The sequence below is a fragment of the Leptodactylus fuscus genome, chromosome 1 (genome assembly GCF_031893055.1).
Source record: "Leptodactylus fuscus isolate aLepFus1 chromosome 1, aLepFus1.hap2, whole genome shotgun sequence".
Taxonomy (NCBI): domain Eukaryota; kingdom Metazoa; phylum Chordata; class Amphibia; order Anura; family Leptodactylidae; genus Leptodactylus; species Leptodactylus fuscus.
The window spans coordinates 195,713,166-195,857,344 of NC_134265.1; the positions used below are offsets into that span (position 1 = coordinate 195,713,166).

General features: G+C 40.7%; 2 protein-coding genes across 4 annotated transcripts in view; one reads left to right on the forward strand and one right to left on the reverse strand.

Annotated features, from left to right (window-relative positions):
* BABAM1 (BRISC and BRCA1 A complex member 1) overlaps window positions 1-11,883 on the forward strand; it is a 21,840-nt gene extending 9,957 nt beyond the window's left edge. For both annotated transcript variants that reach the window (XM_075264198.1, XM_075264188.1), the window contains exons 6-9: window positions 7,315-7,339; window positions 7,700-7,829; window positions 7,921-8,001; window positions 11,626-11,883. In XM_075264198.1, the coding sequence (XP_075120299.1) occupies window positions 7,315-7,339; window positions 7,700-7,829; window positions 7,921-8,001; window positions 11,626-11,829 (440 nt within the window). In that variant the 3' untranslated portion in view covers window positions 11,830-11,883. The remainder of the gene's footprint in view (window positions 1-7,314; window positions 7,340-7,699; window positions 7,830-7,920; window positions 8,002-11,625) is intronic.
* Window positions 11,884-40,074: 28,191 nt separating this feature from the next.
* Window positions 40,075-119,778, reverse strand: INSR (insulin receptor). 2 transcript variants are annotated; one of them, XM_075281054.1, is made up of 21 exons: window positions 118,873-119,778; window positions 87,391-87,942; window positions 68,383-68,704; window positions 67,942-68,090; window positions 67,016-67,160; window positions 65,090-65,304; window positions 59,611-59,737; window positions 57,835-58,088; window positions 57,551-57,718; window positions 57,223-57,424; window positions 56,052-56,326; window positions 55,040-55,179; window positions 54,800-54,959; window positions 53,708-53,810; window positions 52,923-52,990; window positions 45,824-46,053; window positions 45,384-45,494; window positions 44,671-44,830; window positions 43,623-43,752; window positions 42,688-42,822; window positions 40,075-41,610 (listed from the first exon to the last, which is right to left on the reverse strand). In XM_075281054.1, exons 1-21 carry the CDS (start codon window positions 118,997-118,999, stop codon window positions 41,283-41,285), a joined length of 4,101 nt encoding a protein of 1,366 aa, XP_075137155.1. In that variant the 5' UTR covers window positions 119,000-119,778; the 3' UTR covers window positions 40,075-41,282. The 2 variants fall into 2 exon arrangements, with proteins under 2 accessions (XP_075137155.1, XP_075137164.1); XM_075281063.1 differs by having other exon boundaries at window positions 53,708-53,803; window positions 54,796-54,959.
* Between the last annotated feature and the right edge of the window lie 24,401 nt (window positions 119,779-144,179).

The following is a 144,179-nucleotide window of genomic DNA, read 5'->3' on the forward strand; positions in this document are numbered from 1 at the left end:
GCAACAACCTCAAAGCTACTGTTTGCAGATGGGACCTTCTTCCTTTTTGAGAAGTTATTCCAGCTTGGCTATTGTTTCCAGATCATGCCCTTTGGTTTCTTTGAAAACCATGCATTAATCTGGATCTGATGATCCAGCACTGGAGATTGGACCTAATAAATTGCAAGTTTTAATGCATCATTAAAACCAAGTAGCAGAGGCCTGCATTCACTTACACGTTTTGAGCAGAAAAACTCTTATTAATAATGCTGGATCATCTCCATTTTTCAGTTTAACCCCTTGGAATGCAGCTCAAAAGGATATCTCAAATCTGACATGTCACTTTATGTGGTAATTTCTTTGAGACGCTTTAAGTTATCAAAGTGATTCTGAGACTGAGACAAAACATATCGAACAAAAGTTACCACTGACACAAAGTACAATGTGTCAGTGGTAACTTTTGGTCAATATATTTTGTCTTTGATTATAGAAAAAATAGGAAATTTGGTAAAATTTGGAAAAATAATGCAATTTTCAAAATCTGAAATTGCATGCCTTTTCATATAGAAAGTCATACTACCCAAATTACTTCATAAATATAATTTACCATATCTCTGCTTTGTTTCAATCAAACTTCAATCACAGGTGTGTCACAGAATTTTTTACTGTCAAGACTTGAAAACGAAAAATTTATTTCATTTTCACAAGCGGTTAAAAGAGAAATTGCACCTCACATTTTGTTGCACTCCCCGGAGTACACCAATATCTCATATGTGCTGGTACACTGATGTACAGGCATATGGCAGCATTTGGAAAAGAGAGAGTGCTAATTGGCTTTTGGAGGCCAGATTTTGCTGGAATAGTTTTCAGACACCATGTCCCATTTGCATGGTCTCCAAGGTGCCAAAGCATTGGAAACCCTTAAAATGTGAACCAATTTTGCAAACTAGACCCCTCAAAAGCAATTTATTAAGGGGCATTGTGAACACTTTGACCTTTCATGTGTTATGCAGAATTGGGAAAGTAAAATGGAAAGCAACATTCATTTTTTTTTTTTTTTCTGTACAGTGTTACTTTAACACCCATTTTTGTATTACCACAAGGAGTTAAAATAAAAATGCACCCCACAATTTAAGCATTTACTCCCAACTACAGAAATGCCCCACATGTGGATGTAAACTAATATATGGGTATACATTGGGACAGAACAGTTTTTGCAGGGCAGAATTTGTTATAGTTTTCCTTAACCATGTCACATTTGCAAAGCCCCTAAGGTGTCATAATAATAAAACTCCCAACATATGACCCCATTTTGTAAACTAGAACTCTCAAAAAAAATTATCAAGGGGTATAGTGAGCATTTGGACCTCACAGATGATTCACAGTCTTGAGCAGTAAATTTGGAACATGATATATTCTCAAATAAAATGTTGCTTTAACCCCATTTTTCTCATTTCCATAAGGGATTAAAGTAGAAAATGCACTCCCAATTTGCTAACTAATTTCTACCGACTACAGAAATATCTCACTTGTGGAAATAAACTTGCGTATGGGCACACAGCAGGACTCGGAAGAGAGAGCATACTATTTGTAGGGCAGAATTCCCATAAACCGTTTTTGTTTTTTGTTTTTTTATTATTGTCTTTCTTTATTCCCCTTTTGAAACAGACTCTGCATCTTTTTTGGGCAACAGCATATTCTCATTGCGGACAGCCCTATTCTCGCCCCTTATGAGGCGCTAGATCACCTATATGCTACATACAGGTGATAACTCTGGTCTAGCAGTGGGTCTGGGGACACAATGACCAAGGAACATGGCACTGTACTATTATGGTGCATTATCATAAGACCCAGGCAGCTGCTCTGTAATAGTATGTTGCCTAAGGTTTAGGCACTCATGATCCGCTTCACTATATAATTGTGTTCAGAATATCCATATTTCATCTAGTTTTGAGCTTTTTCTTCTATCATGCATTAACCCCTTCCTGCCGATGGCATTTTTTGATTTTCGTTTTTGACTCCCCTCCTTCTAAACCCCATAACTTTTTTTATTTCTCCACTCCCAGAGCCATATGAGGTTTTAATTTTTGCAGGACAAATTTTTCTTCATGATGCCACCATTAATTATTCTAGCAGGAAAAAAATTCAGAATGGGGTGGATTTGAAGAAAAAAATGCATTTCTGCGACTTTCTTACGGGCTTTGGTTTTACGGCGTTCACTATGCAGCCAAAATGACATGTCCCCTATATTCTGTGTTTCGGTACGGTTCCAGGGATACCAAATTTATAGGGTTTTATTTACATTTTGACCCCTTAAAAAAAATCCAAAACTGTGTTAAATTTTTTTTTTTCTATAAGTCGCCATATTCCGACGGCCGTAACTTTTTTTATACGTCTGTGTACGGAAATGCATAGGGCGTCTTGTTTTGCTGGTCCGGGTGTACTTTTTAGTTCTACCATTTTCGGGAAATGTTATTGCTTTGATCACTTTTTATTCAAATTTTTATCAGAATCAAAACAGTGAAAAACCGGCGGTTTGGCACTTTTGACTATTTTTCCCACTACGGCGTTTACCGAACAGGAAAAATATTTTTATAGATTTGTAGAGCGGGCGATTTCGGACGCGGGGATACCTAACGTATATGTTTCACAGTTTTTAACTACTTTTATATGTGTTCTAGGGAAAGGGGGGTGATTTGAACTTTTAATACTTTTTATATTTTTTTTTACTTTTTTTTTTCATTTTTTTTTTTTGCATTTATTAGACCCCCTAGGGGTGTTGAACCCCAGGGGGTCTGATCACTAATGCAATGCATTACAATATAGCATAGACCAGCCTGCAAAAGAGAGAATTTGCAGACAAGCCTGGGAGCCTTGTACAGGCTCCCGGCTGTCATGGCAACATGACGTTGGCCCTGGAGCATGCTCCAGGAGCCGGCGATCCCGGGCAAAATGGCGGCGCCCATGCGCCACCGGGAAAATGGCACCTCCGGCGCCTTTGACCGCGGCGCCGGAGGGGTTAATGCCTCCGATCGGTCCCAGTAGACACCCGGCGGCTATGGCGGCCACCCGGCTCCCGGGCGGTCGCCTTAGTTACAGACCCGACATGCACCGTACTATTACGGCGCATGTCGGGAAGGGGTTAATCTACAGAGAGCTCATTTCCAAAGTTAGCTCCTTTATAGATGTACATGGAGTCTGAGAAATTTCTGCAACTAATCTACTGTGTGTGAAAACGCGTTTACACAGACATATTCTGTAGACTGCACCACCTCCATAGGCATGCTGAGTGTTAAGACGTCATGCTTTTGTTTGCTGATATGTACTTTAACCCCTTAGCGCTATTTCACATATATGCACATCTGGGAATATGGTTAGTTCCCGCATTCCCACGATTCTGTACGTGAAGGAGATTGCACAGGCTCAGAAGCAGAGCCCGTGCGATCACCATGGGAGCCAGGCTGTATCTGACAGCCAGGCTCCCGCTGTAACAGCAGGGACAGTGATAACACTGATCCCCCGTTGTTTAACCCTTAAGGTGCAGGCGGTCAATAGTGACCGCCCCATCTTAAGTGTTTCAAACCGAAACTAAAAATGCCGGCGGCATCGGTAATTGGAGTTAGCTGTAACATACAGCTAACATCCTGCTCTTTAACCCCTGATCGAAGCTGCGCTTCAATCGGGGGGTTTAACCCTTTGAATACGGCAGGCAAACACGTCCACCGTATCCAATGGGCTCGGCCGTGTTAAAGGGGTATTCCCATAACTCTTGTTCACCAACCTGCAGGCTGTGTGCTCTCTTCACTTCCTGGTTTACTCGGAACATTGGTGGGCGGGGTTTCATTGCTATCTGCGATGTTTGCAGTCAGTAATGAGGGATTTGTTGTAAATGCATTACCACTACAGTATGAAACTGATGTAGCAGAGCTGGATTTGAGTCAGTTTGCATTACATACAGAGGTAACGGACTCCCTTTCTCAGCCCTTATCAGCCAAATTCAGTTAAACCGGCTGATAAGTGGAAGAGCTGAAGATAAAGAGTTTAGAAATCCTCCGAGCTCTAACCTCCCCCCTCCCCTATCTGAGGAGCTCAGTTACTTGTCAGACATACACAGCTCTGAACACTCCCTCCCTTCCTGAGAGCAGGCAGCTACGTCATTGAGGGACTGAGCAGATAAGCCCGGGGCCCGTGGTCATAGAAACGCATGTAAACACTGAAGTGAATAAATTAAGATAGCGGCCAAACAAAGCAGTTTGGATAAAGCAATGTATTTAGAAAAGTCTTAAATCCACATAAACTAGTAGTATAGATAGGATCCCTGCTATGGGACAACCCCTTTAAGGGGCCCCTGGGCACTCCCCGCAGTGAGATCAGGGGGTGGCCATATCAAGTATCTGCAGCCTGGGGTCCGGACAGTGACCCCAGGCTGCCTGCAGACCTCACATACCTGGTTGATCCTGCCAGGAAGGGAGGAAGTTACTTTATGCGTCTGTATAGAGTAACTTCCTCTATAGACTGCAATACAAATGTATTGCACGTCTATAATGCTGAATCAGCGATCCAGTAGAGCACTGGTTCAGGTCCCCTAGTGGGACATCAATAAAAAGTAAAAAAAAAAAAAAAAAAAAAAAAAGAATTTAAGTGTATGAAAAATAAATTAATTAAGCAAAGAAATAACGACTTTTTGCCATCTTGCCTTATTAAAGTGCTATAAAACGAGATCAAAAAGTCACACATGCCCCAAAACAGTACCAATAAAAAGCACAGATTGTCCCACAAATAATAACCCCTCAACCAACTTTGTCAACCGAAAAAAAAATGCTACACATCTCAGAAGATGGCGATGCAAAAATCATTGATTTCTTTCCCCAAATTGTTTTTTGTTCTGCAAAACTAGTAACGCATAAAAAAACTATATAATTGAGGTATTGCCGTAATCGTATTGACCCGCAGAATAAAGGTCACATGTTACTTATACGCTATGCTGGGTGGAAAAAAAAAAGTTAAAAAAGCAACACCAGAATTGCTGGGGAGGTTTTTAATCCACCAAGAAAGAATTAATAAAATTTATACTATAGTTTATATGCACCCAGAAATATTGTCATTACAAAATACATTTCATCCCGCAAAAAACAAACCCTTATATGGACATATCACCAGAAAAATAAAACAAATATAGCTTGTACAATGTTAAGACAAAAATCCAAAAAAAAAATCACCAAATCATTAGAACACAACTGACTGCAGCAGGAAGGGGATGTATAAGCTGTGTATAAGCGTATATCAGGGGACACCGCAGATTTAGAGCTTACGAGGGAAAATATACCAGAACTGACCCCCAAAGTGACCCCCCAATCTTAGGAGCTATTGGGGAATTTGGTGTTCCCAATGCACTCTGCACAGCTTATATATTCACGCTCCACCATCTGCTGTGCAGTCATGTCTGGGATACTAATGCTCATTAGACCCCTGATAAATTTTTTGAGGGTTGCAGTTTACAAAATGGGGTCACTTTTGGGTGTTTCCAGTGTTTTGGTACACTAGGGGCCCTGCAAATGTGACATGGCACCTGTAAACTATTCCAGCAAAATTTGCTCTCCAAAAACCAAATAGCGCTCTTTCCATTCCAAGCCCCGCCATGTTCTCATACAGCAGATTCTTTTAACCCCTTGTGAAAATGAAAACTTTGGTGATAAAGTGACATTTTAGTAATTTTTCATTTACACATCCCAATGTTAATAAAATCTCTGAAAAGGTTGTGGGGTCTCAATGCTCACTATACCCCTTGATGAATTCTGTGAGGGGTGTAGTTTCCAAAATGGGGTCCTTTTGGGGGGGTTTCCTTTGTATTGATACTCTAAGGGCTCTGCAAATTAGATATGGTGCCTGAAAATTATGCCAACAAAATCTGCTTTTCAAACACCCAGTGTCGCTCCTTCCCTTCCATACGCTGCCGTGTGCCCAAAAATCAGTTTACACCCACATGTGGGGTATTTCTGTGCCCTGGAGACATTGCATAACAAAATGTGAGATGCAATTTTTCCTTTAACCCTTTGGGAATGTGTTAACTTCAGGGATATATGAATGTATTATAGAAAAAAAATGAAATGTCTAAATTTCGCCTCTGTATTGTTTTAATTTCCGTGAAATACTTAAAGGGTTAACAAACAAAGGGTGTGCGGTTTTGAAAATGGGGTGATTTATGGGGGTTTCTATTATATAGGCCTTTATAATCCCCTTCAGAACTGAAGTGGTCCCTAAAAAATTAGTTTGGGAAATTTTCTTGTAAATCTGGAAAATTGCTGTTAGGGTGAATTCACACTACGTAAACGCCAGCTTATTCTGAATGTAAAACACGTTCAGAATCAGTGGCGTATAAAGCAGTTTCCATTCATTTCTATGGGAGCCGGCATACGAGCACTCCCCATAGAAATTCACTTCAATGGGAGTGAAAAAAGCAGCCCATTCATTTCTATGGGGAGCGCTCGTATGCCGGCTCCCATTGAAATGAATGGAAACTGCTTTATGCGCGTTTACATAGTGTGAATTCACCCTTACACTTCAAAGCCTTCTAACATCCAAAATAAATTAAAATACAATCAAAAGATGATGCCAATGTAAAGCAGAGATATGGTAGATAATATTTATTCATGTATTTGTGTGATATAACTATCTGTTTGAAAAGCAGAGTAATTCACATTTTGAAAATTGTGATTTTTTTTTTTTTTGCAAATTGCTATAAAATTTCCTATTTTTTTTTTTTATAATAAATACACAGATATTGATTTGATTTTAACACTAACATGAAGTACAATGTGTCACAAGAAAACAATCTCAAAATCACTTGTGTAAGATAAGGCGTCTCAAAGTTATTTACCATATAAAGTGGCACGTCAGTTTTGAAAAACGAGGCCTGGTCCTTAAAGCACTTTGGGCTGTGTCCTTAAGGGGTTAAATGTTTGGCTCCCATCTTACAGTAAGTACCTTTGCTGGCCAATGGGGAAATTTTTCATTTGCGAGTGGGCGGGGCTGTTGTCAATTTTTTTTGTTTGCTGTTGGATAAACCTGTTATCTTGTCAAGTCATTAATGGATCAGTTTCAAAATGAAAGTCACTTGACCTACAGAATCCTTATATTGTTGGAGTGTTTGAGGAAACCCACAGGAATGTGGGGAAAACAGAAGCACCAATCAGATGTGTTCATTGGTCTGTCAAATGCAATACATATTTGGATTCTCTTCTGCAAGCAGTAGTGTTCATCTGGTGCCGCTGTTGTCCATGGTGCGAGCAAAGTCTACTTCAGTTATATAAACTTTTCTTTAATTCAGTTTTACAGACCTCGAAGGCCTTTTTAACTTAATGTAAGTGATTAAAATGATTAATATTCATGTAAATGTAATAAAGTTTTAGCTTATTAATTGGAGAGACATAACATTGCAGCTATGTTCTAAAGCTTAAAGCTGTCAGTGAATAGCACAGTCCTTACATCATGAATGAGGCCTCAATGAGAGAGAATATCTTTTCTAACTGAAATTGTTTACACGTTTTAGAGATATTGTAATATGCCATATGTCCTGGAAGTGAACCCTTCACTGATACACTGGCCTTTTTGGGTAGTTTGGTATAGTTTTACAGGTTAAATCTACAGTACTGAAATCTAAAGATTCTGAGGTTGGAATTATATTTTTATGCTGGTAACTTGGTCTACTTTTTCCATGCAGACAACAGAGAACAGAATTCCCAGTTACAGATAATGTGCAGACTATTCCCCCTCCTTACGTAGTAAGGATAATTTTGATCTATAGCCGGCCAGCTTCTCAGCCTTCTCTCACTCTGACAGAGACCATGAAGGTAAAAATGTGTTCACTATGTGAAAATTCTTTATTTTCTAAGTGTCTCTCTCATGCCATACATTACAATCAGTCTTGAATTTCTTCTACAGAAAATGCTGCAGTGCCCTTATTTTTTCTTTGATGTTGTTTATATCCATAATGGTTCAGATGAGGAAGATGTAAGCTGGAAGGTCAGTGTATAAGACATTTGCTAACAATATTGTATTATTCATCAATAGTATTTCTTTATATCTGTGAAAGAATTAAATAAATCTAAGTATGATGTGCAAAATTTACATAACACTTATGCACATGGCCACGTTATAGCTTCATTTCGTAGATGTAGACTTCTGTAGTGATCTAGTGGGCCTCTGATGGAAAGAACCCCCCTGTATGAAACTTCATTTCTTATGAATCCGTGAGAAAAATATGTTTTATGGCCTTATATAATTAATATAATTGTATAGACCACACACAGTTTGCATATTGTTGGCAGGACATGCTGTTCACACATGTAGATGTGCTGATGATTAGAAATGCGTGAACCTCTCAAGATTCGTTTTGTGTTCGGGTCCGGCAGCTCAGGTTCCTGATTAATTTTGGGTTGAACAATTTTAGAACAAACACACTTGGGTAAACTAGGAACCTATCTAATTTCTAAAGTAAACACAGCTAAAGTTATGTCCAGGGTCAGCTTTAGACAAAGTGGGGCTCTGAGTAAATTTATGAGTGGGGCTTTAAGTTGTAAGGAAGTAGCACTGAAGCACAAGAGAGGTAAGTAAGGTTTTTTTTGTTTGTTTGTTTGTTTGTTTTTTTTCTACCTCCCTTGGGCATCCGAACATTATACTCTGGATTCTGAAGAAACCCCAGAGTATAATAGTTCATATTTGTACCAAACACCATCGGGTACATTATACTGTGTGAAGGGGCCACTATGGGATATTAAGCTGTGTGAAAGGGATGCTATGTGACATTATACCTTGTGAATGAGCCACTATGGGACATAGTCAATGAATTATGTCAGTGGGTTTATAGAAAAAAACATTTGAGGAAAGGATATGATTGGTTAGATCAAAGCAGAATCAGGTCATGTAGTCTGCCATATGTTTACAGCCAGTCTCTAGAAAATGCTGAAAATCGGCAGTGACAAAAGTCCTGCATGAAGAAATTTTCTCTCTGACAATTTCAAGGGGACCTTTCACGTCGTATGGCATGTGTGGTTTTATATACTGCTGGAAAGCTGACAGTGCGCTGAATATCATGTTCTGATGCATCCGATTTCACAGAAGTTCCTCCAAATTGCCTCTGGTCGTCTGGTGCATTTTCAGTTTCAAGTCCTTCTGTTTGACCTTCCTGCAGCACAATGAGTTTTTACAAAGATTATGGCAGAGGTATTCCCCTTTTTGCTTCTAAATGGAATCCCAGCTAGAGACTTCATTTCTTCCCCAAGAGAAAATCGACACCCTTCACCTTTCGTTCAGCATGATCAAGTTGTATAAGCGAAATAAAGCATCTCCTGGGTTCCTTGACAGCCACTCTCCCGGCCTTCTTATTGGCTCAGGCCCATACAAAGATTCTGCAGAGGTTCCTTCTATCTTTATGGAACATGGAGTTCTCTTCCCTGGACAAGAGGATTGTGATTCTCCAGAGAATCAAGAACTCTCTGTTGGTAGCAGGTATAGAAGAATCTCAAGAGAGGGGTTCTGTGGCAACACCACAACCCTATAATAGTCACCACAGACACCAGTCGTCATGGCTGGGGCGCTTTCTTGACAGCATCTTAGGTACAGGGCTGCTGGAACCCCCTCGTGAGAGAGACATCTTTCAACTTGAGGAAACTGTCACCTATCCAGGAGGCTCTTCTGGCCTTAACTTCCTTCTTGCAGGATTGCCATGTAAAGATCCACTCAGACAATACAACAGCCGTGGCCTATGTGAACAGCCTGGGGGGAATAAGCCTTTTCCTTTCTCAGGTCTCCTCCCAGATCCTTGGTTTGGTTGAATGGAATCTGGCTTCTCTCTCAGCAGTATAGCAAGAATACCATGGGCTGACTTCCTCAGTAGGAATGCAAATGGAAACTGAACCCCAAAATCTTCCAAAGCCTGGTAGCCAGATGGAGCATGCCATACCTAGACCTATTTGCCTCCAGCTTGAATTGTCAACTGTCAGATTACTTCTCTCTATCCAGGAGGGACTTTTCAAGAGGGGTGGATGCCCTGACTCAGCCTTGGCTTCATTGTCTCTTGTATATCTTCTCACCATTTTCTCTCATTCCTAGAACATTGGCGAATATCAAGGGAAGAAGCAAGGATAATTCTAGTTGCACCTTTTTGGCCTAGGAAGAGCCTGGTTTTCTCTCCTCCAACAGGAGGAGCCTCACAAAGGAGCTACTCAATTGTTAAAAAAAAAAAGTTATACTGGCTAGTGTCAGAACACACTTGTATAATGGGCACATTGAACAATATAGCTGGACCATTACGCAATAGAAGAAGGTGGCCTGCGTTGAAATATTACAATTTATTTGACATCGTGCGGACAGCTAGATGTGTGTTTACATAATACCATGAGGCAAGTTGGATGGGAAGAGAAGACAGCAGAAACAGTGTATTGCTCTGGGCACTGTTTTGCTTGAAAAATTGGGTCCTGGTATTCATATGGATGTTACTTTGACATGTGCTACCTTTAAAAATTGTTTAAGAATGAGAGTTCAAGGCATTGGTTTGGTCCTCAAAATCCCCATCGATGCTGGAAAAATAAGTTTGGTCTATATAGGTTCCACCTCACAACCAGAAGGGTACCTTTAAAGCTCCTGGAACCAATGTAAAATGCGTAAAGTGGCACTTACCTATTTTGTGCCATTTCAAGTAGTGGTGTATTTTCTGGGGCAGTGGAACCCTTAAGGCCACCTCAGAATCCAGAACCCAGTAGTAGTTTAGCTGAGTTACACTTATTTTTTTTCCCTGATATGTGTCAGTCCTGTTTCTTTAGTCCAAAACAAAGGTAGAGTTTTATTTTTACTCAAAAATATAGTGCAGCAACAAAAGGAAACAATACAAAAATAAAATACCTGCCCAGCTAGGCTCTAACTGAACATAGAATAGTTACCTCACCTAGGATAACAGAACTCCAAAAGCCAGTAGAATCGCTCAGGACACAGCTCCAAAAATATGACCTCTCTCTTTCACTCTCCAGCCAAGCTCTGCCCAAGTGTTGCTGCTGGAGCTGGCTTCTTAAGCCTCCTTGACAAGGAGACTCACTGCAGCTGAGTCGCTGCCGGAACATCCCCAAAGTGTGGACTGGAGGGGGGTGGAATGACAGGTCCCACTACCAGTCCTATCTGCCATTCCTAAAAATCCAGCCCAGTAACCGTAACTTTGAAATAACCCTCAGCAGACAATGGTCATCTGCTGAGAAATGTTCTTTCTGGAGTTTTCTCATCACACCCACCTTAGTAGTCTGGGTGAGATGTACACCCCCTTCATTATTTTGCCGGTCATCAGCTTACATATGCTAATAAACTGTTCAGTCGCATAGTGTCAAAGAGCAGGGCACAGGTCAGTCATAGTGGGGAGGGATGGAGTAGGCCCTGGAAAACATATCTCTTTGGTACATTGACTTTATTGCACCATTAGCTTTGGCAGTAAAATAAAGTCTCTCATTTACATGAACCCCACTTATCTGATGTTAGTTATAGTAACTCCCTTTAAGAAACACTGGCAATCCACAGTGCTTATACCAAATATGTCTTAAAACATGTTATTCCCTGTTTACATTTATAAAAATCAGTATGTTTTTTTTTTTTTCTCTTTGACAGGATGTTTTTGGCTTTTTTAGCAATTTGGATACTAAAGGCACAAGTTATAAATATGAGGTGACAATGACAGGACCTGCTCTGGAGCTTCACAACTGTATGGCTAGACTGCTAGCCCACCCTCTTCAGCGCCCATTTCAGAGTCATGCCTCGTACAGCCTTCTAGAGGAAGAAGAGGAGAGTACAGAGAGTGAAGTGACTGTCTGAAACAAATTGACCTGGCAAATTTTCATTTTTTTGTGTTAATAAAGTAACAGGTTTTTGTGTTACTATGTATGTATTTACTTGTGTTTATCAGTGTCATCTAATCCATGGCTGTGCTGTTGCTATAATATTATGAATATTCTTGTCAGAACCCACAAGATCACGATGACAAATATTTTCATCGTTGGCTAGAATCAAGCATCCTCTAGCCAAAGATATATCTGACATTAAGTATATTGTAACATGCCCTATACTTTTTAAAGTTCAGAAGGTCTTACTGAGCAGGAATTGGCCATGACATTGATCCCCTGGGGAGAAAAAAAAACAAACAAAAACCCTACGATTGGAAGAATATGAAGGGTTTTTTTTTTTTTGCTAAAGCTATTGAAAATTGACCCACCACCCCAACTTGATATGGACAGGTCAAGTGGAATTTGTCCTCTACAGAGAAGTGAGGGATAACATGAGTAAGACCTTGACTCTCTTGGATAATGGTATGCACGGTCTCAGTTAATTCTAAAAAGGTGTTTGTCTGAGTCCATTGGATGTTTCTTAAAGTGCCCTGAAGCATGTTGGAGTGGGTCATGTCATCTTCATTGCCTATAGCCAACAGAGTTAGACAGGGATGCCCCAGTCACCGCTACTCTATATAATGATAGAACACTTAGCGGTCACCATATTTCGCTGTCAAGACATCAGAGTAATCCAAATTGGCTGTTGGTACTACAAACTTGCCTTATACATGAGAAGACCTTTTACTCTATGGTCACATTCCCATCTCTGATTATCCGGTTAAGGACCAGGCCCAGAAGTGCGTTAAGGACCAGGCCTCTTTTTTTCAAAACTGACTTGTGTCACTTTAAATGGCAATAACTTTGAGACGCTTTAACTTACACAAGTGATTTTGAGATTATTTCGTAACACATTATACTTCATATTAGTGGTAAACACTAATTAATATTTTTGTGTTTATTAAAAAAAAATAAAATAGGAAATTTGGAAAAAAATTACAATTTCAAAATGTGAATTCTCTGCTTTGCAGGCAGATAGTCATACCACCCAAATACATGAATAAATATCTCCCATATCTCTGCTTTATATCGGCATCATCTTTTGATTGTCTTTTAATATATTTTGGACGTTACAAGGCTTACAAGTGTAACAGCGATTTTCCAGATTTACAAGAAAATTCCCCAAACCAATTTTTTAGGGACCACTTCAGTTCTGAAAGGAATTATAAAGGCCTATATAATAGAAACACCCCCAAATCACTCCATTTTCAAAACTGCACCCCTAAAATTATTCAAAACATCATTTGGGATGTTTGTTAACCCTTTGAGCATTTCATTAGAATAAAAATAATATGGAGGTGAAATTTTAGACATTTCATTTTTTTTCACTAATACATTCATTTAGACCTAAAATTAACACATTCACAAAGGGTTAAAGGAGAAAATGCATCTCACATTTTGTTATGCAATTTCTCCTGTGCACAGAAATACCCCACGTGGGTGTAAACTGATTTTTGGGCAGACAGTGCATGGAAGGGAAGGAGCGACACGGATTTTGCTGGAATAATTTTCAGGCACCATGTTGCATTTGCAGAGCCCCTAGAGTACCAAAACAATGGAAACCCCCCAAAAGTGACCCCATTTTTGGAAACTACACCCCTCACAGAATTCCTCAAGGGGTATAGTGAGCATTTTGACCCTACAGCTGTTTCACAGATTTTACTGTGGAATGTGTAAATGAAAAATGACTAAAATGTCACTTTATCCCCAAAGTTTTCATTTTCACAAGAGGTTAAAGGAGAAAAAGCCCCCCACAGTTTGTTACACAATTTCTGCTGAACACGGCAATACCCCATATGTGGCCATAATCTGCTGTATGGGAACATGTTGGGGCTCAGAATGTAAAGAGAGCTATTTGGTTTTTGGAGGGCAGATGTGGCTGGAATAGTTTTCTGGTGCCATGTTGCATTTGCTGAGGCCTTGAAGTATCAATACAATGGAAACCCCTCAAAAGTGATCCCATTTTAGAAACTACATCCGTCAAGGAATATATCAAGGCGTATTATCATTTTGAGACTGAAAATGCTACCCAAAAATTAATGTACAAAATGAAAATTGAAATTTTGAAAGAAATATGCCATTTCAGTGCCCAATACGTTGCACCCACTTTGTGTTGTCAGAGACCTGCATTCCTAAAACTATTAAGTGGGCCATCCCGAGGGGCAAAAAATTATATATGTGGGTGTAAACCGCTGCTTGGGCACACAGCAGGGCTTTTTCTAGGGACATTTTGGGGCTTTAGGACTTTATTAATTTTTTTCAAACACTTTTTTTTTTTACGTTTTTTTTTAAACTTTTTCATGTGTCCATTTAGGACACTTCAATCAGCAGTACTTTGATTGCTGATAGTATTATGCTCTGTAAGACACAGCCTGCAAGTGGCATAGCAGGATGTCTATTTACCGCTGTGCTGTCTAATACCCTGCTCCATAAACCCTGGTCAGAGCTCAGCTCCAATTGGGGGTTTTAATCATATGCAGTGTATGGTACTGAACCAGTGAGCAGACCATGATTTACTGGTCAGATCCCCTAGTGGGACAATAAATAAATCTTATATATATATATATATATATATATATATATATACACATACATATATATATGCAAGTTCCACCACTTAAAAAGATGAGAGGCGTCTGTAATTTACATCATAGGTAGACCTCAACTATGAGAGACAAAATGAGAAAACAAATCCAGAAAATCACATTGTCTGATTTTGTAAGAATTTATTTGCAAATTATGGTGGAAAATAAGTATTTGGTCAGTAACAAAATTTCATCTCAATACTTTGTTATATATCCTTTGTTGGCAATGACAGAGGTCAAACGTTTTCTGTAAGTCTTCACAAGGTTGGCACACACGGTTGTTGGTATGTTGGCCCATTCCTCCATACAGATCTCCTCTAGAGCAGTGATGTTTTGGGGCTGTTGCTTGGCAACACGGACTTTCAACTCCCTCCAAAGGTTTTCTATAGGGTTGAGATCTGGAGACTGGCTAGGCCACTCCAGGACCTTGGAATGCTTCTTACAAAGCCACTCCTTCGTTGCCCTGGCGGTGTGCTTTGGATCATTGTCATGTTGAAAGACCCAGCCACGTTTCATCTTCAATGCCCTTGCTGATGGAAGGAGGTTTGCACTCAAAATCTCACGATACATGGCCCCATTCATTCTTTCATGTACCCGGATCAGTCGTCCTGGCCCCTTTGCAGAGAAACAGCCCCAAAGCATGATGTTTTCACCCCCTTGCTTTACAGTAGGTATGGTGTTTGATGGATGCAACTCAGTATTCTTTTTCCTCCAAACACGAAAAGTTGTGTTTCTACCAAACAGTTCCAGTTTGGTTTCATCAGACCATAGGACATTCTCCCAATACTCTTCTGGATCATCCTAATGCTCTCTAGCAAACTTCAGACGGGCCCGGACATGTACTGGCTTAAGCAGTGGGACACGTCTGGCACTGCAGGATCTGAGTCCCTGGCGGCGTAGTGTGTTACTGATGGTAGGCTTTGTTACATTGGTCCCAGCTCTCTGCAGTTCATTCACTAGGTCTCCCCGCGTGGTTCTGGGATTTTTGCTCACCGTTCTTGTGATCATTTTGACCCCACGGGGTGAGATTTTGCGTGGAGCCCCAGATCGAGGGAGATTATCAGTGGTCTTGTATGTCTTCCATTTTCTAATTATTGCTCCCACAGTTGATTTCTTCAATCCAAGCTGGTTGCCTATTGCAGATTCAGTCTTCCCAGCCTGGTGCAGGGCTACAATTTTGTTTTTGGTGTCCTTTGACAGCTCTTTGGTCTTCACCATAGTGGAGTTTGGAGTCTGACTGTTTGAGGGTGTGCACAGGTGTCTTTTTATACTGATAAGTTTAAACAGGTGCCATTACTACAGGTAATGAGTGGAGGAAAGAGGAGACTAAAATCATACAATGTGATTTTCTGGATTTGTTTTCTCATTTTGTCTCTCATAGTTGAGGTCTACCTATGATGTAAATTACAGACGCCTCATCTTTTTAACCCTATAGAGACACAGCTCAAAAGTGACTTGAGGACCAGGCCTCTTTTTTCAAAACTGACGTGTCACTTTAAATGGCAATAACTTTGAGACGCTTTAACTTACACAAGTGATTCTGAGATTGTTTTTTCGTAACACATTGTACTTCGTCAGTAGTAAATTTTAGTCGATATGTTTTGTCTTTAATTATGAAAAAATAGGAAATTTGGTGAAAATTTTGAAAAATATGCAGTTTTCAAACTTTGAAATTGCAAGCCTTTCAAATAGAAATCCATACTACCCAAATTTTTTCATAAATATAATTAACCATGTCTCTGATTTATGTAGCAATCAAATTTTAATCACCCTTTCATTTTTTTCAGATATTATAAGGCTTACAAGTCAAACAGTAATTTTCCAAATTTTCAAGAAAATTTCCAAAACACATTTTTCAAGGGACCAGTTCAGTTCTGAAGGGAACTTGAAAGGCCTCTCTAATAAAACCCCCGAAAGTCACCCCATTTCTAAAAACTGCACTCCTGAAAGAATCCAAAACAGCAGCTAGAAAGTTTCTTAACCCTTTCAGCATTTCACAGCAATTAAAACAAAATGGTGGTCAAATTTACATTTTTCAATTTCTGTCGCTAATATATTCATTTAGCCCTAGAATTTACACATTTACTAAGGGTTAAAGGAGAAACTGCACCCCACATTTTGTTACACAATTTCTCCCGAACATGACAATACCACATATGTGCTGGTACCCTAATGTACGGGCACACGGTCGCTCTCAGAGCGGATGGAGCGCTAATTGGGTTTTGTAGGCCAGATTTTGCTAGAATACTTTTCAGGCGCCATGTCCCGTTTGCAGAGCCCCCAAGGTGCCAAAACAGTGGAAACCCCCAAAATGTCACCCCATTTTGGAAACTAGACCCCTCAAGGAATTTATCAAGGGGTATAGTGAGCCCTTGGACCCTACAGGTGTTTCACAGATTTTTTTACCGTTGAGATGTGAAAATGAAAAATTACTCTTTTTATAATAAAATGTCACTGTAGCCCCAAATTTTTCATCTTCACAAGGGGTTAAAGGAAAAATTGCTCCCCAAATTTTGTTACACAGTTTCTCCCGAACACGACAATACCACATATGTTCTGTTACCCTAATGTACGGGCACACGGTCGCTCTCAGAGCGGATGGAGCGCTAATTGGATTTTGTAGGCCAGATGTTGCTACAATACTTTTCAGGCACCATGTCCTGTTTGCAGAGCCCCCAAGGTGCCAAAACAGTGGAAACCCCCAAAATGTCACCCCATTTTGGAAACTAGACCCCTCAAGGAATTTATCAAGGGGTATAGTGAGCACTTGGACCCTACAGGAGTGTAACAGAATTGGCCCAACAAAAGGAAAAGTGACATTTTTTGCTATAAAATGTTGCTTTAACCTCAAATTTTGCATTTCCACAAGGGGTTAAAAGAGAAAATGCACCCCAAAAATTGTCAAGCATTTTCTCCCAACTACAGAAATGCCCCTTATGTGGATGTAAAGTGATGTATGGGCACACTGTAGGGTCCAGAGCTGAAGGATCTCTATTGGGATTTTGGAGGGCAAATTTAGCTGAAATCTGTTTCAGGCACCATGTTGCATTTGGAGAGCCCCTGAAGTGCTAGAACAGTGGAAACCCCCCCCCCCCCCCAAAACGACCCCATTTTGAAAACTAGACCCCTCAAGGAATTTATAAAGGGGTTTAGTGAGCACTTGGACCCTACAGGTGTTTCACTGATTTTTTTTACCATTGAGATGTGAAAATGAAAAATTACTTTTTTTCCAATAAATCGTCCATTTAGCGCCATATTTTTAATTTTTGCAAGTAGTTAGAGAATTAAAAGCCCCCCCAGTTTGTTACACAATTTCTCCTGAACATGGCAATACCCCATATGTGGCCATAATCTGCTGTATGGGTAAATGGTGGGGCTCAGAATGGAAAGATGGCTATTTGGCTTTTGAGGGCAGTTTTCAGGTGCCATATCGCATTTGCAGAGCCCCTAAAGTACCAATACAATGGAAACCCCTCAAAAGTTACCCCATTTTAGAAACTACACCCGTCAAGGAATGAATCAAGGAGTATTATCATTTTGAGCCTAAAAAATGCTTCCCAAAAATTAACCGGTTAAGGACCAGGCCCGAAAGTATGTTAAAGACCAGGCCTCTTTTTTCAAAACTGACATGTGTCACTTTAAATGGCAATAACTTTGAGACGCTTTAACTTACACAAATGAATTTGAGATTGTTTTCTCGTAACACATTATACTTCATGTTAGTGGTAAACACTAATCAATATTTTTGCATTTATTTATAAAAAAAACTAGGAAATTTGATGGAAATTTGAAAAAAATTGCAATTTTCAAAATGTGAAATTCTCTGCTTTTCAGGCAGATAGTCATACCATCCAAATACATGAATAAATATTATCTCCCATATCTCTGCTTTATATTGGCATCATCTTTTGATTGTCTTTTAATTTATTTTGGACGTCACAAGGCTTACAAGTGTAACAGAAATTTTCCAGATTTACAAGAAAATTCTCCAAACCAATTTTTTAGGGACCACTTCAGTTCTGAAAGTAATTATAAAGGCCTGTATAATAGAAACCCCCATAAATTACCCCATTTTCAAAACTGCACCCCTCAAATTATTCAAAACAGCATTTGGGATGTTTGTTAACCCTTTAAGCATTTCATAAGAATAAAAATAATATGGCAGTGAAATTTAGACATTTCATTTTTTTTCACTAATACATTCATTTAGACCCAAAATTAACACATTCACAAAGGGTTGAAGGAGAAAATGCATCTGACAGTTTATTGTGCAATTTCTCCCGTGCACAGAAATACCCCACATGTGGGTGTAAACTGATTTTTGGGCACACGGCAGTGCATGGAAGGGAAGGAGCGACACTGGGTGTTTGAACAGCAGATTTTGCTGGAATAATTTTCAGCGCCATGCCTTATTTGCAGAGACCCTAGAGTACCAAAACAATGGAAACCCCCCAAAAGTGACCCCATTTTAGAATCCACACCCCTCACAGAATTCATCAAGGGGTATAGTCAGCATTTAGACCCTACAGTTGTTTCACAGATTTTACTAACATTGGGATGTGTAAATGAAAAATTACTAAAATGTCACTTTATCTCCAAAGTTTTCATTTTCACAAGGGGTTAAAGGAGTAAAAGCCCCCCACAGTTTGTTAAACAATTTCTCCTGAACACGGCAATACCCCATATGTGGCTATAATCTGCTGTATGGGAACATGGCGGGGCTCAGAATGGAAGGAGCGCTATTTGGCTTTTGGATGGCAGATTTTGCTGGAATAATTTTAGGTGCCATGTCGCATTAGCAGAGCCCCTAGAGAACCAATACAGTGGAAACCCCCTAAAAGTGACCCCATTTGGGAAACTACACCCCCCACAGAACATATTAAAGGGTAGAGTGAGCATTTTGACCCTACAGCTGTTTCACAGATTTTATTAACATTGGGCCATGAAAATGAAAAATTACTTTTTTTCCAACAAACTGTCAATTTAGCCCCAAATTTTTAATTTTCACAAGAGGATAAAGGAGAAAAAGCTCCCTAAAGTTCGTTACACAAATTCTGCTGAACACAGAAATGCCCCATATGTGGTCATAATCTGCTGTATGGGAACATGGCGGGGCTCAGAATGGAAAGAGGGCTATTTGGCTTTTGGAGGGCAGATTTTGCTGGAATATTTTTCAGGTCCCATGTCGCATTTGCAGAGCCCCTAAAGTACCAATACAGTGGAAACCCCCTATAAGTGACCCCATTTTGGAAACTACACCCCTCATAGAATTTGTCTAGGGGTAGAGTGAGTATTTTGGCCTCACAGGTGTTTCACAGATTTTATTAACATTGGGACGTGAAAATGAAAAATTACTTTTTTTCCCAATAAATCGTCCATTTAGCGCCATAGTTTTAATTTTGCAAATAGTTTAAGAATTAAAAGCCCCCCACAGTTTGTTACACAATTTCTTCTGAACACGGCAATACCCCATATGTGGCCAAAATCTGCTGTATGGGTACATGCTTAGGCTCAGAATGGAAAGAGCGCTATTTGGATTTTGGAGGGCAGATGTTGCTGGCATACTTTTCAGGGGCCATGTCGCATTTGCAGAGCCCCTAAAGTATCAATACAATGGAAACCCCTCAAAAGTGACCCCATTTTAGAAACTACACCTGTCAAGGAATGTATCAAGGGGTATTATCATTTTGAGCCTAAAATGCTTCCCAAAAATTAATGTACAAAATGAAAATTGAAATTTTTAAAAAATATGCCATTTCGGTGCCCAATACGTTGCACCCACTTTGTGTTGTCAGAGACCTGCACTCCTAAAACTATTAAGTGGGCCATCCCGGGGGTCAAAAAATTATATATGTGGGTGTAAACTGCTGCTTGGGCACACAGCAGGGCTCAGAAGGGAAGGACCACTGTGCGTTTTAGCTTTTGGGGTACAGATTTAGAGGGACCCTCTGGGCGCCATGATGTTTTTGCAGAGCCCTGGAGGTTCCAGTAAACTGGAATTCACCAAGAAGTGACCCCATTTTGTAGGGGCAATTTTAGGGTCTCTGCAAATGTGACATGGTGTCCAAAAACGAAGAATCTAAATCTGCACTCCAAAAGCACATATTGCTCCTTCACATCTGCACCCTGCTGGGTACCCAAATAGCAGTGTATGCCCACATGTATGACACTGGTGTACCCTGGATAACGTACTTAATGCCATATGTGGGTAGAAATGGCTGTTTGGGCACAGCCGGGGACAGAAGGGAAGGAGCGCTATTTTGGTTTTTGGAGCACAGTTTGGTTTTTGGACGTCATGCCACTTTTGCAAAGCCCCTGAATTGCCAATAAAGTGGAATCCGCAGACGTCACCCTATTTTGGACACTACCCCACTGATGGGATTTATCAAGTGGTGTAGCGAGAATTTTTAACCCTTGAGTGTTGCATTTATTTAGTTTCCAGAAATGAAATCGCAACTGATAGAGAAGTTAAAAATGAAAATTTTACAGATTTGCCATTTCAGTGTGCAACATGTTGTGCCCGACTTATGTCAGCAGAGACACTCCAAAAACTGTTAAACGGGTATCCCAGGCACAACAGCTTTTAGAGCGTTCATCTCTGATACAAGGTGGGGACAACATATTACGCACTGAAAGGACGTATTCCTGGAAAAATGGTCATTTTCACCTCTCACAATCCACTACAGTTATAGTTATATATATAAAGTTATAGCAACACTTGGGGGTTAAAAATGCTGTCTGTACCCCTGGATAAATCCTTCAGAGGTGTAGTTTCCAAAATAAGGTAATTTATCAGGGGATTCCAAATTACTGGCGTTTCAGCTCTACAAAAGTGTCATGGCATCCAAAAACCAAACCGTCTGTGCTCCAAAAACCAAATGACCCTTCTTCCCTTCTGTGTCCGGCTGTGCCCTAATATCAGTTTATACCCACATATGACATTATGTCCGTTATCCGGGGTACACCAGTGTCATACATGTGTCATACATGTGTCATAAACTGCAGTTTGGGCGCACAGCAGGGCGCAGAAGGGAAGGAGCGCTATGCGGCTTTTGGAGTACAGATTCAGATGTTTGGTATCTGGACGCCATGTCATGTTTGTAGAGCCTGTAAGGTACCAGAAAAGTGGATTCCATGGGGTACCAGGAGTGACCCCATTTTGAAAACTGCACCCCTCAAAGAATTTATCAGGGGGTGTAGTGAGTATTAGTATCCCGGACGTGACTGCACAGCGGATGGCGAAGAGGGAATATAAGCAGTGCTGAGGACATTGCAGACACCAAATTCCCTACTATGTCCCCGTAGCTCCTATGATTGGGGGAGTCACTCTGGGGGTCACTTTAGGGGTCACTTCTGGTGTCTGTTCCCTCATAAGCTGTAAATCTGGGGTGTCCCCTGATATCCGCTCACACAGCTTATATATTTCCTACATGACGCACCCAGTTGTGTTCTAATAATTTGGCGATTTTTGAGGGTTTTTGTCTTCACATTGTGAGATGCTATATTTTCTTTATTTTTCTGGTGACGCGGCCATATAAGGGCTTATTCTTTGCGGGATGAGATGCATTTCGTAATGACACCATTTTTGGGTGTCTACATCTTATTGAATACATTTTATTAACCCTTTTTTGCTGGATTTAAAAAAAAAAAAATCAATCCTGGCATTGAGTTTTACTTTTTTAATTTTACACCATGCAGCGTACAGTATAAGTAACATGTTCCCTTTATTCTGCGGGTCGGTACGGTTACGGCGATACCTCATTTATAGTATTTTTTTATGTGTTACTAGTTCTGCAGAGGAAAAACTCATTTGGGGACATAAATCAATGTTTTTTGCATCGCATCTTCTAAGAGGCGTAACATTTTTATTTTTCGGTTGACATAGTTGGTTGAGGGCTTATTTTTTGCGGGACAACCTGCGCTTTTTATTGGTACTGTTGTCGGATGCATATGACTTTTTGATCACTTTTTATAGCATATTTTGTATGGTGAGATGGCGAAAAATCATTACTTCCGGCGAGTTTTTTCCGTTTTTTTTTTTCCGGCGTTCGCCGTGTACATTAAATATTATTTCAGTTTTATTGTACAGATTGTTACGGACGCGACAATACCAAATATGCATTGTTTTTATTACTTTTTAGTTCTTTTTTTATATAATTCATTTTCTATTGAGAAAAAGGGATTTTTGGGCTTTATAACTTTATTAATTTTTTTTCATACACTTCATTTTATTTTTTTTACATTTTTTTTTTACTTTTTCATGTGTCCATTTAGGACACTTCAATCAGCAATACTTTGCTGATATAGAATGCCATGTGAGACACAGCATGCAGGTGTCCCACATGGCATTCCGTAGCAGGATGTCAGGCTGTGTAGACGCACAGCCTGACATCAGAAGGTCCTGGCAGGATCACCAGGTATGTGGGGGCTCCGGGCAGTCTGGGGTCACTGGCCAGACCCCAGACTACCTTTTACTGCTATCGGCACCCTCCGATCTCGCCGCGGGGGGTGCCGATCAGCTTCAATTGTCGGCGGATGCCTTTCGATCGCGCCGTGATGTTTCACGGCGCGATCGAAAGGGTTAAAACGTCCAGTCGGACTCAGTTCCGACTGGACGTTATTGAGGAAGGGGTTAGGTGTTAGTAACACCTAACCCCCGTCCTCCCCGCACCCCTCCCCCCGCGAAATAGGTACCTAAAGACAGGACGTATTTTTACAATAGTCCGGTCTTTAGGTACCTGGACCGCAGGCCGTAAATTTACGTACGGCGGTCCTTAACCGGTTAATGTACAAAATGAAAATTTTAATTTTTAAAGAAATATGTCATTTCGGTGCCCAATACGTTGCACCCACTTTGTATTGTCAGAGACCTGCACTCCTAAAACCATTAAGTGGGCGATCCCGAGGGGCAAAAAATTATATATGTGGGTGTAAACTGCTGCTTGGGCATACAGCAGGGCTCAGAAGGGAAGGAGCACTGAGCTTTTTAGCTTTTGGGGTACAGATTTAGAGGGACTTTCTGGGTGCCATGTTGTTTTTGCAGAGCCCTGGAGATGCCAATGAACTGGAATTCCCCAAGAAGTGACCCCATTTTGTAAGGGCAATTTTAGGGTCTCTGCAAAAGTGTCATGGCATCCAAAAAAACCCCCCAAACCGTCTAAGTCTGTGCTACAAAAACCATATAACCCTTCTTCCCTTCTGTGTCTGGCTGTGCCCTAATATCAGTTTATTCCCACATATGACATTACGTGCATTATCCTGGGTACACCAGTGTCATACATGTGTCATACATGTGGCATAAACTGCAGTTTGGGCACACAGCAGGGCGCAGAAGGGAAGGAGCGCGATGAGGCTTTTGGAGTACAGATTCAGATGTTTGGTATCTGGACGCAATGTCATGTTTGTAGAGTCTGTAAGGTACCGGAAAAGTGGATTCCACAAAGGAGTGACCCCAGTTTGAAAACTGCACCCCTCAAAGAATTTATCAGGGGGTGTAGTGAGTATTAGTATCCCAGACGTGACTGCACAGCGGATGGTGAAGAGGGAATATATAAGCAGTGCGGAGTACTTTGGGAACACCAAATTGCCTACTATGTCCCAGTAGCTCCTATGATTGGGGGAGTCACTCTGGGGGTCACTTTGGGGTCACTTCTGGTGTCTTTTCGTTCATAAGCTGTAAATCTGGGGTGTCCCCTGATATACGCTCGCACAGCTTATATATTCTCTACCTGATGCAGCCAGTCGTGTTCTAATAATTTGGCGGTTTTTGCGGGCTTTTGTTCTTGCATTACTAGATGCTGTATTTTCTTTATTTTTCTGGTGACGTGGCCATATAAGGGCTGTTGTTTGCGGGATGCGATGCATTTTGTAATGACACCATTTTTGAGTGCCTACAACTTACCGAATACATTTTATTAACTCTTTTTTTGCTGGATTAAAAAAAAAAAAAATCAATTCCGGTATTGCGTTTTACCTTTTAAATTTTTCGCCATGCAGCGTACAGTATAAGTAACATATTATCTTTATTCTGCGGGTCGGTACGGTTACGGCGATACCTCATTTATATTATTTTTTTATGCAATACTAATTCTGCAGAATAAAAACACATTTGGAGACATAAATCAATGTTTTTTGCATCGCCATATTTTGAGAGGCGTAACATTTTTATTTTTTGGTTGACAGTGTTGGTTGAGGGCTTATTTTTTGCGGGACAATGTGTGCTTTTTATTGGCACTGTTGTGAGGTGCATTTGACTTTTTGATCACTTTTTATAGCACATTCTGTAAGGTGAGATGGCGAAAAATCACTACTTCCGGCGGGTTTTTTCCGTTTTTTTTTCTGTGGTTCACCGTGTACATTAAATATTGTTTCAGTTTTATTGTACAGATTGTTACGGACGCGGTGATACCAAATATGTATTGTTTTTATTAATTTTTAGGGTTTTTTTTCTATATAATTCATTTTCTATAGAGAAAAAGGGTTTTTGGAGCTTTATAACTTTATTAATTGTTTCAAAACACTTATTTTTTTTTTTTCCACTTTTTTTTTTTTTTTTTTAACTTTTTCATGTATCCCTTTAGGACACTTGGAGGAGTGATGATTGCATCACTGATCCACTATCATAGAGTGAGACACAGGCTGCAGTAACAGCCTGCACGTGTCACTCTGCAAACAGGAAGTGAGTCGTACGGACGGGACAGACTCACTTCTAGAAGATGCCGGCCAGGATACAAAGGTAAGTGGGACTCAGGGCTGGCTGGGGTCACTAAACAGACCCCTGGCCACTTAGTAGGGATACCAGCACCCCCCGATCTCGCAGCGGGGGGTGCTGGGGACCCCTACACGATCGGGCAACCCGTTGTTTGCCGTGATCATGTTTGATCACGGCAATCAACGGGTTAAAACCCAAAATCGGCACTCATGTCCGATGGAGGGTGATGGAGCAGGGTGTTAGGTGTCAGATACAACTAACACCCGCTCCTAGAACGCCCGCACTGCGCTGCGGGGATTGTTTACATCCATGTGGTACTATTACCACATCGGTTGTGAAGCACTAGACATCCATGTGGTAATAGTACCACATGGGTCGGGAAGGGGTTAAGTGGTGGAACTTGCACTATTGGTGACTGACTAAATACTTTTTTGCCCCACCGTGTGTGTGTGTGTGTGTATATATATATATATATATATATATATATATATACATACACACACACACATACCCCCAGAATGTACATTATGAAATAATATATACACACACAAACTAAAAACAAAACATATTTGGAACTGCACTTTGCTGGCACCTCTGAGGCTCTGCACACATGACATGGGATTATAAACATCTAAAGCTGGGCTCCAAAAGCTACATAGTGCACTTTCCCTTCTGTACCCATTCTGCAGTTTATGCAAAAATTCCTTAAGGGGAGCAGTCTCTAAAATGGGGTCACTTTTGGGGATTTGTATTGGTACCCTAGGGGCACTGCAAATAAGTCATGGCACCTGAAAACTATTCAGGCAAAAATCTGCTTTTCAAACATCCAGAGTTGTTCCTTCTCTTCCACGTACTGCCGTATGTCCAAATATCAGTTTGCACCCACATGTGGGGTATTTTTGTGTTCGGTAGAAATTACATAAACTAAGATGCATTTTCTTCTTTAACCTCTTGTGAATGTGTTAATTTTAGGGCTAAATGAATGTATTATTGAAAAAAAATTCCTGTGAAATGGCTTAAACGGTTAAACTTCTCAAATGTCGTTTTGAAAATGGGGCGATTTCTATTATATAGGCCTTTGTAATTCCCTTCAGAACTGAAGTGGTTCTTAAAAAAAAATTTTTAAACATGGGAAATTTTTTCATGTAAATCTAGAAAATCACAGTTACACTTGTAAGTCTTCTAAAGTCCAAAGTAAATTAAAGGATGATGCCAATATAAAGACAACATATAGTAGATAATATGTATTAATGTATTTGGGTGGTATGATGGTCTAAAAAGCAGAGTATCGTATATACTCGAGTATAAACAGACTTTTTAGCAGTTTTTGTGCTGAAAAAGTGTTCCTCGGCTTATACTAGAGTCATTACGGTAATTTTCTGCTATCAGACCCCGCCCCGCTACCGCTCCATCACACGCCGGGTGACGTAAGCTCAGGCCCCAGGCTTCCTGGCGTGCTAGCTTAAGTACTCTAAGTACTTATGCAGTTTGAAATGTACAGCATCGCCACGCTCCTGCCAAAAGCGTGGCGATGCTGCAGGCCCCGGCACCCGCCCCAGTGTCTGTATGCCGAATGCAGGGCCTGTAAGTGTAATGGCGCCGCTCTACAGAGCGGTTGCCATAGCAACCGGCACCTCTGCTGTAATGCTTACAGCGGTAATGCCGAAGCTTATGCCTGCAATCAGAGATCGCAGGCACGAGTTTCGGCAACTCCGCTGTAAGAGTTAACAGCGGAAATGCCGCCCCCCCCTCAAAAAAAAAGTTTAAAGTAAGCCTTGGGGCCGGTCCCCACCAGCCCCATACCTTTAAAGTTGCAGGCTGGCTCCTGCGCGGCGAGCTCGCAGGAGCCAACCTGTTCCGATGACAGCCAGGAGCCTAATGAAGGCTCCCAGGTCTGTCATCGCTATATTACTATTACGGCTGAACATCCGTAATAGTAACGTATAGAATATCCCATAGACGGCAATACACTTGTATTGCCATCTATGAGACTTGCAATCAAATGATCGCAGGTTCAAGTACCCCAGGGAGGGCTAATAAATAGAGATGAGCGAACACTATTTGAAACAGCTGTTTCGAATAGCACGCTCCCATAGAAATGAATGGAACGTCCATTCATTTCTATGGGAGTGTGTTATTCGAAACGGCTGTTTCAAATAGTGTTCGTTCAGCTCTACTAATAAAATGGTGAAAAAAAAAAGGTTTTTAAAAAATATAATAAAAAAAAAATAAAAGTTGTAAAAATCACTGCTTTCCCTAGAATACATATAAGGGGGGGGTCCCCACCAGCACTCGATCTCAGCAGAAGACAGAGACAGACATTCAGTATCCGCCAGTGAGCGCCCGTAAGAGTCTTCTGCTCTCAGTGGCGAAACCTTTTTTTTTTTTGTTTACCGTCACAAAGTCCTGCGTGTCCGACTTTGTGTCCAGTTAAAAAAAAAAACAACAAAAAACGATTTCACCACGGAGAGCAGAAGACGCTCACGGGCACTCACTTTTCAAACCCATTCAAATGAATGAGTTTGAAAACTGCCTGCCGGTTTCCATCTCAGAGTTATTGCTGTATAAACTTGGCTGGGTGTGGTTGGTCCCAGCTACGGTCCACTCAGCTTTCTTGAGACACAAGCTAAGGTCCAAGATGAAGTGGTGCCCAACAGGAATGAATGTTGCCATTCCTGAATAGTAGTCCATTAGTATATGCAAGTGAGAGATACACTTATATCATGTTCTGCAAAGTTTGTGCTTCAAGATGCATGCTTTGTGTGTGTTGTTAACTAGAGAAAAGTTCAAGGGGAAGCTATTTTGACAGTAGCTGACTTAAGTTTTGTATTTGTTCAAAGAAGCGCCAAGCGTAGGACTCCTGATCAGCTGCCTAGGTTCGCAGACAAACCATAGTTATTGACTGCTCTTATGTGGGTGATCAGAAGTGTGTGCATTTTTAGCAGTTCCTGGAAGGAAGGGAGTGCGATGATCTGCCCAACTGATGGAGTGACTGTCCCGTCGCACTGATCTCCCTGGTGCAATGCAGAGTGGTTGGAACTTGAGATGCATTGACAATGGTAGGGTCAGTTCCAGGCTGAATTAAAGTGAACCTAAAGTTTCAAACAATTATTGATTTTCTGGCATTTTCTTGAGTCATAAAATGTAATATAATTTCGTAAATTTTGGCTCTTTTCTGTGAAATTATCTGCTAAAATCCACTTTCTTTATTGTAAGCAAAACGCTATGCACTACTTTTCATTAGAGTATGGATGGGCAGACTTGTGTAATCCCAGGAAGCTAAAGGTTGGGGTCATCACTTTAGTTATATCTCATTAAACCTTAGAACAGTGGTTTTAGTGTCATTTGAATAATTAGATTATCAGCTTTCCCATGATCACAATGATAATATTGAAACATTTTCAGAGATCGCACCAGCTAAAAAGACAATCAGGACCGGGAGCAGCTGCAGCTGAATATAAAGATGCCAATCATGACTGTTTTAACTGTGGATACCTCTCGAAATGATAGCGAAGTGTGATGGGTAAGTGTGGCAAGATCAAGAAGGGTGGTGCAGCTGGAAAACAGCAGATTCTGTGGCCAATTGAGCCACCGAGTACCGTGTCTACAGCATGGACCACCCCACTGACAGGCATATTAAACTGAGCATTCTGCCACAGCCACAGGGAGCTTGAGGGCTGGCTGAATGAACCCTAACTTTATGCCTGACAATGTTTTAGGACTTGTCAAATTGACGGGATCAGCGCTAGTTTCTGGTGATTAATGGAAATTTGCTTGTGTTCAATGGAGAACTGGCACTACTCTTACCCCGTTTCCCCAAAAATAAGACAGTGTCCTATATTAAATTCTCTTCCGAAATATATGACCTGTCTTATTTTCAGGGGATGTCTTATGCAGCGGCTGGAGCGGGGGACAATCGGCAGTTATGCCGACACTTCCTTAGCGGGGCGCCGACATGACTGCCGATTGTAGGTGGTCCAGGAGGTGAAGGGGGGGGGGGGAATGTCTTATTTTCGGGGAGACAGGGTATCACTGTATTAAATCAAGCACCAGTAAAGCAGATGAAACTTGCAACAGGTCAAAAAGAATACTTGTGTAGACCGCTTAGTACATTACTGCACGTTAAAGCCCTTATACACCACTGCAGTTGTTGCTTGCTTTGCCATAAGAGGATCAACACAATGGACATTCAAAAAGGGACAAAATAAGGAGAAACCGATCAGTCATCACCAAGTGCAGTGTTTGTCCAATGTCATGCTTTTTCTACCCCCATTTAAAAAAAAAAAAAAAAAAAAGCAAGCTCTGTTACACTGCCACATTTTCAGTTTTCTATTTGAAATTTCCTTGTGGTCTGTGATAACGCTTTAATTTTTTTTTTTTTTAAATGTAGATTGTGAGCCCCACAGACCTCACAATGTACATTTTTTCCCTATCAGTATATCTTTTTGGAGTATGGGATGGAAATCCATGCAGACACGGGGAGAACATACAAACTCCTTGCAGATGGTTTTTTGCCCTTGGCGGGATTCGAACCGAGGACTCCAGCACTGCAAGGCTGCAGTGCTAGCCACTGAGCCACCGTGTGGCCCCATATAACGCTTTAATTTATACCCTCTTGTGCACATTAAAGGTATCGTCGCATTTGGCAGTATTGTAAACACGTGTTTTCAGTACACATTTCAATAATCACATCAGACAAGGCTACTCTTGGATAAATTTATTTCATAATTTTTTTTTATATAAACAGTTAATCGTTGAATAATTTACACTCCGCACATTTCCTTTTAATAGTCAAAGATATTTTCTGTACATGACGGTTTTAGCTCTAATATGAAAACATTGAAAAAATAAACCGCTTTTTTTTTAATTTTCTATTTTTATTTTTTTTTTTATTTTCTTATATTTATTATTTATGTCTAGGATTTTTTTCAATTTCCTTTTCATAAACCATGGCACATAGATATACTTTTTTTTTTTTTTTTTTTTTTTGATCCTTACATTGAATTTTAACTGCTCCCCTACCAGAGAGGGAGGTTAGACCTGCAAATTTTCCTCTGGTAACTTAGGAAGAGTTAAAATGAGGTATTTGATGAGGGTGGGAAGGGTAAACCGGTAGAGGAAACTGGGTAAAAAAGAGCATTTTTCAGGGTTTAAGCACAAAAAAAAAAAGAAACCTTTTTACTACAAAAGTAGTGAAAAGGTTAAACAGAAAGTGACAATACAATAAGTGTGATTGGCAGGAACATTGCAGAGCTAGGCAGGCATCACACAACTGTAACATGGCCACATTTTATATACAATTGCAACTCTAGGACACCCCATAGTTGTAAAAACATGGTTTTATGGTGACTATGTTTAACCCAGTAGAACAATGAGGGAGGGGGATGAGTGTTGCAATCTAAATACGCAAACCAAATTTTAGCAACATTACAGCCATGTGAAACCAGTCTTAGGATAACTAATTCCAAGTCAAATGCTACAGGCTTTTGACATGGAAACAGTCCAAGGAAAAAATCTCCAATGCCTAATTTACATAGATCACATTAATAGTCATTAAAGATACTGAATTAAGAAAGGCAGTGAGTGAGATGAGACCAACAGCCAATAGTTCACAAGACAAATTCCTAGTTACCATCTAAGAATAATTATAAATTATATCAGAGAGTCCACGTTTTATGGGTACTTGGACTGCTAGCAGCACACAGATGAATAGTAGCAATGATTCAGTGAAGCACAATGAGATATGAACCAAATAAAACCCTCCTGGGAGATCAGAATTACATCTATTTTAAGGATATATATATATATATATATATATATATATATATATATATATATATATATATATGTATGTATGTATGTATGTGTGTGTGTGTGTTATTGCAAAAAAAAGCAAACAAACAAAAACAAACCTTTAGCTTTCCCCCTAATATTATAATGACCTCTCCTACCGTATATGGCTGTTGTGTTTAAAAATCTTATTAGAATTTTAAGATCTTATTGCCACAACACTGTACACTGTGGTACTCCATGGGTTATGACACTGAATATTTGAAAAAAAAAAAAAAAAAAAAAAAACAACAAACCCACCTATACTTTTATGAAGAGACATCCATGCTTAAACCAAGTAATGTAAATGAAGCTCATGGTGTATTACAGACACTAGATTAGATGTTAACATATCTCAAAAATTGTCTCAACCTGTCAACCGGTATCTATGGCTACTTTAATGCTGAAGGCATACAATTAAGTGGGCTCAAATATCATAATGCTATTGGTGTAGACTAAGGGGTTTTGCCCTTGTTACATCAAAATATATATATCATATTGGATTCAGTCTAAGCAGTTCTCTGGGATGCATGAGGTTTCCTTATAAATTGAAGATTCTGTTACAATAATCGAAAGGAAAGCATAAACTGTCCTTACAAAAAATATCCAAAGTAGTCGCATGGTAGATCTACTCAGGGAAACACAAGAAATGGACAATCGAGAATATAGTGTTCAAATACATGTCTGTAGAGACCCTTGTATCATTCTGATCTGGTCTGCATGGGATACAAGAGATTATTCAATAGGTAGTATATATCCATTCTGGAAATCTGAAATTCACAACATATAAACACTATGGACACCTTTGGCTGAGGGTAGGTTCACATCTGCACTCGGGGATTCTGTTCTCCATTCCGCTATAAAAAATGCGGACAGAAAAGTCTTGCAAGTGGGACTTTTCTATCTGCATTTTTCGGACAGAATCACGGCAGACCCCATAATAATCTACGGGATCCATGTAACAGATTTTTAAGCGGATTCGTTTTCTGTTTTTCAGGTCAGAGAACAGAACCCCAAGTGCAGATGTGAAGTTATTTATTTATTTTTTATTACAACTATTTTGGTTCAAAACATTCTTTCGGAATATTTTAATTAGTCTTCTGAAACATATATTCTCTCATACAGTGCAGAGAGAAATCCATCTAAGAAGTGGTCAGATACTGACTGTTCTCCTGAGAGTTCTGAGAGTTCATAAATGCTTGTTTTAAACAATTTATTATTATATTTTGTAATGACTTTATTAACAAGTGTCTCCTTTCTGTGAAATCCTGCACTTCTCTATTCTTTTTCTCCTTGATTCTCTATTGACAGCTGTAGAGTTCTAGTATAATGCATGAAAACAAATTGGAGATGGGGGGGGAGGGCACAAGATTTAATTCAAAGCCGTTTCTTGCACATTATAAAACAGTGGTTTGTCGTCATATGAAATCAGATTCTTTCAAGCGTTGTAGTTTGACCTCTATTAACATTAGTTGAAAACAATTAGGATCGTTGCGTATGCTGATCCCAACTGTGTTTTCGTCATGGGGGGGGGGGGATATTCTGGTGTTATGTTCTAAGATATAGCTGTTTGAAGTAACCTCTCCAGCCTTAGTTGTCCTGCATTATATAACAGCCTTTATGCTTTAACCTATTAGAAAATAATTTCTAGATCAAAATTAAATAAAATGCCCCCCAAGGTGTCCATAACTTTTCAAAACTACATGTTGTAGGACAAACTTCAGATGACCATATATGAAAATAAATGGCCACAAAGCCAATAGTATGACTCCATGATCATTTTGCCAGAGATAGATCAGCACACCCAATGGCCTACTGTATTTTATGCTACTTCCAAATTGACAACTGGTTTCCCTACTGGGATCAGTAGTTCTTTCTGTAGAACTGATTTGCAAGCATTCAGGTCTAATGTGATTTAGTTATCCTTAAAATCTTAGCAAATGCAGCAAGGACAACGCAAATCCACCCTTGAAACAAATAGATCATGTTCAATCTGCCAGTAACAAGCTGGGTTGTCCCTACTCACATTTTCAGATAAAACACAAATTAGAAATATAGAGAAAAACAAAACACAAAAACAAAACCTTTTGGCTTAGTGGCACCTCCCCTTAAAATTATGTAACTCCTTTCCTGCAACATGGCTGACAGTCAAAAGAAGTTAATTTTATATCCAGGATGGCAGATTGGGGAAAATAAGCAGTATAATTCTCATAAGGTGCATACATAATACAGAGAATCACAACTGGAAGGGGAAGTTTAACAAACAAGCATTGCAACCAATCACAGTGTGGCTTTGATTTTTGATTCTGTTCTTAAAGCCGTGCTGTGATTGGCTGCTATTGGTGACAGTTTTTCTTTTAGGCCGGAGCCCCACGGGCCGGCAGTTTTGGAAATCGCAGCATGTCAATTATATCTACAGAAACACTGACGGCTTTCCCGTAGATATAATTGAAACAAAGTCTGTGGAGGAAAACTATGAACTTTCTGTTTAAAGTGCTGCGGAAAGAACTGCGATGCGTTGTCACCGCGGTCTTTCCCACAGCGCTTTATAGCTGCGAGCCGTCTCATGGGGCCTTAGCCTTAGACAGTTTTCAGCAATCTGCCCCAATGCTGCTTTGGACATTATTCTGGTGTTTAAAAGGAAAACTCCATCCAAAACTGGTACACGGTTCATGACTAGTACAAGGCCTGAGAGGGCGGAGCATGACAAGTATACAGAAGACACCAAATTGACAATCCTTGAGTCACGCATGAACCATCAGCTCTTGTCTTGTAATAACACGCTGTGTTCGTTTTGCCTGGAATGTTCCTTTAACAGACATACAACAAGGGCTTTATGTGGAAAGTCTGACAAGAATATCGCACAAACAAATATATAGTGCTCTCCATTGGAAAGAATATAGCCTAGAGCCACTGCCTAGGAGTCCTAGTGAAGAAAAGGCTTGGTATAACAGTTAAGGCCTACTTTAGGAGGCAACATCTCAGCAAAGAAAGTTTAACCTGCTATGCCAAAAGAAGCCATATAAGCAGTGAATGGATGAAATCAGTCAAAAGCTTCACTTTCACAAGAGCATATGGGAAACAGAGGGGACTTTGGCTACACTAGAGAAAATGCACAGTTAGCAACACCTTGTTGAAATTTGAATGAAAAATCCAAGAGGTAATCTGTTTTTTTTTTTCTATTTTGTAACAAGCTAATATCAACCTGCGCAAACATGAAAAATTATTATAATTACATTCACATTAATTATACCGCAACAACACAAGCACTTAACATAACTCTGCAAGAAACGCTCCCGGGTACCACATGCAATTCATTAAAAAGCAGCAGTACGGTGAAGAAAAAAATCCTCACGTATAACAAACAAATCCTCACATAGAACATAAAAATTTCAGACTGTGCTTGTTGGTTAGCTTAACTTTTCATCTCCTTCGGCTTGCAAAGGAACAACAGAAAATGCATAAAGTTGATATGGCCAATTCCTGTAAGAGAGAGTCTTTCATATCACAGTAATATCAGTCTTGATCTGTACTTTGTCAAAATGATGTGACAGTCTGTGAGTACTGCTGCCTGACAAAATAGACTTCCAATTTAGAGATCAGCATTTTTGACCTTTAGAAATACCCCATTTATTTCCTAGTCTTGCTCTTAAACCCCGGTGCGCTCACAGATTTATGGAGAAGAGCTCAAAAAGATACACAGCATGTAATATTGAAAAAACATTATTAAAAGCAAAAAAAAAATGAAAAAAGCATTTATAATAAAAATAGTAAAAATGAGGAACCCATTTTTGTTTTACAGCTAATATAACTGTGTACTTCAAACATTTATTTAGAGGGAATGTAACATGCATCTTAACTGCTCTCTCATAACGTAGCAATTTCTGAGACACATTATAGAGGGTACATGCCATATTGGTTTACCTATGTGCGTCAGAACATTTTTTAGAATTCTTCCAGCAAGGTTGATTGAAGAATTCAGTTTAACTGTGCACCTTGAGAACATAGACCGGACCATCAAAGGTGGGATAGAACAGATTGGAGGGAGGGGGTTGGTCGAGACCCTTTACCTTTAATGCTGTGCTGGGACCATTCAGCAGCATTGGGTTATAATTGTTTATGTGAAATTAATCTCCTATTTACCTCAGTACTTGAGCCTTTCGAGTTCAATCAACTCATAAACCGTTTATAAGCACTATATTTTTCAGAAAATGGAAATCACCAGTAGAATTTAAAAGGTAGTCTCTTACAACTAACCTCAAAACTGACTGACTATCTGGATTAGTCAGACTTCCTACATGGACAATGGTAAGGAAATGCTCACGCAAGAGATATGAATTAGACCTGTGATATTATCTGAAGTATCCAGATCTGAATACTGCATGGACTGCCCTCTGGAAATTAACCATCTATAAATATACATGCAGAGACCTGGTAGACAATCATATCTTGCATTCAGGATCAAATAGATGACCAATAAATTAAAGTGGCTATGCTGATCTAAGTGCAGTACTCCTTGTTTATTCCCATGTAATAGGTAAAGAAAAATAGAATAAGTGTTGAGGAAAGTTGGAGCTGTGAGATTTTTTTTTTTTGAGGGGGGGTGAAATATATAGAGATAAAATGTACTTTATTACAAAAAAAAAGGAGGAGGGGGGTGCGAAGTAGTTGGACAATACAAAACAGAAAAAGAAGTGCCTTCTTGTTCATTTATTATAGCCCTAAGGAGGATTTGCATTCCTTTATGTACAACCCCATAAAAGAAATACTTCCATTGGCTTGACTGTGAGCTTCAGTAAATAGGTAATAATGGGCAATTTAATCAGAATTGTGCCTTTTAGTTGTAGGAGCACTTTGACAACATGCAGGTCCATGGGAAATTTCAAATACTCCATGGTTGCTTTGCACAGATGGGGGAAAAAAAAACCACTGCGGAAAAACTGCGTTTTCAAATACATATTTTCGAAAAACACAGCATGTCCATTTTAGATGTGGAAATGCAAGCGGTTTCTCTATACACTTAATAAGAGAAGAAAAAAATAAAACAAAAACAGAAAAATGCAGCATAAAAGGGGTTCTCTCATCTCAGGACTTCAGCTGCCCTCATCATGCCCGTATCCTTGTTTAAAGCTCATTCCAGCAGGAAGCTCTTATTTACAGTAAACTGCAGTTATCTCCAGATTTACAAGTACAGATAACAGAAGCTCCTCTTAAAAAACTTTAGCCCTTATCAGGGCTCAAATACTGAAAGCAGTATCCAGAAAGAGGGAGATAAGAGAATGTGTGTGCTTTGGAGCAGGGACTGTCATCATTCTGACCTGCAAACAGGTCTGTAACCTAGGCAACCAGCTGTAAACACTGAGGATTTAGTTGCATCTGGAGAACAGCAAGATTGATAAAGCAACATATTGGGTAAAAGACATCAGTTAGTTTAAGCTACAAGTCTAAATATGATCCTTGAGATGAGAAAACCCCTTTAAAAGTGCGACTGAACCCCAACAGCATCCCTATTTAAAAAACCCAAAAACCAAACATATTAGTAAATGTAGGCTAACAAACTTCAAGCAGGCAGTCTGAAGATGTGCCATATTTATTACAATGGTGCTTACATGACTGTCTCAAGCTATGTTCACATGTGTACTGGAGCCTCCAAGTGTCCGACACTTTCCTCCGCTGCTTTCAGTTCAAAGAACAAACACACGACAGGCCCCATTATAGTCAACGCAATCTGCCGGGCTCCGTGTATCTACTGTTTGTACCTTGCCAATCAATGAATCTGTCTAAATTGACTTGTCCAAAAAGATGATGTAACTTGGTAAATCTGGGTCAATATTGTAAGCAAAGAATCATTCATCTGAAGGGCTGTTTACATTAGCATTGCCATTCTAGGAGATGATTTTCTGGCATGCTTCTAGCATACGTTGGAATAGATCTTTTCCATACAGCTTTTCATTTAAATAATCGGTATCCTTTAATAGGTTGGCAGATCTACCTGGAAGGACTATCAAAAACCCTACACCAACAGCTATGGAGAGCAATTTCAATCCTTCTACTTTAATTGTTTTTTACCCAGTACATTTACACTTGAAGTCATGATCATAGGTCACAGTCCATGTGCTTACTCATTGGTAAGCCTCCCGGAAAGGGCCAATGCTATTTTGCCCCTGCCCATTTTTGTTGGCTAAAGAAGGATTAAAGCCGGGAGCCCCACGGGACGTAAATGCTGCGATTTGCCTGCAGCGGAGACGCTGCGGGAAAAATCGCAGCGTTTTACAGTGCAAGCAAAAGGCCGGCGGCTTTCCCGTAGCTATAATGTTAATAGAAAGTCCGCAAAGGAAAACTCTGAACTTTCTCTTAAAAGCGCTGCGGAAAGTACCGCAATGCGTTCACACCGCAATTCTTTCCGCAGCACTTTAGCACTGCGATTATGGGCCGTGGGGAAACTGGAGTATCATGTTCATAAACTACAAATTTGCCCAACCACCAATAAGATTGCTAAGTATTTTATTTAAAAAAAACAAAAACCTGGGGCCAACTGCCATATTCTGCTATTTTTTTTTTAATTTTATTTTATGACAAATACAACCCTACAAGAATGTATTTGCAAAAATCTAATATGCTTGTTTATACTGGCAAACAGAAGCAGGATAATCTCCACTGGCCAAAAAACAACAAAGATGATCTAAACCATATATAACCTATATCTGAGGGGATTTGCAATATACAGAGATAGCATTTTGATTTTTTTTTTTAATCAAACCAAATCAATACATAGATTTTCAAATCATTAGCAGTATACAAACGTATAATTGAAATGTTAAAAGTTATTCATTTGTACAAAAGACATCATCTTTAAGCTTGCCAAATCTTAGAAGGTGTTGCATGCTGGAGTGCTCACAGCCTAAACTGATTCTTTCAACCATTTTAGTCCCTCTGAGTACAGGGTTGTTAATGTGAAATAAAACTAGAGGTGCTTTAATATATCCCCATGTCTTCCAGCACAACAGGGGACAAACTTTATTGATGTATAATATACTGAGGTAGATAGTGTGCTAACACAAACACAGATTAAAATAAAACTAAAATCGCCCTCCCGCCCCTTACATCCATGAATATTTAAAAAGAAAAAAAATATACATGCGCTTAGTATATACACACTAATATATATATATATATATATATATATATATATATATATGTGTGTATATATATAGAGAAAATGAGATATTTCTTTTTACTATCAAAGCTAATTAATTTTCTGTACAGTGATCTTCATTATATTAAAATAAATACAATTTTCTCTTAAGAAAAATCTGTTTAATTACAAAAAGTAACCTGACAATATATACTATTATTTCTGCCATTTCCACTAAACATGTAGTGTATTTTTTTTTCCGTCATTTTCAGGTTTGGTTTTTTTTCAATTTTTCTCTTTTTTTTTTTTTTCTTTTTTAAAACTACAAGGTTTTTTTTTTTTTCACTTTAATTTTCAACGAGGAAGGGGATGAATTCTTACATAGATTAGCGCTTAATGTAGAATTTATAGGCACTGTAAAATAGGCTGAATGTTGTAATGAAAACATTGGGACTTGAAAAGAATGACAGACAGCAGAGGAAACAGAGTATGATTTAAGGTGCCTACAGCTGATCATCTTTAGCAAAGTTGAATACTATCCTTTGAGTATTAATTTAAAGATTGTCTGGTAGGCAACCTATTATGTATATCTGCAACAAGACAGAAGGGTGGTAGTGTTAACACAGAACAGTCTGAGATTTTAGATTTTGTAATAGAAAACTATATAGTGGAAAATATGCCGTCCTTAATGATATCGGAAAAGTCCCTAGATAAAGTCAAGACGATGATGTAGAAAAATAATGGTGGTATATTATAGGACAGCAGCATACCTCTGCTGGATACTTACAGAAAGATTTTTCTCCCATTTGTAGAACAGTACTGTTGTAATAGACACAAAGTAGGCTCTTATGGAGATCTGCCTGCAGTTGGCACACAACTCACTCACAACTCCATCACTTCCAGCATTTGGTGGTGCCAAGTTTCACCTCATGATGAAGCTCTGTTCAACTCACATTACAAATTTCTCACATAATTTCCACTGTGTATAGACCTTGAAATACAAGTGTTTGGCTCAAAAAATAAGGGAAGGTCAGTTACATGACATTAATGATACAAAGTAATATAACGGTGTAAGGGTTTTATGGACCTACACAGTCCTATATGTGGTCATGTAGCAGCGATCAAAAGAACAAATACACATTGGCATTAGTAGTAGTATAAGGGAACATACCAGGGTATCACATATGTTAAAACCATGCAAAAAGGAGAAACATCTAAGGGTGAAGGATAAAAAGTAGACTGAAATGAGCTAAGTGTCATATGAATGATTAAGAGGGCAACACCAAACTTAGGTGCACATCATATCTTGCAATACAATTAAAGACCATACACAGTGATGTGAGAATTGAGGAGTACAAATAGTCTTCTATTATTCAATACAGTAAGGGGGACATCCTGATATACTGTGCTAGCCTGTTAGCACTGGTAATCTTATACACCCATTATTTCATGTAGGTTGGCTGCTGCTAAAATGCACGCGCAGTGTAGTAATGTCACTGAACCTGGGAAAATATAAAGATAAATGAGCTATGGAGGGAAAATTACTTCAAACATCTGTCTCACAGTACACTGAAATAGCCTGCATATATGCATCTCTTATTAATATACACAACTGTGTGTCTAATCAAAATATTCCCAACAAGTTTCTATTCCCGGCAAGCCTACTCAGAAAAAAATAAAAACCCCAGGAACAGTTGAAAAGTCTAGAATGTATAAAAATTTCCAATCCAGATATTTGTGCATGGAAAAAAAATAATTTAAAATATATTTTGTGTTATTTTCATTTTAACCAAGAATTAGATCCTGTAATAGGTTTTTTTTTTTAAACATTAGAAATTATATACATACATAATATATATATATATATATATATATATATATATATATATATATATATATATATATTATATCTATCTGCGGCATATACATGTAAGTAAGCAACTGCTAAATATTACTTGTAGTACACACCAGGCAAGATGAAGCTTTTACACAAACCACAAAAGCTGTTAGTGACTTCCTTACTAGTATGGATAAACCCTTGCAATAAAACATAAAAACTAGTCTTTTACAAGTTTATGGGTAGAAAACCCCCAGTTGACTTTAAATTACAGGATAGCAATGATTTTTCCCAACCGTGGTTGTGTACAGTTTGTGTAAAATGAAAAAAAATAAAAATTTAAATACCCAAACAACAAAGATCATGATGTTGAGGAAAAGAGGATGACTACAGATCATGCCCTTTTTGGTCTGATTAAGAACATATCTGACAAAGAAATCCCAACCATCCCCAAAGGTTTGTTTAAAAAAAATAAAAAATCATCGCACTATGAGCACCTTCCAGATTTTTGACCACGAGGTGAACAATGGGAAACTGTATGCATTAATAGCAGAAGTAATATGTGGACAGGTGCACCGTTTACGCACCTAAAGTACAAGCTCATAGCACAGAAAGTGATATGTTTACTGTAGTGAAAATTCAGCAGGTCAGGAAAATGAGTAGAAATTGGGATAACATTTAAGGTACATGAACTTCTCCATGTTAGATGTTCCAAGTGAGGTAAAACTAGCTGGTCTATATCAACAATCTCTTTACTTCTTTCTTTAAGTTTTTCCCCATTGATTCTATGGGAGTGCTGAATTACACACTCCCAATGTGCTGGACCTGGGTTCACATAACTCCACAAATCCCATTAATCCTTACAAGAGCTTTACATGTTGTCTTCTTTTAGATAGAGCTTCAGTTTTATTCCATTTTGATGTGTGTGCCTCAAAGTTCCCCAAGTGCATTTAGTTCTCTTACACTTGTAAGCATTGCACACATATACCTTGCTGCTGAAAATAAATAGGCAATAAAGTGTAGGTGAAAAGAATGGAGTTACCTCCTTGTTATGTCTGTTCACAGTTTCGGTTTCGCCCAAAAGTCAGCCTGTCAAGTGATGTTTTGAGGAAAAAAAAAAAAAAAAAAAGCACAACGCACACGAGAACATACAGAAGAGCCCAATGGGACAATGAGACATCCAAAACCTGAAAAGGATGTTGTTGTTTTGATGTTCTAGCCATGGGTACAGTTCTGTCCTGAGATTTGATGGAGGGTAGTTAACTTTCAGAGGGCAAAGCTCTGTGTGTTAGGATGGGCTGGAACGCGGGAGGGAGAGAATGCGTCCATTTTTCCTACTCCCATTCATATGAGTGTAGGGTATGTGTTCCTCATAGAGGTTTCCTCGCTGACCCTCATCCCGTAGTGAACATGAGGAGGGGTCCAGAGGGGTGCTTTCCATGTTTTCAAAATCAATCTCAAGGTCATCAGGCTCAGGTGGTTTGTTTTCTTCACTGTAGTAGAAGGACAACTCTCGAAAACTAGGATGGAGGTCATCCTTTAGCATATCAATGATCTCCAAGAATGTGGGACGCATCTTGGGATTATACTGCCAGCACATCTGCATCAGACTGTGACTGAAAAACAGGAGTCAAATTTATAATTAAAAACTAGCATCTCTTCTAAGTCAAGAGTCTATTCTTTACAGGTTACAGATGATATATCCTGGTGCAACTTTAGATAGACCAATGAACTTGTTCAGACAGTTATACTGGTTATTTAAGACACAAGGGGGGGGGGGGAAACAAAACAAACCCCCCCACCAAAAAAAAAAAACAAAAAACCAGTATTCCCAGTAACTCATTACGATCAACATCTGGGGAATGAATGACAGAGTACATTTGAGATGTGTTTATCCTCACGATTATCACAATTAAAGATAAGAATTATATATGAAAAGGAGGCAAATTAATTTTCAAGCCCCACTCACCCACTGCTCAGAAGTCCCCAGAAGAAAAGAGTACAGCACCCCAGATTAAACAGTGTTCTCTAATTTAAAGAGGACCTTTCACCACTTTTGGGCACAGGCAGTGTTATATACTGCCAGAAAGCCGACAGTGCGCTGAATTCAGTGCACTGTCAGCTTTCCCGATCTGTGCCCGGTGTACAGAGCTTACGGTGCCAGTACCGTAGTGCTCTATGGTCAGAAGGGCGTTTCTGACCATTAGCCAGAGACGTCCTTCTGCCTCGCGGCGCCTATCACACTGTACTGTGGAGCCGGGAGGAACGCCCACCTCCCGCTCCTGATAATGCTCGTCTATGGACGAGCTGTGTGAGCAGAGGGAGGGGGCGTTCCTCCCCGCTCCACAGTACAGTGTGATAGGCGCCGCGAGGCAGAAGGACGTCTCTGGCTAATGGTCAGAAACGCCCTTCTGACCATAGAGCACTACGGTACCGGCACCGTAAGCTCTGTACACCGGGCACAGATCGGGAAAGCCGACAGTGCGCTGAATTCAGCGCACTGTCGGCTTTCTGGCAGTATATAACACTGCATGTGCCCAAAAGTGGTGAAAGGTCCTCTTTAAAGGATTTCTACTAAAAAAAAATGCGCAGAATATCCTACAGTCTGACACACAGTTAGAGCAAATACATTTCCAATGTACGCTATCATTCATTTCTCGGTTTTCCTTTAACAGCTTGTTTTCAAAACTTACAGTCTAGGGTGACAGCTTTCTGGCTGTTCTAGGGAACCTCCATCCATAACAAACTTAAGAACTTGCTCATTGGATAACCCCTGGTATGGCTGTTCCGCCAAACTTGTTATTTCCCAGAGTACCACACCAAAGGACCTGAAAGGAAAACAATAGCAATTATTCATATTAATTTGGTATTAAGAATGCAAGAAAATAATGGATCGTGAGAAATGGCATCTTGTTCTCATAGCAAAGGAGGACAATAGTTATCAATAATGATATATATACAATGGGGAAGAATAAGGTTAATGTACTAGAATTTTGGCTCAATTTGCACACATACTTTTTTTTACTTCCTGCTAAACAAGAGGTAAAGAGGGCATAGATTAGCAGTAATAGGGTGTTACTTAAAACAAATGGGCCAAATTCTATCATAAGTTTAGGTGAAAAAAAGAATTTGTTTACAGTAAGCCTACGAAGAAGTGGCATAAAGTTAGGTAAAAGTAAGCCACTGAGAGAAATTTAGCACAACTAGTCTAACTCTAATCTGTCTAAATGTAATAAAGTATTAATAAATTCGCCCATTTCTGTTGCTACCCCCAAAATATTTTGGCCTCTTTAAAAAAAAAAAAACAAAAAAACAAACAATTATACAGTTAAAGGCCCTTGGAATTTTATTATTTACATTTATTTAAATTTGTTATACTTTGTTTGCTTTCTGTAAGCATTCATAAGTTCTCCAACTTACAACACAAGTAGACATCAATATGATCTAAAATACCATAGCTTTACTGATGTTGAGCCACATCACAAGAACACTGTATTAAACATTAAAATATTTAATCAAATATAATACAAAATGATACATTATAGAATATTAGAACATATGGGATACCCCAAAACCTTATAGAAAAATTCTACTTAAACACAGTAAAGATCTGTCCTGAAGTACATACCAGACATCAGAAAATGTGGTGAAGACTCCATCTTTGAGAGATTCAGGCGACATCCACCTCACAGGTAGTAGGCCCTTTCCTCCTTTACGGTAATAATCAGTTTCATAGATATCACGAGTCATCCCAAAATCTAAAGAAAGAAAAGTCACAATGGCAACGACTGGCAACAGCAAATTAAGAGTACTACAGACCAGAAAGGATATGAAAGAAGGTAGGAAAAAGATTCAATGAATGCTTAAAAAAAAAATAAAAAAAAAAAAATATTGGATATACGAGTAGGAGACATTGGCAAAGTTGGTTTAACATGTATAACAGTCAACTGGAAACTGGACCCTCTACTAATCATAAAGTGATGGCATAACCTAGTAATATACTATCACTTTCTAAGATCAGAATAATGCTTTAAATCACAGTGGTTGCCAGTAAAGGAAGAGAGACATACAGAGTACTAAAGTACATTCAAGTTGGGTCTATTTCATGCATAGTATCCCTTAACCCCTAAAGTCATCTGCAAGGGTTACTATACTGTGCATAGTATTCCATAGTTGTACATCATCCTGACTTAACAGAAATCCATCTATAACTTACAGCTGAACACAATTATGTGATAACTTATGATAGCAACTGTAGCATCTCAGCAGTTTGTCAGAGGATTCTGCTACTTTTTGGCTAAAAATGGCCCCCCTAGCTGCCATCTTACAACAAGTATCGGGCCTTGCCAGAGGCAGAGTCTTATAACTTGCTTACCAATGTTTTCATCACAGGCATAATACACTACAGTACATATGTATTGTAGATCATATTAGCAATGAACCCCCTAGTTGTGAAGAACTCAAGATGGAACATTAAAATGGTATCAGTGAAAACAACCACCCAAAATAGGCTGGGCCGTTAAGGGGCTAATGAACTATAAACATTAATTCAGACATTCACTCAGCATGTATAATTTCTTTAAAACTTTGATATATAAGATTACAAAAATATCTACTACTTCCATAAGTGAATATAATGTGAAATAGAGCAGATGAAAGATAATATCCCACTATACCTCCAATTTTGACTGTGAAGTCCTCTGCAACCATGCAATTACGAGCAGCTAAATCACGGTGTACAAATTTTTTGGCATTAAGGTAAGCCATCCCATCAGAAATCTCAGCCGCCATCTGAATCATTTCCTGAAGTGTAGGGGCTGGCCGACCAGGATTATTCTGGATATGAGAAATGTGACAAATGTGATAAATCAGACAAATATTCTGTCAACCCCATAATAATAATTAAAGATTCTAGTTGTTGGACGAACTGTAGCAGAAAAGAGTTCAGTCTCTGTTTCAGTCTTTAGGGTTGAGCAATGAATCGAAAAATAACCATAACTGAAAGTCAACCAAATTAACTTGTTCACATTGATTATATTATTTATCATCTACAGCAACCCATCTCACACTGCCATTGGCTACAGGATACGTCACTAACAGTGTTCTATCCAATCAGGATTGCTCACATGTGAATGACCAAACCTGACAGTCATGATGTGGCATATAAATAGGGGAGTGCTGTAAAATAATTCATTATTTGTAATTGAGGCAAAATGTTCAATCAATCCGGATTTGGATTTAGGGCATAAAATCATCCAGCCCTATTTCTCAAAGTAAAAAAAAAAAAAAAAAATCTAACCACTGATTTTAGGAAGAATTTGAATGATCTTATTTACTATAATTTCATAAAATAAATAAATTTAAAAAAAGGCAAGAAAACCAAACCTACCTCTGCATCAGGTCTAAGTGAGCGCAAGTAGCTCTTAAGGTCACCATGTCCCATCAGTTCCATGATTACCAATGTAGGTTGCCCTTTGGAAACAACACCGAGCAAGCGAACCTGCAAAAGTGAACAATATATCTTTAATCCAAAATTAAACGGTACATAAAGATTCTATACAGCACAAAACTTCCTACAAAAGGAAGAATAATATTTCCACGAAGCAGACAAATTTTTTTTAGATCAAAAACAAATAGCGCCTTATAAGCATACCCTTCGTGATGATCATATATATACTGTATAAATTGATTCTTTTATATTAGTTTATTTGTGACATTCAATCAATCCTTTTAGAATTAATTGATACTCAAAATGAAATCGTAATATTGTTATATATCAATACCAAGATTATTGAATATGTATGTGTATAAATATAAATAAAATCCTACCACATGGTGGCAGCTGAAAGCCTTCATGACGGAAGCCTCATTCAGAAACTCTATCCTCTCTCGCAGACTTGCTGACTCGTTGACCGTTTTCACAGCTACACGAACCTCTGCCTCTCCTTTTATGATGTCCTTGGCAATTCCCTCATAAACCATTCCAAAGGAACCCTGCCCAAGCTCTCGGAGCAAGTTGATTTTATCTCTTGGTACTTCCCACTCATCCGGAATGTAAACTAGAAAGTTAAAAAACAAAACAAAAAACAGTTGTCACTAATAAGCTGCTTTCATACCAGCATTCACCTCTTGGCTGCAGGAATACCCAAGAAGATATATACCGTATTTTTCGGACTATAAGACGCACCTTTAAGACGCAGGTTTTAGAGGAGGAAAATAGGGAAAAAAAAATTTGAAGCAAAAAAAATGGTAAAATATTTAATATATGGGAGTTGTAGTTTTGCAACAGCTGCAAAGTAACATTGACAGGTGACCCTGCAGCTGTACGGGGACGCATAGAACGTTTTCTGCGGGGCCAGATGTACTCTTTTCAGTTATACCATTTTGGGGAATGTCTATTGCTTAGATCACCTTTTATTTAAATCAGAGGCAAAATGGTGAAAAAAACCTCGGCGGTTTGGCACTTTTGACGTTCCCCGTACAGGAAAAATATTAGTAGACCAGGCATTTTCGGACACAGGGATACCTAATGTGTATGTGTTTCACAGTAATTTTCTACTTTTATATGTATTCTAGGGAAAGGAGGTGATTTTAAACTTTCATTTTATTCTCCTCTTATATTTTTTTTAAGCTTTTTTTTTTTTTTTGGCACACAGGTACATCAGGTGTCCGGGAAGGTTTTAGACCAGGTCTCAGCTCTCTAGTACGTACCGTTCCAGAGATACACTATTTCCAAAACATTACCTGCATTAGCCAGTACAAGCCTGTACGTTTTTCACTCCTATTCCAACAGCTATACACACGTCCCTTATCAGTCAATAGAAGCTCGCAGGGACTTAGTCTCCACTTGCACACAGTTTTACTCAAGGATTCCATAACAACCCGGCTATTTGCCATCACTGCTGTAGGTCAGCTTTAAAAAGGGACAGGGCGCTGTGGATGACACTGTTACACAAGGTCACATACACACATCTTTACTCCGGGTTTCCTTAACAACCAATCGCAGGTTTTTCACTCATATCCAAATTGAGATACACATGATCACATGAGACTTACGGACCAATGGAAACGCTCAGGTTTTTCAGTCTTGACATACACACAACTTTACACCAAGTTTCCAAAGTAAGCACGCATGCGATTTAGGACCTGTCTAGTCAATAGCAGTTTGCAGGTCCTTCAATATTCAATCATATAACATGCATCAGCCAATATAACTTCACATTTCATTTACCAGGTTTCCATAACAACACAGCCACAAACAGACTGTTCCTATACTGGACTGTCATAATGGATGTCAGCATTCTTATAAATTGAAATGTAATTAAACTACACAGAAAATACATTCAAAATAGACCATTGCCAATTCTTATGTAGCCATTACACAAACAAAAAATGAAATATACCCATGCGAAGCCGGGTACTTCACTAGTCTATTATATATTTAGAGACCATATGAGTGATCTTGAGTTCCAGTGGATCTAATCACTAATATAATAAACTGCAATGCTAAAGCACTGCAATGTATTGTAAAATCCTTATACTTTGATTACAGGCTTCCTAGCACAGTATTTAACAGATCTAATGTAAACACAAACAGGTGGTGCCTTCAACAGGCTCCCAACTGTCATGATAACTGATCACTGCTCATAAGATCTTGTCCTGAGGGACAGCACCCACAATCTATAAGGGAAAATGGTGCCTTAGTCATGTTTGACTAGAACATCAGAAGAGTTAATGCCAATGATCAGTGTGGGCACTGATTGCAGGCATTGCCATTGAAGCTGTATATTTTTCTAATATTTAAAGATATGACCATTCGCTATGGTAGTATGACAAATGTCTGTAACGGGTTAAGATTTGTGTAAACTGATGTGTTTAACTGTGGTGTCAGAACAAAGAAAAATAATCCTCAACGTTTTAAGGAAACCCAATGTACACCTTTGTAACCGTTTTGTTTTATAACTCCAATGCATGCAAAGAATTTTTTGTAATAGATTTCAAATTCTCTTTTAGATTAAGTAGATATTTCTTTAAATTTTAAAAGGACCACTCCTCTGGAAGACTTCTTTGTCATCTAAAGCTGGCTATACAAATTAGACAGAAGTAGGTAGATGTCTGGTCAACAATTATTTTGCAGACACAGCAAATACATACAAATTGTATTCCATCTCAACTAATATATTTGTTTAAAAAAAAGAAATGGTCTGGAACACACAGCTTGTGGACAAAGAATTTTATGTCCGTTGATCAGACAAAAATTCCAAAAATGGCAGACTTCTTTCCAGATAATTACACTGTTTCATAGGTTGCAAAAACAATTGTCCCTTTTTAAATTTCATCTATTTTCACCTCATTTAGTCTAATATGTATGGGCAACTTAAAATTGTCCAATTTCTGTCCACAGATCCTCTCAGTTTACAGACTACATTTTTGTAATTATTATATATTTTCATGGGACAACACTAAGGAAATGACATTTTGTTATACAAGCTATACACTGACTACTTTAAATTGTATCAATGTAAATTTGGAGTGCCGTTAAAATCACTCACACAGCCATTAAGGTCTAAACCCCTGGCAACAAAAAGGAGTACAGCCCTAAGTGAAAATGTACAAATTATGTCCAATTAGCCATTTTCCCTCCCCGGTGTCATGTGACTTGTTAGTGGTACAAGGTCTCAAGTTTGAATGGGGAGCAAAGGTCTTAATTTTGGTGCTATTGCTCTCAAACTGGTCACTGGAAGTTCAACATGGCACCTCATGGCGAAGAATTCTCTGAGGATTGAAAAAAAAGAACGGTTGCTCTACACAAAGGTGGCCTAGGCTATAAAAAGATTGCCAACACTGGAAACTGATCTGCAGCATGGTGGCCAAGACCTACAGTGGTTTAACAAGGTAGGTTCCACACTGAATAAGCCTCACCATGGACAACCAAAGAAGTGGAGTACTTGTGCTCGGCATCATACTTAGATGCTGTCTTTGCAAAATAGACTTGGGAGTGAATTGCTGCAGAGGTTAAAAGGGGTGGGGGCCTGTCAGGACCATACACAGCATCAAATTGGTCTGCATGGCTATCATCATCCCAGCCTTTTTTAAAAGATGATGCAAAGAAAGCCTGCAAATAATAAGGTCATGGATTACTGGAGTCCTGTGATCTGTTGAGACCTAGATAAACTTATTTGGTTCAAATGGCGTCAATGGTGTATGGCTATAACCAGGTGAGAAGTACAAAGACCAGTGACAAGTGTGTCTTACCTACAGGCAAGCATGGTGATGGAGGGTGTGATGGTTTGGGGCTGCATGAGTGCTGTGGGGAGTTACAGTTCACTAAGGGAACCATGAATGCCAACATGTACTATGACATACTGAGACAGAGCATGATCCCTTCCCTGCAGACACATGGCAGTATTCCAGCATAACGACCACAAACACACCTCCAGGATGACCACTGTTTTGCTAAAGAAACTGAGGGTAAAGGTGCTGGACTGGCCAAGCATGTCTCTAGACCAGGTGCGGGCAATTAATTTTCCCATGGGGCCACATGAGAAATTGTAATGGTTCTAGAGGGCCATGTGCGTCGCAGCAAATTTAGCTCCACCCACTTCTCCGCTGACTCCGCCCACTCAATCATTTTTCCAGGTGCCCCACAAAGTAAAATCCTCCTATAGTCACCCTAACATTATACTCCCCCACATTATAACGTTTCCCTCCAAATGTCACACAGTATTAAGTCCCTCTCCTGGTGCCCCAGTATAAACCAGCAGAAACTAGAGGGGACATTAAACTGGGGCAGACATGTCCCCCTCCAGCTACCCCCATGGTTTAATATGCTCCTCCAGCTGCCCCAGTTTAATGTCACCCTCCATTTGCCCCCTAGTTTAATGTCATCACAGGTCCTTGAAAAACCTTCCACTAGCTATGCGGGCCGGACAGAAGCAGTCAGAGGGCCGGATGTGGCCCGCGGGCCGCACATTGCCCAGGTCTGCTCTAGAGCTAAACCCTATTGAGCATCTGTGGGTCATCCTGAAATGGAAGGTGGAGGTGAGCAAGGTCGCTAACATCCACCAGCTCTGTGATGTCGTCACAGAGGATTTCTTTAAACTGTAATTTTTTATTAAATTTTCAAACAAAGTATACAACCAGAAACAGTAGACATACAAAATACAATAAAGAAAAAGGAAAAACCTAACTGAAAACGGCTTTCCACAACTGTATGAGACAAAAAAGAACATATTACAACAAACAAACAAACAAACAGAGGAGACTAACAAGACAAACAGGACAAAGGGGAGTAGGACAAAAAAAGAAGGGGTGGATAAGCAAGGGGGGGGGATATGAACAGGTATGAGAGGACAAGGGAAGGTCAAAAACGCCGCTAGCGGGTTTTTTTTTCCATTAGCGGCAAAAAAGAAGCGAGATGTCCATTCTTTTTGAAGCTGTGAGCGTTTTCCGGCTCGCAGCTTCAATGCAAATCAATGTGAGCCAACAGAACCTGAGGTGGAAATGGCAAAAACCCTTATCAGGAAACGCCAGGTGATTTTTTTAAATATAAATCATGACCACATCCCAAAAGGAAACAGATCAGGAAACTCCTCAAAAAACACCTAAAAAAATGCTTCAGGAAACTCTTCTAATGGCAAAAACGCAAAAATGCCAAAACCCTGACCAAAAAACTCTGTGTGAACTTACCCTAAAAGCCACACAAAATATTGACACTTAGTTCACAATTTGTACATTTTCTGTTTGTGATGTACTCAATTTTTTTTGCCAGGAATTTTGACACTAAACCTTAAGTACTATCATGGTGTCTATCATACACCACTATCATACACATATCATTATAATAGACACCTTGATAGTACTTAAGGGTTAAATAGCTGTGTGTGTTGAGCGATTTTGATAGCACGACAAATTTACAAACTGTACACTGACTACTTTACATTATATCAAAGTGTCATATCTTCAGTGTTGTCCTATGAAAAAATATAATGGAATAATAACAAAAATGTGAGGGGTATACTCACTCTTGTGGGATACTGTAAAAAACTGTTTAGGCTAAGGACCCATTTAGCAAGCCACAGAGAAAAAAAAAAGCACACTAGAAATGCATTGTGATTTTTTCCAAAGCACCTACAGCGTTTCTGTAGGTATAATTGTCATGCTGCGATTTACAAAAATACAACGGTTTTTGAAATTGCAGCATGTCCAATGTGGATATTTTTCTGCAGTGTGTGGACACCATACAGTCCCATAGTGGTCCTTCCATACAGTATAATGTCCTATAGTAGGCCCTACATTACTAAAATAAGAAAATCCCACATACATAGGGATTTTCTAGCAATTTTGGTTTCAGCTGAGCAATTTCTGGGGTTTGATCAAACACAAAATATTGGGGGTCAGTCACCCATGAACTGCTATTATACTCTGGGGTCTCTTCAGACCCTCAGAGTATAAATAGCATAGGCCCAGATGAGGTGAATGAACAGGGGAGGCGTTATTCACCTCCCCTGGGCTTCTGACACTTCTCCCATACTCTTTCAGTCATAGATGTCAAGGATCAAATAGCGTCATTATGCCACGTGACCGCTGAGGCCCAGTCACAGGCCTCAGCGGTCACGTGGCATAATGACGCTATTTGGAGTACAACACTTTCCATGGATTTATTGTGAACGGTCTTCCTTCTATTCTTAACTGGAAACATAACCTAGGTTTTAACATAGTTTGTAATGTTTATTCATCACCCCTGGGCCCCTGCTAATTATACTTTGATGATCTGAAGAGACCCCAAAGTACAATAGTAGTTTGTGGATGGTGAACCCCCATGTACTATGATTAGTGATGGGTGAAAGGGGTCTCTCTCCATGGTGCGTAACCCTGAGAGCTGCTGGACTTACCCCCAGATGTATGTGTACTGTGACTTGAGACGCACTACAGCAGTGTGAGATTGGAGAGCATGGATACAAAATAAATGAAATAATTGATGTGACCAGGTTCACTTTGAGTAATTGAGCTGAATTTCAGGTTCAGTTATTTTGTGATTAATTGCCCAGCTCTAGTTCACATATGGAGTAAGCGTTGTTACTAAACATTTCGCCTCACCTACTTTATGGTTACAATTTTAGGTTTTGATTTAGACAAGGTTTTCAAAATTCCTGCACTTTTTATTTTACACCATGCATATAAGGCTCCGTATCCAAACTTTTTACATCCTGTACTGTCAACTCCTTAGGAAGCCCTGGTGGTGAAACGCGTTGAGGTGCATTTCTGCAAATACCTTTTGCTGTGTATCGGGACTCAAGCTCCTATCTTCTATAACCTCTTTATGACTAAAGGTAACAATACTTTTTACAGCTATGCTCTATGGACCTTATGTAGCAGGTGAGATATGGCTTAGCCACATGTACAATTGATATGCTTTAAACTTATATGCTTCAGATTGTTGCTGTACATCATCTTATCACCCATCACTGTATCCCTTGGCATATTAATCTACCACCTGGATCTTGGTACAATACTGTAGTGACCAGTGATTTGTTTTATGGTGCATATCATCTATCACTTGTTATTTTATGTAGTTCATGGGTGTATATAATTGTACCTATCCACATATTACACCTTGTGTTATTTGATTGGAGATTGATATTTATATTTAGCAGAGTTTCCTTCCCTTCACACACATCTTGTGTTTTTGTTATCTTTCTGTACCATTTGCTCGGCTGGTAAATCTTTAACATAGAAGCATCATATTTATGGATATATATATATATATATATATATATATATATATATATATATATATATATATATATGGACTTTATGCTTGCATTGTTGATCACATTTTCTTCTTTTAAGTGGTATAGAACATGTTTGAAGTGATCATATATATTTAGAGGTGTTTTTTGTCTGTTGGTTCCGTGTCCAAACTTACCTTCACTAGCACTTAGATACTCAGGATTGGAGGATGCATACAAGGGTCCTGTTGGGCCTTCTGCCTCTCTGTGAAAAATAAATGATCGATAATAAAGTGCTTTATAGTATAAGTATTTTCTATCTTAGCTATGGAGAGACATGATAGTTAAAAGGTATTCGAACTAGATTAACATCAGAATAGGAAGTACCTAATAACATAGTTCACCCAGAACTGAGGAAAGAGACACCAATGTTTTATTCATTTATTAAAAGTAGATAGTGACAGTGATAAAGACAGTGCTGTTACAAGCAGGGTTGAGAGCCGTATTCATTTGGTACGCCTTGCCCTGCTCTCTTACCATTCAGAAAGTATTCTCTGACCAAAGCTTTATTAGTGTGTCTACCATACTGGAATATAGAGACATCTCTCTATATTCCAGTACATTGTTTGTTTTAAAAATAAAATCTGCAATGGCACAGAGAAATATATCACCATATTACAATAGATGAGAAATTAGGGATTACTAAAACTTTAAGATAGGAAACTAAATTACAATAAATCCATTTTAGTAATGCACTTTATTATATGTCCGTCACAAATCATGGTAAGGCTGGGTTCACAGTACCATTATTTATTGTCCATTGGTGCAAATAAAAACAAAGCAATTGCTTATTCGTTATAAACTCTGTCGCAGTGTCCAATGAAAATCAGTTTCAGTTTTAAAACCGACAAACACCCAATAGACCCCATAATAGTCAATAGGTACCCCAGTCATAACAGACATAAGTGCAAGAATCACTTACTTCTTTTTCTGGATCATGCAGACTATCAAAGTGATAAGGAAACCAAACAAGAGGAGGACTGGACCTATTACAATCTTCAAGACATTACTCTGGTAGCTGAGAACTGAGAAAACAATATAAAAAAATAAATAAATAAAATACAGCTTTGCACAGTTGAACAAAGTGGATTAACCCTACAGTACTATCATGGTGTCTATCATTCACCACTGTCATACACATATCATTAGGATAAGACACCATGATAGTATTTAACGGTTAAATAAGACTGCAATATGAAATGTGAACTACATAACCAAAAGCGCGCTGACACCAACCATTATACCCATAGAAGTTTGTTGCACATCATATTCTAAAAGCATTAATACTGAGCATTAAGGTTTTATCTGGTTTGTAGTATTGATAGCCTGTCCTTAAGATAGGTCATCAATATTACATCTACAGGGGTTTGACATCTGGAACCCTGCAGATTGCCTGTTATAGAGGTAGCATGGCTCTTGGTAAGGTTTACATACGGCAAGCTGTAGCGGCCATACAAACTAGCATCAAGTTTAGGTTCTGCAACGCTGTCCCATTGAAGTCCCTTTAATATGGAACTGCATAAACAACTGGACCGATGAATGCCATGAGTTACTACTATCAAAGCCTTTCAACCCGGCAAAAAGGCATTATTTAAAGGGAGTCTATCATTGGCTATAGTGATTTTTAACTAAGCATATATTTGCATAGCCTTTAGAAAGGCTATTCTAGACATACCTTTTATACATTAATCCTCCTTGCCATTTGTTGAATTAGCCCGCTTTTATCAATATTCTAATTATCCACCAGGGTGCATTCCAGAAGTCCCTGTGATGCTCCCTGAGTACTGCTTGTGTGGTGTGTGTAAACAGGGGGAGGTGAGAGAAGGGAAGGCTAATGAGTTAACAGCAGCCTTCCCTGCTCTCACTTTGTTTTTTGCAATCTATATTATTCATTGACTTAAACCCTGCTAGCCTACAATGTCAAATTAGCATTAAGTAAATGGAATTTAACAGGCTGTAAAAAAAAAAAAATACTGGAAAATAATTTCTTGCTGAAAGAGAAGAAAACACTTACTAGGATCTGGCACATAAAAATAAGTAGTCTGAGTCCAAGACCCGTTTCCAGCCAAAGAAGTCGCCCGAACTCTCACACTGTAATTTCCTGGGGGAAGTGATCGCAGCTTTGCTCCCTTATCCTGCAGATACTGTTTCTGGGAAACACAGGCATTTTCTTCCTGCATAATGGTAACAATATAATCAATACAGGTGCAATATTGTGTCAGAAAAATAACGTAAAAACAAATGGAACTATTACCTGATTATCTCCAAGCCGGGAGTATTGTACCTCATACAAAATGGTCAAGCCATTGGGTTCTTTAGGCTCCTTCCACTTGAGGTGGATGTATGGTGAGATATACTCATATGTCACTGGCTCCTCAATGTTGTCTGCTTTAGCTGTGAACAGTCAATTATTTGCAAATTTAGCAAGTAATTTTACACATACAAACTTTGTCAGAAAATAGTGGTCCATTAATACTAAGATCTGTGGCAAAACAAAAAACTAGCAATTTTTTAGTTCAGCATAAGGAAGCAATGTGCAACCATTCTTAAGGCTGGGGCCCCATGTTGCGAAAACACAGTGTTCTGGCCACACCGGAAATGTGGCGACGAAAAACATTGTGTTTTACAGTACCTACAAAGTAAATAGGATTCTGGCTAATCCCATCCACACACTGCAGAAGAAAATTCCACAGCGGAAAAGCAGCATGTCAATTATACCTGGTGAAACACTGTTGTTTTCTGTATAGGTATAAAAGAAGCAGAAAGTCTGGAAAGGAAAACTGCAAAAATGCTATAAGAATCTCTGCAGAAAAAAAAAAAAAAAAAAAAAAGATACATTTCCACTATGGTTATTTGCTGTGTCTCACTACGTGGGGCCTTAGCCTGAAGGAGCTTTTTAACAACATATTAACTATTCATGTAAAAGCCTGATTCCTGAGGTGGGATGCCTACCATCTCAAAGAAGAAAGGTGTTATACAGTTGCAATAGACTGATCATACTTTTACCCCTAATTCTCTGCCTGAAACATGGATCTGGCGGCCTAGTTCTTGAATCAGATTCCCAATGATTTGACCCTTATGACAAGTCCAGTAAATGTTCCATAAAAGCAATTTATCAGAAAACCTAATTACAATGGTTTACAGTGCTACAGTGTACAATGCAGATACACTTTTAATTCCTATGCAATTTGTCATAAAAATGTAAAAGTAACGAAAAGTTGTTATGGTAGTTTGGCAAATAACGGTATCCTGTATGGGTAGCTCACCTTCTGGCATGGTTCTGGCACTGACATATGCAGCTACGCTACAGCCAAGTGCAAAGTCATGGTTGCAGGCATGGATTTCTATTCGATAAGCAGTGAAATGCTTTAGGCCAGAAATGACAAAAGACTCCTTGTACCAAACCTTCTGAGAATACTTCTTAGGCTCGAGATCATCAGGTGGTCCAGTTGAGGTTGCATTAGATAAAGGATTGGGTGTCACTTGATCTGACACTGTACCATTTGCAACACCAAACGTATCTCTCCGTTTTCGGGAAGGTCTGCAACAAGTCAAACCAATTTTTTTTAAAATGAATTTTATTCTTTAACCATGCAGGCTTCAAAGGCTTAAATAGGTTGTTCAGTTTCAGCAAATGAATGTTATTGCTTGTATGCTGAAAAAGTTATACAATTTTCCAATATACTTTCTGTATCAATTCCTCCCGGTTTTCTAGATCTCGGCTTGCTGTCATTCATTCTGTTACTTCTAGTGGATAAAACTCTGACCATGGTCATGTGATTTACGGTCCATGGTCATGTGATGAGCACACAGGTGCCACTCGTTATAGTCACAGCCCAGTAATCAGACATCTGCCTGGTAATCAGCTGTGTACCTGTGTGCTCATCACATGACCATGGACAGCAAGCAGAGAGCTAAAATCTGTAAGGAACTAATACAGAAACAATATTGAGAAATTCTATAACTTTTTGTTATACCGACATTGACATTTGCTGAAACTGGAAATCCCCATTAAAGCAAAGGCTACATACAAAAAAAAAAAAAAAGAAAAAGAAAAAAAGAAGAATGGCGTCAGCCAAAGTGGTTTCCCACAAAAACATTTTATCCATTATCTACCCACAGTACACATGATCTATATTTAAGTTTATAATTTATATTAGCTGGCTTAGTGTAGGCAAAAAAAAAAAAAAAAGTTTCAAAGCGCAATGCTGTATCATAAGCTGCATCCTTTCCTATTAAAGCCACACCCCCTTGTCAGACAACAAACAAAAAGTGTTTAAAACCATGCATATGATGCAAGACATGTATGGCAGTATGTGCATTTTCATTACTAAAGCTGCCCCAATATATTTCACTTACACTAGCTACATAACACGTCAGAAAATGGCATGATATTTTGCACAGTTGTTGTGTCTGTGTTCTTGTTTTCAAATTTACCTTGGAATGAAGACCACATTGTGCAAGTAATTCTCAAAGGTTTTCCGGAACGCCAGGTCAATATGCTCATTCATAATCTGAGCTTCACTTTTGGGGCAGGAACAGCAAGCTTCATTTGAAGCCTCATTGTCTGTTCCATTGGATTTAGGAACATCTTCTGATTCTTGAGGAGGAGACCATCCCCTGGAGGGCACCTTTATTCCTGAGAAAAAATATGTACAAGTAAAAGAACAGCCACAAAATAACAATGCCACAGTTAAATGAGATCAGACTGTTAAAAATAAATCAGTTTTTCAGTTTTAATACAAAAAGACATTCCACTACTTACCCTTTATACAGTAATCTAGCTCAAGCAGTTCACTATCCTCAGGTTGTTCCTGCCAATACACCAAGTAGTGAGTGACATTCCCATTGGGCTCAGATGGTGGTTTCCATTTCAGTATAATCTGAGATGATGTGTTGGATATTGAAAATGGGTCAAGTGGGACTGAGGGTGCTGAAAATAAACAAAAGACATTATATGCGTAAACCCAGAGAAAACCAGACAATGGATGCACTTTAAACACCTCCGAGACAAATTAAAAAATCTATGCCTTTTAGGCAAATACTTACTGGTTTCATTTGTTCTTATATAGATAATGGCACTCTTTGCACCATATGTTCTTCCTCTCTCATCTGATGAAGACACTAGAGTCTTGACAAATACCGCATATTGTGTCCAGGGCTTCAAGTTACGTAAAAGATGTCCTGGAGGGCTAGGCGTTTTGCCATCTGTAGTACGCCCTGGAGGATCCACATCCACCACTGTCCAACTATTGGAGCCACATGCATCCTGACCATCAAACTCTGTAACATTCTGATAGGGTCTTGAAGATAGAAAAAAGAGGAGCAGAGATGTAAACATTTAAGGTGTCAGTTTCTAACACAGTATACAGGACAGGATATTCTAGTGCTATTAACTACGTCACAAATACCGCAATACATATAGAACACTAATCCAGATAAAGTTTTTACATGGCTATAAATTCTTTTTCTCCTTCTGCTGAAAAGCATAGGTGAATGCACACTTCTACTGCATGGAATACAAAAGGCAATTAGCCAATAGTAGCAGACAAAGCCAATAAAACAAGGAAGCAAATAAAATAAAATAAAATCTTCATGATCCTTTAGAATAAAATTATCCCACAAGCAGATTTCCTGCAGAAAAGTTCTGTGACTACAGCTATATCTCATTATGGACGGCATAGTAACAGCAAAACTGATTGGCATGTCACTTATCAATAAGGAAAAACACCGGCGGTCACAGGACATAATGCAACAAAAGCTACATTTGGAACAGTATATGACAGGACATCACTCAGATTTAATTTACAATCAATATCTCTCACACTCAGATTGGTGAAGTATTCTTCTACATGTAGCAGGTCTAAGGGGCAGTAGGAGAGTGTGCGGCCATCCTACAGCGACATAGCTGCACTCTCTCCTACTGTGCCTCAGACCCTCTGTACATGCAGCTGTGTCTGACGTTGGTACTTTGCTGCAATTCAAATAAAAGAATACTTCTATAATTCACCAATCCGAGTGTGCAAGAATCTTGTGTAAATATTGGATAGATAGGGACCCTACCTCTGCAATTCCACAACGGAATGCCACTGCTCAGACTACCCTGACTAAGAGTAGGCAGAGTAACGTTAATGTAGTCACAGATCACAGCTGCACAATAGCGGAGATCTGTGGAAAGTAAATAGAGGGGAAATTGTCCCTAGACATTGACTTGCTCATTTTGGAACTCCTGACTAGATTGATGCTTCAAGCAATGTGGTAGTAAAGAACAAGCATATTACAATTTCTTGTAGTTACATTCCTAAAGGCAGAGTGGGGGGAAAGTGTCTGATCATTGAGAGTTTGCCTGCTGTGACCTCCAGCAATCAAGAACACAGAGGCTCGCAAGCATCCCCAAGTGCCTAGGAAATAGACTGATGGTGCGCATCTTTAGCCAGCAATCCATTGACTTCTACTGGATTAGTAAGACGGCCATCTCCAGTAATCCCATAGAGCTGAACGGACTATTTGTTGAGCATGCGCATGTCTACTCAATTTGCATGGGGCACCTTAATTCTCGTGATTGCTGGGTGATCTCCGTGATAGTTGGACCCACAGTGTTCAGACATTTATCTCCAGTCACAAAGATTAAATCCCTTAATGGGAAAACCTCTTTAATACATGCATTATAATCTTCTTTGTTCATTTTTATTTAAAACAATTTGTGTGTGGATGGATAAAGATTATTCTGGATCTACAAGCTACAGAGAAGTGCTGGCGGCTGCAAGTAATCTTACAAACATTTATGTAAGGCAGAAAGCCCAAGAGCAACTAGTTAATACTTACGCTTCCTTGTAATGAAACATAAAGCCCAACAAATCTCTGTAGTCAGGTGGCCAGTATGGGTCCCATCTAATCAACACTTTATCAAAGCTTGACTTTATAGAATTGAAGCGCAGAACGTCCGTCTCACCTGTAAGAAGATTGTTAGACCTGTGAGAAACTACTAACAGTACAACAGATACTAAACCCTCATCCCAAATGCTGACTTTCCTGTATTAAAAGATGATATGAAACAAACCATATTAGTCTCCGGCTATCTTTGATGTATTACACACAAGTGTCTACAATTTGAGACTGGCCATCATGGCATCAGCTCAGAATGGATAAAAAGAAGCAGTTTGCTTGCCAAATCCTCTTATTTTCACCTGACTGCCAGAAAAAAAAAATCCCAACATGGCTGATCCATTTTTGGAAGAGAAAACTTTGCAAGTACAAATTGCTATTTGCAGGATTTTTGTAGTTAACTGTTCGCAGAAATCTGTCATTTTGGCCAACAAAACTATCACATTTGGATAGTTTTAGGTACCAAATGGACTGAATAGATGAGAACCAAGGATGCACATGCACTAGAGTGCTCCGAAGACATTGAAGGTGAAGGGCACCTTTAGTGATGTACCATGTCCACTGCATTTTATACTCCCCCTCCCTTTTCTTTCCATCTTGCACAACCCTGCCACTTCTGTGTTATTCATGCAGTCAGTGAACCCAGCACATCCTTAGTGGCAGTTGTACAGTGGTCTCCAGATGCAAGCAATTGTGAAGAAAGACAGCAGAAAATTTCATGTGTGTTACTGCTGTGCGTTTAGTTATGTAGTTTTTGTCATTGGATTCTGTACAACATACCATTACCAGCAATTTATACACTTTGGTAAGTCATCATAAATTTAGTACTGTCTAAAAGTTTTAGGGATGTGTGGAAGAAAATACTACAAAGTAAAAATGCTTTCAAAAATAGAATTAGACTTAATTTTGATAAATGACAAAAATAAACTTAAGTGAAAAGAAAAAAAAAATCTAAATCAAAGCAATATATGGTGTGGCCACTTTAAACTCATCAAAACCCCATCAATTCTTCTAGATACAATTGTGCACAAATTTTTAAGGAACTTAGCTGGGAAGTCGTTCCAAACATCTTGGAAAACAAACCACATGCCTTCTGTGGATGTAGTCCTGCTCAAATCCTTCTGTTATTTCAAGTTATTCCAGACAGACTTGATGATGCGGAGATCAGGGTTCTGTGTGAACCATATCATCTATTCCAGGGCTCCAATTCTTAATAACATTGGCTGCATGTTTGAGCTCAGTGTCTATGACCATTAATCCTGACCAATTCCCCAACACCATTTACTGAAATGCAGCCACAAACTTACAAGGAACCTCCACCGTGGTTCCCGGGAGACACTCACTGTATTACTCTCCAGCCCTTTCCAACTTTGATGCATCAGTCCAGAGCACCTGCCGCAATTTATTTGTACTGGTCCCAGAATCTATCATTATCTATATGCATAATAATGAGCTCAGGGAAACACGTTCCCTCTGTGAGCTGCTACTACAGAATTGGTCAATTTTAAATACCTCAGTGTTGATGGCAAAGAGTTCTAACCTAATTTTGAACTGCCTTTGGGCCAGTTACCATAGCAACTGTGGTATAAAAATTTATGGCTATCCGGCCACATTTCTTCAGGTCAAGACCACTTCTGGCGAGACTTCCCTTGAACGGTGATGGGTGTAAATGAATCCAACCAGTTTCTACCAGTTGTGAGCTGATGGAAATGCTGGACCTCTTCCAATTTGAGAAGGAAGTAATCATGAGGAGTCTCTTATCTTAGCCAACCACTACGTCTACAGTGCTCAACATTGCCATACCTTGGTGCTTCTGCAAATTTGCAGTTTGTACCACAAAAGGGGCATCCAATTTGACCTCAAATTTATTCTACAGCAGGACAAACAACCCCAAATATACAGCCAGTGTCATTAAAGGGACACTAAACCCTGAGTAAAGACAGAAAAAAACCCAAACAAATACAAAGACGTTTATAGTACCTATAAACCACCTTTATCAAGAATACTGTAAGTAAGCAGAGCAACACCCGGCATGTAAACAATGCTGGAAGCTTCATGCTCTGAGAAACTGCTGATCTGCAGAGATCCTGATAATCAGTCCCCCGCCAATCTAAAATTGATGGCCCCTCAATGATAAAAATGTAAAATGTGGATAGCAGTGCTATTGGAGGTTGTAGGCCTCTCTGAAAAGGTCTTCAAAAGTATTCAAGGTCTTCATGAAGCTTGTGTGTTGTGTTAGTGAGTTCCACAGTGTGCAGGGGATGCATATGAAGTCTTGGAGGTGGAGTAGGAGGTGTTGAGAGGATCAAAAGTTCTTAGTTGGTAGGTAGCATTAAATAAGATCAGATAGGTATGGAGAGAACAGGTTGTGCATGTCTTTGTATGTCAGAGTTAACATTTTAAATTCTATTCACTGGGCGATAGATAGCCAGTGAAGGGATTGGCAGAGGAGGATTAAGCGAGTGGCTATCTTTACGGTGGACTGGAAGGGGGTGAGAGCATTTGCTGGAAGGCTGTGGAGAAGGGAGTTACAGTAGTATTGGTGGGAGATTATGGTTTGAGGTGTTGAGGGCTTGGATGTGTGGCTTGAAGAATAAGTCAGAGTCAAAGATTATCCCAAGGCAACGGACCTGCTGGATTGGGGTAAGTGTGGAACTATTAAAGAGAACCTTTCATGTCCTCAGGCACATGCGGTTTTATATACCGCTAGAAACAGTGTGCTGAATACAGTGCAGCTTTCCCATTATGTGCCCCAAGACTGGAGATATCGGTGGCATTAAAATGGCACCAATCTCTGCCCTCTGACAGTATACCTTAACTGTTGAGAACACTACCTTCCCCCGTCCATAGCTCTGTACTGTAAGACGCAGCGTTCCTTACCACCCAGTGATGACGCTGAGATGTGAGGAAACCCCCTGACTGTACTCATCCATAGACTAGTACTGGGGAAGGGGGCGTTATTCACAGCTTATTGTCATCGCTGGGTGGTAAGAAACGCCCCCTCTGACAGTGGGCAGCGATTGATGCCATTATAATGGCACTGATATCTCCAGCCCTGGGGCACATAAGAGGAAAGCCAACAGTGCGCTGAATTCAGAATTCAGAGCACTGTCTGCTTTTTAGCGGTGTATAAAACCACATGTGCCTGAGGACATGAAGGTCCTCTTTAACTTTGATGGATGGGGCAGAGTGAGGTGGGGCGAAGAAAACTCTGTTTTCTTCATGTTAAGTTTGAAAAAGCAGAAGGAGAGGCAGGAGTCTATGGCTGGTAGACATTCTGGAACTCTGTACAAAAAAAAAGCAGTAATGGGTGGTTCGGGGAAGATACTATATTGTTGTTGGAATAGCAGTGGTATTGAGAGAACTGGAAAATTGGAGAATAGGACAGATCCTCGGGGGACAGCTACAGAAAAGTGAGAAGGTGATGTGTGAGTGGGAGATGCTAAATGCGTACTTGGTGTGGTATAAAGTAGATCCAGGAGAGGGCCAATTCAGTGATGTCAAGGAATGAGCGTGTTTATAACAAGAGGGAGTGGTCGACTGTGTCGAAGGTGGAGGAAAGGTAAAGGAAGAGGCGAACAGAGTAGTGCCATTTGGTTTATGCAGTTAGTAAGTTGTTGTGACTTTGGTTAGGGAAGTTTCTGTGGTCAGATGGAGTCATAAGCCTGACTGTAGTCTGTCCAAGAGAAAGTTGGAAGAGAGACAGGAGGATAGTTCAAAGTGAGCATGTTGTTGAAAGAGTTTTGAGGCATACAGGAGCAGTGAGATTGGGTGATAGCTGAGGAGGATGGGTTGAAGGGTGGTTTGTCACACAGATGGGTGTGACAGTAACAAGTTTAAAGGCAGAAGGGAAGGTACGTCTGAGAGGTTGAAAAGGTGGGTTAGAGAAGGAGTAAAGACTAAGGTGAGGTTGGGGATGAGGTGTGATTGGGTCTGCTTGATAGAGAGTTGGGTTTTTGAAGTTAGGGTGGAGAGCTTTTTATAGGTGATAGTGGCTAAGGATGAAGAGCACTTAACAGTTAGGTAGAGCGGTTGTGGGGGATGTAATTTGAGGATCTCTCGGACAGTGTCAAATTTATCTTCAAAGTCAGTCTTCAGCTGAGGTAAGTGATGTTGGAGGGAGAACCAGAGAATGGAGAAGGGAGTAGAAGGTATTAAATTACTCTTTGGGGTTTTGGGATAGGGAAAATATAAGTGGTGACCTATTTTGCATAAATAAGTGGATTCTTGAAACTGAGAACTGCCGCTTTATAACTGATGAAGTTCTTCCTTGGAGTGACTTTTCTTCCAGAGCTGTTCTGCAACCTGTGAAGCACGATTCAGATTTTTTTTTTTTTTCTTGGTTGTGGTCAGAGCTGTACTGCAGGGTTATCTATTGATTGGTTGAGCTCTGATGCGTGTGTGTCAAGGGCTGAAGTAGAGTTAGTGTTACAGAAAACAGTGTCAGCATCTGTATCTTGGAGTGAGGATATGCCAACTGGTAGGAGAGAGTCAGAGTGTGTGCAAATGAGTTTCCAGATTAGATGGGTTTGTTACAGAGAAGATGGATGAGAATGTTAGTAAGTTGTGGTCAGAGCATAATGAGAGACAGGGAACAGAGGTGGGTGAAGATGAGTTTCAACGTGTGTCCTCATGTGAGTGGCAGAGGAGGAGGATCATTATGAGAGACCAAAGGAGGCAGTGAGTGATAGAAGTTTGGAAGAAGACGGGTGGTTTGAGTTAACAGGGATATTAAAATTGCCCAATATGATAGTGGAGGTATCAGTGGAGAGTAAGTGTATGAGCCAAGTAGTTGACAAAGGCAGTGGTGTTACATTCATACTATTTAGTACGTATACATATAGTATCAGTGGTATAGCAAGGATATTAAATACCCAGTCTAGTATTCAGAATATCCATCTATTGTTATGCAGCTGTCCAGAGTTTGTGAATGGTGACTCTGCATAATCTTTGCAGGAATGCTGCCATACAGAAGAATAGCACTGCTTTTCTAATTTAATTTTTATACTCCGTTAAAAAGAAGAGCAATGAAAATACAGAGTTAATGTGTTCTTATTATCTGTTTTAACTCTGGGTTTTGTGGCCCTAAATGGTGATCACACAAAATATTTATGAGATTTAGATTTCTCTTTTACTTTTTTCTCAAAATAAAACAAATGACCATTCAAAACACCGTTTTTGAAAGAATTCCTACTGTATAGCATTCATTTTATCAACACCTGCACCACTTTATCAACACTATAGCACAGTTGTGTGCATAAGATTTTATTTTTTTTGTTTTTTAGGAAGTCTGAAGGTTCACTTTGATTTTGCAGTTTTTCTTCAACCTTTACTGAGGCTCAAGTGGCTCAGCCAATGTAAGGCAATGACATTTTTTGTACACGTGTCAGTTTAGTTCTTTGTTCAAGCAAACACTTACAAGATGCCTGGTCCCCATTAGTCTTGGTTGCAACATCATTTTTGTCCTGGCGATTTTCTGCTCCCACTATTCTCACCATGTCGAGAATTTCTCTCAGGCAGAGACGTGGGTTGTAATGAAAAAAAAGCCTTCCTTTTGTGATTGTTAAATTATGCTTTTGCCAGTCCCACAGTTGTCGCAGGTTGGAATTATCCAAAGCATAGAAAGCGTAGTCACTGAAAATAAAAATATAATTATTTAGCAAAAATAGTAAATACTGGTTTCTATGCCAAATTATAGCAAAGACTTCCCAAAAGCTGTCTTTTTGCCAATGCCCCACAAGTTTGTAACAATATTAATTCCCCCATTTGCCTTAGAGTTACCCTCCTCTGCACCTCTAGTTCCGCTATGTCTTTCTCACATACAATTGCCTAAGACTGTGCACGGTATTCCATATGAGAGTCTGACTAGTGATCTGAGGCAAAAGTAAATCCTTATCAAAAGCATCTACACCCTACCCTGATTTTATTTGCCTTTCCATCAGCTGCCTGGCACTGAATAAAGTTAAAGGGTTTCGCTATATATATATTTTTTTTTTATCATTTATTTATTAATGAGCTGTCCTTAGGGGTCACTTCCAAACAGATGTAATATACACTGCAGGGAGCCAGACACAGATGGCTTTGTTCCAAAGGGAACTGAACTACAGTACTGGTGCCTGGTCACTATACAGGGAACAGTGCCAACTACTTCTGGCTCAGTTAAGTGTATAGTACGTGCCTATCCTAAGGATAGACAATCCAATATTTATCACCTATCATAAGGGAAAGCCTTACATTAAAAAATAAAAAAAAGAATTCCTGGCCATATCCCTTTAAAGATGACCTTTCACCCCTGCCACCAACTGCTACTCCTTGCATCCTACAATAGGCACCAGAGGCCTTTAGTTTCAGGATACTTTATTAACACTGACATTACATTTACTAAGTGCCAATTCTGTGGAACAGACTCCATAATTACTGTATCTTAAATATTAGAAATTAGGGTCTGTCAATAATGGCATGTAATTCCTTCAGAACTTGGTGGTGCAAGCCATGTGGACAAGGTGTCGACTTTTAACAGCTATTGTTCACCTGACGACTATTCCTGCCAACTCCTCCTCCATCATGCACAAGCATATACAATTGATTGTGCATGTGATTTCAATTGGGAGAGGAGAGAAAGGGCTGTATTACGTTGACTGATCACAGACGCTGTATCATACAGACCAATGCAAACTGAATGGGGAAGTTAGCCATCCTCACTCCCTGTTTACACAGATCAATGTGCTGTTGATAATCTGCACCTTCTATACTGGGTATGGGATGCAATTAGCCTTAGGTTTGTTAGCAGCACCATTCGGGCTAACAGGAAAAAGCATTCCTCAGTCATCGGGCCCAATAGCAGCACAGTCCCATTCAATTGCGACGCCAAGCACAGCTGAATGTTGCAGCCTCTTCAAACAGTCAGTAGGCCGGGGGGGGGGGGGCTTGGATGCAGATCCTTGATGATTTTTAATTAATGGCCTATCCTAAGGATAGGTCATCAATTAATAGGTCTCAGAAAACCTCTTTAATAAAAGGAAATCAGAACAAATATTTATATATTTATTCCCTCCGACCTTCCTTATTCTCAGATTAAGTGGGACAAAATATGAGAGGACAGCATGTACATCTTATGGAAGAGAAAAACAAAATAACTGCAATGGAAACACCAAATTGTGGTGAAATATTTTTCACTGAGAATACAAAGTGCCATTTCTGGCACGTGACAAAAAGAAAAACATAGAATAATTGACAATGCAATGAAAATTACTTCTAATAAAAGCCATTCATATTTATGTATATCACGATATTGGGGATAAGTGACATAGTGCCTTTAGCAATTGACTTTGAAGTGCATACTCACTTTGCTTCAAGGGTATCCCCACGAATTAAACGTAGCTTCCGGAAAAATGACAAAGACACTAAAGCATAAGATCTCCTGATCTTAAGATATCCAGTAATCTCTTCTATGAGACCAAGGTTTGCTTCTAGCTCAGCAGCAATATTATCTGTGACGAGAAAGTCAACATTAGGTGGTTTACACTGCATTGGAAATTTCTCCTTTACATAACAGCTCACATCTGCAAATATGTATATTAATAAAAATGGAAACAAACAGGTGTTTCGCTGAAGACATATTGCAGCGTGAAAAAGTGAAGTCAAACAAAGCCCTATCAGCAGGACCTGACATTTTCAGAACAATGTACCACTGATCTCCTGGGTATGAGGCTTATTTGTTTTCCTCTGTCGACTCTATTGTTTCCTTTCCCGAGGTATGGATTAATATTCACAAACTTGATCCAGCCAAAGTGTTATTTGTTGTATTCCACTCAGCAAAGTATTCAGATTCCAGTAAAATATTGTAGTCCTTTATTGCTAATAGGAACGTGGTATTAGTCAAAGACTCTGAATCATGCCACTTTAGTTAATTTTCTAATTCCATAAAATACTTTTCACAATTAAAACCAAAAAAAAGAAAAAAAGCAATGATCAAAATGTGAAAATGGAACTAAGTTTTAGCTTATCCCCTGCCAATCCCGTTCCAACACTTTACAGTCACTCACTGATCTCTGTACTTTTTAGTGACCTACAGCCAGCCAGTGGGCACAGGTCTGTCGAGAGGGACCAGAAAAAACAGAGCAAGCACTGGAACAGAAGTGACCAGGCATCAGTGATTTAAAGCTGCTTTAAATTTACAGACTACACAGTAGCCTATTCGGAAGGCTCATGCAACTGACCGCAACAGTTTTCCATATTTATTCCAGTAATAACAGAATGCAGAATACTCACTGCCACCCCGGATATTGATGGCTAAACTTCCACTGATTACTGTGCATCCTCTGAGATCTTGAGCAGCAGTGACAGAATCTATAATCTTCTCTTTTTCTTTCACCACACAAACCTTTGGACAAAGACCTTCACATGGTTCACAGGTCAGACTGCAGGGGGGGGGGGGGGGGGAAGTGAAAAATTAAACATCAAAATCAATATATGAGTGATTCAAAAGCAAGGAGAGGTTTGCAACCCTACTAATTGGGGGCAGTTTAGTGGGTTCATAGGTAATCAATGACCTCTCTTCATAGATATCCATCTCCTGAATTGCAGACTCAGACCCAGCACTGCGCATAATACAATGTATATACACACCACCTCAGAAAAGGTGCCAATCCTTAAGTGATCCAAAACAAAAAATAAAAAAAATTAAAAAAAAACAGTTAGATAGGCACTTACGTGGTGGAGTTGGTGGTAAATCCCGACGGGCACTCCGGTATGCATTCTCCCTTGTGAATGACATAACGATGACATAAGTTGTCTGTGGAATTCTGACATTTGTTGTGAAGTATTCGGCATTCGTCAAAGCTAATGCAACGCCATCCCAGCAAACTGTACGAGCCCGGTGGGCAAGACTCAACACATTTTCCCTCGTGAAGGAAATTACGACATGCCACACATTTAGTTGGATCGTTTGGCTCCAAGCAGTTCCCAAGGCACTCACTGTGACAACACTGCTCATCTGAAGTACAGCCATGGTACTTACATGCAGCTGGACAAACTGCAAAAAGTAAGACAAAAAAATATAGATATAGATTAGAAATATTTCTGACTACTTATTGTGCAGGTTTTACATACAAACTAAAGTAATCTCACACAATAATACTTAAAAAGATGTTTTTTTGTTTCTGTTCAAAAGAGAACAATGAAAATGAGCACCATGAAAAGTTTTATTAGGCATACCTCCATTGACCTCCTCATAAGTACTAAGTTGTGTATATTACGGAGTGAAGATGTCTTCGCACAATTACCTTTTCCACTCTCTCCCTTGCTTGCACACTGAGCTCTAAACCATACTTGACTAGTGAAATATTCAGTTATTTCCAGCCCTCCAGTTAAATTTCCCTACATCAGTTCTCTTAGTCTTAGAGGGCGTTCACACTATACCGTCCGTGTCCGACAGGTAGTGTCCGCTCAAAATTTGGCACGGACATTAGCTGTGTCCGTGACACCTGTCATTTATTTAAATAGGCATCGGGTGCGTTCTTTTGCACTCCGTGCCCTTCCTTCCCTGTCCGCATGTAAAGATGTCCGACTTCTCAAGCGGACAGAAAAACCCGACATGTCGGGTTTTTCTGTCCGCTTGAGAAGTCGGATATCTTTACATGCGGACAGTGAAGGACAGGCACGGAGTGCAAAAGAACGCACCCAATGCCCATTTAAATAAATGACAGGTGGCACGGACACAGCTAGCGTCCGCTCCTAATGTCTGTGCCAGATTTTGAGCGGACACTAGTAGCGGACACAGACGGTAGTGTGAACGCCCCCTTATCTGGTGATAGCTGATGATGCTATTCCATTGATGGTTATCACCTTCTAATTGGTCACTTGTTTTTCTGTGGGGTTTGACAAACCTCTATTCTTGAGGGTACCAAACCCCATAGATATAAGGATGTTGACTGAATCTTATGAAATTAGCAAAATTACATGCCTGTGTAAAAGTGTAGGACATCTATTTTACTCACCTATTCACGGTTCTCTTTGCACTGTAGCCTCTTGTACACTTCCTTAACAGAACTAAGTAGAATATTTTATTTTACTTATATAGCGCTATTGTATTCCATAGCGTTTACAGATATTGTCAGTCACTATCCACCATATTGGGCTCACTAACTACTTTCCCCATCAGTAGGTCTTTTGATAGTGGGAAGTAACCGGAGTACCCAGAGGAAATCCACGCAAACACAGGGAGAACATACAAAATCTCTGAAGATTTTGTCCTTGGCTTGATTCGAACCAAGGACTCCAGTGCTGCAAGGCAACAGTGTTAACCAATATGAAAGATCGAACAAGTTGAATGGTAATAACTGGCTACACTAATGGTCCTGACAATATGGAATTATAATTACTGTATGGCAACCAGATTAAAAAAAAAAAAATCTTGTGGTCCACTGGGCAGAGGTGCCCTTTACACTCACTATATTAAAAGGGGTCCACTGGGCAGAGGTGTCCTTTACACTCACTATATTAAAAGGGGTTATCCAGCTTCCAAAAAGTATCTGTAAATACATCAGTGAGCATTTAGCACTGCTGTGGCGACCTTGTGCAGCCTTTTAATTTTAAATTTTGTGTAACCCTTCTTGTATCACTGTTATTTACATGCAAGAAACTACATCTCCCATGATGCATCTCCCTGCTCTCCTCTCCAATGAAATCACAGGTAATAAATCATTCCCACATCCCAGGTCACATGTTCTGAGATGTTTGTTTGGAAGCTCACTCCCCCCTCCTCCCCCTGTGAGCAGCAAAGTGAGAGAAGACAGATGATTTAATAGGAAATGTAGTTTCTTCACACATTCACTGCATAGAAATAACAGTGATACAAGGAGTCTCAAAGTAAAATAAAGCCAATAAAAGGCTGCACAAGGGAACGGTATTTAGCACTGCAGTGGATGTATTTGCTGATCATTTTTGGAAGCTGGATAACCCCTTTGACTACACACGCCTTCTATTATACAAATCCAACAGTTCTAAAAGGAAATGTAAATGAACAGAAAGCAAATCTACCTTTCTTTTGGGGCACACAAAATAAAGAATCAAGTTTTGACTAGATAACATATATATTATATATTATACACACACAGCATAATAAAGCAGCAACGGAGAATGCATTCATCTTTATTATATGACCCCAGTGAACTATAAAATCAGAGGTGTTTATAGACAAAGCTTCCGTGCACAGGGCAGTGCTGACAAGGCACATCTGCATGAGTACATAAGCAGATAAGGTCACTGTGAACACACAGCACTAAGTGCATCTCCTCCAGCTCCGGCCTTACTCCACTCCAGGATTCCACATCTACCAAAGTGCCGCCCTTATACTTAACCAATCATAAGGCAGCTGGAAACAGCCCAGCCTGGGATCTGCCTTCCTTTTTCGAAACACCCCCTTCTCTTCCAAAGCTCTCCCCCAACCCACTAAAACCCTTGATGTGCTTGGGTAAAAAGGAACTACAGTATGTGAATAACCCTTTCATGGCTAGGTGTGGCTAACATGTGAATGGGGAAGTGCACGGTACAAATGTTTGTGTACGTTGCTCCAGGGTATTTAGGCAGTGAGCAATAACATGGCTTAATACGAGCTGCATGAAAACCAGAAGAAAGGAAGGTGGTGCTCAGAGAAGACAAATCCTACAGAGCAAAGCAAATATGCTACAAGCAGACAGTATCTATGTTGGCACATTTGTAGTGTGGCGCCCCCCCCCCCCACCCCCCGACATTTGTCTGATATGCAATACATTTACCTATTGAGATCCAAACATTACATTCATGTATTAAGAACTGGGGCACAACCATTAGTAGTGGCTAAATAGCCATACAGAAAGCAGACTAGACCTGTCAGTAGTAGTAGCCAAATTGTGCAAAATATATATCACAGAGGCAAACCAGGGTTTGCATATATACAGTGCGTGTGTGCACACATAGAAACAGAGAGAGGGACATAGAGACAGACACAGATAGAGAGAAAGACACAGACCGACGTACAGAGACAGAAATAAAGGGAGAGAGTTAAGAAAGAGAGACAGAGTAGAAGCAATGCAATAATTTGTACAAAAACCATTGCTACCCAAGCACACCACTATTATACGGCAGCAGTATTCCCCATTATATGCCTTCAACGCAATGCCCTGTACATAGGCCACAAAAAAAGAGAAAGAATCAGGTGGGGCGGATAGAAGGCTGGTGTCCGAAGGGAGTGATCTGGTATACCTTAGAACCCGTTCACACGGGGCAAGAGGGGGCGGATTTTGGCATACAATCCTCCTCAAAATCCGCCCCTTCACAATAGAGGTCTATGTAGACCGCTAGCAGTTTGTTCCCACTAGCAGAAAAAAGAAGCAAGCTGCTGTTTCTTGAGGCGGATTCCGCCCTGGGAAATCAATACGAGTGAATGGGAGGCGGAAGACCACATCGCGGTTTTTGCCAAAAACCGGGCCAAAAAACGCGATACGGTTTTTAAAGGTCCATTTGCTGTGCTGGAGGGAAAAACAGCCTGGTGGTTTTACTATAAACCGCTCCAAAAACCTCCTCAATGTCAAACACCGCTTCCTGAACAAATTCTGCCACACCCTATTCACATGTGAACTGCCCCTGTGTTCACACAGAGGAAAATGGTGAGGAATTTGGTGTGGAATTTTCCACGCTGAAAAAAAAAAAAGCCTCCCATTGATTTCAATGGGTTCTGCTAGCTTTTTTGGAGAGGAAAAAAAAATTAGCTTCAGGAATTAGGAAATGTTTTTTTCCTCCAGCACAATGTATGCACCTTAAAAAGACCGCTAGCTGTTTTTGAAGCAGTCTTTGCAAGTAGTGTCAACAACCACTAGCGTTTTTTCCACCTCCCATTGATTTTTTTTTTAAGGCGAAATCCACCTGAAGAAAGGTCATGTCATTTTTTTTTCCACTAGCGGAAAAAAAAAAAGCTAGCGGAATACATAGAAATCTATGGTGAGGTTTTTTTGGAGGCGGATTTTGATGCGGATTCAGCGTCAAAATCCTCGCCAAAGAACCTCCGCATTGACCCAAAATGTGCAGTAGCATCCCCTCCTTTGTGACACACTGCAACGCTTCGAGGAGGCAGCCGGAAAAATTTTGAGTCATTTAGATGAGACATGGTATCATTTATCTCAGGGGTAGGGAACGTACGGCTCTCCAGCTGTTGAAAAACTACAACTCCCAGCATGCATACTTGCTTTGTTGTTCTTGGAACACCCATGGAAGTGAATGGAGCATGTTGGGAGTTGTAGTTTCACAGCAGCTGGAGAGCCAAAAGATTCCCTACCCCTGATCTATCTGGTTAAGAGCTTGTATCCTGCCTCTTGGTATTTGATTGCAATGGAGCCCTTGCGGGCAAATGCACAAATCCTGGAGCACTGTGAGGTCAGAGAAGACAATATTCAAGTCAGCCTCCCACTTGGTCAAGAAGGCAGGACTGTGGTCCAGAGGAGGGAAAACCAGCAAGCATAAATTCAAAATTAAGTGACATTTATTCAAAGTAATAAACCATAAAGCTTTGCAGGACTGTCCAACTGATCCAACAAATCTCCAGAAAGTATTTCATGCAAAAAAAAAAAAAACCCAAAAACTATATACTTCTAACCAAGGTTTTGCTACGGTCAATCACTGACCTCACTGGTCACATGTTGTGAGGTCACAGGAATCGAAAATATGACCACTGAGGCTCAAAATCTACCCCTCAAAATGTAATGTGAACATACCCAAGACCCTGGATGCCAATGGCTGGTGTTAATAAAACCCTGGCTGGGATAAATGCCCAACAGTCAGAGCTGTGTGATCAACATCTGACACTATAAGAACGTCTGCATGTGCTGGGTCTGTGGATGAATGGGAAGAAAAGCTGCCTTTTTGTTGCAGATTTTGCTGCATTTTTTTCAGCCACAGTGGCTTCAATAGGAATAGGAAATATGAAGCATTTCTACACCTCCCTCCTGTGGGATCCACTTCTGTCTTTGGCTCAAAAAACCTTAGCAAAATCTGCAACAAGATGATGCAGCTTTTCCGCAACATGACCTCAGCCTAACAACAGAAATCAATCGCTTCCTATATAAACAAGCTCTCAACTGGAATTTTGGACCACTCTTCTTTTGCAAACTGCTCCAGGTCTCTCATACTTGCAGGGTGCCTTCTCCCAACAGCAAGTTTAAGATCTCTCCACAGGTGTTCACCGGACTCATTGTTGGCCACTTCAGAACTTTCCAGTGTTTTGTTTCCATCCACTTCTAGGTGCTTTTTGAAGTAATGTTTTGCATAATTCTCGCAAGACCCATAACCTAGGACAGAAACCCAGCTTTCTGACACTGGGCCCTACACTGAGGCCTAAAAATCTTTGTTAATTTTTAGATCTCATAATGCCCTGCACGCAGTCAAGACACCCAGTGCCAGAGGTGGCAAAACAACCCCAAAACAACTTTGAACCTCCACCATATGTGACTGTTGTTGTGTTCTTTTCTTGGTAGGCCTCATTTCGGTGGGCAGTAGAATGATGTGCTATACCTAAAAGTTTTATGTTGGTTATAGCTGTCCACAAGACATTTTCCCAGAAAGATTTTTGCTTACTCACAAACATGTTGGTGGTGAACTGTAGTCTAACCTTTTTCTGTCTCTGTGTCAGCAGTGTGGTCCTCCTGGGTCTCCTAACAGACACTTGGCCTGACGCACCCTGAGCCTGCAGGACAACTATAATTTCTTTCGAACTTGATTGGGGCTGATTATCCACCAGTCTAACTATCCTGCGTTGCAACCTTTCATCAATTTTTCGTCCAGGGGGATTAGCTACAGTGCAGTGGCATTGGCTGTGAAGTTTCTGATTATGTTGCGCACCCTGGACAAAGGAACATCAAGACCTCTGAAGATGGACTTGTAACCCTGAAATTGTTGATATTTTTCACAATTTATGTTCTCAAGTCCTCACTTCTCTTCTCTTTCTGTTCTCCATACAATTTCCCATGATTCCTTTGCTTGTTCTCACTGTGTAGCCCAGGGGTCCTCAAACTTTTTAAATAGTGGGCCGGAGGCAGAGCAAATCGCACAGACATCGGGAGCGGTGCCCTCCAATAGGTAAAGTGAAGTGTGCTCCATGGCCTGGCCCGAGCTCCCCAGGAACTTCATTATAAATGCACGCCTGCCAGCGTTGTTGGCGGGGCCAGACAGAAGTGCTTGGAGGGCCGCATGTGGCCCTCCGGCCGGAATTTGAGAACCCCTGGTGTAGCCCTACCTTCTCCACTCTCCCCTGTGTGCGAATTCCTTTCTAGCTACAGGTTTATTTTGTGACAGTCTCGTGTCCCACTTTAGACCATGCAGCATGACTCTCTTCCGCATCTCTTACCAGGCAATAAATCACTCCCATGAGTGGATTCAATGGGCAAGGAAGTCATGTGCTGCTGTGATGTTTCGTTTGCTGGCTGAACTGCTCACGTGGTGTTGGTGAAGGGGGTAGTGGTATTAAAAAACAAAATATAGGGGTTATAGACCTGAAAATAAATCCGAAACTGTGATGAAATTAAACAGGATATAGATTAGGTCCTGTAATTTGTCCCATAGGTTTTAACAACTGGGAAACCCCTTAAGGCACCATGGGCCTCAGGCTTTTAAGAAATTACCTTCCCCCCTCCCATTTATGCCAAAGTTCCCAGTTTCTAAATGAGGACCCATAGCATCCCCTACACAGTATAAAGTCCCATAGTAGGCCCTAGTTTACTTAAAAAAAAAAAAAAAAAAAAAAAAAAAATCCCACAAGCATAGGGATGACAGCCAGTTCTCATTAAAAAATTTTTTTTACAATTTCAGTTTTAGCCACATGATCAGTGGTCATGTGACATCTAAGGCCTGTGACTGGATGTCCATGACATCCTGGGAGGCTGGAAGAGTGTGGGGGGCCTGCCCAGGTGCTCATCTACTTTGGGACTCTGCTAATTATACACTGGGGGTCTGAAGAGAGGTCTTATGTACCTAACTATATGAATAAAGGACCAAAAAGTAAGGTTGTGGCTCTTTTGTAATGTATCTAGTAAAGTACTTTGTTTTATATTCTAATTGTTTGAGGTAAATGTTTGGTGGCGTTATAACCCCTCCCCCCTTAGGGAGGTAACTTCAGTGTGAACACCTTTATAACATTTGGTATAACATCAGTAGCTAGACAATTTGTGCACTAGATAAAGGGGGTCTTGCCCCAATACACAGTGTTTTTTTTGGTCATTAATAAAAAGAACCTGCTTACTGGTAAGGGTGGACATTATACTACATCTTCTGTATTCCTTTTTATAAGAGAGATTGTGATTTTTATAGTCTCCATTTTGAATCTTTTGTAAGAAATTAATTTGTTCAGATATCTTGGGTTTATTATAGTCCTGAAGCTTCCATTTGGAACATGGACTTGGGGAAACTGCAACCAGAAGAAATACATTTTACACTCCCCATTCCAATATTGCTTGAAGATAAGGAGAAACCATTTATCAAAGTATATCTGGAGGCAGGAGGGAGACCCTTAAAAGAGGTTGTCCAAGCAAAATAAATTTAAAAAAAAAAAAAAAAAAAAAAAAGGGGGGGGGGGGACAGGGGGAAAAAAAAAAAATCTTAGCCTTCAAGGATTTGTCTTCCAGAAACCCCTTCTTGTCAGCAGCTCTCTCAGGAATTTTTTAATTTATTTATTTTTTCTCTATCTGGAACAAAGACCACTTATGCCTCAAACAGAAGGTGGCACAATTTCGTTTTAGATCTAGTCCCCCCTTGGTCCAATACATTAAGCATAATGGTCTGCATGCTGCACTAGAAAGGATGGCTGATCCTGTTGCTATATGCACTGATCCAGTTGAAGCATCTGTGAGAAAGGCAGTGGCTAACTTAAAAGGAATCTATTATTGCCAAAAACGGTTTGGGGGGGGGGGGGGGTTGTTGTTTTTTAAGTTGACATCATTTATTGAAGCCTTTATAAAGACTTTTCTAGCAGTAACTGTTTTTCAGATGCATCCTGTAGATTTGAAATAACCTCACTTTCCTCCTTTATCTTCAGCCTACTCAGAGAGCACAGGTGATTTCATCCTTCTATACAGTTATGTACCGTCCTCTTCTCTTTTCTGAGCCTTCCCCCAATCTTCATGCTAGTGTCATCACTAGAATTCCAGCGCTGCTCTAACCGTCTCATTGCTCAAAATCCTGTGCAATATGCACAGTCTCTTTGGGTCCCAGGTGTGCATATTGCGCATGCTTGTGCGCCATCCTTATATTTCCAAATGAAGGTGGGTACTGCACATGCCGTGTGGGTGTAGGAGCTACTGAGCGTATTGGGCATGCGCAGTATGTGCCTTCAAACACTTGACCTTTTGCAGCTGGCAAATATTTATCAGAACAATGGAGATGTATTCATATATGACTATAAACACAAAAATTCTGTAAAAGCACTGCACTTTACTGTGATATTACCACAATGGGTGCATAAAAATAAATAAGTAACCAGCCTTCATGTGACAAACCTATAGCTTTATGTTGGTTTGAATTTTTTTTTTTAAAATATCTGAGCGAAACCCTCTTTTTCCAGTAATCTGATCTAGGGCCTCTACAAGGCCGGTAATTCCAGCCATACTGCATACCAAAGACATGGGTGTCTGACAGTCAATTACAAAATGGAGTCGATGCTGAAAAGCATAGAGGAGAAGGCCTAATAAAGCATTTTAACACTTGTAGTTTTATTGTATATTTGGCTTTGGGTGCTTCCTCTGTGAATGTTATCGAGATTGCATTTCTCTTTTACAAAGTAGAACCTCATCTCATAGATTTGTGAAAAACAAGCAGCAGATCACCAATATTAACATAACTACAAACATTTATAAAGTATCACATGCTACATGCACACATAAAAAGGCATATTACACTAAAATCCAAATGTGATTTATCCCATACTTTCTTGCTAATATCACCATTGAGACAGGTGAAGTGTGCACCGAAAATCCATATACAGTTGACGTGCTGCAGGTAAAAAAAAAAATTAAAATCTCAGTCTTAAATGCTGCTGTATTACGTTGTAGATTTTCTGCAAGAAAATCTGAATATACTTCACAACGTGAGTATACATAACTACAATATATAGCTGTAGAAAGCAGAGCTTTATGCAGGTATACCTCACAAAATGGTCAAAATTGTTCTTGCCACAAATTTGCAAAAATCACAATAAACACTGCATAGTGCAAATATACCCATGGTGAGACAATAATTAAGAGTTTATGGCACTTGGATAAAGCAAGCCAAAGAGAAAGGCTAGTGCTACTGACCAATCGTAGCCAAGTTAAGCGGTCAAGGCTAGTATTTTTATGGGATCTGTGAAAATCTGATGTATTCCATGTCTGGTTGATGACCTGTCTAGTCCTTGATTCATCATAGCAGACGTGAACTATCAAGGGTCAGAAGTAAAGGCTCAGTAATGGAGAGGAGAAAAGGAACTTATCACAGCTACAAACATTCCATGCCTAGAATTGTTGGCTTCTAGAAGGTCAGTAACCCTTTCAGTTCAGAAGAAAATACTGCACTTTATACCACTGGTAAATAGTATGCAGTGAGTGGAAATATTAAAATCCATCTGCTTACAATTTACAGTATACTACTGTTCTCTTTTATCAATATTTATGCCACGTGCAAAAATCCATTTTAGTTTTTCCCATCTGTTAAAAATACCTTTTAGAGTAACCATTTCTAATGTTAGAGTTTCATCCACTTTTTAGAAGTTGTTCACCAATTCATGAACTGGACCGGTTTATTAATGTGTCTGTGAATACATGTCTTCAGTGAAACACAGGAATAGTACAATGTACAAAAGTAGTATGGGAAAGGAGTACCACTGGGCAACACAAACGCTATTTTTCGTTTTCTATTTGTGGAAACAACAATGGCCAGAGCACTGATCAAAATAGTCTGCATGATTGTAGTGTTCTTTAACCTCTTGAAGAGGTTGTCTGGGGAAAATTTGAGATTTTAAAAATAGGCCGTGGGAAAATAATAATAATTTTACCCCACACATTATATAAAATATATATTTATTATTATACACACACAAACACGCACGTTTCCCTGATGCCTCCGAGCGCGGTCTGGTCCTGCCAATCCACTCTTGTCTTCCAGTGGGTGCCCCAGCGGCACATGAGTACTGAGGCCAATCAGGGGCCTTAGTGAAAGACATGTGACATCACTACCTGTGATGTCCTGGGGTCACTTCCTGATGCTGATGAGGTCAGCCAGTAACTGCAGCAGAAGTGATCTGGGACATCACAGCCAGCTAGGAGTTTCATTTCAAGAAGACACTGGAGCAGTATGACCAGATCGCACTGGGAGGACACCAGAGCACTGGAGACAGGAGAGTATGATTTTTTTTTTTCACCTCCCCCAGCCCATTTCAAAAAGAATTTTTTTTGCCTGGACAACCCATTTAAGGACATGGCCCTAATTTTCAAAACTGATGTGTCCCTTTATAAGGCAATAACTTTGAGATGCTTTAAAGGGGCTGCAGCTCCCTGTGTCTATCATAGATCTCCATGTGCACAGTAGATCTATGATATGATACAGGAAGCTACAGCCCCTGCTCTGCATAATCACTACTTAGAAGGACCTTGTAGTGACATCACAGGGACAAGCCAATCACAGAGCAGTAGTGACATCATCATTGATCCTGTGCCACTAGCAGGGAAGAGACAGAAGCTGTGATTCGAAAGCACTCTTGGTTCTTGCATACAAGAAGCAAGAGTGGATGGCATGAAGAGAGTATGACGTGAGGGGTGCACGGGAACGCTCATGGTCATTTACATATAAGTTTAAAAGTTAAATTCATAAAAACGGGGGTGGGGGAGGGATCTTTTAACAAACCCTTAGCAGGACTTGAATAGCCTTTTTAAAGGCCATTCAGGCATATGTTTATCTAAAATAGCGAAAATCCAGTGATGGAGCCCCTTTAACTTATGCAAGTGATTTTATGATTGTACTTCACTTTTTGCATTCTAAACAATAAATTGAAAATTTTATATAATTTTGGAACAAGTCACAATTTTTGTAATGTAAAATGCTCTGCTTTTTAGAAAGATAGTTTAACTATATATGTTAAGGCTTCATTCAGATGATAGTGAATACTGGCCAAGTGTCGTCAGGTTTTTTTTTTAAAAAAAAAAAAAAAAAAATTTAAACAAACATTACTCGACAGCATTAATATCACTGTCAGTGAATGGGGGCTATTCAAATGACCATGATTTTCACAGGACTATTGTTATGGACAGTCAAAATATAGGTTAATGTCCTAATTTTGGCAGATTTCACAGATCCCTCCACACACTAAAACGTATGCAGGATCCGTGAAATTGGGTGTCCCCTTGGGGGGAAAGACGGGTGTGAAAAATTGTGTGAATCTAGCCTAATTATTAATAATATTTTATTATTATTATTATCTACCATATCTCTCGTTTTCATTAGTTTCATCTTTTACTCATCCTTCAATTTATTTTGAACGTTAGAAGGCTTCCAAATCTAATCAGGGATTTCACAAACCCATTTGTTAGGGACCACTTCTGAAAGAGCCCAAAACAAATATTGTCAAAATATTGATGGTGGCTCAGGGTAGGGTTAGACTCACACTACCACTGCTGATGTCCATTGCGATCATCCATCAGAGCATGACCTCAAAAGACATTAACTGTGATAGAGTAACGAACATAGACCGTGTGTGTCCGTTCCCAATGTCGTGTGTTATGTTAGTGGGTGTGTTCACACTACTGTTAAAGTCAGTTACTAGCATCTGTCAGAAAAGTTTAACAGACAATAACATTAAAAAATTTGCTAAAAAAAACAAAAAAAACAAAAACAAACACACAAAAGCTATTGCGTACAGTAGAGAATGAGAGTCTAGCTAATCCCATTTAAATAAACCCCCCAAAAAACAACATGTCAATTTTACACACGGTAACGCAAGCAAGATGTAATATGGTTAGAAAAACCGCAGGGGGGGGGGTACAAACAAACAAACAAAAAAAAAAAAAACAGTAAGAGTGCAATGAAAAATGCTGCAGGGAAACAACAACAAAAAAAAATACACACATTTTCACTTTTTTTTGTTTTTAAGCCGCATTTCAATAAACGGTGGATGACTGCAAGTTTCACCATTATTATGAAAGCGACAAAGCAAGAGGAAGGTGCGCTGTGGGAAAAGGCTGAAAAAGGTGGAGTATACCTTAGAAGTATGTCGTAAATTGTGAGTCATTTCTGCATTCCTTTTCACTTAACCCCCTCGAGCGCTGGCACGAAAGGTAAACTATAATGAGAATATTAAGAGTATACTGTATGTGTAACTGTGCCTTGAAGGCATTCACATATGCTGTATATTGGAAGGATTTGATGATTTACCTGCATTTAGTGTACAAAAAAAAAAGTCTGCCCAAACAGTTCAGGGTCAGGAAATAGATTTTTGTCTGCCAAATTGGCAAATTTTGGAAAATCAGTTTTAAAAACATTAGAAATGAGTCTGTCCATTGGCAACGGCCAACTTATGTCCGTCACAAAATCAGCATTGATGAAAATTTTCAGACAACAGAAGACCACTTTTTGGTCTTTTTTTGTAGTACATCACATGGACGTTAGAGTCTGCAGTTCCTCTATTTTGTGTAATAATTTCCTCCCCCACCCCTTCCCCCTCTAAAAAAAAAAAAAAAAAATACACAAATTAAACTTGCTCTTATCTTCATCAGAATTGTAAAAATTAGAACATGGAAAGCATGTCCCCTGCTTTGTTTCAGGCACTTCGTTCCCAAAGGTGCACTGCTGAAGTAGGAAGTCATTAATAGGATATCATAAAACCCAAACAGGAAACTGACCTAGCACATACAATGCAGCTCCATTGAACTCTACTATATTTAAAGGCTTCGGCTTCCTGGAGACCAGCATAGATCGCGATCTGATCACAATAATGACCTAGAGGAAGTTCAACTGTTCACACTGCAGAGTTCCTAAGGGAAGACTATCTGGTACAGTGGGATACAAAGCCTGTCACTTTACTTTTAGATTAAAAACATCCTTCTAGGGGCTAGTTTACACACCAGGATTCCACTTGTTTGTTGAATAAAAAAAATTATATACATCTCTGACGAACCCTTTAAATTTAAAAGGTTAGTATTGTTCATTTTGCTATTTTATAGGTTTTCTGTTCATAAGGTTATAATATATAAATATATCTTGGACAACTCCTTTTGAGAAAACAAATAATGAATGAATCCCAAATACATGAGAAATATATATATATATAAAAAAAAAAAAAAAAAAAAAAAAAAAAAAAAAACACACACACACACACACACACACCAACTACACATATATAAAGGTTTGGGAAATTGGACAGTGGGATTGTTCTTATAATAACTTTTTGACCACAATATGTTTTATACTATAAGTAAAGACATGCATACCAGCGAAAGCTTGGCTGAAGTGATAACACAATATAGTCAAAATCCTCGTAGACTTGCAGTTTAACCACACATGGGTATGGATTTCATACTACGGTCAGTGTCTGCATGTTCTTCCAGGTAGCTATGCAAATCTTATCTCTTGAACCACAAATTTGTTTTTAGCTGCACCATAGGTGTCTGTACTGCTTATCATAGTATGTTCCATAGAAGGAGATTTTGGAACATTTCCTAGAATTCTTTCCACATTAGCCATAGTCACTGTATGTGACAAAACTATAAGACTGCTAAGTGACATCTGCACAATATGTATTACAGTCTTTCACGGACACAGACATATGTAATATACTAGCTTCTGTCCGCAACTTCTGTGTGTTGTTGGCATCAAAGGATCCACCAATATATTCAGCAAATTGCTGCCGTCGATGGTTCCCCTGCTCTGGCGTTTGGCAGCTCTCAAGCTGGCGTGCCGCTGAACTTGCCCTTCGCGCCATGCCTTCGATTGTTCCGGCATCTCAGCAGCTCACTGGGACGCCATATAATGAGCGTGTTGTTGGTGTTGATAATCCGCCTGCTCTGGCAGCTCTAAGAGCCGCTTGATGCCTAGCTTCTTCAATCTTCCTCAGCTCCGCTTGAGGAAAACACTGATGACTTCTGGCTTCCTTCATAGCTCTCGTTTTTGAGAATTTTGTGACAAATTAGACTTTCTTTTTCCCAACATATCAGTGTGTCAGCACACTGCCTACAGTGTGTTTGCGTCCCTCTAGCTGAACAGAACACTTATGCAGATCAGATAAGAATGGACTTGGTGTTGTCTCTGTGTTTACATAGAGAGATAACAGACCAGAGATTTTATCAGCAAACTGCAATTAGCTGATTCTCCTGCTGGCAAGTGCAATTTAATATAGTATGTGAAAATAAATTCATAACAGTCATGAAGCCATGTCTTTTACCAGGATAAAAAGTAGCCTATGTTTTAATCCAGGTTACAAACTATGTGCCAAATTTCTTCCAAATCCGTTCAGCCATTTTTGCGTGATTGAGAAACAAACATCCAAATACACAAACATCCAAACTTTCACATTTATAATATTAGTAGGATTACAACTTTAGCTTGGCAGAGGCACAGCTAGAATACTAAAACTAAAGGTTAGATGTGATGAAAGCTCCAAATCTTGACTTCTAATCTCCATTTTTCTAGGAGTAGTATTTGGAAAGTGGTACTAGTTTGAAGTTTACGAGCAGCAAGGAAAGTACTTGGTTCTGCATGTGTGTAAACGACAAAGGTGCAAGTGAAACTTGGATGGAAGATCACAGCCAAGTAGGGCACGGTCATGCGTGTTGGACTGGATACAGATTTTGGCACAGACTCCTCGACAAAATCCACATCAAATCCAACAATCTGCATAAAATTACAGTGGGAATAATCCTCTGGCACATTCACAAAAAAAAAAAAAAAAAAAAGTCAGAGGGCATTAAAATTATATCTGTATATTTTGTCAAGCAACTGTATGGCAACAAGCCATTAGATGAATATTAAATTACCAGCCAGTAGTACATCATCCATTTGTACTAACTAAAGTAAACTGTTTACCAAAATCCATTGGTCACTCATGATTACTACATTATTATTGATGATATTATTATTATTATTATTATTATTATTATTATTATTATTAAACTATTGTTGAAGGGGGTTTTCCACCAAAATTATCCCTTATCCATAGAGTAGAGAATAACATGTAGATCAGTGGGAGTCCCCGACTGATCAGGAGAACAAGGGACTTTCTACCCCTATTGTAAATTGAGCATTGGATGGGAACTGTATTTCTACTTTGTCCAGCACTCCCATTAAAATGAATGGGGTGGTGTATATGCTGTGACACTCTCATTCAGAATGGGTGGAGGGGTTGTAAGTCCTCCATCCTCCTGGTCAGTGGAAGACTAAGCAACTGGACTTTCACCCTATAGATGCAAGATAACTTGCTTAGGTCCGAAGACCCCTTTAGGCCAAGACCCTATGTAGAGAAACTTAGTACTTCAGAGTTTCTGCTGCAATTTTTTTCCCCCCTATTGAATATATAGGGAAACCGCCTGTGAGTCTACTTCTAATTATGAAAATGATGAATTTTTCAAAAACTCAAAAATGCAGCTTTTCTTTACCTGCAATGTGCAGATGAGATTAAATGAAATCTCATTGACTGCTCGTACTGTAAGATGAAGCTTTTTTTCCCCCGCTGCAGTTCCACAACATAGGGCCTTAGCCTTAATGATTACTTGATGAATGTAGTAGTTTATTATGCGATTATAGTAATTAACCCCATCCCACCGCAGCCATTTTTTTTTTTTTTTTTTCTTCAATTTTTATTTTAGACTCCGTGCCTTTTGCTCACAGATGTGTTTGAGCACTTAATTTTTTACAGGAGAAATTGTACTTTGTAATGATACCATTTAATATTCCATATGATGCACTGGGAAGCTGGAAGACAAATTCATAATGGGGTGGAACTGGAAGAAAAACAGTGTTTCTGAAACTTTCTCAAGGGCTTTGTTTTCATGGTGTTCACTGCGCAGCCAAAATGACCTTTTATCTGTAATCTATTGAGCTGTTCGATTCCAAAAAAATATGGTTCACCTCATGGGACAAATGGGTTATATTTAAATAATCTACACCGTTTCAGATGCAGCAATACCTAAATGACACGTTCTGCTGGTAAGTACAATCACAGTAATACTAAAAAGTGAAACCAGCAATCTGGGCATTTCAATTTTTTTTTTCTTCTTGCTACAGCATTCACCATATAAGATCTTTCAGCATAATATCTGAGGGGTTAAAGGGATTCTATCATTAATAACAACCATTTTTAAACTAAAGGCATGTAGGGATAGCCTTTAGAAAGGCTATTCATCTCTTACCTTTATGTTGCAGGTCCACACCGCCATTTTTGAATTTTTCTTCTTCTTTTCTTCATTATGCTAATTATGCTCAGAGAGCACAAGTGTTTCCCCAAATGCTCAGAGCAAAGCTTCCAGTGCTGCCTCTGTCTTCGGTTCCTGACACATCTCCTCCTCTTCACGTTGGACAAAGCCACCTGCACATGTTTCATCGGCATATTCTGTGGTAGTCTTGTGTAAGAAGAGGCGCAAATAGGAGGAGAGAAGTCAGGAACAGAAGACAGAGACGGTGCTGGAATTGATGACGATGCTGTGCTCTGAGCACAGAGGGAACGCTCCCTGTGCTCTCGAAGTACAATTAGCCTAACGGAAAAAAAAAGTTGAAAAACGGTGATGCAGACCTTCAAAAGAAGAATCCCTTTAAGGGCATGCAATCAGAGACATTGCTGATCGCAGCCACTGCCGCCAAGTCTCTGCTGTGTAAAACAGCACAGAGATGGCAGCTATGGAACCCCCACAGATCCTAAGCAGGCGCAATGTTTAAAATGAGTGCTGGCATCTGTCACAAAGCAAGTCCAAGTTAGTCTCATGAGTATTAATAAACAGGAGACTATGACATGTGAGCAGGGCCCTCAGTCCCATTGTGTGAAGTGACTATTTCTTTGTAATGTATCTTTTTGTCTGTACTCAAACCCTACAAATTATACAGTGCTGCGGAATATATTGGCACTAGATAAATTATTATTTATTATCTGTAGAAGTTATTGTGACATCTGCTGCCCAAACGTAAAGACTCCAATTATACTACTGTATACCATACATAGTGACTACCCTGTTTAATGATCGGTAGCAGGAACACTTGGCCTACTGGTTTGTTTCCTTAGTCACTCCAAAGATTAAGAACAGGCCATTTTCTTTGTGAAAACTATACTACTAAAAACGTTTTAATGTGTCAGTACAGTTGAAAAAAAGCTATACCGGCGCATGTTCCCCAAAGGAATAACATAAGGGCATTTTTTGGACATGTGTAGACTGAATAGGGGTGGGGGGGACCTACTGATACATAAAATAAAAAGCAATACAAACCTAGTTTAAGCAACCAGCAGATACCTCTGGAAGAGTTTTTACTCCATGACCATTATTTGGCATTCTGAAATCAGACAACTGGGCTACTATATTTCTGAAATCATAGGTTTGTGGCCAGAATACGGATTTACGTATGCCGCGGGTTACAAATGAAAAAATATATATACAGTGTATTTTTAGCTTTATAAGAAACTTTTTTTTCATCCAAAGTGGGGGACAATCAGCTTGTCTTATAATGTGAAGGTGCTTAAAAAAAAAAAAAAAAAAAAAAAAAAACGAGCGGATTCTAAATTATTATACCCCAGAACATAATTAGCAGAGGCCTCGGAGAGGTGATTAAACATATTAAAACAGTGTAACTCACCTTTCCTGGACTCCGGCACAGATCTCTCGTCCTCTTCTGGTCACAGAGACACCTTGAATGCCATGAATTTTACGTCATGACACAAATGTCAGAGCCAGGCATCACTATGTAAAATTCAGGGCATTCATGTTGTCTGTGACCTAAAGGGGAAGGACATTAGCACTGAAGCCCAGGAAAAGAGAGTAACACTCTTTATTATGGTTATTCAACTTCCTGGAGCCTCTGCTAGTTAGAAGAGACTCTAGAGTATAATAAAAGTTCTGGGATAGCAAACCCCAAAAATCTGTAAAACAAAATACTGTATGGGGCTACTATAAAGCATTATATTGTGTGAAGGGGTCACTATGGGACATTATACTGTGTGTGGAGGGCCTACTATGAGATATGGTATGTAGAGGCTACTACAGGACATTATACTGTGTATAGGGGACATTACACTGTATGGAGGGGCCACTGTGGAAAATTATACTCTGTGTACATAATTCTTAACAAGCTTGACCGGGAATTGGTTAAAATTTTTGCTCCTCTAAACCTAGGTGCATTTAATCATCAGGCGTATCTTATGAAGCAAAAAAAAAAAAAAAAAAATCTATCTACTCTATTGTTGGAAATAGTCGTGGCTCACGCTAGGGTGTTTTTTTGTTTTTGTTTTACTATGAGAAAAAGGAAACTTATAGTTTCCCACAATAATTGGTAAAAAAAAAATAAAATAATAATATTAATGTTGTGAGAAGCATCTGTATGCTTACTACATTGTGAACAAGCATTTACGTCTGTAGCCAGTATTGGTTATAATAATGAACATTACACATCCAAACAATTGAGAGAGCTAGTCTTCCTGCAGACCTGTGTCTTAATAAAGTGCAGAGTTCAGTATCAGTTACACAATAAATAAAATCTTACTTTTCTGACAGTGATCTTGTGTCCAGCACCGTGCACCGAAAACTGAATTTATGACTGTAGATGGGCAGCTGGCCTTTCCCTTTAAAGCACCTGGGCACGAATCCCCACATTCTTCCTTGTTATCTTTGTTGAGGTGGATGTAGTTGTCCTCGACTGAGTCAAGAATTTTTGACCAGTCAATAGTGGAAAGGTAACAAAGTTCATTGTTCTTTTCAATCCTTACAGAGCCCCTGCTTATATGCATAAGGCTGTGTAGCCCAATCTCCTTCAGATGAACCATCTCAAAAATTACAAGGGCATAGTTGAAAAAGAGTCGAGTACCACGGATGACAGTGAGATTTGGAAAAAGATCTTTGAGGCTTTCTAGCCCGTAAACGCGAAAAAGAAGGAGGTAGTCCGTTATCATTGTAAGCTTGGGAAAACTCAACCCTTTAAAATTTTCGCGTTGGGTGTTGAACATGAGCAATATTTGTAGATGACCTTCGATCACAGTGCAGTCCTCTAGCTCATCAAATCGTGTCAAGTTATTTCGGATATCCATACTGGGACAAACTACAGAAAAGAAAACATAAATAAATTATACATACACACAGAGAAATAATGTAATAATAATAATAATAATAATAAACTTTGCAACAATACAACACAATTGTATATTATTAAGTGCCTTAACATGGAAGTTTAGGGATATACTATGACTACTACTAAAAAGGATATGAATGGCAAAGGGATTTTGAACAAAGACTTTTCAGGGCCGTATATAGTAGGACCTTCTAGTGCTAAACAAATTGATACTTGCACTGAATGCAGGACTGTTTTAGGTAGGCATGACATGATACACATGCTGTGCACCACAGATTGACCAAGCTAGATCACCTCACCAGACTCTGCATCACAAAAAATGCCAGAGATTCACTGATTTATTACAAGAGCATACTGCCCATCAGCACTTATACAGAAATGGAAGGACCATTAAGTAGGCACTATTGCATATAGAGTTTTCCCTTGGAGTCCAAAATAGATCATATACCCTTAGGTCCCCCCCAGCAGATACCCAGGATCTGCTGTTTGGAGAGGGTATAATTCATGTGAGTGCTGTGGCCTCCTCATTGAGCACCAAACACAGCACTGAACACTGTATATTGTTTGAGCTTGACATTACAGCTCCTTTTATGCTGCATACAGGTCACTGGCCACTGGCTTATGGAGTGGAAGTGACACTCACCACAGCACTGCTGAACTAGTCAATGCAACGCCTAGAAATCCCCTTTAATATGACTGTAAACAAACTGTGAAAAAGCCCTTATCATGAATAGCCTGTGCACAAAATAGTATTCACCAGGTTGTAAATTTCCACCTGCAGTTTGACATTTACAATCTGCTATTGCTTTTAGAAAAAATGTGATCATTCAATGTTAACTCTACTGGTGATTTCTTTGCCGACACAAACAGTTTGTTATAGACGAACACATGAGAAATATTACTGTACATGCTAAAATCAGCACACATTGTACATACTTTAGTAAATATGTATGAAAGGATGTTCAAAAACATAGTGTGGCCTGGTTAACCAAGATGATCCTATAGCACAAATCATTCACGACAACAAGAATCCTCATCGGTATTACTTAGACAACCAGCATTGAGGCCTTTTTAACTTTTCTCTACTAATGTATGCAATTAATGTTAAGCACGTGGAAACTGGAAGTGTTGGAGTTAACCCAAGTGGTTCAGAAACAAGAATCTTATTCCAAGAATAAAGGAACAAACAAACTGAAAATTCTTGGGTTTCCTTCCCACAAATAAGGGGGGGGGGGGGGGTCGGCTCTTAAGAGATTTGCCACGTACTATTATCATTGTCTCTTGTTTGCCACATTGTCCACAAACCTGTGGATGACACAAGCTCAGCCATACCAACCACCATTCAGTATATGCAGACTTTGTCTCAATATGATTTTGCCAACTTCCAATTGTCTTTATGAGAATGCCCCTAACTAGAAAGAGTAGTTAACTAAACCATTAAATGGGATCAGGTCTATACAGATGCTCAATGCTACGGTTTAGATAGGAGTTATACAGCATGTGATACTAACAGTACTCAGCTATATGCTTCAGTAAACACATGTGAATACAGTCAGAATGCAATCCACATGAGATGGGTGAAGTCTCATTTCTGTCATTGGAAACTTCTCAATCCACCACATTCTCCTTTCTACACAATCTAAGCAGGATCCAAATACACAGTGAAATCCCTATCAGATCTGCATCCCATGTACATCACCGAGGATGTCTGTGTGTAACAAATTGTCCAGGTGAAGTTTTATCACCACAGGGAAAAAAAAATAAAAAAAAATCTAAAAGCAAAAATAAATAGCATGCTGCTTATTTCAGATGTCAAATGTTAGCCCTATTCAAGGTATGAACACACGTTACAGCTAACCACACAACAGACTGCTGCACAATTTCAGCTGCATGTGTTTCACCAGTTCTCTTAGGGGGTTATTTATCATCTGCCCCTTTTCCAGGTGCACTTTTTTTTTTTCTTTTTTTTTTTAGACTAGTTTTACTGTGATGCTGACTAATTGTGTAGTCACACCTTCTAGTTAGGTGTTGTGCACATGCAAGTTAGTATCGATGTGCCTTTTTTGTGCCATGTGCACTATGCACCTTTTTGGTGCATAAGGACACAAGTGTTTAAAAAAATGGCTTAAACTTGCTTGAGGAAAGCCCTGAGGGTTCACTTACAGTACAGGCACCCAATGTGCCCATCTTCCTCTCCTTGGGGGACAGCAGACAGTCTTCTACCAGTTATGATGGCTGGCACTCCCCCATGCTCCTGCACTCCGCCGGGGCTGACACAGCCTGAGCTTTGCCAGCACAAACAGCCACAACCAGCTGCTTCTCTCCGATGCTGGCACTGCTCCTCTCTGACTGCGCCTCATGGCCGGTGGGCACATTGCCGTGCCACACGTGCCGGACTATTGGACCTCACAGCTGCAGCTTCTCAGCTTTCCCCAGCTACTCCACTCACTGTGACCTCAACATATTCCCTCCACCCAGGATCCCATCTACTGTTTCACCTCAGCTCAGCACTCCTACTATTTATGGCTCTTTTATTCTGCCCATGGAATGGGGTGCATTTGCACCAATTTTGTCCAAAAACCCCCCCCCCAAAAAAAAACCGAAGTAATAAATACAGTGTAAAAAGGATCAGCATAAACAGCATGAAAAAAAAGGCAGTAAGCAGCTTAATAAATGAAGATGAACACAGAAAGAGACCTCGAAAAGGTGCAATACATGACAAAAAGGCGTAAGTAGCCCCATAAATGTGTCCCTTAGACTTTATTTACACGTCCACATTTCAAGTATGCATGCTGTCCACATTTTTTTGGGACAGCATACTTATCAATTCACTTCCATTCCTAATTCAGATAACAACAACAAAAAAACACCACATTTTTTTGCACTAATGCTTTTGACACCAACGAGAATCTATGGGTCATTGAAAAACAATTGACAACATCTGTGTGTCATCCATCATTATAAATGTTACAAACAGATCCATGCAACAAGAAATGGGATCAATCATGTCAACATCATGTGCCACAGTACATTATAGCGTAATGAAGTGAAAACTACACATGCATGTCCCCTGTTAAGTCATGATAACATTAAAAATGATAAAATTCTAGCTAAAACAAGCAAATAACTAGGTTTTTGGTAAACATAATAGGATATGGGACAATTCCATCAACGGTTTTGCTTTTGTGACAATAGTATTTCCAACACACCTGCAGTTACACATCTGGAGTAAACCGCCAAGTGCTTTTAACTACAGAAGATACAAGAATGATCTTAACCTTTCCACTAAAATTAACTTTTTACAGAAGAGCAACTTAGTGTTATTGTGAATATAGTGTACGATAAACTGCAGTGGGAATGCGCTGTGCAAACCCGGCACGTATCCTGTCATCCTTTTATGACATAAGGCTTATGTATATCTATACATAAATATACATGAAATGATTATGTCTTTCCTTCTTGTCACGTGAGGTTATTTTGCTGCAAACCCATAGATCTAAGTCTCATACATATTACAGTTTTGGGGCCATACTGCAGATCTGTACTTCTACAAGTTTATATAGGGACACGTTTATAGGACTTAATAACCCAAGAAATGTGACATGCATCACAGCATGTAGTATTATGGAGATTTTCTATACTAGAAGTAAAATACAGTGCCACATGAAGAAACAATACAGAGACACGCACACTGCCTGCAACTCAAACTATCCTATACACAGAACTGGCTACAAACCAAGCTAATGGAGAACTAGTTTAAGAAAATAAGATTGTCCTTCTGATGTGCCTACACACTTTTCCCATTGCTATGCAAAGTCCTGTTACTTTTGGTGCCCGATAAGGCTATTTAGGCTCTGACGGATGGGTGGCAAAGAGTGCGATTCTGTGCTCTGATACCGTCCACCCATGTTTGGAGCTCTGAACCGTCTTGCCTTTGACTGTCCAGCTGACATTTTTGGTGCCTGAAATGTTAATTAGGCTCTGTAATAAGAGCACTTATTGTTTGGGAATGGTGGGAGCTACAGAATAAATTTCTACTGTGCTAGAATCTGTGGCGCAGCTCAGGAACGTGTCAGCAATATAATACAGCAGACCCCGTCTGTAACACCCGTGGTTGGAGCTAAGCAGCCATGACCAAGGCATCAAATGGTTTCTATGGCAGCCCAGGATCTCATCAGAATCCGTTAGGGCAAGATCATCATGATAGCCCTTACAGATCTGGAGCGATTCGCTGGTGAACCATGTTCGGCATTGAGATACCAATACAGATCTCAAATCCCGACAGCATTTTTAACAGCAAATCGCTCAAAATCTGTAAGAGCTATCAAGATGAAATTGGTAAGAGATTCTCATCTTTAAAATGAATCCAAGATCATCTTCATAGCTGTAACGGATCCTGAAATATGAGGCTTCTAAAGGGTCCTCACCTCTCCTGCCTGAAGCAGAATCTTAGGCTTAGTTTACACGGGGGGGGGGGGGGGGTTCTGGCCATATTCTGATGCGGGAAGCCACGTCAGAATATGGCCAAATTCTGCCTGCCGCTACTTCAGACAGTCGCGGCACTCCAGTCCGGCGTAGGCCCAAAGGAATGGGCCTAGTCTGGAGCATGCTGCCATGAGGCGGATACAGCAGCTAAATCAGCCGCTGACTCCGCCTGAAGAAAGGACAGCTCGCTTCGCATGTTGCCGCTAGCGGAAAAAAGAACACTAGCTGTCTCCATAGACCACCATTGTGAGGGGCGGATTATGACATGGATTCCGCGCCATAATTCGCCCCCTCTGTGCCCGTGTGAACGGGCCCTAAGAGCTGCGTGAAGGAGGAAAGAGGAGGATGGAGCAGAGTTGCAGACTGCAGAAACAATGAGAAATCATTGTCTGAACCTGTATGTGACCCAAGAGTGGGGTATTTTAAATAGAAGTCCATATGTAGCGTAATTGCTTATATATGTTTACTTTTTTAAGAATAAGGTTATGTTCACATCTGTGAAGGAGTCTGTTGGAGATTCCGCTGTAGTGTCCGCTGAAAATCATAAGAAATATTCTGCAATGCAAGACTCCGCAGATTAGCCCCAGAGAGAGAAAGTTGTGCCGGAAAGCCAAAGATCTGCCACAAGGAACCAGCCAGGGAGAAAATGGGAAACCTGAAACAGAAGTCCGCCTAAATTCCTCTTCATTTTCTGCAGTGTGAGTGGGTCCTAACAAAGTCTAACAGGCTGCAATGTTTGGTGACCACAGGCAAAAATGGGAGTTCCAGAAAGTACGCACACATTCTGGGAACGCCATAGAGCCAATCCTCAAACACATAAATGTTTATTTAAAAATTAAAAGTATATTCACGATGACTAGTATAAACATTGTTTAGAAGAGATTCTGATAGTGTTCAATTCCCTTTAAACCATACATCCTACCCAAATTTGCTGATACGTGTATGTTCAAGATGCAGGCTTTAGGTTTTATATTCAGTACAGAATGATCATTGACTAATGGATACTGAAGTGACAAGATAAAAGGTGGGGAGGGTGGACTGTACGTAAATAGGGGAAGGGAGCAAATATGTGAGTATATTGAGTGGAGTGTTGGGAGGATGGGAGTGGAAAGACATATGTTTGCTACACAGAATGATGAAGCAAAATTTAACCCCATTTCCTTCAGGAAGAGGTGAATTAAATTTTTTACTTTGAGGTTATTCCTACATCATTAATGATTTTACAATTTTTTTTCCCTTTCTTTTCAATGAAAAAAAAAAAATTCCAGGAGCATGAAGTATATTATAAGGCAGAGTTTATAGGTGGTGGGTTTGTTGCCAATTTTACTTGCAGATTTGTGCAAGGAACATTCGCAGATTACAATAAAAGGCAAGATTTTATTACAGGGAGTCTGCCTTCCCCAAAAAACACTTCTAAAAATCTCACACAAAATGACTGGCATTGCCATGTGATGGGTGCACCGAATAGTCCATTTGAATATGGGTTGTAATAGTCAATTGCCTCTAGTTGTCATTCACTTGCGATTAAGCGTTTTGGACCCTATTTCAATAGTGATACTGGCCTTGCTGTTTTAGTATAATAAAAAAAAAAAAAAAGAAAAAAGTGAAAAGTTATGTTATTACTGTACTTTAATTCCGTCACGCTCCATAACAAACATATTCGTCATGAGCAAGGGGCAGTTCATATGTTCATTACTGGTGACTGCGTGGGCACTGCCAGCATACCCACATGATCATTGGAAGGGGGCCAGCTGACACATAGCCAGATCCCTGACAACTGCTGGGGATGGTTAACTCAAAACCACTGCAGTGTAACCTTTTATATGATATGGTCAATAGTGACCATGGCATATAAAGAGGTAGACCGAGGGAAGGGGTTCTCTCTGATAACACGGTGGCCTTCACCCCCTGCAGTGCAAAGGCAGGGTTCTGTGGGGTTACCGTGTGGATGCCTGACTGGCATGTTTTATTGGGGGGGGGGGTTAAATGCATAATATGTACTCCAAAATACAACTTGTCTTTCTAGCAATAAGGCTACTTCAATGGAAAATAAACAAAACCCCACAGATATGGGAAAAAGTAAAAAAGTATACCTCATCCTAAAAGCCAAAACAGGCTGACATCTAGGAATTAATTGCCGCTACTAGTTTTGTTACTTTACGGTGAGAACAACAGTATTACATACCACGTTCTTTTCCTGTTTATATTCAGTTTTTTTTGGCTGCTGTTACTTGATACTGCAGACCTTAGAATATGACAGGATTTTATATTGGTAGGACTCGATAAACAGGCATGGCTCATGGAACTGAAGGAAGTCTTCTCAGATAAAACAAGTACACTCCATCTTTCCTTTCTGCCTTCAGGTAACTCACATATAATTATAAAGACTATATTACATGCTGGTTTCATATTCATAGCCTTGAGAGTTACATTAAAGGGATCCCATCATTAAAACTCAATTTTTTGTCCCCAACACATAGGAATAGCCTTAAGAAAGGTTATTCTTCTCCTACCTTTAGATGTCTTCTCCGTGCCGCCATTCAGTATAAATCTTGGTTTTCGTCGGTATGCAAATGAGTTCTCTCACAGCACTGGGGGCGGTCCCCAGCGCTCAAACAACACTGGGGGCGTCCTCAATGCTGCCAGAGAACTCTCCAGCTCGGCCTCCATCTCCTTCAGGAAGGGGCTCTCTTTGCGTCTTCTTCCGGTGGTGGCTTCAAACTTGTAGGCCTCAGGCCAAGTCGACTGCGTATGCCTGCCGGCCACAAAAAGATGTCCGCTTACACAGTATTGTAAGCGGCCATTTTCTTGCGGCTGGCGGGTATGCGTAGTTGGCTGCCCGAGGCCTTAGAAGTTTGAAGCCACCGCTGGAAGAAGACGCGAAGAGAGCCCCTTCCTGAAGAAGATGGAAGCGGAGCTGGAGAGTTCTCTCACAGCATTGGGGACGCCCCCAGTGCCGTTTGAGAACTCATTTGCATACTGACGAAAACCAGGATTTATGCCGAATGGTGGCGCGGAGAAGACATCTAAAGGTAGGAGAAGAATAGCCTTTCTTAAGGCTATTCCTATGTGTTAGGGACAAAAAATTTAGTTTTAATGATGGGATCCCTTTAAAGTTAAGATTAGTGTGACACAAAAGAAGTAAAAAAAACAGGCGTGAAAAACATCCATTTGCACCCATCCATCTTGCACCCAAGAGGCACGTGTTTTCATGGATCTCCATACATTTCAGTGCACAGAAGTTTCCATGAAAACAGCTGAAAAAAGGACATGACCTATATTTTGACAGTCCATAGCAACAGTCATTTGATTACCTCCAGTTTACTAACATTATATATAATGCTGCAGCATCTGAGGGGGAGAAAAAAAAAAAAAAAAAAAAAAAAAAAAATGGATGTCACATGTGAATGCAGCCCACGTTGCAGAAAGTGTCCCACACAAACTGCAGCAAAAGTGCTGCAGAAAATTGCGTTCAAGAACAAAATGAGATAAATAAAATTTGAGACCAATCTCTCGCACTTCTGACTGTAAAGAGCTACAGTACCGGTACCAAAAGCTCTTTACCCGGGGCACAGATTGGGAAAGCCGACAGTGTGCTGAATTCAGATTGTAGCTAGGAGGCTATGAGTGCACAGAATTAAACAGTGAATCAACTAAGGCCCAGTTCACATCTGGGCATGGGTTTCCGTTCAGGGAATCTGCGTAGGGACCCCCCAAACGAAAACCTGCAGTAATACCAGTGGTGGTGATTTATTGGAAACAAAAGTTATGATATGCTTTCACTGCACTTTAATTGCTGCTACTTTGTTTTTTCATTTATGGTGAGAAGTTCAGGACTAGATTCCATTTTCATTTCTTGTTTATATGCAGTTTTCTTAGGTCCAGTAGTTGCAAGTACGTTGACACTACACAAATTATAGCCCAAACAACAACATATCCTGTAACTGGTTAAGAAGCAATTTTAGCGATGGCAAATTCTGCTTTAGCTCATCTATGTACCTTTATTTCATGGAAAAATGAGCCCGCTGCAGATTAAATATACAATGTCCTTTTTGTTACAGTAAGCACATTTCGCCATTTACACTGTAGCAGAGGCAAAATCTGCAGAAAGTCTACATGTGGCTTTTGTTGCAGATTCACAGGAAAAGATTCCAGTACAACAAAAAAATAAAAACTGATATGTCATTACCGACGCATAGAGAGTGCAGAACCATAGATTGCCACATTAAATTACTTCCGCATGAACATATCCAACCATAGTTATAGTTGGATATGTTCATGCGGAGGTGATTTAATGTGGCATCCAATGGTTGTCGCATTCTTTATGCGTCAGTAATGACATGTCAATTTTATTTAATTTTTTTTTTTTTTGCAATGCCAAAGGCAAATCAGTCCTTTGAAAACCATATTGGGTGACCTAAAGCTTATTGTGGCCAATCAAATCAGTGTGAAAATCCTCAAAAAAGTGTAAACTGTATACAAGATCTTAAGGGTTATCTTCACACTTATTGGGTTTCGCTCAGCTTTCTGTTTATATTTCACCAATGAAATTTTGTTGAAAGCCGCCAACAATCTGCATATCATGCACATGAATGAGGTTTCTATGTTCACAATTGAATAGAAAATTTTCACCTTGGCTACACAGCTGAAGAAAGGGGAGAAAAAAAAACAAAAAACACACTTGAGAGCAAAAAAAACAAACAAAAAACTGAGCAGTGCTTACAATCTGTCAAAAAGGTAAAGAATGCTCAAATTTTTTGCAAATCATGGACAGCAAATGGCATCCTGTGGGTGTGGAATAAGTGTCAAATCTATGGGGGTCTGATTGCTGGGAGTCCTGAGACCTGGAAAACAGAGAGTCCTCCTGGATGCTCCTTAGGATTACAGCACCAGTGACCTTGTATAGCAAGCACTCCATTCATTTGTAGGGGGCGTAGCCCATCGCAGTCCCATAGATGTGAATGGAGCACTGGCCAAGTAAGCTTAAAGGTAAGACCCCTAGTGATCTGACACTTATCAAATACCCCGTGGATAGTGAAAAATCGCCTATGATTTCATTTTCACCAATTCTCAACTGATAAATGTGAAGACATCTTTAAAGGATTTTCGAGGTTTTGAAAAACATGACTAGTTGCTTCCAAAAGCAGAACCACATCCGTTCATATGTTCTGGTATTGTCATCTTAAATTCACATGCATTTATGGGTCGGATATCAAAAGTCCTAAACATTTAACTGTACTATCCCAAGAGTGTTCCAGATTAGTTCAGAAAATACATTGTGCATTCATATATTAAAAATCTGTCTGGCTCCTGAGTGTGACATATTTTTTGCAATAATAACACTTCAGTGCCAGTTAGGAAAGCTTCAGTTCAGGCTACCCTGTCTGCTGGCAAGTAAGAAGTTTGAGGGAAAAGAAGTATTCCAAAAATACAGCTTTTGCAAAACCATACGGTGTGAACACAGAGAAGCTCTGTACCTTCGTATATAACCTATGCAACGCTGACTATATGCAGTGTGTGTGGAACTTTCCAGGGCAGATGCACAAGCCCTAGAGGCTTCAATAGTGAAATATAATTCTGGTTTACAGGGCTATAAAGAATGAGAATAATAGTTTTGAAAAAGGAATTGTCTGGGCTTAATACTTTTTTTGGGCGATCAAGATAAGCTATAACTACCTGACCAATAGAGGTCAGACACCCAGCCCCTGGATCAGCTGCATAGAGTTGCTTCAGGCACCTATTCTATACACAATACAGGGCCAGAAGCAAAAAGCTCTATCTGCTGGGTATCGGTAAGGTACTTTCAATGGGAGCACGCTGAACTGAAGGCACCCAACTGCTGGACAATGGACGGAGCTCTCTGCTTCCAGTCCTGTATTATTTACAGATGATCAGAAAGAAGACTGGAATGAACAGGACCTGTTCCCTATTTTGCGGCACAGACTGTTGAGCTGAAATAGGTAGCTGCATTACAGATATTACACAGTGCACAGAGCTGAGCGCAAGCTACTAGAGCAGCTACTATTACTACTAAATTATTCATAAGGGAAATAAATCAGGCTGTTTTTTTGTCTCCCTGTAAAAATTCCTTGCTTGCCTTTTTAGACAGGGAATTAAGTTTTAAGGCTTTTACATAAAAAGTATGGCACCATCTGATGCTCAGTCTGTCAAAAGACGTGCATGTCCATCTAAGGGCTAATTCACACAGTGTAGTTTTGCACTGCGTATTTACAGAAAATTACAATAGAATATAATGGGATGAGGTATTGAAAAGGACATCTACATGCAGAAAAACAAACAGGTATTGATTTTGCAAGTCACAGCATGCACCTTGTGTTAGGTTTAGTGTGAGGCGAATCTGCACAACAATCCATATTTATTCCAGAAAGTCTAGATATCTCCTAATGAAGACAAAAATTATGGGTTTTTTCCCCTATTCCTCCCAGAAAGAAAGAAAATTAGGGGAGATTTATGAAGACTGGTGGAAGGTACACCTCATATATCCTCAAATCAGGTGCACCCCCCACTGGGCCATGTGCCTGCCCTGAATTCTACAGCAAGGTATCAAGCCCCACACCTTTCTGCAAAATGGCAAGGGCAGCATAAACAGATAAAAAGTTACTTTTCGCACAAAAACCTGGCTTGTGCAAAACTTGCTACCTTTTATGCCTCATATACCAGAAAACTGGAGTACAAAGCATGATAAATCTTCCCCAGTGTATTTTACGATAATATTTGCTATAGTTTCCCCTTCATTGTGAGGCATACGCACTATAGTTCGTGCTAGAAATAGACATTACTAAGAGATCTATCATCTATAATAAAAAATAAATCTACAAAAAATCCCATTGATGTCAATGGGATTTGATCTGTCATCCATTAGTTTAGTGTCTTCTCCAAATACATTGCAAGTCCATTATTTTAGCAGACATAATAAGGCCGGGAGCAGGACTTTTGTTTCCGTTCAAAATAACAGACTTACGACAAACATTAAAGGGGATGGCCACTTTCAGACTAATACTGAGAAACAAATGTTATTGTTTGTACAATATAAAGATATACAATTTTCCAATATACTTTCTGTATCAATTTCTCATGGTTTTCTAGATCTCGGCTTGCTGTCATTCCTTCTCTTACTTCTAGAGGATAAACCTCTGACCATGGTCATGTGATTTACGGTCCATGGTCATGTGATTTATGGTCCATGGTCATGTGATGAGCACACAGGTGCACAGCTGATTACCAGGCAGATATCTGATTACTGGGCTGTGACTAACGAGCGGCACCTGTGCGCTCATCACATGACCATGGACCGTAAATCACATGACCATGGACCGTAAATCACATGACCATGGTCAGACCTTCATCCACTAGAGGTAACAGAATGAATGACAGCAAGCAGAGATCTAGAAAACCGTGACAGAAGGAAGGACCAGCCTTGCGGAGGACAGGCGGGAAATCAGCGCTCACCAAATTTTGATAAATTGAAGTCAACTTTATTAGGCACCACGCGTTCCGGGCACACAGCCCTTTTTCAAGTGCAATATTGATCCTGCCGCTATGGACAGATTGTCTGTCCATAGCGGCAGGATCAATATTGCACTTGAAAAAGGGCTGTGTGCCCGGAACGCGTGGTGCCTAATAAAGTTGACTTCAATTTATCAAAATTTGGTGAGCGCTGATTTCCCGCCTGTCCTCCGCAAGGCTGGTCCTTCCTTCTGCCTCAGTTAGACGTCCCTGTGACTGACATCAGCAGCTGCCTCCCAGTTTTTTACTGGTTTTTGACTACTACGTCCATTGGTTGTTGTGTTTAACACAACCAAGCCAGGTGAGCGGACACCTGAATTGCTCTATTTATCCATTAACATACCAAGGGTATTACACAAGGAATGGCTCGGTGCCGGGGATTTTGTTTTCTTCTCTAGAAAACCGTGAGGAATTGATACAGAAAGTATATTGGAAAATTGTACAACTTTCTATTATACAAACAATAACATTTGTCTCTCAATATTGGTCTGAAAGTGGACAACTCCCTTTAAGCATCAATTATTTATTTTACATTAATGTCTATGGTTATTGGATGGTCGTCCATTATTACAGTCAGTTTTTTCCTCTGCGCATGCTCAAAAACAGACAAAAACAGACATTAACAAATACTAACTGATGTCAATGGTTAAGATTACACATTAAATGGATCAGTTAAAAAAGGACACATTAACGTCAGTGTCTGTTATTGTTGGTTAATTTTCATAGTTCTTCTCCTGCCTACTCTGACACAGTGTATTGTTATACCCCCTATGGAGATATGATATTGAAATATTCTGTACATTTATGTTAACCACAACACAGTATGCACACTAGTATTTATAAAGCACTGTGCACAGCATGTAGTCACTTGGTAATTTTCCACCCTTTACATATACACACACACTGTAGCCTAAAAAGGCACTAAGGAATGGTCCCCATATTAATCTCTCCACTGAATATTGGATTCCACATTGCAGTGAGTCATGACCTCATCGCACAAGTCACACAAGCATCAAACACGAGATGCATGTACACGTAACTGCACATGTATCATCTTACTGGCCCCATGCTTGAGTGGGGGAAGCATAAGGGAAGTTCAGCTATCCTATTCCAACTTAACCAAGACTATGATTACCCCGAGAGAGTGAAAGGAACAAAAAAAAAAAAAAAAAAAAAAAAAAAAAAAAAAAAAAAAAAAAAGAGCCACAAAAATATTTATTATATTTGAGGTTATGCACGACCAGTGACTTGGAACTAGATAAAGGCAGGCACAAGGTTTTAGACCTGGTTTCAGCTTTCTATAACCTACTATTCTCACAAAAGCAAATATAGCACCACTGGCTTCCACAAGAACCTACTTTCATATCATATCAGATGGCCTATGTTAGCCAACCGAAGCACACACTGACTTCATACTTAATAGCCTCATTGACATACACCATTTTCAGTGAATTGTAATACTCGCATATACTGTTGTGTTAACGGTTATTATCAAATGGTTTATATATACCTGTATTACATATTTATTTACAGAACTTGCTCACTGTTGTTCTGTTATCAGCATTTATCAGAGAATTGTATACATACATATACAAGAGAAAATATCCAGCATTGGCAGGTATAAATGTGGATCTAAAGGATCTCACCAAAATTAGGCAGTTAGGCCCATAGCAAACCATCCAGCTGTCACCTGTCCAAGGTTCACAGATGAAAAAGGAGTAGATCCAGCACTCACCAGGCGATGATTAATAAAATTTAACTTTTATTCTTGATCCATAAAAACAATCGTCATATCCACAGGGAATAGAAGCAGTTACAAACTATAGCAAAGCTACACATTTTGGAATCTAGTTCCTTCCTCATGGCAATGTCCAAGGCATCGCTCCACTGTGCCTTCCCATGTAGGATTATGTACTAAAGTGTACAACCTGCTACTAGCCGATAAAATGCTTTAAAGGGAGTCCAACATTGCAGTTTTGCATTTTTAAATAAGCCTATCTTAATGTAGCCTTTACAAAGGCTATTCCAGATAAACCTCTTTTCTGATCATTGCAGCCGTTTTCCAGAAAAAAAACAAAAACATTTTTATTCATATGCTAATTGGTCTTCAGGGAGCGTTACCCACCATGTCATCAACCTGGAGGTCTGTCCACCGCCCCCTTCTTGCTTGAAGATCACTCCTGCTACTTTTCACCGCTTCCATGAGCAGCTAGTCCCATCAGCACAATAAAATTTGGCGCGTGTGCTGTATGCGTCGATGGAACTAGCTGCTCATGGAAGTGGTGAAGAGTAGCAGGAGTGATCTTCAAGCAAGAAGGGGGCGGTGAACAAACCTCCAGGTTGATGAAACTCCCTCACCAATGTAAGCGATTGGGCTAGCACAGAAATTGCGACGAGAGTGAGATCCAACAATACATGAATCTTTTTACAAATAGTCACAGCACCCTCAGGGTTGTAATGTTAAACCTATGTTGGTGAAAGATTATTGGGCGCCACGGCGCTCTTTGGTTTCAAGACTGGAATCGTAGTCAAAGTCGCCATGTGGCCCTAGCCTTATCCTTCTCAAAATCCACTCCAAGTCAATACGGTGAGCTGAGGGTAACTGACACATGACTCCACTCTATGACAGTAGTGTGAATACAGCCTGATCCATAAGTATCATAGATTTCATGTTTAGAATTTGTATAAACTAACCCACTTCTATTCCATAAAATGTCAGTGCACCAGCAGGAAAGATTTATTAAAGGCACACAATTCACAGAAGATTAAAATCGACTAAAGGCTTCTTGGCTAATGCCTGTTTTAATGTTTTTAATCTTCTATGAATTGTGCGTGACTTTAATAAGGATTATCTATATTTTTGACATCCCCCTGGTGTGCTGACTTTTTGTAGCTTGATTTTATTTCAGCTATTGCATAAGTGACCTTTTGTTGTCTATCCATTATAAACAGGTTAAGGTGCATTTTTGCTCTTCAAACACAGCTCTGCTTTCTACACTTTAGCACATTAATATGGTTTTAAACAGTCACAGCACTCCACTGAAATTTTGCTCCTTCAGGACTTGTTAGTTTCATATTTTCTTATACATTTAGTTGATGCATCAGGAAAGCTGACAACATACAGTATACGCTAAACATATTTATAGAGTTTCATTAGCCATTGGCACTAAACAGATACACAATACAGTTGAAGAGAATTCTGGCAAGTTTTGGCCGACTTAAAATGTTGTAGACTATTACAACTTCTACAAAAAGAAGTTTGACTGTACTGAACGTGGACATGACCCAAGTTGAGATATCACGCACCAACACTTGGTGCATTTTCTTGGCAGAAACCAAGCCAACTAATAGGAGGTTAAAATTAGCCTAGACAGTCTACTAATGCAAAAGATTTATCTTCCAGCATTAAACACTTTGATAATCTGGCGCAGTTTACAACTGTCTAAGGCTCCATGCACACAATAGAGTGCGTGTTGCTGAGCCGTGATTTAACGACGCAAGGAATAGGACCCGTCGTGAATTTTGCTCATGGTCCCATAAATGGGACTGAAAATACACGGTCATGTGTATGGGTCCATAGAAATTAATGGGAGAGTGTGTTAGCCATGAAAAACAAAGACATGGACCAGTCACACGGTCATGTACATGATGACTACATTTGCACTTATACGCCGTATATACACTTCTGTGAGTGATGTAAACAGTAACATTAGAGAAAGTCTTCTGAGTTAACTCCTTCCTGATGGAAGAAAAAAAGTTTAATTTATTTTCATGCGGCCACATTCCAAAAAATTTTTTATGGAGGGACAGGGAAAATATAGCTCTTTGGTGCAATGAGTTCAACTGTTGCACCAAACAGAGCATTAGAAGATCAAATTTAAAAAAAAAAACAAAAAACAAAAAAAAAAACTAAAATATCTTAGCAACAAGGCACAGATCAGAAAACACGCAAAAAAAAAAAAATTGTAAAGAGTAACCCTTGGTTCACATCTGCGTTTGGTAATCAGTTCGGGGAGTCCGCATGGGGACCCCCCGAACGGACTACCGAACGCCTTGGCAAACAGTGTGCAGTGAAAGCACACTGACCCATAGACTATAACGGGGTCCATATGCTCTCCGCGTGCTGCCCGCACAAATCATGTGGACAGGAAAGTAGATTGTGAAGTACTTTCCTGTCCGCATGTTCCCTGCAGAGATCTCGCGGCAAGCAAATGGACCCAATTATAGTCTATGGGGTCCGTGTGCTTTTACTGCACACCGCTTACAAACACATTCGGTAGTCCTATGCGGACTCCCCGGAACGAATCACCAACGCAAATGTGAAGTAGGCCTAACAGCACACTATACATTTCACCTGCAGGATAACAGCTATTGAACTGAAAACCTCTGGTTTATGCTGTATTCACAGTTGACACTTGCTGAAACCACATGCATTTTTATATAAAAACTGTATATACTCGAGTATAAGGGGGCGTTCACACTACCGTTGGTGTCCGTTATGAAGGTGTCCGTTTAAAAGAAAAAAAACGGACACCTATCATAACGGACATTAACGGACACTAACTGATGCTAACTGATGTTAATGTGTTCGGTTTTTTAACTGATCCATTTAATGGATCAGTTTAAAAAAACCGACACATTAGTATCAGTTAGGGAGCGTTCACACTACCGTCGGTGTCCGACAGGTAGTGTCCGCTCTAAATCTGTCACGGACACTAGGAGCGGACACTAGCTGTGTCCGTGACACCTGTCATTCATCTCAATGGGCATCGGGTGCGTTGTTTTGCACTCCGTGCCCATCCTTCCCTGTCCGCAAGTGAAGATGTCCGACTTCTCAAGCGGACAGAAGAACCCTGCATGCATGCAGGGTTTTTCTGTCCGCTTGAGAAGTCGGACATCTTCACTTGCGGACAGGGAAGGAAGGGCACGGAGTGCAAAACAACGCACCCGATGCCCATTGAAATGAATGTCAGGTGTCACGGACACAGCTAGTGTCCGCTCCTAATGTCCGTGCCAGATTTTGAGCGGACACTAGGAGCGGACACTACCTGTCGGACACCGACGGTAGTGTGAAAGCCCCCTTAGCGTCAGTTGGTGTCCGTTTTTTATACTGTTCGTTTTTTTCTTTTTGCTGTTTATGCTTTCTGAGCATGTGCAGAAAATAAACGGACAGAAAATAACGGACTAACTGATGGCCATCAGTTACTGTACGTTATATGTCCGTTGCCCATAGACCTCAATGTTAAATAAAAAACGGACACTTTCTGTCCGTTTTTTCAAACGGGACAAAAAAATCCTGCATTTGTGATTTCTCTGTCCGCTTGAAAAAACGGACATGGTTGTTAACGGACCCTTAAGGACACAAAAGGACAACAGATGAAATCCCATTGAAATGAATGGAAATTGTAACGGACACAGCTAGTGTCCGTTGCCAAAATCTTGAACGGACAGTAGCAACGGACATTGCAGTCGGACACCAACGGTAGTGTGAACGCCCCCTAAGCCTACCCGAATATAAGCCGAGGCCCCTAATTTTACCATAGAAAACTGGGAAAACTTATTGACTCGAGTATAAGCCTAGGGGGGAAATCTACCATTGCAGATAAAAAGTCTGGTCACGTGCATTACAGTTTAGTAACTCCATGTGCCTCATAGTAATAGCAGTTAACCCCATCATGTCCCTCACCTTAACCCCATGTGTGGCTCACACAAGAGTTACTGATATGTGGGACATATGGAGGTAATAATTAGGTATCTTCATAATTAAAGGTCCTTTATTAGTACCCCCATGTGTCTCATATATTAGTAACCCTTATACGGGGCACACAGGGGTTAATATGAGGGACATAACTGCTATTAATGTGAGGCACATGAAGTTACTGAAACTAAATTAATAACCCCAAATGCCTAACATTAATACCTGTGTGTTAATGTACCTGTGTGTTTTTTAGTTTCACTTTACTTTCACTCTCCTCGATACAACAGACATCTTCTATAAGACACAATGAATCCTGGCCACTGACTTATCTGCAGATGTTACATTCTAGTTTCTACAGGACCTTTGATGACATCACAGTCAAGCGACTTTACATGACAAGCCAATCACAGAGCAGTAGCACTAAAGGGACCCCCCCCCCTTCGTTTAATTTATGCAGGTTCTTCAAGTTTCTGTGCTCTGTGGACCCTGACTCGAGTATAAGTAGAGGGGGGGCTTTTTCAGCATAAAAACTGTCCTGAAGTTCTGTCCTGTCCTGTCTATATACGGTACATGTTTTTAGAAACTGTGTGCAGTTTTCAAAGATGCATGTAGTATTCATGTAAAAATGTACGTTTCAGGGGGGGGGGGGGGGGGACATTAAAAAAAAAAAAACCAAAACACACAACCGTGTGCACTTACTGACATAGTAGAAATTTGTTTCTCATAATTATGACCTGTTCTTCAAGAGGGCCTGTCTACTCAGGGAAACCCCAGAGTTACTGTCCACTTTGCTAGTATAGCCTAATTTGCATAAAAAATAAAAGAGCTTATATTATTGGAATAGCTGATCAGATTTGAATAAGATCAAAGTTCTCAGGGTAACAGCACCTATCATGACATTGGGCTTTTCAGACCTGGTGACAGGTCCCCTTTAAGTAAAAAAGCATTGTGTAAATGCAGCCTTAGGACTTCTTCACATGACTTTTATAGAGACATGTGATGTCCACTTTAATCATGGACAGACTATAATCCTACTTATTTTTTGGGCTGTGCTGTCCATGGTTGATCAGGTTTCCACTTTGCTTTTTACATGCCCAGAGACATTGAAAGTTACAGAAAAGAGAAACACAGATGGCATCTATGTGCTGTCCATGAATTTCATTTGAATGGGAGGCAGAGGATTATTTTCAGGTAGCAGAAAGAATAAGCGTCACACTCAATCTTGAAGCAAAAAAATAAATAAATAAATAAATCACTTGGCTGCTGGTGAATTAGCAGAAAATTCAGCTTAGGATGTGTTCACACGGAAGAATTTGCTGTGGTTTTGGAGGTGGATTTCGCCCCCAAATCCGGGGCAGATTCCTCCCGGAATCCACCTCCTATTGTTTTCAATGGGAGGCAGAGATGCAGCAGGACATGGGAAAAAAGAAGCGTCCTGCTCCATCTTGCCGCAGTTCAAGACTTCCTGCAGATTAGGCCTATTCATCTGGGCCTAAGCATCCGCCATGTGAACGTACCCTTAAAATTAGGAGGCTGAATTTTTTTGTTTGGCCAAATTCCACTGCGGAATATGGCCGGAAATCCATTGTAGCATTTGCTAATGCCATACTGGTCAAGAGGAATTTTTCTGACCCCCATTCCCTTCTATAGAAGTTCTCAGGTATAATCCAGCTGAAGAGTGGGCATGACGTTTATTTTTTCTGCTAGCTGAAATAAATCAAATAAGAAAGTAAATAAATAATCAATCAAGTGATTTAGAACTTTTATTTATTTTATTATAATATTTTTTTAAAGCTTTGTTTTGGGTCATAGACCCCCCCAAAAAAATGATGCTGAAAAACTCAGCTTATACTCGAGTATATACGGTAACTAGCAAGGAACATAGAGATGAGAAGAGGCGGAGCAAATCTGGGGTCAGATGCTGGTCCTGGTTACGTGACCAGGTGTCATAATCAGACCAAAAATCTGTAGTTTGTCACTATCAGAATTCAGGGGAAATATTGAAACCCTTCCTGAAGAAACCCTTTAATATTAGAACCCCAGCATCAAGTAACAACATTTACAGTAAGATTTCTTCTTGCTAAATTATCTTGTAGACCCAAATATTAGTAATTCCTGTAGTTAGTCACATAACCAAAGCATACAATGCCTGTTAGAACAAAAGTCACCAGATCCTTAAAAAAATAAAATTAAAAACGTGAGCAATCTTACTACTGATTATAAGTCACTTCAGAGCCTTTGCTGGTACTCTCTAACCCCTTGGGACTAAACTGTGGGGTGTAACACGTACACAAACTCATCAACCTTTGCAGGAGTCTAAATTTTCTAACAACTCAAACTAAAACATTAAACCACAAGAGGTCATAAATCAAAAGGTGTTAATTGATACTTCTCCTTAATCCGTTAATGCTAAAGCAGCATGACCCCAAACTGAAGATTTGAAGTTAATCTTTTTTTTTTTTTTTTTACCTTTTTACCTTTAATATTTTACAAAGTTTTGTTCTCCCCCTTCTCAGCAGCACAGTGAATGTGCATTTTCCTACTGTTTGTTGACAGCAGGGAACAGGGGAACTTTGGACTTCAAACTGTGCTGAACTTTAGTTGTTTTTGGGTACTTTCCTCTTGATAAATTACAATACTTATAGGTGTTAACAGAACAGCAGTGCAATGCATTATACACACACACACACATATATATATATATATATATATATATATATATACACACACACACACACACGCGCGCGCATACATACACAAACACACACAAAATCTCTCTTTACATTAAAAGTACCATTGTTCAGGTCCCGATGATTCATCGGATTGAGATCTGGATACCACCTGCAGCGTGGCAGAGGCCACTATTACGATGAAAAAAGGCATTGGAATACTGCTAACATGATTTGCACATCACACATTGCAATGCAGAATATTCCGGCACCCTTCCATCATAGACTGTACTGATTTTTATCAGCAGTTTTTCCTATAGGCTCTGACCAGAAAGCTAATACTCCCCATGACCATAAATAAGCATTGGCCAATCATAAATCTGCCTACTGATTCACCGATTCTTTTCTCAGACCACTTTTGGGAGGGCACTAATGTGACATTTTGGAGTTGATCTAACCCTGTAATAATAATAATATCATCATCATCTTTATTTGTATATTTGTATTTCACAGCACTTTACAAATCAGAGGGTACATGAACAGATAATATGACAGGAAACCAGTGCTGTGTGAAGCTGAACGAAAACAGGACAGCATACGTCCAACAGGCCCGAGGAATCAGACAGGTCTGTAGCCTGAGCCCAACGCTCTTCAACATATACATCAACGAACTGGCTGCTGCCCTAGAGACCTCACCAACAGCAGGCATTACCATGAAGGACAAGAAGGTGAAGTTCCTGCTGTATGCCAACGACCTCCTACTCCTGTCCCCCACAGAGAGAGGCCTCTAAGACAGCCTGTCAGTGTTGGAAAAATTCAGCACCACATGGGCTCTACCCATCAACCACAAGAAGACCAAAGTCATGGTACTCCGGAAAAAGGGCCACAACAAAGCCCCCACCCCACAACTCGAACTAAATGGCTCCACACTGGAGAAAACCAACAGCTACACCTACCTGGGGCTAGAACTCAACCAATCAGGAAGCTTCAAAGCAGCAATAGAAACCCTAAAAACAAAAGCCTGCAGAACCTTCTACACCATCAGAAGACAACTGTACCACCTCAAACCACTGACGAGGGTCTGGCTGAAGATATTTGACGAAGATATTTGACACAGTCATCGCCCCAATCCTTCTCTACGGCAGCGAAATCTGGGGCCCAGCCACCTAGCCAGACCAGGCAAAAATTGGACTCTAGCCCAACAGAGACCTTCCACCTGGAGTTCTGCAAATACCTGCTCCAACTTAGCATGCCGGGCGGAGCTAAGTAGGCTCCTCCTATGGCTCACCATACAGAAGAGGGCACTAGCATTCCAGGCGCACATTCAAGGCAGCAACCCCGACTCCTACCACCACCAAGCCTGGCTAAGCCACAGAACTCTAAACAAACCCGACATCCTCCAAACAAACAACCAACCGCCAACAGGCAATGACCAAGGCCCAAATAAAAGGGGCCACAGAGAAAAGCAAAGAGCAGTACATTGAAGAATGGAGAAACTAAATAAATAACTCCAAGAAACTCAACGTATACCAGTCACAAAAGAACTACACAATGGTCACCTACCTAGAGAAAATACCCCACCCCAAACATAGACAGACCCTGAGCCGATACAGACTGAGCACCCACAACCTAGAAATTGAAACGGGGAGGCACAGGCAGTCGTACAAACCACGGGAGAACAGACTATGCCAACACTGTGTCCTTGGGGTCCTTGAAGACGAGGCCCATTTCGTACTACACTGCACCAAATACTCAGCTGTGAGGGCCATCTACTTTGAAAGACTCTCTGCCCACATCCCAGACTTCACATCTGCAGACGAGAAGAAGGAACTCTACATCCTACTGGGAGAAGAGGAGTCCACTGTGGAGATCGCTGCCCAATACGTGTCCAACTGCTACCAACTGAGGGGAAGATGAGACCCCCAAAGACTTTTAAACTCCCCACCACCATCACCCACATGCCCTAAACAAGAAAATAAAACATGATTTATTTATTCATTTTTAAAATCACAGCGGGATCAATCACGGACAGTACACCACCCTAAAGTAAGAAGAACCATGTGCTGTCTGAGCATCATGGATGTGTGAATAAACTCTAGTCTAACTTGATTTGCCACTAGTCAAGCGTCAGATCCTTAAACTTGCAGGAAAACTGTAAGGATCCTTACAGTTGGCTACTTTCAGACCAATATTGAAAGACACATTTTATTTTATTTTTGCATAATAAAAAGATATAGTGTTCCAACATACTTTCTGTATCAATTCCTCAGTTTTCTAGATTTTGGCTTGCTGTCATTCATTCTGCTTACTTCTAGTGAATGAAACTCTGACCATGGTCATGTGATGTACACACAGGTGCACAGCTATAACGAGCTATGTATCTTTGTGCTCATCACATGACCATGGATCATAAATCATATGAATGTCAGAGGGGGCGTTCCTTACCACCCAGTGATGACGCTGCGCTGTGAAGAATGCCCCCCAGTACAGAGTTATGGACAAGTACTGTTGGGGAGGGCATTCCTTACCGCCCAGCTAGACTGTCAGATACACCCTTTTGACGGTGGGCAGAGATCAGTGCCGAAACTAATGGCACCAATATCTCCAATCCCAGGGCACAGAACGGGAAAGTCTACAGAGCGCTGAATTTAGCGCACTGTCGGCCTTCTAGCGGTATACAAAACCATATGTGCATGAAAGGTCTTCTAAGTAACCCCCAGGTCCATTATGAATAATCTGCCAAATCAAGTAAAATATTATTAATTCCCCGGACAATCTCTTTAAGAGTATGCTCACATAGCAGAATTTTTACAAACTGATAAATCGAGCTTCAAGAAATTGAATCTACTTAATCAAATTCGACCACAAAACCTGTCCCAAATTTGCAACTTCTGCATCAGAAGAGATGAGGTGAAATCCACCTGAAGATCAAGCAAGTCGCTGTTTTTTCTGGTTACGGAAAAATATCAGCATCTGCCTCCCATTGAATTCAAATTAAACCATGTGTACATACTGTCCTGTTAGGTATACAGTAAGGGACAGCAAGTCACTCCCAGCAGCCTAGATAACTACACTACTAGAAGACCCTCAGCTGACATAAGGTGAAGGCCAGCCAATCCAACCAACACACGGACAGAGTTTCACGCACGTGCCTTAAGTGTCCCTTTATAGGTGGCTAGTTGACTGTGATCGCAAAATGCTCTCCAGCGTTGTAGCAAATTCTGTCATACAGCCATACAGTGATAGGTTACCACAGAAGTTGACAGCGATAATATGCCAGGTGACAGTGATATTTCAGATGTCACATGTAGCAGCCCTACCCTTAGATTAGGAACTGAGCAACTAACAACTGAATGTGCTCCTGGTATGTGTAGAAGAACTATCACAATTGCTGAAAAATGGATATAGAGTTTCACTATTATGCATGTACCATAAATACTAAAACACTTGTGTACCAGCTTACAATTATTCTGTATGATCTGAGTAATTGTAGTAAGACAAAGGCAGTTTGTGTTGGCCCTTTCAGCTTAAAGAGGATCTTTATGTCCTTTAAGGTAGGGAGTTGTAACTCCCATAGCAAAAGCTGACTATACACCGAATTCAGCACTCTTTCAGCTTTGCCGGGGTCTCCACCTATTGCAGAGACATTGGTTTCTGCCTCATGGCTATCCCTGGGCGGTGAGGAACGCCCACTGACAGTAAACTTCTATAGACCTGCCCGATAACCTGTCCACAAGGATAGCATGGCAGAGAACAATGGCCATGAATAGACAAATAGATTTCAGTGGTTTTATTCAAATGGCAATATCAATGCCCACTTTCACAGCTGTGAAAAACAGACACACACAGCCATGTGAATACACACTTTGAAGTCAAAGAGCCATTCGAAGGCCACAGCAAAGACATTTTTGCGTGGACATCTGAAGAAACCCTTACAGTGACCATAAACAGCTTGAGTAATAGCCTCAACGTGGCCAAACCACTGCCTTTACACAATGTAGGGCCCTGGACTTAAGCGTAGGCCCCATGTTGCAGAAATGCAGCTTCTATTTGTTGCAGATTTTGCTGTGTTTTTGGGTTTTGGTTTTTTTTGAGCCATAGCCAAAAATGGCTACAGAAGAAGTAGGAAATATATAGGACATACTTAAAGGGGTTGGCCACTTTCAGACCAATATTGACAAACACATGTACAATAAAACGATATACAATTTTCCAATATACTTTCTGTATCAATTCCTCACGGTTTTCTAGATCTCTGCTTGCTGTCATTCATTCTGTTACCTCTAGTGGATAAAAGTCTGACCATGGTCATGTGATTTACAGTCCATGGTCATGTGATGAGCACACAGGTGCACAGCTGATTACCAGGCAGATGTCTGATTACTGGGCTGTGACTATAACGAGTGGCACCTGTGTCCTCATCACATGACCATGGACCGTAAATCACATGACCATGGTCAGAGTTTTATCCTCTAGACCAGGGGTAGGGAACCTTTGGCTCTCCAGCTGCTGTGAAACTACAACTCCCAGCATGCTCCATTCACTTCCATGGGAGTTCCAAGAACAGCAGAGCAAGTATGCATGCTGGGAGTTGTAGTTTTGCAACAGCTGGAGAGCCGTACGTTCCCTACCCCAGCTCTAGAAGTAACAGAGTGAATGACAGCAAGCCGAAATCTAGAAAACCGTGAGGAATGGATACAGAAAGTATATTGGAAAATTATATATCTTTTTATTGTACATTTGTTTGTCAATATTGGTCTGAAAGTGGCCAAGCCCTCTAAGCTTCTCCCTTCTGCTCAATACACTCCTGGCTTCGGCTCAAGCAAAATGCAGCAAAATCATTTACATATATATATATATATATATATATATATATATATATATATATATATATATATAAAATAAATAAATCCGTTTGGGGAGTCCGCATGGGGATCCCTCTGAATGGAATGCCGAACGCACTAGCAAGTGGAGAGCATAGAACATGCGTACAGAAAAGTACTTCATTATTTACTTTCAAGTCTCGGGCATGGGCCCATTACAGTCTATGGCAGTAATGGCGAACCTATGGCACACATGCCAGAGAGGGCATGCAGAGCCCTCTATGCTGACACGAGTGCGGTCACCCGGATTGCTCACTAACGGGGAATCCAGTACAGGATTCCCCATAGATGAGCGACCACTGCCTTCAGTTGTATGTGTGAGGGTGTGTGAGGGTGTACCAGTCATACTGAAGAGCATATAATATGGGGGGGGGCATACTAAAGAGCATATAATACTGAAGGGATACGTACTGTGAAGCATATAACATGGGGAGGATGTGTAGTGAGGAGCATACAATACTGTGTGTGGGAGGGAGCACTAAGGAGCATATAATACTGGGGTAGCGTGCTGAGTAGCATATAATACTGTGTGTGGGGGTACTGAGGAGCATATAATACTGGGGGGTGTATTGATAAGCATATAATACTGTGTGTGGGTGCCACTGTGGAGCATATAATCCTGTGGGGAGACTACTATGGAGCGTATAATACTGTGTGAGGGGCCTACTGTGGAGCATATAATACTGTGGGGTGGGGGGCCACTGTGGAGCTTATAATACTGTGGGGGGGCCCACTGTGGAGCATATACTACTACTGTCTGGGGTGCCTTCACTATTTATATCACACAGTATCTGTTTTATAGCAGACATGATATTAGTACAGGATGTAAGAACATTGCACGGTCACTATAAAACAGATCCTGTGCGATGTAAATAGTGAACATTAATTGTTCAAAGTACAAAATGCAGATAGCTTTACATTTCAGTACAAAGTTGTTTGTATTATTGAAAGCTTTGTAAAGCCCCATTCACATGACTGTAATCTGTGGGTCTATAACTGTCCGCCATTGTGGATCCGCACAGTATTAAGTTTAAATTGCCGTGTTGGCACTTCACGATAATTTAGTTGGTTTTGGGTTGCAGTTTAGGCACTCGGTCTCTAAAAGGCTCGCCATCACTGGTCTATGGGGTCCATGTGCTTTCACTGCTGTACGCTTGCCAATGCGTTCAGTATTCTGTTCGGGAGGTCTCCATGAGGACTCCCCGAACGGATAACCGAACGCAGATGTGAACCAGGCCTCAGACTTAGGCCCCATGTAGTGAGTCACAGCGCAAAAAAAAAAAAAAAAAGCACTATGGAAAAGACTGCAGTGCAAGCGCAATTTCTTAGAACCACCCTTATGCATTGGACGGGGCTGCCTGTGCTCAATGCCCACTTTTACAACAGCTGATCTGTGTGGGATCTGGGTGTTGGACCATGAAAGATGACCTATCCTTAGGGGGAATATCAGTTTAGGGATGGAGACCACTTTATAATACCACATATCATACGTCAGTAACAAAAAGAAAAAACAGCAAAAGCGTTAAAATGACAATTTTTTGCTTTCACTTGTAGATCCTTTGCTATAGATTTACACAAGCAACATTTGAAGGCAATGAAGAAACGATTGCCTCAATAACATTGGTCTCATATGACAATGTGTTGAAATAATTTATCAACATGTTGGGAAATCATCTCTGCAGCTATCTGCTATTTTTGTTGTTTGTACACGGTTGTTGCCACCATTAGGAGTGTATGAATACCAATTTCTATGGCGGAATTTTCTGATACACTGTCCATGTACATCAGTCTCAATTTGGCCATACACATAGAAGAGGTGACATGACCTTAGTAGATACTGGCAGCAAGGTTACAGCAATTGAACGCTATTTGAGGGCAGTACAAGTGTCAAACATTTATGTGTATAATTTGCACCTATTTTCCTTGTTTTTTGCATTGTGCTTTGTAACATACTTTTGCCTTTTCTCCCCAGAGGTTTTGTGGTCCTATGATTATTGTCGGGGAAGGAGCACAGAGTAAAAAAGAACGATAAGTAAGACTTCACTGGGATTACAAATCTATGTGGTGCATTTTGCACAATATTTATTGCACAAGGGCACACAGACAAAAAAAGAAAAAAGTGCACCTAAAAAGCCTAACACGCAAGCACATTTAACAAAAGTGTGTCTACTGAATAAATACACACCACAATAAAACTACTGGCAGATGATAAATAACCCCTAATGTACCTAGAAAATTGCTGCTAGTGCCCAATTTTTTTTCAGTTATTTTTTTGTGTCTATGAAAGTCCTTACAGTTGGCACTAAAATAACCTAAAAGCCTTGGCATCATTTTATCTGGCTTAAAGCTTTCAATACTTTGTTGATTCCAGCACTTAACACAGTGAAATAATTGTAGTACAGATAAAATGGACGTATGACGCATGGCACTGTAACGGTGGAGAAGGAATCAGACAACTGTCAATACACAGCATTAAGCCTACAATAGCTGAAGGGGACAGGGCTCGGCAGAGTGTTGCAGCCCCTTTGTTACAGCAATCTGTGGTGGTCTCAGATCCCATCAGGACAAAGCAAAGAGGCTTCTATCAAACCATTGGAAGAGATTTTACTATTTTGATGGGATCTGACAGTCCTTGCCGGCATCCTGATTTCTGGATGTCAACAAAAACGTTCCCTCCTATTAGAATTATGGTTGTATAAATAAGACAGGCCTAGATTTACACACACACACACACACACACACACACACACTACTTCTCACTGACATTTGGTACTTCTGATAGGTCATTGTGACCACTGACATTGTAGGCATGGAGATCCCACCAAACATTAAACTAGGAGATCTGTTGCTTGGATTTACGGCGATAGGCACTACACCCATTCAATTCTTCAAATTTAATAAGAGCCACTTTTGGGGGTTTATATGCAACAATATTGGCATCAGATGGGTAAAGGGTTCATGTTAAAGGCAAACCATTTTATTATCAGGCTGCAGACACCCCATATGCAGCCATATAGCGATTCCTCCCCTAGAAGCAATGCTAGTACATACCACCTATGTGTGCACTGCAAAAAAAGACCACGGCGAAAACGCATCGCATTCTTTTCCATAGCGTTTTTCACAGAAAGTCTGCAGAGTTTTCCAATGCAGACATTTGCCCCTATTATACGGAAAACACCAGCGTTTCCATTGGTATAATTGACATGCTGAGATTCTGAAAAACGAGCACGTTTTTTGAAAACGCAACTTTTCGGTTGCAGATTTTTTTTTTCTGCAATATGTGGATGGGATTAGAAAGAATCCCATCCATTTTGCAGCTAATGTAAAACACTGTGCTTTTTGCCACCGAGTTTACGCTGCAGCCAAAACACTGCGTTTTCATAACCTGGAGCCCCCAGGCTGCTGTTTGTTTTCTAGAAAAAGCTAAGAATGGCTACAAAGGAATGGAAAATATATAGGAAACTCTTATGTTTCTACCTTCTCCTCAATGCAAAAAACTCTTGGTTTTAGCTTTAAAACAAAAAAAAAAAAAAACGCATAAAAAAAAGTAAATAAATGAATTTAAAAAAACGCAGATTTTCATCAAAATGGGGCCTATGGCTGCAGGGTTTTTGGAACCAAAGTCAGGAATATGATGAGATTTGGAGCAGATTTTGCCTTGTTATTTTGAGTCAAACCGAGTTGTGGAATGGAAATTACTGTATAAAGGAAGTGCTTACACTTCTATCTTCTGCTCAAGCCACTCCTGACTTTGGCTCAAAAATCCACAGCTTTTCTGCAACGTGGGGCCTCAGCGCAACACTAAGGCTTGGTTCACACATCAGTATGCCATCCGTCCGTTTGAATTCAGTTTGAGACTTTAAAACGGACTGATGCTCATACGGATTGTATACTGACACTGGGTTCACACTAGCACCCGGGCTCCGTTCTGAGCTTTCAGAGCTGACAGAAAGCTGTCAGACCGGGTCCGGCTGTGAGTGCCAGTGAGTGTTTCATGCTCTCTGCCGCAAAACCGTTTTTTTAAAACCAGACACAGAGTACTGCATGTCCGACTTTGTGTCAGAGTTAAAAAAAAAAAAAAAACTGTTTCGCGGCGGAGAGCATAAAACGCTCACCGGCGCTCACGGCCGGACACCTTTCAAACCCATTCAAATGAACGGGTGAGGAAGACTCCTGCAGGTTTCCGTCTCCTGCTCTGTTTTGTGCAGGAAACGGAAACCAGTATGAACGGAGACCGGGCGCAGATGTAAACGAGCCCGAACACCTTTTTATTATATGTCCTTATCTCTACTGTGCTTACAATTGCTATTTTTATTCCCCTTATCTGTCCTCTAGGGAACCAACAGATATCAGCATAAAAAGGTGTCAGTATACAATCAGTATGTGTATCTATCCGTTTATAGTCTCAAACTGAATTCAAACTGACGGATGGCATACTGATGTGTGAACCAAGCATAAGACTCAGGCCCCACACTGCAGAAACGCAGTGTTTTTTTTTTACTATTGTGGAAGCAAATTGTTTTATTCATAGTACTAGCAAAGTGAATGAGATTTCATTATTCTCATCCACACTGAAGTAAAGAAGATGCAAAAAAGCTGAATTTTCAAAAACGCATGCGATTCATTATAGCTGCAGAGTTGCAAGCGTTTTTTTCCTATATACTTATATATAGGTGAAGAGGAAACGTAGAGAAAAATGCAGTTAGGGACCGTGCACATGATGATGGTCCGTGTACAGGATGACAGTCTGTGATGCAAAATTAAGGACAGGTCCTATTCCTGTACAGTTTGGCGACTGTGCTAGTAAAAAAAAAAAAAAAATGTATAGAAAAAATAGTATATTCTCCACCCTGTGGTATCCTGCTAAAAAATATAGGTAAGTGTTCGTTTACACAATGGAACCCTATGGTTACAGATGCTACTGTATGGCTGTTGTGTAACATACACAAAGCGTAGGGTAAAACTGGAGATGTGAACACTGCCTAACAGGACAGGGCCAGCTTCACATTCCATATGGCAGCCCCTTTCACCACAGCACTGGTAAGTGAGCAGACATTCTCAGGGACAAACATTTCCACAGGTTACCTATCAGTGACAGTATGGAGCACATCACAAGCATAGTGCAACCTAATCATTAACGAGGACTAGGCAGTAAACAGCCGTGTGGGTGGAAGAAGGAGCTGTGGATTATAGAAAGCACCCATCGCCTACAAAGAGGCGGCGTCCCCAGCAGCAGGCCCCGACCCCTCCCCCGCTGTTTACCATCTCGACCGAAACTAGCTGCGAGGCCTGGCCGCCTCATACGCAACCTCGAGTTTGGCCACGCCGCCTTCTCTTGACGCCACTACGGCGAGGCGCTGTATGAGAGCCTGCGGCTGAGGAGACTAGCTAGGCCTGAACGAAAATAGAAGCCACCACCACTCATACTAAACCCAGGCTAGCCAACATGTAATAAAGCAGCAGAGCTGTCAGGGTCGGCCATTTACAATCCACGGCATAAACATCCACCCAGCCACGCAGGTTTCGTAAACATGATGGCGGAGTTTATAGACTTCATCTCTCCATGTACTTCATTACACAACAAGCGCCAGTTCTTATTACAGCTATACATACACAGGACACATCACGTCGTACTCACTTTTTCCATTGCTTTGACCGCATAGTAGCAGAAAGACGGTGAATACTGCCAGGAGAACGTACCAGCTTGGTTTACGAGCGGGGTTATTATTGGGGTGCCCCACACCCCCCATTACATCCTGTCCCATGCCAGCCAAGCCTTTGCCCTGTGTATTGCTTGCCCGCAGACTCCTGCCTTGTTTCTCAGCTGTCACTATAGAGCCCCAATACACGAGTCCACGATCTGCCCTATTTGATAATGTGACTCTTACAGCTCACATATCGTGGCAGCATGATGGACCGGGGGGGCTTCACTAGGATATAGCAGGAGGTCTCCTCCGCCCTGGACAAATGCTAAGGAACCCCGAGCGTATTGGTTTATGTGGAGCTCCTGCAGTCCCTTCTTCTCACAGGCTTATAAAGGATTCTTCCCTCTCTGCGATCAGTCACGTTTGGTTCTTATTTCCTTCCCGAAAAACACAGGAAATTTTTTTTTTTTTTTTTGCTTTCTCAAAAATCCATATACAGATCCCGAATATGGCAGAAATAACTTCCTGGAGCAGGAAACAGAGAGGCAGCTTTTTATTACTATTCTTCTCGGAGCCTAAAATTAGCAGAGGGTGTGAGAAAAGGCGCAGGGGCTCCCCACAACATCAACAATGCGGGGCTGCATGTGTGAATTCTTAGCTGGGGCCCAGTGCATGATCCTCAAAGACTCGATCGCCTAAAATGTCTTCAGCCCACAGGAGACAGTGACAAATAGGAAGTTCCCAGTCAGCTTGCTGTGTGCAGATCCTCCAGACAGCGCTCCTTCGTGTCCTCCCCTCGCCCGACAATCAGGCAAAACATGAGAAAAATGCGCCGGAGACGAGGAAATTGTATAAAAATCTAGACATGTATTACTAGTTCTTGCAAAGTCTCTCGCCCCCCCCTTTCCAACCAATATCCAACCAGTAAACAAGAGCTGTTAGTCAGCTGGGAGAGGATGGAAAGCTGGAGGAACATGTGGTGTGGAGCCGCTCACACTGGAATGGCTTCAGTCCTGCACACGTATAGAAGAGCAAGAAGTCATTGCCACTGCAGAGTGAGCCAGGCAATGCTTATCCTGAGACTGGGAAGAAGACAAAAAGCTATGTGGCACCTGAGGTAAAAAACAAAACACTGACAGAAGGTTTGTATTTACATGTCAGCGGCACAGACAGACAGTGCCATGTTCACACCATGCTCAACAGTCACTACCAGATTACGCCATCTCCCTCTCAATGGCCAGAGCGTTTTTTATATTTATTATTTATATAAAAAAAGTCTGACTAATTCTTTATTCACAATTGACCTATGTGCGAGGCTGACAGAAGTTTCTATCCAAAATCTAGTGTGCGTGAATACACCTGTAAAGGGGATGTTTGATTTATTTTTTGATTATTTTTTTTTTTTTAATTGATAAGAGGAAGCTGTTTTTTTTTGTTGTTTTGGTTTTTTTTTTAAAGTAGCCTGGGGTCACCTTTTAACCCCTTCCCACCCGAAGAACTTCTTAGTCTTTGACTCCCTCGCCAGCCCCATAACTTTTTTTTATTTTTCTGTTCGCAAAGCCATATGAAGTCTTAATGTTTGCAGGACAAATTTTCATTTCATTATTCTGTACAATGTACTAGGAAGCTGGAAAAAAAATCAGAATTGGGTGGATCTGAACAAAAAGTGCATTTGTGTGGCTTCCTTACAGGCTTCATATGTACGGCGTTTACGCTACAGCCAAAATGACGTGTCCCTTGTATTTTATGTTTTGGTACGAATCCAGGGATACCAAATCTATATAGTTTCATTTAAATTTTAACCTCTTTAGGAAGGGTTCACACTACCATTGGATTCTGTTATGAAGGTGTCCATTAAAAAAAAAAAAAACGGACGCCTGTCATAACAGATACAAACGGATAGTCATTGGTGGCTAAGGGGGCGTTCACACTAGCATTGGTGTCCGATGCTAATGTCCGCACAAAATCTTGCGCGGACATTAGCATCGGATACTAGCTGTGTCCGTTACATTTTGCATTGATTTAATGAGTCATCATGTGTGTTCTTTTACAGTCCGTTTCTGTCCTTAAGTGTCCGTTCACAAAGATGTCTGACTTTTCAAGCAGAGAGCAAAAACCTAAATGTGATTTGATTTTGGACACAGGGATACCTAATGTGTATGTGTTTCACAGTATTTAAAGGGGCTCTATCAGCAAAATCATGCTGATAGAGCCCCACATATGCGTTAATAGCCTTTAAAAAGGCTATTCAGGCACCGTAAAAGTTATATTAAACTTACCCCCCCCCCCCCCCCCCCCCCGTTTTAAAATAAAACCCTAAAACAGAATGTGATAAACTTACCGAACGTGCACGCTGGGCGGGCATTCAGGGTGCAGCGTCTTCTTCATCCACGCCTCCTCTTCCTCCGATGTCCTCGGGTCCCGTCCTCCGGTGCTCGCGAACTGACATTGCTTATAAAAAATGGCCTGGGCGCCTGGGGGTGGTTTAATATAACTTTTACGGTGCCTGAATAGCCTTTTTAAAGGCTATTCACGCATATGTGTGGCTCTATCAGCATGATTTTGCTGATAGAGCTCCTTTAAGTACTTTTATATGTGTTCTAGAGAAGGGGGGTCATTTGAATTTTTTATTTTATTTTTTTTTTACTTAAAAAAAAAAAAAATATATATATATATATATATATATATATATATATATATATATATATATATATATTGCATTTATTAGACTCCCTAGGGGTCTTGAAAACCAGGGGGCCAGGTACTGATTTCGGGCATTAGCACTGGGTCTCTTCTATATAATACAGCAGAAACCCGACAGCTATGGCGTCAGCTCCCGAGCGCCCACTGTATTTAAATACCTGACATCCACCGTACTACTAATGTACATGGTGAACGTCAGAAAGAAAAAAATGGAAAAAACCTGCCGAAAGTAGTGATTTTTCGCCATCTCACCTTACAAAATATGCTATAAAAAATTATCAAAAAGTCATATGTACCCCACAACAATACCAATAAAAAGCATAAGTTGTCCCGCAAAAAGTAAGCCCTCAACTAACACTGTCAACCGAAAAATAAAAATGTTACACCTCTCAGAAGATGGCGATGCAAAAATCACTGATTTATGTCCCCAAATGTGTTTTTGTTCTGTAGAATTAGTATCATATAAAAAAAATACTATAAATGAGGTATCGCTGTAACCGTACCGACCCGCAGAATAAAGGTTACATGTTACTTATACTGTATGCTGTAACCGTACCGACCCGCAGAATATAGGTTACATGTTACTTATACTGTATGCTGTAACCGTACCGACCCGCAGAATAAAGGTCACATATTACTTATAAGGTACGCTGCATGGCGAAAAATTTAAAAGGTAAAACACAATGCCAGAATTGATTGTGGATTTATTTTTTATTTTTTTAAATCCAGCAAAAAAAAAGAGTTAATAAAATGTATTCAATAAGTTGTAGGCACCCAAAAATGGTGTCATTACAAAATGCATCACATCCCGCAAACAACAAGCCCTTATATGGCCGCGTCACCAGAAAAATAAAGAAAATATAGCATCTAGCAATGTGAAGACAAAAATCGCCAAATCATTTGAACACAACTGGCTGTGGGAGAAAGGGAATATATAAGCTGTGTGAGCATATATCAGGGGACACCGCAGATTTAGAGTTTATGAGGGAAAATATACCACAAGTGACCCCCAGAGTGACTCCCCCCAATCATAGGAGCTCCTGGGACATAGTAGGGAATGTGGTGTTTGCAATGTCCTCCGCACCGCTTATATATTCCCTCTTCGCCATCCGCTGTGCAGTCACATCTGGGATACTAATACTCACTACACCCCCTGATAAATTCTTTGAGGGGTTCAGTTTTCAAAATGGGGTCACTCTTTTGGGGAATCCACTTTTCTGGTACCTTAAAGGCTCTACAAATATGACATGGTGTCCAGATACCAAACATCTGAATCTGTACTCCAAAAGCCGCATCGCGCTCATTCAGTTAAAACCAGCTCCCTTCTCACCCCCTGAATGCCGCATGCATGCATAATGTGAGTTTTTTTTCTTCCACTTACCCCCTTTTTCTGTGTCTGGTACTATTTGCTGCTATTTTTTAATTATATTAATAAAAGTTATTTTTTATTAAATATACTCTCTGTGCTGAAGACTTTTTTCAAATTCAGGATTCAGTATTCAGGATGGGCAAATTGCAATGATCATTGTGCAGTCAGAATGTGAAAACTGCTTATGGACCCATTAAAATCTAAGGAGCTATACAGTGTTGGCCAAAAGTATTGGCACCCCTGCAATTCTGTCAGATAATGCTCATTTTCTTCCAGAAAATGATTGCAAGCACAAACTCTTTGGTATTAATATCTTCATTTAATTTGTCTTCAATGGAAAACCACAAAAAGAATTGTCAAAAAGCCAAATTGGATATAATTTCACACCAAACATAAAAAAGGGGGTGGACAAAAGTATTGGCACTGTTTCAAAAATCATGTGATGTTTCTCTAATTTGTGTAATTAACAGCACCTGTTACTTACCTGAGGCACCTAACAGGTGGTGGCAATAACTAAATCACACTTGCAGCCATTTGAAATGGATTAAAGTTGACTCAACCTCTGTCCTGTGTCCTTGTGTGTACCACATTGAGCATGGAGAAAAGAAAGAAGACCAAAGAACTGTCTGAGGACTTGAGAAGCAAATTTGTGAGGAAGCATGAGCAATCTCAAGGCTACAAGTCCATCACCAAAGACCTGAATGTTCCTGTGTCTACCATGCACAGTGTCATCAAGAAGTTTAAAGCCCATGGCACTGTGGCTAACCTCCCTAGATGTGGACAGAAAAGAAAAATTGACGACAGATTTCAACGCAAGATTGTGTGGATGGTGGATAAAGAACCTCGACTAACATCCAAACAAGTTCAAGCTGCCCTGCAGTCCGAGGGTACAACAGTGTCAACCCGTGCTATCCGTCGGCGTCTGAATGAAAAGGGACTGTATGGTAGGATACCCAGAAAGACCCCACCTCTTACCCAGAGACATAAAAAAGCCAGGCTGGAGTTTACCAAAACTTACCTGAGAAAGCGAAAAACGTTTTGGAAGAATGTTCTCTGGTGAGATGAGACAAAAGTAGAGCTTTTTGGGAAAAGGCATCAACATAGAGTTTACAGGGAAAAAAAAGAGGCCTTCAAAAAAAAGAACACGGTCCCTACAGTCAAACATGGCGGAGGTTCCCTGATGTTTTGGGGTTGCTTTGCTGCCTCTGGCACTGGACTGCTCGACCGTGTGCATGGCATTATGAAGTTTGAAGACTACCAACAAATTTTGCAGCATAATGTACAGTAGGGCCCAGTGTGAGAAAGCTGGGTCTCCCTCAGAGGTCATGGGTCTTCCAGCAGGACAATGACCCAAAACACACTTCAAAAAGCACTAGAAAATGGTTTGAGAGAAAGCACTGGAGACTTCTAAAGTGGCCAGCAATGAGTCCAGACCTGAATCCCATAGAACACCTGTGGAGAGATCTCAAAATGGCAGTTTGGAGAAGGCACCCTTCACATCTCAGGGACTTGGAGCAGTTTGCCAAAGAAGAATGGTCTAAAATTCCAGCAGAGCATTGTAAGAAACTCATTGATGGTTACTGGAAGCAGTTGTGCGCAGTTATTTTGTCTAAAGGTTGTGCTACCAAGGATTAGGCTGAGGGTGCCAATACTTTTGTCCAGCCCATTTTTGGAGTTTTGTGTAAAATGATCAATGATTTTGACTTTTTTTTTTTTTTTTTTCATTCTCTTTTGTTTTTTTTCACTGCAAGCAAAATAAATGAAGATCTTAATACCAAAGAGTTTGTGCTTGCAATCATTTTTCTTGAAGAAACTGAGTATTATCTGACAGAATTGCAGGGGGGGCCAATACTTTTGGCCAACACTGTACATGCTTAAAAATGAACAATGCGACCTTACACCCTTTTAAAACACTCTAGATCGCAACATATCTTGACCTTTTGGAATACGATTGCCTCATAAATTCTATAGGCACATTGGGTTGAGTTGGGAAATTGTCTTGTCATATGAAGTGGGAATTAAGTCTGAGGAGCCATGCATGTCGCAAATTTATTCTCCTCTAAAAATACCGCTGGTAGATATACCCTTGGAAAATTCATTCACCATACCCAGGTAAACAAAGTAATATTAATAATAAATTTTATTTATATAGCGCCAACATATTCCGCAGTGCTGTACAATTTGTAGGGTTCAAATACAGACAGAACGATACATTACAAAGAAAGTCATTTCACACAATGGGACTGAGGGCCCTGCTCGCAAGAGCTTACAATCTTTGAGGTAGAGTGGGTGACACAAGAGGTAGCAGGGGCGGCATTGCTTATACAGAGGTCAGACACTTTTGTAATAGAGGTGACTGTCATTACATAAACATAAGACTTTATGAGCCGTCAACAGTCGTGTCCTTTAACATGTGGATGGAGCTTGGACCTATAAAGTTAGTATGAGATGACATCATGTGCGGTAATGTGGGAGCGGGGACAGAGGAGGGTTAAGGGTTTACGTTAGACATTGTGATAGGCTTGTCTGAAAAGATGTGTCTTTAGTTTGCATTTGAAACTGTAGAAATTGTGAGTTGATCTGATTGTCCGGGGTAGAGCATTCCAGAGAAGTGATGCAGCTCGGGAGAAGTCTTGTATACAAGTGTGGGAGGTTCTGATAATAGAGGATGTGTTAGGTTATTGAGTGAACGGAGTACACGGGTTGGGCGGTAGACAGAGATGAGGGAGGAAATGTAGGGAGGTGCGGCATTATGGAGAGCCTTGTGGATGAGAGTGATAACTTTATATTTTATTCTATAATGAATAGGCAGCCAATGTAGTGACTGGCACAGACCAGAGGCATTGCTGTAGCGTCTAGACTGCTAGATGAGCCTGGCCGTTGCATTCAGAATAGATTGTAGAGGGGTGCAAAGTGCAAAAGATTATTAGTAGAGATGAGCGAACACTGTTCGGATCAGCCGATCCAAACAGCACGCACGCATAGAAATGAATGGAAGCACCTGTGACGCTGACTTTGCCGGCGGCCGGCCGGCGTCACAGGTGCTTCCATTAATTTCTATGGGTGCGTGCTGTTTGGATCGGCTGATCCGAACAGTGTTCGCTCATCTCTAATTATTAGTAGAGATGAGCAAACACCGTTCAATTGAATAGGTATTCGATCGAATATCAGTCCGTTCAAGGTATTCGTTTGCAATCGAATACCACGCAGCATACGCTGTAAAAATTCGTGTCCCCTCCCACCTTCCCTGGCGCTTTTTTTTTTGCACCAATAACTGTGCAGGGGAGGTGGGACAGGAACTACGACAACGGAGGCATTGAAAAAACCCATTAGCTGCCGAAAACATGTGACCTCCCATTTATAAGAATAGCCAGCGCCATCTTCGTGTCATTTGCAGTGAGAGATAGGGAGAGAGAGTTCTGCTGAGGGCTAGATAGCTTCTAGTAGGCAGGGAAAAACGGAAGAACAACAACAGCTCTTTTCAGAGCTATATACTGCAGGGAGAGGAGTCGAGATTTCAACAGGGTGTCTCCCCAATTCAGGGATATGGAGCAATTCAGTCCAGCCAGATATGCTCAACCCAGCTTTGGAGGCAGTGTCCCCCCAAACACCCAACAGGGATACAGAGCAATTTAGTCCAGCCATATAGGCTGAACCCAGCTTTTCAGGCAGTGTGTAACCCCAAAACAGGGATACAGAGCAATTACGTCCAGCTATGTACGCTCAATCCAGATATCCACGGTGTGTACCCCCAAAACCTAGGTGGGAAACAACGAAATTCAGTCAGGCTATGTATGCTCAATCCAGTTTTTCACGGTGTGTAACCCCAAAACCTACCTGGGAGACACAGAAATTCAGTCAGGCTATGTAAGACTAAGCTATTAATCCAATTTTTGGTCAATCCAGTATTGTTTGCTCTCCATGATGTGAAGTATGCCTTTGTCTCTTGAAAAGCAACCCAACATGAAGTCAGCCATGTGTGCCAGTGTGTTACTTGGCATGACTTCGCTGCCCCCAACTGTAATGGTCACTCTATTTCCTCCATTTTCCAATCCCCTTCACACCATCCGTGCTGCAGCAATGGGATGCACTGAACTTCACCCTCAAGCCTCGTGTGGGACAGTGACATGAAATTCCACTTCATCCCCCTCGTCTTCCTCCGCCAGCCAATGGTGCGAACATGACAGGAGTGTGCTCTGAATGTTTTCAGCCTAGCAGAGGCTACTTTTCACTTACGAAAATGGCCGCACTTTGAAACCTACACCATTGTGCCTGATATACTGGTCAAAGAAACTTTGCACCAACAAGTTGAAAACGTGGACCATGTTTGAGTCTGGCAAGCTCCAGATCTGCTACCAGGTTCTGGCCATTATCACATACATAAACATGCCTGGGCCCAGGTGCAGCGGGCAAAACCATATTGCCATATTATCCAGGATGGCATCCCTCACCTCGAAGGCAGTGTTCTGTCTGTCCCCCAAGCTGGTGAGCTTCAGTACGGCCCGCTGACCTCTCCCCACACCAGTGTTACAGCGTTTCCAGCTCATAGCTGGGGTGGAGGTTGCAGCGCAGGAGTAGGCTTTCAGAGAACCCCTGCCATGAATTTTGTGCTGGGAGAGGGGAGAGGCCACCCTAGTTTGCACCCCGGGCCCAGACTCCACTACATTCACCTGGCCTGTCATTACAGAGAAGCAGCATCCCTGACTGCAGGTGCTTGTCGATGTGCCGCTGGTCAAGTGGACCTTGCAGAAAACCGCGGAACTCTGGGCCCACCTGATGTTATGGGAAATGTTCAGGCGCAAGGCGGGGACAGCACACCAAGAGAAGTAGTAACGGCTAGACCCGGCATAGGGAGGTGCCCCAGCTGCCATCTGGTGATGGAAGGCCTGAGTATCCAGAAGCATAAATGCGAACATCTCCAGGGCTAGCAGTTTTTAGATGAGGCCGTTGAAGGCTTGGGCATGTGGGTGGGTTGCGCTTTACTTCTACCTGCAATGAAACACCTGGGAGATGGGGAGTGGCTGGGAAGAGGTGCATGATGGTAAAGGCAAAAAGGGCGGATGAGGGTGAACTCCCCAAAGTGTCAGAGACAGATGTGTAGTTGTCCAGGCTGGTGGTCTGGACTGCAGCACTGTAAACAGTGGAAGAGGCAGTGTCGGCAACGCCAGGCGACGATTGTCCTGCGTTTGCTCTCTCCCACTGAGCCCAGGGCTTGCCTTCCAAATGACAGCGCACGCAAAAGGTGGTAAGGTTGCTCTTCTCAGAGCCCCTACTCAGTTTAGCAAACCGCACTAAATTTGTCATGTAACTGGTGACATTAGGCACCTCAGTGGTGGTAGTTTGGCCAGGGGGTGACGCTAGCCTCCTGTGTGACAATGAGATCATCTGCCACTTCGTCATCCTCCTCTTCCCGCATCAATATACGCTGTGAAGCGGACAGGAGTATGCACTGACTATCCTGCTGGTAGGTTCTGCTCCTATGCCCGACTCCTCAGCGTACAATGCGGTATCCATGATGGCAATGAGGGATTCTCGCATCACACACAGGAGCGGGATTGTAACATTCATGAGTGCGTCGTCACAGCTGACCCTCTTGGTGGACTCCTCAAAGAAACGGAGAGATCGCGCATAAGTCAAAGGCAACATGGGCAAGTTTTGCATGAGTGGCCAGTACATGGAAAATCTTTGACCTCTGCCTCTGGACATTCCTCTGCCTCTAGCCACCTTTTTTGCTGCTGCGCTTGTATCCACATCTACACTGCTTTCCCCGCTATACATCACCCCTGTCCATGCCTCTCTCTCTTGCCACGTTTTTTTCCTGCTTAGCCTGCCTCCATATACATATCACTTGTGCGAATTTTTTTTTTTTTTTTCCCCTTCTCCTGTACCAGAACAAAGGATGAAATTTTTAACTTATACCGGGGGTCGAGGATTGCAAAAATCCATTATTGTTTGCTCTCCATGATGTGAACTATGCCTTTATCTCTTGAAAAGCAACCTAACATGAAGTCAGCCATGTGTGCCAGTGTGTTATTTGGCATGACTTATAATGAGCTTCTAACCAGCACAGTTGGGGGAATCAGGGTGGATTGAGCCTCTAACCTGAAGAGTTTGTGGGAATTAGTGTGAATTGAGCCTAGTAGGAGCAGAATTGTGCAACGCTGATGGTGGAGGAGTATGAGGAGGAGGAAGAATTGTAGAGGGTGAGCACACACATCAAACTTCATGTCGGGGTGCTTGACACTGCTGGACATGAAAATGATGGGTCTATCCAGTGGCTGTTCATTTTGATCAGCTGACAGCCGTACTTATCTGTACTTATCTGTTCTGATGCCACCGGCTACACTGAAGACATTTTCCGATAGCACGCTGGTGTCAAGGCAGGAAAGGACCTCCAATGCGTAGAGCGCACGTTCCAGCCACAAATTCAACTTGGAGACCCACTAAATGTAGGGCGCAGAGGGATCGGAGAGGACAGGGCTGTGGTTGGCCAGGTACTCCCGCAACATGCGCCTATACTTGTCCCTCCTGGTGACATTAGGCCCCTCAGTGGCAGTAGTTTGGCCAGGAGGTGCCATTAACGTGTCCTAGACCTTGGAGAGTGTGCCCCTGGTGGGTGTGGACTGGATGGCAGTTGTTAGCCTGTTGGAGGAATTAGTCTGGCAACATGGGCGAGTTTTACATGACTGGCTAGTACATGGAAAATCTTTGGCCTTGCTGCCTCTGGACATGCCTCTGCCTCTAGCCACCTTTTTTTTTCTGCTGCGCTGGCATCCACATCTACACTGCTGTCGCCCCTAGACATTACCCCAGTCCATGCCTCTGCCTCTAGCCACCTTTTTTCCTTCTTAGCTTGCCTCCATATCTACACTGCTTTCGCACCTGGACATCACCCTTGTCCATTTAGGGTTGGTGGCCTCGTCGTCCGCCAACTCCTCTTCCAATTGCTTACTCTCCTCTTACTGCAAACCGCACATGACAACAGCATGCCCTGATGGCAACTGTGTCTCATCATCATCACTGAGGAAGGAAAATGCTTGTTGCAGGTCCACAACCACAAAATTGCCAGGTGATGGCAGATGCTCCAGCGTTTGGGCATCAGTACACACAAAGTCATCTGGTAGCTCCTGGGATTTGGGAAGTGGTTCAACAGAGGAAGAGACCGTAAAAGGACCTGAAAAGAGATCCTGGGAGGGGGCAAGGGTGGGATGACTCTGTTGGGAAGATTGGGCATGTTGGGAGAAAGGAGGGTCAGACTCTTGGGTATGAACACGACTGCAGGTAGTGGCTGACTGGCTGGTGGAAAAGCAGCTGGAAGAATTACCCGTTAGCCATTGTAACACCTGTTCCAGGTGCTTGGGCCTGGTCTGCGTTGTACCCTGCACCCTGCTTAACGCAGCTGTCATATCAGGAATTGTGATGAGCGCATGCTAATGTTTCTTGTCCAGTGGAAAGGATGGGAAAGGATTACACATAAGTCTGCCACCCATGGAAACTCATGGTGCAGAAACTGAGGGAGCTGACTTTGATGAACCCTTGGGTTTTGGAGATGGAACTCCATCAAAGGTCTCTGCTGCTCACACACCCTGCTCAACGTATGGTATCTAGGGTTTCAGCGTGTCGTGACCTCGCACAACAGCCGGTGCTTCGGGCAGATGTAGGCGTTGCTGGAGTGTATTGAGGCTAGCAGCAGCTACTGTAGACTTGCCAAAGTGGGTGCACAAGCACTGCACTTTAACCAGTAGCTTGTGTAAAATGGGGTACGTTCTTGGAAACCGTTGCACCATTAAGTTGAAAACATGGGCCAGGCATGGACCGTGTTGGAGGCTGGCAAGCTCCAGAGCCGCTACCAGGGTCGGTCCATTATCACAGACGACACAAATGCCTGGCCCCAGGTGCAGCGGGGAAAAACACATTGCCATATCATCCAGGATGGCATCCCTCACCTCGGAGGCAGTGTGCTGTCTGTAAACCAAGCTGATGAGCTTCAGCACGGCCTGCTGACATCTCCCCACTCCAGTGTTTCAGCGTTTCCAGCTCGTAGTTGGGGTCGATTTAACTGCGGAGGAGGAGGGTGGTGTTTCAGCACTCCTGCCAGAAATATTGGGCGGGGAGAAAAGGCAGGCCACCACAGTTTGCGACCCGGTCCCAGCCTCAACTACATTCAGCCAGTGTGCCGTGATTGAGATTTAGCGTCCCTGTCCGCATGCACTTGCCCACGCGTCAGTGGTCAAGTGGAACTTTGTGCAAAGCGCAGAACTTAGGGCCCGCCTGATGTTACGGGACACGTGCTGGTGCCAGGCTCAACTCACCCTCATGGCCAAAAACTCTGCTGGTGAATTTTGTTCAATTCCAAAGGACTCTGTATTTAGATTTGGCTCAGTCGCAGCTCCAGAACATGCCTTTGAAGGCAAGGTTTCCTTTAGTGGCTCCATCTCAGTAGGATGATGATGGTGAAGCTTGGTTAAATCTGGTGTCGGAAGGAAAAGCGGTTTCTGATCTACATCTAAAGTACTGGAGCATGTTGTTTGGACTATTAACACCTGATCAGAACCCTGTAGAGGTAATGTAGAGTCCCATATTAGAGGACCATTACCGCTAGTAGTGGTTGCAGCCAATTCTCCACCTTTGCGGTCCTCGAAATAAAAGTTACCCCTAGGACTTGATGCCAAAATGTTATCAATTTCCCAATCAAAATCAAGGTCAATGTCTGGGTCCTCAGTCCAATCCACTGCATCAATCCCACACAATGAGAGTGATGGTTCTGGAACCACCGTTTTAGGGGCTAACAATTTTAACAATTTCGGGGCCAAGGCTAGTTTGGGAACAGCTGACCACCACCCGAAGGCAGGGCCTAGCTAGCCGCCGTAGCGTCAAGGAAAGTCTCCTTCCCCTGTTCCCTTAGCGGTGCAGTCTGCAGTCCAGATTCTCGGTCTGGGCATAGACACGAACGTAACACCTGAGTCGAATGGTGGGTTCCCCTGAAACTAAGCATTTTTCCCCATAGACTATAATAGGGTTCGATATTCATTCGAATATTGAGCGGCTATTCGAAACGAATATCGAATATTTTACTGTTCGCTCATCTCTAATTATTAGATTAATGAATCCCTCATCTAGCATTCCCACTGATCAGGCTGATGCTGTAGAAATAAAATGGATGATGTCATAGCAGTGGGAGGATCAACTCCCACTGCACGGGGTGGCACAGTCTGGTGATACTAAGGGTCTGAGTGGCAAGTGCAGTGCTCCAGCCAAGTGAATGCTGTACCCCCCCCCATTTACATATGACTTCAAATTTGGTTTCCTCCAAATCTACAGAAGTGATATATATAACAAAGGTATAGTGTTTACTAGTGTAATGTACTTTGTAATGCAATTGTGACTGTTTAAAATGTTTTAACCCCTTAAGGACACATCCTAAAAGTGCCTTATGGACATGGCCTCATTTTTCAAAACTGAGATGTGTCACTTTATATGACAATAATTTTGACATGCTTTAACTTACTTAAGTGATTTTGAGACCATTTTTTTTTTCAGGACACATTCTGATTCATAATGTTAATGGTAAACATTGATCAATATTTTTGTATTTATTTATAGAAAAATGGAAATTTGGAAAAAATTGCAACTTTTCTAATGTAAAATACTGTTTTTTTCAGACAGTCATACCACACACATACATTAATAAATATTATCTACCCTATCTCTGCTTTATATTGGCATCATCTTTTAATCGTCCTTTAATTTATTTTGGATGTTAGAAGGCTTTCAAGTGTAACAGCGATTTTTCCAGATTTACAAGAAAATTTCCCAAACTAATGTTTTAGGGACCACTTTAGTCCATGAACAGGCACACGGCAGCCCATGGAATAGAAGGAGCGACACTTGGCATTTGGAAACCAGATTTTGCTGGAATAATTTTCAGGTGCCGTGTCTCATTTGCAGAGCCCCTAATGTACCAATACAGTGAAAACTTCAAAAAGTGACTCCATTTTGGAAACTACACCCCTCACAGAATTTATCAAGGGGTATAGTGAATATCTTGATCCTGTTTCACAGATTTTATTAACATTGGGATGTGAAAATGAAAAATTACTAAAACAGCACTTTATCCCCAAAGTTTTCATTTTTACAAGGGGTTAAAAGAGAAAAAGCACCCCACAGTTTGTTAAACAATTGCTCATGAACGTGGCAATATCCCATATATGGTCATAATCTGCTGTATGAGTAAATGGCGGGGCTCGGAATAGAAAGAGTGCTATTTGTCTTTTGAAGGGCAGATTTTGCTGGATTAGTTTTCAGGTGCCATGTTCTATTTGCAGAGTCCCTAAAATACCAGTGTATTGTGAGAATTTTGACCATACAGCTGTTTCACAGATTCTATTGACATTTGGACGTGGAAATGAAAAATTACTTTTTTTCCCAATAAACTGTCCATTTAGTACCATATTTATAATTTTTGAAAGGGGTTAAAAAAGAAAAAAGTTTGTTACACAATTTCTCCTGAATAAAGAAATGCCCCATATGTGGTCGTAAACTCCTATATGGGTCTCGGAATGGAAAGAGCGCTATTTGACTTTCGGAGAGCAGATTTTGCGGAAATCGTTTTCAGGTGCCATGTCACCCCTAAAGTACCAGCAGAATTGACACTCCTCAAGGAATAAATCAAAAGGGTTTTGAGCCTAAGAGTGCTTCCCAAAAATTAATATACAAAGTGAAAACTGACATTTTTAAAGAAATATGCCATTTCATTCCCCAATATGTTGTGCCCACTTTGTATCACCTTCACTCCTAAAACTATTATGTGGTCTATCCTGGGTACAAATAACTTATATATGTGGGTGTAAATTGCTGCTTGGGCTCTCAGCAGGGCTCATAAGGGAAGAAGTATTGTGCTTCTTAGCTTTTGGAGTATACATTTAGGCTGGGGCCCCATGGGCTGGAAACACTGCGATTTGCCCGAGGCGTTTAAAACTGCAGCGCGGACATGCTGCGGGAAGAACCACAATGCAGACATGCTGTAGTTTTTCCTGCAACGCTTTATAACTGCGACTCTGTCAGGACTTGAGCTGTTTGTAATATTGTGTATTTTCTGGTGATGTTTGTCTGGGGATTTGAGCTGGTGTTTCGTGACTCTCTGGTTGTTCTCTTTGCTACTGAGCTGTGGAGTCGGGGGTTTCGTATCTGCCTCAGTGTATACTTGAGCTGGCTTGGTGTCTCAGTAGATGCGAGCTTCAGGTGTTTGACATTGTCATCAACCTATCAAGTATTTCCGGGGTCTGTAAAACGCTCACTGCTGGCTTCAGTCCTCGCTGGTTTTTGTTGTTACCAACCAGGATTCTTGGCCCAATTTAGGAGGAGTGTTTTGTGGAAGTTGTACAGTCTCAAAAGCTGATTTGGAAGTGGTGTGAGTTTTGTCTTGTGTGAGAGTCTGTTTAGCCCTCAACCTTTCTTCTTAACCCCTGTTGAGAAGAAATTTTGTTGAGAACCATTTTCTGGTTGCCTGACACAGTTTTGGTATTAGTGAGTTTTGGTTTAGGGCTACAGGTTTATTTTGCCCCTTTCCTGTGATACCCTTTCCTCACTACTCCACTGTTCCTCTCCTCAAACTCCTGTTGTGTGTTTATGGTTGTGGTGCGCCTGTTAGTTCTCCAGCATGTACTGTCCTAAGTTGTCTCTGTTTGCAGCTGCACCTATTCTTTTGTTAGGGGTGACCACCTTTAGCATCCCAGTCCCTAGCCTCTTTCAGCTCTCACCCCACCTGTCTCTTAGGTCTCCGCGTTTAGAGAGCCATAAGTTGTCGGGGCCAAGCTTAGCGGTGGTGTAGCGAGCATTTTTAACCCTTGAGTGTTGCATTAATTTAATTTCCTGGATGCACAGCTGATAATGAAAAGTGAAAATGGCATTTTTCCAGAGAAACAACATTTCAGTGTCCAATATGTTGCGACCAGCTTGTATCGGCAGAGGCACACCCTTTCAAAATTGTTCAGAGAGTGTCCTGGGCACAAAATTTTTTGGAGAATTCATATCTGATACAAGCTTGGAAGAACATATTACACACTGAAATGATATATTCCTAGAAAAATTGTCATTTTCCCTTTTCACCATTAGCTGCGTTTGAGGGGTGCATTAATATCTGGAAACTGCACCCCTCAAAGAATTTATCAAGGGGTGTAGTGGGTGTATCCCAGTTGTGAATACACAGCGGATGTGAAGAGTGAATACTTAAGCCATGCAGGGTACATTGGGAACACCAAATTTCCTATAATTTCCCCAGTAGCTCTTATGATTGGGAGGGGGGGGGGGTCACTCTGGTCACTTTCTTTTGCCTTGTAAACTGTAATTCTGGGCTTTCCCTTGATATGTGTCCATAACTATTTTCTGCAGACAGTTGTATTCCAATGATTTGGTGATTTGGGGGGCTTTTGTCTACACATTGTGCAAGGTATATATTTATTTATTTTCAGGTGATGTAGCCATATGAAGGCTGTTTTTTTATGGGGTGAGATGCATTTTTTAATGACATAATTTTTGGGTGCTTATAACATATTGAATACATTTTATTAACTCTCTTTGTGGATTTAAAAAAAACAAAACATCAATTTTGGCATAGATTTTTTTCCTTGTAATTTTTTTGCTTTGCAGCGTACAGCACAAATAACATGTTAGGGAGAGTTCACACTACCTGTCACGAACTGAACTCACTGGGTCTTGAACCCATGACTTCCTGGCTATGTTCTGCGGCCTTAACCATAGTACTATTTGGAATCCTGTTTTGTTCTGTGCTTTACCTTGTCTGGTCTCTTCTGTTGGAGTAATTGGGTTATTAAGATCACCTGTTCTGTGGCCAATCACAGTTTAGCCCGTCCTATATAAACTCACAGCTCACTCCATCCTGTGCCTGATTATTCTGGCTGTCTGCTTCCTGTTGCCCTGAACCTCACCACTACCTTGCTGCTCCTGTGTACCGAACCTTGCTAACGCCTGACTACGATTGACCTGCTCCTCCTGTGTACCGAACGTTGCTAACGCCTGACTACGATTGATCTGCTCCTCCTGTGTACCGAACTTTGCTAACGCCTGACTACGATTGATCTGCTCTTCCTGTGTACCGAACCTTGCTAACGTCTGACTACGGTTGATCTGCTCCTCCTGTGTACCGATCCGGGCAAACATCTGACCACGGTTTCTTCTACCTCTGAGGTACCTTTCCTCCATTTATTATTATTTAAGTACTGTACCATTTGCCTCACCATTTGGACTCCAAATCTGATAACTAGCATCGTTACATAATAATCAGGCCCAACATGGAGGCCGGAGGGGCGGAGTCTGCTTTGTCACAGCATGCCTTCCAGATCTCGGAATTGCATAACCTTGTGTATGGCCTTCAAGGACAATTAAATGAAATGAAAAGTCAAGTCACTGAATTACAACAACAAGTAAATGAATTGCGTGCAAATTCTGCTGCTGTCAGTGCCACCTCTCAAGTTTACCGGATTCCACTACCAGAAAAATTTGGTGGAAAGAGACACTTGTACCGAGGATTCCTTAATCATTGCCGGATGATTTTTTCTACGCATTCCTCACAGTTCCCTACTGATAGGTCCAAAGTTGTGTTCATCATTGCCCTGCTAATAGACGATGCACAAGCATGGGCATCACCTTATTTAGAACAGGATGATGAGATTTTGGACAATCTGAAGGACTTTCTTGCAGCAATGGACTTAGTATTTGATGACCCCAATTGTTGCGCCACTGCTGAGGGGGCTCTGCGGGATCTCCGCCAGGGAAGACGCTCCGTTGCGGAATATGCTGCAGAGTTTCGGCGCTGGGCTTCTGATGTTTCCTGGAACACCTCCGCACTAAAATGGCGGTTCTATGGAGGACTTTCTGAATCTGTTAAAGATGAACTTGTTAAAGTAGAACTTCCAGCTGACTTTGAGGAGTATATACGGTTATGCATCCGTATTGACCAAAGACTCCTGGAAAGGAAGCGAGAAAGACGAGGCTATTATGATGCAGGCACCTTCTCTCATTTACCTGAGGGACGGTTTCTCCCAAAGATGCAGACACCTTCTCAAACAGGTTCGGCCCCAGAACCTATGCAAGTAGATGCCATCCGGGGACCAATTTCAACTGCTGAAAAACGTCGCCGCCTTGCTGAAAGATTATGCCTTTATTGTGGACAACCTGGACATTATGTTCTTGACTGCCCTAAGAAACCTCAACGGGCAGTTGCGGCAACTGAGATTCGACCAAATTTGGAATCTTGTCCCCACTGTGCTTCTCTTAGTCTGGTGACACAGCCTCTGTTTTCCACCACATCTTGTCCTGACAATATGACCTCATTTCACCTTACCAGTTCAGCTTTCATATGGTTCCTACAAGTTGTCCACTACAGCAATGTTGGATTCCGGTGCAGCTGGAAATTTTATGGACATTAAGTTTGCATTTGATAATCACATTGAGCACAGTCCAAGATCTTCACCAGTTGAATTAGTAACTGTTGATGGGTCACCTTTAAATTCTGGTCCTGTTACTCATGAAACTACTGAACTGGAAGTATTGATTGATCCCGGTCATCAGGAGAGGATTAGTTTCCAGTTAATCTCTTCACCAAAATTTCCGGTAATTTTGGGCATACCATGGCTCAGCATCCACAATCCTTCAGTAGACTGGAAGTCAGGAAAGGTAACTTTCACTTCTGAATATTGTCAACAAAATTGTCAACTGAAGCAGCCTATTCTTTCACAGGTGGGAGCTACTGAAAGATCCAGCACTATCACTGTCGAATTACCTGAACCTTATAAGGACTTTAAAGATGTTTGTGACAAAAGGAATGCCGACCAGCTACCCCCTCACTGCACGTATGATTGTCCTATTGAACTTTTACCAGGTGCATCCATACCTTATGGACGCATCTATCCACTTGCAGAGATGGAGCTGAAGGTCCTGGATGAGTACATCAAAGAAAATCTGGCCAAAGGATTTATACGGCATTCCACTTCTCCGGCAGGAGCACCTATATTCTTTGTACCAAAGAAAGATGGCACATTACGTCCTTGTATTGACTATAGAGAACTAAATCAAATAACCGTTAAAAATCGTTATCCTCTTCCGCTTATTCCAGAGTTACTCGAGAGATTACGGTCAGCAAAGATCTTTACTAAGTTGGATCTACGAGGGGCATACAATCTTGTCCGTATACGACCTGGGGACGAGTGGAAGACAGCATTCCGAACACGCTACGGCCATTTTGAATCCCTTGTTATGCCATTTGGACTTTGCAATGCCCCAGCAACTTTTCAACATTTTATTAATGATGTCTTCCGAGATCTGCTGGATCAATTTGTGGTGGCGTATTTGGATGACATATTAATATACTCTGAGAACCTTGAAGAACATCGTAAGCAGGTTACCATGGTTTTGAGCCGTCTAAGAGAGAACCAACTATATATTAAACTGGAAAAATGTGAATTTGAAAAGACAGAAATTCAGTTTTTGGGGTACATCATTTCTACAGAAGGATTGCGCATGGACCCTAGTAAGATCCAAGCTATTTTAGACTGGCCTTCTCCCAAGAATGTCAAGGAGATCCAAAGATTTGTTGGCTTTGCAAACTTCTACCGCAAATTTATTAGGCATTTCTCAAAAGTTATTAGTCCGATAACAAAATTAACCCAGAAAGGAATTCCTTTTAAATGGTCTTCAAGTGCCAATGAAGCATTTAACCAATTAAAGACACTTTTTACTTCCACTCCTATCTTAGTTCATCCTAATCCAGACCTCCCATTTATAGTTGAAGTGGATGCCTCAGATTCAGCAGTAGGAGCAGTGCTGTCCCAAAGAGTTGGAGACAAACAGTTGCTTCATCCTTGTGCTTTTTTCTCCTGCCTGATGTCTCCTCCTGAAAGAAACTATGACATTGGGAATAAAGAATTACTTGCAATTAAAAAAGCATTCACAGAATGGAGGCATCTCCTTGAAGGAGCATCTCATGTGGTTCAGGTTCTTACAGATCAACGAAATCTAGAATTTATTAGATCGGCCAAGAGACTTTCTGGTAGACAGGCTAGATGGTCTTTATTTTTTTCAAGATTTAATTTCATTATTTCCTACAGACCGGGATCCTGCAATGGAAAAGCAGACGCCTTATCCCGGATGTGTTCTGAAATAACACAAGATGACACATCTGAGACCACCATCTTACCTGCTAAGAATTTTGTAGGGGCAATCATTTCCAAGGATATACTTCAGAAGATCAAAGAAGGTTATAATGGAGATCCCTTCCTTAATCATCCCCCCACAGATATTGATTTGGTGTTTAGAGATGGGGTTTGGACTCTTAATCAGTGTGTATATGTTCCTGAGACTACTCGATTAGAAATTCTGCGCCTTGTTCACGACTCTAGACCCGCAGGTCACATGGGAGTCGAAAAGACCAAGGAACTTTTGTCTCGCTCATTTTGGTGGCCTAAATATCAAGTGGATGTAAAGAAGTATGTTTCTTCCTGTCAAACCTGTGCTAGGAATAAGACCCCTCGATCCTCACCAGTGGGATTACTTCAACCCCTTCCTATTCTATCTCCTCCTTGGGGTTCTATTTCCATGGATTTTATTGTTGAACTACCATCTTCAAAAGATATGCGTACAATTCTGGTAGTGGTAGACCGTCTGACCAAAATGGCTCATTTTATACCAACAAAGGGGGTACCCTCTGCTGAAGAGACTGCGGAATTAGTCATCCGAGAAGTTTTCCGCCTACATGGCATACCCGACAATGTAGTTTCTGACCGTGGGGTACAATTTACCTCAAAGTTCTGGAAGAGTTTTTGTGCCACTCTAGGAATTGAAGTAAACTTATCTTCTGCTTTTCATCCACAATCTAATGGGCAAACTGAGCGCACTAACCAAACCCTTGAACAGTATTTGTGGTGTTACACAAGTTATCTCCAGGATGACTGGGTTAATTTCCTTCCTACAGCAGAATTTGCTTATAACAACTCCCAGCATTCTTCTACATCTCAGAGTCCATTTTTTGCCAATATGGGTTTCCATCCTACATTCATTCCCAACCTTCCAATTTTTTCTTCAGTTCCTGCTGTCTCCGACAGACTGTCTACCTTGAAGCAAGTTCAAGAAAAATTAACAAACGCTCTGCATGAAGCTCAAGATCGCTATAAGAAGACTGCTGATAGACATCGCAAGTCTTTTCCTTCCTTTGGTATAGGAGATAAGGTATGGCTCTCTACAAGAAATTTGAAGTTCAAGATACCTTCAGCCAAGCTAGGTCAGAAATTCATTGGACCTTTTGAGATTGTGGCTCAAATTAATCCTGTAGCGTTTCGTTTAAAACTCCCAGATTCTATGCGGATTCACCCTGTTTTTCATTCCTCCCTTCTCAAGCCTTTTGTGGAAAATCCATTCCCGGGACGTAACTTGCCTCCACCTGACCCAGTTATTGTTGAAGGAGAAGAGGAATATCTGGTAGAAGAGATTTTGGATTCTCGAATTCATCGAAATCGGTTACAGTACTTGATAAAGTGGCAAGGGTATGGTCCTGAAGACAATTCATGGGAACCCGTAAACAACATCCATGCTCCACAACTGGTAAGAGAATTTCATCAGCGCTATCCAGAAAAGCCAAGCCAAGTACCGTCCAGAGGACGCTCCTGGAGAAGGGGGAGTAATGTCACGAACTGAACTCACTGGGTCTTGAATCCATGACTTCCTGGCTATGTTCTGCGGCCTTAACCATAGTACTATTTGGAATCCTGTTTTGTTCTGTGCTTTACCTTGTCTGGTCTCTTCTGTTAGAGTAATTGGGTTATTAAGATCACCTGTTCTGTGGCCAATCACAGTTTAGCCCGTCCTATATAAACTCACAGCTCACTCCATCCTGTGCCTGATTATTCTGGCTGTCTGCTTCCTGTTGCCCTGAACCTCACCACTACCTTGCTGCTCCTGTGTACCAAACCTTGCTAACGCCTGACTACGATTGACCTGCTCCTCCTGTGTACCGAACGTTGCTAACGCCTGACTACGATTGATCTGCTCCTCCTGTGTACCGAACGTTGCTAACGCCTGACTACGATTGATCTGCTCCTCCTGTGTACCGAACTTTGCTAACGCCTGACTACGATTGATCTGCTCTTCCTGTGTACCGAACCTTGCTAACGTCTGACTACAGTTGATCTGCTCCTCCTGTGTACCGATCCCGGCAAACATCTGACCACGGTTTCTTCTACCTCTGAGGTACCTTTTCTCCATTTATTATTATTTAAGTACTGTACCATTTGCCCCACCATTTGGACTCCAAATCTGATAACTAGCATCGTTACACTACCGTCGGTGACCGACAGGTAGTGTCCGCTCCTAGTGTCCGCTCAAAATCTGGCACGGACATTAGGAGTGGACACTAGCTGTGTTCATGACACCTGTCATTTATTTAAATGGCGATCGGGTGTGTTCTTTTGCACTCCGTGCCCTTCCTTCACTGTCCGCAAGTAAAGATGTCCGATTTCTCAAGCGGACAGAAAAACCCGACCTGTAGGGTTTTTCTGTCCACTTGAAAAGTTGACCATCTTTACTTGCGGACAGGGAAGGAAGGGCACCGAGTGCAAAAGAACGCACCCGATGCCCATTTAAATAAATGACAGGTGTCACGGACACAGCTAGTGTCCGCTCCTAATGTCCGTGAGAGATTTTGAGCGGACACTACCTGTCGGACACCGACGGTAGTGTGAACGCTCCCTTACCTTTATTCTACGTGTCACTACTGTTACAGCAATACTTAATTTATATTGTTTTCTATGCATTACTAACTTTGCAGAACAAAAACCCATTTGAGGACATAAAGCAATTATTTTTGCATCACCATTTCTGAGATGCGTAACATTTTTATTTTTCAGTTGACAGAGTTGATTAGGGGCTTATTTTCTACAAGATGACCTGTGCTTTTCATTAGTACTGTTCTGGGGTACATATGACATTTTGATCACTTTTTATAGCATTTTTAATAAGGTGAGATGGCCAAAAATCATTATTTCCGGCATTTTTTCCCCCTGACGTTCCCCATGCATTATTTCTATGATATTTTGGGGTTTTCTTTTATATAATGAATTTTATGTAGGAAAGGCTTTAATTCATTTATTAATTTTAATTTTAGTTTAGTTTTTTCCCTACTTTCTGCATATCCCACTACAAGACCTAGTTCAGTATTGTACATAGCAATAGACATGTATACACGTATAAGTGCACACAATCCAAAAATAGCATTATTTATCCCAATTGGTAAAAATTATATATATTACTACAATGTGCAAATTAATGTATTTTGGTCTTTAAAAAAAGAGCAATGAAAAGTGATCATAAAGTCATACATGCCAAACATTGGTACCAATAAAAATTGCAACTTGTGTCACAAATAAAGACCCCCGACATAGCTCCATCAACACAATAATAAAAAAGTTATATGCATCAGTATACAGTTACCCCAGGAAAATTGTTTGTTTTAGTAGTAAACATAAAGAAACCAATAATCATGATGATACACCTGAGAAAAATTCCATTTAATTTTTAATGGAGTGAACGCTGTTGGAACAAAATGCAAAAAATAACAGAGTTGTAAGTTTTGAAACAATCGTGTATGACTTTTAGAGATCACAGACTTAGGCTAAATTCACAGGCTATACTTGTCTAGTACAGATGAATATGTCTGTTATCCATACATTCTATGTCATTTTGTCTGTTTTTGATGGCTGAATGTCATCTTTTTTTGGGGTTTTTTTTTTTAACTAATTTTTATTGAAAGGGTTTTTATAAAATACAATACAACAGAATAACCAAGTACATAAAACACAGGAGTATATGGCTATGCACGTACCATCAAGTAAACTGTAGATGCATACACTGCATAAAAACAAAAAACTGGAAATGGGGGAAGGAAGGGGAGAGAGTCAGAGACCATTTTGAATACAGTACGCATTCCAAGTTGACCATATAGCCTGGAACGCCTCAACAGTGTGATTAAGCGAGGCCATCAGGTTCTCCATACTACGAACATCCTTTACTCTGGCTACAAGATCTGAGCCAGAAGGAGGAGAGACTTTCTTCCAATGGAGAGCGATAAGCGTCTTGGCGACAATACATAGATATAGGAACAATCTAGAGGACTGTTTGCCTAAGTGTGCAGGGGGGAGGTTGAGAAGATAGGTGAGAGGGTTTTGTTTTGCGCATGTTTTTAACATACTGTGAAGAAAGCGTATGAATTTTATTGGTTGGCTTTTTTTACTAGTCAACCCACTGATCCGTTTTCAATGGATGTAACTTTGATGTCAATCAGTTTTTACATCCGTTAAAAACAGACCTGTTTTTCTTTTTTTTAAACTGTAATTTTTATTGAAATTTTCAACAAAAAATGTGGTACAAACAAATAAACACACATAATATCAAATATTAATCCAATCAACCGTGAAATACATCAAACCAAAGAGAGAAGGGGGGGAGCGGATAAGGGCAGGGAGTCACAGACCACTAAGGATACAGAAAGAGTCCCAAGACGACCATACAGCTTGGAAGGCATCTAGGGTGTGGTTAAGAGAGGCCGTCAAGTATTCCATACTTCGAACATCTTTCACCCTGGCCACCAAGTCCGGACCAGTGGGGGGGGGGGGAGGATCTGCTCCAATGAAGGGCTATAAGTGTTTTGGCCGCTGTGCAAATATATAGAAAGAATTTAGAGGACTGCTTACCTAAGTGAGGGGGAGGGAGGTTGACCCGTTGATTTCTATTAGATCCACTTGTCCAACAAAATAGAGAAATATAGAATACTAGCTGGTACCCGCGACTTCATCTGCGGTGATTGTAGAAGTGGGTAAATAACAGGCGTGGGTAAGGTTTTCGTACTGTGTATAAGGTATGTGATATGAAATGTAACTGTGTATCTTGTTTTTGCTGTAATCCAGAGAATACATGAGACTTTTGTGTTGAATGTAATTTGTATTTCAGCTGCTATACGGTGTTGTGAGAAACTGTACATAGTGTCTTTGGGACAGAGATATTTCAAGTGAATATACTTGGATATACAACATTGTATGATTTGTTATTTTCCGCCAGTACGTGTAAGTTTTGTGCACAGGATACTCTCGAGGAAGCAACATAAAGTCTGACCCTGTGCATGACAGTTTAGTAACTCCATGTGCCTCTTATTAATAGCAATTAACC

What these genes read in the sequence shown, in the direction of transcription:
- INSR (XM_075281054.1), bottom strand. Translation starts at nt 118,999, where the DNA reads ATGGGACAGGATGTAATGGGGGGTGTGGGGCACCCCAATAATAACCCC. An exon ending in ATGTTTCATTACAAGGAAGC is followed by an intron (nt 58,089 to 59,610) that starts GTAAGTATTAAC and finishes TCTATCTTCAAG; the next exon opens with ACCCTATCAGAATGTTACAG. An exon ending in GTATCTAAGTGCTAGTGAAG is followed by an intron (nt 46,054 to 52,922) that starts GTAAGTTTGGAC and finishes TTAACTTTCTAG; the next exon opens with TTTACATTCCGGATGAGTGG.